The 144,179-nt window shown below is 36.6% G+C and overlaps 3 protein-coding genes across 8 annotated transcripts; 1 reads left to right on the forward strand and 2 right to left on the reverse strand.

The window, feature by feature from the left end:
* Window positions 1-36,650: 36,650 nt before the first annotated feature.
* LOC125833780 (serine/threonine-protein kinase STY13-like) lies at window positions 36,651-38,602 on the forward strand. Its single transcript, XM_049512959.1, has 5 exons — window positions 36,651-36,895; window positions 37,455-37,561; window positions 37,671-38,111; window positions 38,212-38,346; window positions 38,432-38,602. Exons 1-5 carry the CDS (start codon window positions 36,658-36,660, stop codon window positions 38,600-38,602), a joined length of 1,092 nt encoding a protein of 363 aa, XP_049368916.1. The 5' UTR covers window positions 36,651-36,657.
* An 833-nt stretch (window positions 38,603-39,435) lies between these two features.
* LOC125833781 (ubiquitin-like-specific protease 1D) lies at window positions 39,436-75,676 on the reverse strand. Of its 6 annotated transcripts, none has more exons than XM_049512960.1 (12): window positions 75,367-75,676; window positions 69,661-69,902; window positions 63,356-63,404; window positions 60,610-60,689; window positions 60,231-60,260; window positions 60,025-60,120; window positions 47,725-47,821; window positions 46,282-46,379; window positions 42,667-42,789; window positions 41,479-41,590; window positions 40,098-40,205; window positions 39,436-40,007 (listed from the first exon to the last, which is right to left on the reverse strand). In XM_049512960.1, the coding sequence occupies exons 1-12, from the start codon at window positions 75,559-75,561 to the stop codon at window positions 39,906-39,908; spliced, it is 1,332 nt and encodes a 443-aa protein (XP_049368917.1). In that variant the 5' UTR covers window positions 75,562-75,676; the 3' UTR covers window positions 39,436-39,905. The 6 variants fall into 6 exon arrangements, with proteins under 6 accessions (XP_049368917.1, XP_049368920.1, XP_049368919.1 ...); XM_049512963.1 differs by having other exon boundaries at window positions 75,382-75,653; XM_049512962.1 differs by having other exon boundaries at window positions 60,610-60,683; window positions 75,367-75,647.
* Window positions 75,677-108,528: 32,852 nt separating this feature from the next.
* LOC125833804 (uncharacterized) lies at window positions 108,529-114,332 on the reverse strand. Its single transcript, XM_049512974.1, has 3 exons — window positions 114,049-114,332; window positions 113,947-113,979; window positions 108,529-108,631 (listed from the first exon to the last, which is right to left on the reverse strand). The coding sequence occupies exons 1-3, from the start codon at window positions 114,330-114,332 to the stop codon at window positions 108,529-108,531; spliced, it is 420 nt and encodes a 139-aa protein (XP_049368931.1).
* Window positions 114,333-144,179: the final 29,847 nt, after the last annotated feature.

A 144,179-nucleotide genomic window follows, 5' to 3' on the forward strand; every position in this document is an offset into this window, starting at 1 on the left:
ATTTTTTAGAGGTCAATTAGGAAACAGGTAAGAAATTGTATTAATTTTTATTGAACCATTTTCATTTATAATCTTGAATATTTTAATAGCTTTAATGAAATATCTTAATAAATAATATTTTATCACTCTTATAACATGTAAAAAGTTAAAAATAAAGTTTGAACCCACATAAAATTACATATACCCGCAACGACCCGCCCCGCCCCATGATATACCGTGAGATTACAGTATTTTTAACATATTTCACTTAAGAGTTGTGTGTGTCTAAGGTCTTTTTGTATTGGTTTTTATGTGTTTTTATCATGTTTTGCAGGAAAGATGTTTAGGCGTAGAAGTAAAGAGACAGCTGAAAGAAATGCAGAAAAGGGCATCTACGGAGGTGATCTACGGACCGTATGTCCATTGATGCTCCATAGATAGTGATCGTAGATCAGCAGGTAAGGCATGGAAGGCAAATCAGGGAAATCTGACCAAGTGTGGAACCACGGTGGCCATTGACGGTCCGTAGATTGATCTATGGACCGTATTGCTGAACCGTAGAATGTGACTGCGAGGGTTCCAGTACCTGATTTTTGGAGAACTCTAAGTATGGAGCTATAGAGAGGGATCGATGGACCGTAGATCAATCTATGGTCCGTACTGGTGTTCCGTCATTTGCTTCAGAGAAGCTGGTTTTTGGAAGCTGAAATATTTTCTAAGTCCTGGCTGACGGAAGGGACTCACGGACCGTAGATCCATTGATGGTCCGTGAGTCTGTCTCGTGGAATGAAGACGCGTGCCTGAACAAACTTTCCTTAATTTGTTTCCCTTTTAATTTAGGACTTGTTTTCTATAAATAGCGCATGTAAACCTCATTTTTGGGGGTTAGATTTTATTACTTTAGTTCTACTTTGTGACTTGGGATTAATTTTTTGCAAACCTAGCAATTCTTGATTTCCTAAGTTGATTTTGAAGGTTTTGGTTTTGAGATTCAAGTTGAAATTCCAGGTTTGTTATTCTCAATTACGTAAGTTCATAATTCTTTCATCTAAGACAATGAATTGTGTTCATATGATAATGGGTAACTAAACTCCACAACTAGGGTTGTGGGAACCATGAGCGATTAACAAAGTATGAATAGTAAATAAGCAATTCTTGAATAGTGTTTTGCATGCATTGATAATTCTTTCGTTTAAAAGTCTTTTTAATGGTGCGCAACATTAGAACTCGCCTTGTTGTACTTGCCGGACCAAAGAGGTAATCAACAAGAAAAGAATTATCAACATAGATTTAGTGTGATATATCTAATAGTCTAATGTCGATTGGTGCGAAGTAATAACTAAGCCAAGCATCGATGTGATGTCTAATACGAGGTAAAGGTAAGGTTTAGTAAATTATACACACGTAGCCGGACCAAGGTTCAGGGTGAAATTCTCTAGATGCCGAACTAAGGATTTAGAGATACCTAGCTTATCACTTTGCATGTAGTACACTAGGAAAGGATTGCTATACTAGGATTACTGCGTTATGAGCTTGTGGGGAACACGTATACCCTATTTAATTATCTCATCTTGATAACAACCAAAATTGATTTTTGTTTACTGATTACTTACTGAATTCATACAATTTGTTTCACAAATCCCCCTCCCCCTTTAATTACTTGTTTCTGGAAGTAATTTGACTAAAATCATGTAAATACTTCAATTCATGCATTAAAATATAGAAAACAATCAATTGAACGTCACGATCTTTAGTCGGGCCATGATGGCGTCCACTACAACTCACCGAGTAGACAAGCCTAAAACCCAAGTCACAAGATGCAAAAGACACAATTTATATAAAACATAAGAAATAATAAGCAGAAGACAAGAATAATGCATATAGAAAGAAGGGTCATATCATATATATTTGTAGTATAATACAAAATGTTCAAAATAGGCCCAAAAATGATCAAGAGACAAACTAACACAAGATACCAATTCTCGAGACCTGATGTCACCTATATAGATGCTACTATGAACAGAAAGTCATATATATATATATATATATATATATATATATATATAGAGAGAGAGAGAGAGAGAGAGAGAGAAATGACTAATACAAAATACAACATGAAAGTAAGTACAGATGCTGAACTCCAGGAGCTCACCACAATCCAAGTTTGTAACAGTCACGGGAGATCCAAACGCTCATTGAGGGTGGCTCGAACTGGGAGATGCATCAGAAAAAGATGCAGAAGTGCAGTATGAGTACCAAACACGAGGTACCTAGTAGGCATCATAGGCCGACTAAGCTTAAAAAGATCAAATATATAAAATAAGAACGATGATACTAGCAAGACAAAGGAAAGCTAAGGCATAATAAGACAGTAATAGAGAACAGACAGATAATATCAATAACCAGCTACAAATACACGCAAACCAAACAATCAGCACACTCAAAGGCAAACTCAGGCAATGATACAATGTAAAACTCAAAGTAAGGGGAGATTTTAAGTCCGAAAGAAACATCGAGCCTCCTGGAATGGTACGTCAAGCTTAACCGTAAGCCAAGATGGTATTTCGAGCGTATAAAAAATGTGAATCTAAGTAATAGAATGTATTTCAAGCCTAAGCCAATGGTCCGCCCATAATGCTACCTCAAGCTCATCAGAGTAAAAGTAGCTTAAAGGTGCGATAAATCAAGAAAAAAGGGCTTTTTTTACCACTTTTTATTCAAAACAGGTCTCAAGAACTTCTAGCTCATTAAGGTTAATCTTCCATTTTACAAACAAAGCCATTTTCCCTAAAACGTTATTCAAATAGAAACTCCTCAAAAGCATAATCACAATCAACTCATGGCATACACATAGAATCGGGAAGAATGCTCATCACACCACAAGAGTACTAACATGGGACTCTTGTTTATCCAAGCTCACAACCTCAGGCCCAACAATTTAATAAACAACCAAAGTCACAACTCAAGGGCCCACACAAATCAACCAAATCAACCAAAAACCAGTCTAAACACACACTCCTAAGTTTCATGCCTCCTAGAAGCAAGACCTAAGGATACAACTCATGCAAGATCACCTTAACTAAGGCTCCTCCAACTAAACTTAAGCTAAACCACCCAATCTATGGCCATAACTAACCAAGGATAAATAAAGCTCAACATAACCTAAGGGCTCAACCTAAATCATGCGACACTATCCAATATACTGAGTCGCTTAAGCCGTTGCACCAAATACCAAAGATTTCAAAAATAGGCTAAGTGTCCAAAAATTTGAATAGGTCCTCAGAATTTATTTGGAGTCCAAACGACGCAAATCAAAAGTGCAAACCACTTACAAATGGCATTCCAAACTCAACAAAATTGACAAAATAGACATGTGAGGTTGTTTCATCAAAATTTTAACCAAATTCAACATTTTAATTAAGAAAACACAATAAAAAACCAAGAATTTCAAAACTCACCCCGACACCCTCGAGAATCAAACCAAAGGTCATTCTAGATCAAACTTGACATTCGAAAGCTAACCACATTATTCTATGATGAAATTCCAATCTGATGCCATAATCTCCGGATGTTGACTAAAGTCAACTCTTTTAAACATTAAACTTCAAAAACACAAAACTCTCACCAAACTAAACTGAACACCTCGGGGAGCATGTCACCCAACCCAACTCCACCCATAAGCTACAAAGAAGTAACAGGAAGGGGTAAAACATTAAATGCATGCATAAAACACATAAATGACCCTGAGGGCCATTATTGAATCATAATTGAAAAACTATAGTAAATTGGAGATCTTGACGTGAAACTCTAGCTTCTTTTTCCTTAGCTTTAGAGAGAACTTTGGGGATAAATTTGGAGGGAAATTTATGATTTAGTAGAATGATCTAGAATGGGTAGTTTTAGAACTTATATAACTTATATAGGGCTTACAATAGGGGTTAAAATGACATAGCTTAGGTTTTAAACACATAGGGAAGGACTAAAATAGCCCTGACTTAAAAAGTTGACGGTTGACTTATATGTAAGACTTCACGGACCGTTTAGAGCTTGATGGTCCTTGAAGGAATTTGTAAAGATGGCCTTAATTTCTTGATTGCCTTTAACAGGCAACCCCTCTCCCCTAAACACATTGTAGACCCTTTCGCGAGCCATTTACGCTTCTGTTAAGGATTCATGTTTGGCTTTAGGATTGTGGACCTACCGATTAACCCACTTGACCCTTTTTCAAAGTCAATGGTGTTACAATATCTTCCCCTTGGGAATATCCGTCCTTGAATGAAGCTCAACCTAGCATGAAGATAGTAGGAGAGAAACTATCAACCCAACATGAATGCAAATTCATCAAATGCACATGACCAAGAAGAAAATCAACTTCAAGATAAAACATACTTTAAAATATCCTTTCATAAACATACACACATATTATACACAAATCCACATCATTATGAAGAAATCAATCAATCTAAATCATATCTCAAAAATAAAAAATTTTATGAGCATGCATGCATGAGGAAACAAGTGAGTGACTAAAACACAAGAATCTTAAAGAGCGAACATGAGGGGATAATGCCATGAGCTAGACCTAAAGATAACGGAAAGAGAGAGAGATACTAAGACATCACATCGCCTCCATTCTTTTACATACCAAAATATAGCAAGGAACCTTCAAACAATTTAAATGGTTCCACACACATCCATCATGAAGCACACTATCCCCCCTTTGGGAGCAAACGTCTCTAGTCTTTTCGAATCCATCTCCCTCCACCCAAGCATAGCATCAAAGTCTTAACAACCACGAAACCATTGATACAAGTAAACACTTGTGGAATTTCTATAAAGATTTCAAGGTCGACTTCAAACACAATGACTATAAATGGAGTCTTACCATAGCCAACGAACACCCAATATCAAACAATGCATAACCAAAAGCTAAAAGACCACAACTTACCAATCGTCGCATCTTAGGAACCTAATGATCTTGTCGATTCTGAAGACCATATGACCTATTTTACTTCGGAGCAGCCAAACCGAAACCACTAGGTTGAACTCACCTACCGTCCATTCCCTTAGTAGCAAGCAATAGGCAAACTATCATCTTGTGACCACTCTTTCTAAAACCATAGCTTGCGTTTAAATCGGCTGGACACTCACCCCTATGGCTTTTTCCACACCTTCAACACTTGAACACCATTTTCTCACTATAACCATTGCCTTGAGAACGATTACCTCCACCAGACCTTGAATGTGATAAATCACCATTATCTGTTATTGCCCTCTTTGAATCCCTAGTCTTCTCGTTAAGTTTTCCTTCTTCAGTTTGTTGAGCATGTATCATTAAGTGGGAGACATCCATTTTCTTAACAAGCATGACAGTTACGCATTTTTTGACCACCAAGTCGAAAAGACCCGACACAAACTTACTCATCATTGCCTTTGGATCGACATCCATAGTTGGATCATATTTGGACAATTGTGTGAATTTCCTAGCATACTCTTTCACACTAATATTTCCTCTAAGTAAAATCCCATGGAATAGTCATTAATCATATTCATATTATCATACATGAAAAGTACAATTAAGATACTAATCCAAGTTAGAAACAACATAGATTAGATCCTTAAACTATGTGTGAGAAAACCTTCCACCATTCATGATCTTTTCGTAATAGCTTTATAAGACTCATAGTCATTAACTTCATACTAAAAATGACATACTACTAATGATATTAGTTTTAGAAACTTAGCCCATGTTCATTGACGGCATATCTGGATACCATAGTAATCAAGACCTAGTATAGGAAATTAATCAAAACTAGATGTCATTCATGTAATGTGGCCAAGCTTCATAGAACATATAGATACCTTCATCTATAAGCTTACTTAAGTCATAAATATTGCTTTCATAAAATATGCATAATTTTCATAAAACATATTCATATATTCATAACTTCATCATGTGTTCAATGTCAAAGCATTCTCGAATTCACTTACATCAATTTCATAAAAACATGCATATTTTCATAAATACATAGTTCATAGTCTAAAATCATGGATCATGCATGGGTTCATATGAATTCAACATAAAACCATGTAAATACTTCAATTCGTGCATTAAAAGATAGAAAACAATCAATTGAATCATAATTGAAAAGAACCCAAGAAGATTGAATATTAAAATCATAACTTTTGAATTGAAAACCTAACTTGTAAAAATTGGAAGATCTTGGAAACCCTCTAGAGGAAAGGACTTCATAGGTGAATACTAACATACCTTAGTGATCAAGGCCTAAACGTTATGGTGAATTTGAGATCTTAAAGTGAAACCCTAGAATCCTTAGCTTTAGAGAGAACTTTGGGGATGAACTTGGAGGGAAATTTATGATTTATGAGAATGATCTAGAATGGGTAGTTTTAGGACTTAAATCACTTATATAGGGTTTACAATAGGGGTTAAAATGACATAGCTTAGGTATTAAACACATCGGGAAAGACTAAAATAGCCCTGACTTAAAAGGCTGATAGGTGACTTATATGGAAGCCTTCACAAACCGTTTAGAGCTTGATGGTCCATGAAGGGATCCGTACAGATGGCCTCAATTTCTAGGTTGCCTTTAATGGCAAACCCCTTTCCCCTAAAGGGGTCGTGGACCCTTTCACGATCCATTTAGGCTTCCGTGGAGGGTTCATGGTTGGTTTTTGGCCTGTGGACCTACCTGTTAACCCACTTTAATATTTTTCAAAGTTCGAGGTATTACAATATCTCCTCCTAGAGAATATTCGTCCTCCAATGGAACTCAAGCTAGCACGAAGAGAGTAGGAGAGAAACTATCAACCCAACATGAATGCAAATTCTTCAAAATGCACATAACCAAGAAGAAAATCAACTGATCCAAACTAAAACATACTTTCAAAAACATACAGGCAAATCATACACAAATGCACATCATCATGAAACAATCACTCAAGCTAAATCATATCTCAAAAATCAAAATTTCCATGAGCACGCATGCATGAGGAAACATGGAAGTTACTGAAACACAAGAATCCTAAAGAGCGGACATGATGGACTAATGTCTCAAGCTAGACCCAAAGATAACGGAAAGAAATAGGGATACTAAGACATCACATCACCTCTATCCTTTCACATACCAAACCATAGAAAGTAACCCTCCCAACACATTATCTGTCCCTGGGGAACAAACCTCTCTAGTCTTTTTGAATTCATCCCCCTCCACCCAAGCATAACACAAAAGCCTTAACAACAACAGAACCATTGAAACAAGTAAACACTTAAGGAATTTCTACAACGATTTCAAGGTCGACTTCGAGCACAATGACCATACATGGATTCTTACCATAGCCAACGAAATACCCAATAGCAAGCAATGCATAACCACAAGCTAAAAAACCATAACTTATCAATCGTCACATCCGAAGTACCCTCGTGATCTTGTCGAGTGTGAAGAGCATATGAATTGGTATCACTAGGTTTAACTCGTCTACCATCCCTTCCCCTGGTAGCAAGCAATAGCCAATCTTTCATTTTGTGACCACTCTTCCCACAGCCATAACATGTGTTGGAACCGACTAGACACTCATTCCTATGGATTTTTCCACACCTCCGACACTCAGACACCATTTTCTCACTAGAACCATTGCCTTGAGAACGATTATCTCCCCAGACCTTGAATGTGAGAAATTACCATTATCCGTTCTTGCCCTCTTTGAATCCCTAGTCTTTTTCTTAGGTTTTCCTTCTTTGATTTGTTAAGCATGTATCATCAAGCAGGAGACATTCACTTCCTTAACAAGCATGACAGTTAGGCATTCTTTGACCACCAAGTTGGAAGCACCTGACACAAACTTACTCATTCTTGCCCTAAGATCGGTAACCATAGTTGGGGTATATTTGGACAATTGTGTGAATTTCTTAGCATATTCTTTCACACTCGTATTTCCTCAACGAAAGTTAATCAACTCAAGCATCTTTGCCTCCGTCATCTCAAGGAGAAAGAACCTATCAAGAAATGTAACCTTAAATTTCTCTCAATCAAGAGTATCTGCATCGATTCCCCTCTCTTCCTTCCATTGGTTAAACCAAACTTAGGCAACACTCTTGAGTTGGTAAGCGGCCAATTCCACCTTTTCTACCGAAGTAATACCCATAATCTCTACAATTTTGTGAACCTCGTCGATGAACTCTTGAGGATCTTCCTCAACTTTAGACCCATGAAATTCCCGAGGATTCATCGTAGTAAAGTCCTTCACCCTTATTGCCGTCGTTCCCACCCTTGAGTTCACGGGAGCCACAACCTTGCTATTTTCTTGAGCCGTCATAGTTTGAGTCAATGCATGAAATGCGGCTCGAAACTCATCACTAGTCACTTGTTCGACCAAAGGGTCGGCCGAAACTTGAGGATCTTCTTGTTCCCCATTCTCACCTGCATTCCTTCTAACGTATGCTCTTCGAGGATTCGTACAGATGACCTCAATTTCTTAATTGCCTTTAACGTCCAACCCCGATCCCCAAAATGGGTCGTGGACCTTTCACGAGCCGTTTAGGCTTCCGTGGAGGGTTCATGGTTGGTTTTAGGCATGTGGACCTGCCCGTTAACCCACTTAAACCTTTTTTTTCAAAGTCCGAGGTGTTACACTTGTAAGTTGTAACTTTTACATATTATAAGTTGTATATCTTGAATATATTGTGTGTATATTTGTGAATATCTTATATATATGAATGTATATTTATGTATATCATCTATTGTCTATATTAATAAAGATATTATAATTTTTAAAATAGTGATATACTGTAAGTATATCGTTCGTATATTTATAATTTTTTTGTATATTTGATTCAAATTTCAAATTAATAAATGATAACACTATACTTGAAATTTTACATTACAACTTTCAAATTTTCAAATTACAATGGGTTATACTCCCTATGTCCCAATTTATGTGACTTACTTTCCTTTTTAGTCAGTCCCAAAATGAATGACATATTTCTATATAAAGTAACAATTTAACTATAAAATGTCTATTTTACCCTTAATGAAATGATTTACAGCCACACAAATTTCTATCATTCATTTTGGACCACAAGTTTTAAAAGTCTTCCTTTATTTCTTAAACTCCGTGCCGAGTCAAAGTACCTCATATAAAATGAGACGGAGGGAGTAATTATTTCAAAATTAAATTGATAACACTATACTACATGATTGAAACTCAAATTTCAAGTTTTAAATTTTAAATTTCAAATTGATAACACTACACTACAAATATTTTAATTCATTTAATTTCATGGAAGATGAATGTTGGAAATTGAAACTTCAAAGCTACATATAGAATAACAGGCAAGAACTAAATAGAAATTATACATAGATAGAGAAATGATTGTGTGACAAATAAAATTTGAAATTTGATTCAAGTTTCAGCTTTTAATTTTCAAATTTTAAATTCACAACAGTTACAATTATTTCAAAATTAAATTGACAACAATACACTTAATTAGGATTGTAGATAGCCGGGTTGGTTCAGATTTTTCAAATATCAAACTAAATTATTTGTCTTGGATTTTTTAATTTATAAACCCACAAAACTAATAAAACTCGGATTTTTCAACCTCAAGTTTTTTTTTTTGGGGGAGTTTTCAGGTTTGTGGATTTTTTTGGTTAAGTATTCATACAAACATATAATTAACTTGTAGTCCAAATATTTCTTAGTCCTAACAAAATACAACTATCTGAGGTGTTTCTTAATAAAATAACAAAAAAATATGAGATGAGTTACAACACAAAAATATTCAACAAAAATAAATGATGAAATCACATAAAATAAATGTTGCAAATTAATAAGTCATAATGAAATTGATCATAATTTAAAAGTACTAAGTCATGCTAAAATAAATCTAATAAGTATTACATGATTAAAAATTAAAGAAAATTTAAAATTAAGTTATATATATTAAAATTAAAATTAAATTTTTTTTATATCACCTATTCGAAATTTAATTTAGTTTGGAGCTTAAAAAAGGTTTTTTTTTTATCTTATAGTCACAATTAAAAACTTCACTAATATTATCAAAAAAAAAAAATTGTTTAAAAATTAAAAGTATAAGTTAGTGGAATCCACTCCAAATCAAAATTATCACTTTATAAAGAGATTACACATAAACAAAATGACCACGTTTAGCTTCATTAAATTTGTAAATAAAAAAGGATTACCATCTAATACTAATAATTCAAAATTACTTACCCAAAAAAATTAAAGATATGTCAACGAAAATTAACTTCATGACGCTTAGCCCCAATTTAATCGGCTAGAAAATTATTAGCTTAGGGTTGTACATTTCTTCTATATGGCTTTTCAAAGTTGATGTGCCTTGGTTCATTTGAACTTTCTACAAAAATGTAAATGATTTCTTATAAGAAACGTTTAAACGAAAAAACATGGGCATCACTCTATGTAGAAAGTTTGGGGAGGAGAATGATAATACTCCCTCACATAATGTATGGGCAATCTCATCATTATCTACTATCAAAACACCAACCCTCAAGCAACTATCTTTCTCCTCTTCCTCAGTTGAAGTATCAATGTGGAAGGGAATGTTATTGCATTCTGCTATGTTGAGGATATCATTAAATAATAAAAATGTACTCTCTCTAACAACTTAAGTTTTTAGATGAGATGATCACACACTTCAACATGATATTGGAGCAAGCAGAGGTCCTAAGATCGAATCTCATCGCCACCCAAAATCAAAAAGAACTTTCAAGTGTTTAACTCAAAAGCTATAACTTAACCTTTTTGATGAGATTATCACACACCTTTCGTATTTACCAGTGTTTATACAATAAGAATAGCAAACAAAAGAGAATCTAAGTGACAGTTTATACAATCTCCATGAGTCGCAAGAAAACAAAAGTATTTGAAAAGACTTGTGATCTTAACCTTTTCGCGTTAAAAAGAAGGATCTGAAATAGCAAAAAAAATAAGGACATTACCATTGTTTAAACTTAAGGGGTCATTTGGGGCGAAAGATAACATCAAATAGTCCTAAATTTAAATTATAGTGTCATTTAATTTGTTGTTTGGTTGGTATGTTCGGGATATCTTATCTCGAAATTAATAATTAGTATCGAGATAAGCTATTCCTTTCCTTGGGTGGTGTAGTAATTCCGGAATAACTTGTTCCAGGATAAAAAAGGTAAAATGACAACCATATCCCTTTATACCCTTCTGCTACCTCATTTTTCACATTCATGTATATTTACATTATTTTTAATAACATGTATAATTATATTCATAATCTTTACTACTACTTTTTTTTATGATAATTCTTCGTATTTTTGTATTAAAAACTTATACTATATAAATATAATTTTTATTTATAAATTTATTTGAGTAAGTTTTATGTTTATTTATATTTTCATTTCTCATAAACTCTCTTTTACTTTAACAAACTTAAGATGAAAATTTTATTTTTATGCTAAATAAGAAGAAAGTTTTATTTTTAAATACATAAGATATCATCATGGGATTGCACACACAAAAATATTTAAACTATATATGTAACACCCCAAAAAAAAATTCGAACTAAGACTCGAACCGTTCTTCGTAGTGAGTGAGATTTTACCAAGGAATTAAAAATTTCTTAAGTGCTAAGGTCACTAGATGTAGCACCTTGAGTTCCAAAAAGAATTAAATTGGAAATAGCAAAATCTGAAATTTTGCAAGTTAAGCTAAGTATGAGTTTTGGGTCGACTTCAAACGACCATAACTTCTAGCTCAAGATGAGTTAGGTGTGATACCAGATACTGTAGGAAATACCTTTGATTTATCTTTCCAACGCCACTGAGTTTGCTAAGTTTCGAGGTCGGATGAGTGAGATATGACCTTTTGAAGTTAGGCTGACCAGTTAAGGGAAGTTAGCCGAAAATAGTAAGGGGTATTTTGGTCTTTTCCTTACCCAATCAGATTTAATTCATTTTTAGTAATATTGTAGGGGTATAATATGATTAGGTTCAGTTTTATAATCCTAGTTTATGCCTAGGGTTTTAGTTGAGAGTTCAAGAAGAGAAAAGAAGAGAAAAGAGGAGAAAAGAGGAGAGGATCAAGCGTTCGTCGAGATTCTTACGTCTTGTTGCGGATTTTCGCCATGGGTTTAATCCCTAAGAGGTATGTAAGCTTCCATAGTGTTGGGTTTGTTCACCCACACGCCAAATATATTATTTTCAGTGAAGTTTCATTCTCAAAAATTTGAAGGATTTAAGTTCCTGATAGGTGTTCTTGAGGTTCATTATAAATCTTGTCTTGTTGGGGCTTTGATGATTTCTTGAGTTGAAAGTGATTGTTTGGAGTGTTGTTTTGAGTGTTTAAGTGTGTACTTAGGTTGGGTAATTGAATCTAAGGAAAACATGAGAAAAGAAATCGATTAAAAGCGATTTAGGGTCAAAAAACGAGAGGCGAAATTCATCGAAACTTTGCTTAGGGAGAGGCTGGCGCAGCGCGCCCTAGATGCACCCAAGGGGCTGGGGCAGCGCGCCTGCAGTGCGCCCATATGCAGTCTCTGAAGTTAGGGGCTGGCGCCCCGCGCCCGGAATGCGCTAGGGTCGCCTGCCCCCACTCCTTTTTTCGTCAGTTGTCCTGTTTGAGCCCCTTTTAAGTGTACCTTCACTCCCTTTGATTCTAATCACTCTAAACTACTTCCAAACACCTAGAAATCATTCATAACATGATCATAACCTTGAATTCATAATTCATAATTCAAGGTAAAGTTAAGAGTAATGTCTTGAGAGTTCTTTCGATCATTTAGAGAAAGTCTCTTTGAGTCCTTTTGAGGTGTCTTCTACAATTTCTAATAATTTGTTTCAAGACTCAAGTAAGTGAGCATGAGAGTTAGGAGAATGTATTCATGAGTCTACACTATCACCTAGATCTTTCATGTTATTAACCAAAATCTTGAATTCATAATTCACATTCAAAAGACAGTTAAAGAGTAGAGTCCAAGAAAGTCTTTGAGTTCAATTGTGAATCCTTTGAGATCAATTATTGATTTGAACTAAGTTTTGAGGATGTAAGTAAGAGAATGAGAAGAGTAGTATACATGAGTTCCATAATGTTATGTAGACCTTCGAGTCAAGTTGTTCCATGCCCATAATTCAGCATGAACTTCGTAAGTTGAGTATCTTTCAGAGAAGTGGTATCTTCAAGTTCTAAGCCTTTAAGTGTTGAGTTCCTAAATGCCTCTTTGAGATTCATTTCTAATCATGTGACTATTACATATTACCCATGAAGTCCTTGAGTTGAGTAGTTCATGCCCATAATTCCGCATGAACCCTATGAGTCGAGCAATCTTGAGATGAGAAGTATCTTTGAGTCCTTGAGTTGAGTAGTTCATGCTCTTAATTCCGCATGAACCCTTTGAGTTGAGCATTCTTGAAGTGAGTAGTATCATTGAAGTTCTTGAGTTCCAAGTATTTGAGTTATATCTATGGTTATTGAAAAACCTTGCATTGAGTTGTTCATGTCCATAATTCGGTATGAACCATATTTTAAGAAGTCTTTTACAAATGTTTAAACTTTGTTTTAAGACTAAAGCTTTGAAGTTGAGTAAAGAGTAAGAGTAAAGTTCATTTTGTTTAAAATGATATATGGGAACTAAGTATTCCCAAGAGTAAATGTTTTCACATTTAAGAAGAGAGGAAACTGAGATTTCCAAAAGAGTTTTGAGCAAGAAAAGGGAACCTCGATTCCAAGAGAGCTTTTTAAGCTAAGTTTGAGCAATTATCTCAAACCAGAGAAGAAATTGTTTTTAAAAAGACATATGAGCTAAGTATATTTTGGGAGTAGTATTGAGCACCGATATGGGGACGCGAGTTCATATTAACTCAAGCCCCCATAAACCATGTAGCCATCTTGGGCAGAAAAAGGATCATACTTTTTAGATGATTCCTAAGTGCTTTTTAGCATAGACTAGTGCATCAACTTAGTAGTTCAAGTTCTATACCGATGGCAAGGTATAGGACGGTCCCTGGCAACGTGAGGTAAAACGGTGTACCATTACTTAGGCTCATAGTGATGGTTGTCGGTCAGAGAAACTCCCATAGAAGTTATTGTATTTTTATATACATCAATTAATTGTATTTTCATATACAAATTAGAGTTATGTTGTATCCTTGTTATATACACAGAGTTGACATGATGTTTTTAAATAACTTTTCTTTATATTGCACTTGTTTTAAACTGCTTTATATTGAAATAAGTTCAGTTAAGTATCAGGAGTTGAGTATTTCAAGTTGAGTATCTTAAATTGAGTATCTTAAATTGATCTGTGCTTCATTGAGTCGAGTATCATATCTTTGAAGTTGAGTATCTAATCTTTGAGTTGAGTATCTAATCTCTGAGTTGAGTATCTTATCCTTGAGTACTTCTGAGTTGAGTAAGTTTGAGAAGAGGTAAGTATGTTTCCTTTTTATCAAGTTTCAAGCTTATGTTTATATTTTAGAATTCCTCTTACATGCTCGTACATTCCACGTACTGAGCCATTTGGCCTGCATCTTCTCATGATGCAGACACGTGTATTCAGGATCATCAATAGGAGCTTCGCTGATACATCCGAGAGCTCGAGTTAGCCATGGTGAGCCTCCTTGCTTCCAGAGGATTTCATTTACTTTTCAGTTCAGTCAGGATGTCGTGGGTCTTGTCTCGACTTTCTCGTTATTAGTTAGAGGCTTCATAGATAGTCAGTATAGTTGAGAAGTCTGTATTATTCATTTATTTTATTAAATGTTTTAAAGACTTAAGTTGCCTATTTTATGGCGAGTTGAATATATTATTTTATTCTAAGTTGTTCATTTGAGTTGAAGTTTTGAAAAGTTGAGTTTATAGAATTTTATTCAGTTTTAAGCTTTTGCATGCTTAAGTTAGTCTTCCACTTGTAGTCAGCCAGGATGAGGGTTCGCTTGGGGACCAGCAATGGTTCTTGAGTGCCGGCCACGTCCAGGGTATAGACTCGGATCGTGACAATATATAAGATGAAAGTTTTATTTTTAAGAATGAATAATTCAAACTTGCAAAGAAAATATTTAAAAAACAAAACAAAAAAAAAGTAGAGGATATTTTTAAAAATAAATAACTTGTTCTTAAAATTTATGCAATACATATTATTTTGTATACAACAAATCAAACACTTAATAAAAATAATTTCAGCATAACTTATCGCATTATAACGAATCCCAACTTAACATATTCCATCATAACTAATCACATCATAACTTGAATTCAAACCAAATGACTCATAAATCTCTCTCTCTCTCTCTCTCTATATATATATATATATATAAAGCTGAATGTAAAAACGGTGATGTGGCGCCTCTTAGAAGCCAGGATTCCTATTTATCTATATCTCAAATATTTAAATTTTTTTCTCATACGAAATACAATATGCTTTATTATATTATATTTAATGTGTATAGCATTAATTGCATCGTCGTAATGGAAAGACAATCATCCTTCATAGAAAATAAAGGTTTCATTACAAATCGGTATAATGGAAAGAAAATTATCCTTCATGGAAAATAAAGGTTTAACTACAGTTTAATTATAATAAAGGAAAGAGAAATATATACAGTAGTTGAGAATTGAAAGAGAATTACGGTTTCAGAAAAATATTATTCTACTATCCTAATTCAAAACTTTTGCTCTTCTCCATGATATATTAAAGGGGAACTTTCACATATAGCCACTCAAAAATAGCCCAATTATTTTCCATAGCTATAGTTTGATAATAGCAATTCATAGCTACATGTTATATGTAGGAGAGAGGCGAGCGAGACTGGAAGAGAGAGGAGAGAGGCGAGAGAGAGGGGGCAAAGAGTGGGAGAAAGGTGAATTGTATATGTATATAGGTTAGATAATTATATATTATGCATATGTATTTGTATATATGGCAAGCGAGATTGGGAGAGGGAGGAGAGAGGCGAGCGAGAGAGGGCAGAGTGTGAGAGAGAGGTGAATTGTATATGTATATAGGTTAGATAATTGTATATTATACATATGCATTTGTATATATGGCAAGCAAGATTGGAAGAGGGAGGAGAGAGGCGAGCGAGATTGGGAGAGGGAGGAGAGAGGCGAGCGAGATTGGGAGAGGGTGGAGAGAGGCGAGCGAGAGAGGGCAGAGAGTGGGAGAGAGGTGAACTGTATATGTATAGGTTAGATAATTGTATATTATACATATGTATTTGTATATTCTGGCGAATTATACATATACAAACGTGGTTAATTATACAAACTTGAAGTCAGCCCGCGTAATTAATGTATAATGTTAGTCGTGAGTGGTAATTATAGCAAACTATAGCTATGATGAGTAATTAAGTAGTATAAGTTTGCTTAACCGCGTAATTTTCCCTATATTAAAAAGTACAACTCACCCGATAAAAGACTCTTTGTTTTTCTTTAAATGAATTCTTTAAGTTACAACATTATATTATTAATTCTCTGTTACTTAATTATAGAATTCGAAAAGTTTTGAACTAATAAGATTTAAACACAACTACTCCAATATTAATAGGCCTACAATATGCATTCACCTTCTCACCTTTACATGAAACAAATTTAAACTTTTTGCAAGAAGTAGGTAGGATAGAAAGAATGAGGCCAAAAAGATAAGGCCATAATTCAAAATTATTTTGTAAGCTCGAAGCATTAGCACCGAACAGTCTTGTGCACATGTAATAATGTTTGATCAACAATACATTATATAAAAACTATTTCTTGATACATTTCAAAATATCAGGATTTTGCTAAGCGTATAATATTTCATTGATATTCGAGTGTGAGAAGAAGATGAAGAAGGAGGAGGAAGAGGAGAAGAAAGAAGAAAGAAACAGGAATCAGAACTTTTGAAGAAGTTTTTAGCCTTAATCTACAATTAATTTGATTTATTTTTCAATTCTATGTAGCTATTTTTCTTCTTGTAGGCTGTCCATCTTTGACCCATTGAAATATTTTAAATTTATATGAGGAAAAAAGTGACAATATTTAAGGAAAATTTTGATATTGGGGGATTTTGCATAAAATTAGGAAATGACAAAATGAGAAATGCAAGGAGTACTAGGAGAAAATAAAAGCACTATAACAAACAAAGAGAAATAAGGAAAATATAAACATAGAGTTGTCAAGTAAAAAAGTATGAAAAAATGACTCCATGTAATGTCGAAATTAAAGTATAATTTTTAAATAATAATTCATTCATTTCGTTTCATAAATAGTCATCTTTAGTTTGTTCCATAATTAGTCATATACAGTTTGTTCCATATATACTCTTCCTAAATTTATAGAGAATAATGATAATTATTTAAATGGAATATTTTTTTTAGAAGGCGGGATATTTTGAAATATTACGTGGAGAAATAGAAAGGAAATTAACTCTTATTTAAAAGGAAGTTTTGGGAATTATGGTTGTAATTAGGAAAGGCTCATAATTAACGTGTGAGGATGAAGGAAAAAGAAAAAAAAATAGAAAAAAAAACACATAAAAGACGTCCTTTTTATGCATTCAACCACATAAATTTCGCGATGCTTCCAAAATAACAAAAAGACTTAAACTCTCGATCTTTAGATAAAAATGAAGAAGAATTGACAAACTCATCACAATTCATATTTAATAACTTATGTGCTTTGATTAAAAAAAAAATCAGCAATCTCTTAGTTATATTAGTCACACTTTTTTTTCTTCCTTAACCATTTTTATTGAGTCTTAGTTTTTTAGTTCTTTATATGGAAGGTATATTTTCCTTTTTTCCCCATATTTTTAGCTAATTCTTCACATTTTATATTTTCTCTATTCATGTGTTGTATTAAAAAGAGTTATTTTTCTAATTATCTTAATTACACTTTTTATTTGGTCAGGATCAATAGTTTTAAAGAAAAATACTTATACAAATGTATAGATATATGTTCTTTCCTTCTTCTTCTTCTTTTTTTGGCTTACATGAGTTTTATAATACACAATTGATAAGGAATTTAATGGTGAAATTATTTATGGGAAAGAAATGCTTATATACTATGTATATCGTGAAATATTTTTAAAATAATTCATATTTATGAATTGACTCAAATATATATTTAAAAATTATTTCATAAAAAGATGATATAATTAAATTTAAATATATTTTTACGTTCACGCGATCAATTTCACTAGTTTCAACAAAATACATGATCATGTAGTGGGTGAAGAATACATAAAGGCGCATACGGTCACAATTATTACCTAACTTAATTATTTGGTTTGTTTTCTCAAATAACATTCGCAGAATTTTAGAGAACATAAGAGATATGAGATGGGACGTTTATTTTATTTTATAGAGAGCTATTGTATATTATTATCACAATAATCTCACCTAACTGTTAGAAAACTTAATTTAATTTATTTAAACACTTTTTAATCATTTTAAAATTGGAAAACGGGAAAAATAAAAATGTTAAAAAATTATTTCCTAATCAATAAGGCATGCCACATCACTGGGTAAATGATATATAGATATATATATAATGTTGGGTTGAATAAATGAATTTTAAAAATTATATATATAATCAGCGGCGGAGCTAGAAATTTCATCAAGGGTGTTCAATTTTTTTTTTAATAAGTGAACTGAATGTTTTTTATTTAACCTAGTGATTCTACCATGAACGATCTAAATATTTGTCAGTATCAATATAAACAATCGAGTTTTTCTTCTTCTTTTTGATGCATTGACTTTATATGATAAAAATATATGATTATTGTTTTTAAAGTGAAATATTGATAGAACAAATGCGTCTAGCTTTACGAAGTATAAATCACACCAGTAGAAATTTTTTTCTTAAAAAAAAGAAGAAGATAAAATGCATGTATTGATTTTAGCTTTGGGTTTAAAGTTGTTAACATATATAAACACAATTTTTTTAATGTAAAATGTTGCCTTTTTAATTTTCACCATTCGAAAGTACATTATATCCTAGATAAAAATTAGAAATACATGACTTTTAATATTCAAAATTAAAATAATTTATTCATATATGTTACTCTATAATCTATATTATTAAAATTTTAATATTAATAATTAAGAAACTTGATAATAATGTGTGAGGTTGTGTTCTATATCAAAACAAAATTAAAATGATTGTGTGCTTCGTGGGATTCAAACCTGCGCACAAAGGATGGAAATGAACAAGCTTTACCACTTATGCCACGGATATAATGCACGGATAGACCGATGACAAAATATTTTGACCTATGATTCGTGCAACACAAGGTTTGGACTTGTTGCGCCGGTAATTACTTTGACATATAGTAATTAGTAACGTATTTGTCACGTCAATTATCTAAACCAAATTACCAATTCTTTCTCGTAAATTACATCTATAGCCTCCTTAATCATTAATATAACACGCAAATTAAATGTTAGTTAGATGCGCTAGAATATTATTATTTACCCCAAATATTTTAATTACAAATTATATTTCCAGAAGTTTACTTTTTCCGAATGCACTTTAAATTTGGTTTCATACCTATAAAGTATAGAAGTCCCCGAAAGTCTACAGCCCAAATATCTTTTAAAAGCAACGTAACTCCCCAAATAGCGTTTTAAAAAAAAATAAAAAATAAAAATAGCATACTTTAGGTTAACTATTTTCCTATCAATAACTTTACTATTCGAATTTGAATTCTAAGATTCGTGTAATAGATATACGAATTAAGATTATAGTTAGCTAACTTTATTTGTACAATGTGATTTTTCTAATCATATTTTAAAGACTTTCACATATCAAGTTTATTCCTAATGGTCCATACAAATTTGTTTTATATATATATATATAAAGTTAATTGTAAATAACAAAATAATAATAATACTATAACTAAAGGTTTAGCAAAATTTTTATTATTATTTTTATCCATTTGTAGAAAGTCTATAATTTTTTTTAAAATTTAGGTATATATTAAGTTATATTATGCCTAAACCTTAATACTGCATTCACTTAACGAAGTTTGACAATAGAAATTTATCAAAAAAAATTAAAAATACAAATATCAACAGAATTCAATTATCAACATGACAAATAGTTGATCCAAATTACAACATATTTATCATGAAAACATGAAACATATCTCAAGATTTTTCAAAGTTCTTAAATGTTTGGTAGAACCTTGCTAAGGGTTTTCCCTATTTCGAAGCGTTTGATTTTATGAAAAGACGTAGTTACTACTTTTAGAAAAACATGTAGATCACTTTATAGTGAAAGATATATATAAACAAAATCACTTTATTAAAAATAATTTATTTTCTACTTTGAAAATCAAAATATATTTGAAAAGATAGAATTCCAATGTCATATTATTATATTAGAGATATTGTTTAGATCATATTACACACATATATATAAGAGCGAGAAAATCAACATGGGTTGTGATCAGAGACGGAGCTAGGTGGGTTCATGGTTCGGACGAATTCACTAGCTTTTTCATAGACCCTATATTTGTATTAGAAAATTACATAAATATATATATATATATTAACATGTGAACCCCAAACAAAATTGATTTAGAACCCTCAAACTCCTAAATTTAGCTCCGCCTCTGGACTTGTGATGCACTGGTGGAAATGCTTCACTCTTAACCAGAGATCTCAGGTTCGAGTCCTAGGTATGGAGAAAATCATGTTGGAGCTCCACCCCCAAATGGGCCCTGCAGAGCGCGATCCAGATTTAGTCGGAGATCCAATGTGGACTTCTGAACACCGGGTAGAAAACCAAAGAGAGAGAGATTTTTTGAAGAGGGATATCCAACAATAATTACTAACTTGTATATTTTCTAACGAAACAATCGAAAAGGTAAATATATAATTGACGATATAAATGCAAATATGATCTAAAGTTTGATTCTCTATATGATCTAAAGTTGAGGCAAACGGACGTGGGTGGTTTTGCGCAGGATTAAATATGCATCATGTATTATTTTATTTTATTTTATTTTATCAATTTTCGATTATGATGTTAATTTAACTTGTCGTATTAAAAATTAGATTAAATAGATAATCATCATTATAATAAAAATTATAAGAATATGATTATTTTTTTAAAAAAAGAAAAGAGCTGTAAATAATTTAGTAACTATAAAAAATGAAAAAAAAAAAAATAGCTATCAAAATTTGAAATTTTAAAAAGTTGTAAAAAATAAAGGTAAAAAACTAATTAGATAGATAAGCATCAATGTAATTAAAAACAGTTAGAATTTGAATTTATAAGAAACTATAATGATTTAAAATAAGTAAAAAACAGTAAAACAACTAAAGTAACTGCAAATTTTGATTTCAAAAGGCTTTAAAAATTTAAAGCGAAAATTAAGATTGAGAATTTTTATAATTTATAATTTTAATTTTTAAAATCAGCGAAATGGTCTGATGGACCCTTGTACTTATATGAGTTGTATTGTGAACCCTTCTACTTATCCATTTGTCATCTAAACCCATGAATCCATCAAGACACAACATTTTAAACCCATTTTTTCCTACTTAACTGTGTGTGTATCACAAACGCTTGACACATAATATTTAAAATAATTATAAAATGACACGTATGATTATAAAATGACAAGCGTATATATATCCACTCCATGTCATTCTTTCCCTTTTATCATATTTGATTAATGTATCTGTACTTAGTTTTTCAATTTTTATTTGCCTCTGCTATAGCTATCCATATTCCCACAAATCACAATCTCATTCCATTTCTCTCTCTCATCTCCCTTGCATTTTTTTCCCAACTTTTTTTTTACCCTCTCTAGAAGCTCCCACCCCTTTTTGCTCCCTTAGTGACTCGAACTCGCAATCTTCGAATTGAAAGTGAGGGGTGCTTACCATCCGAGCAACTCCCTCTCGTCCCCAACCTCTTCTACTGTCATGAATGGGCCTAGACCACTATTGGCGAAGAAGCCCAATACCAGATTAAGTGGCTATATGTGGAATCCGGGTTGATAAATAGTCTTTTGAGAGCAAAATAGGTTTATGTGAATTATGATTATGCTTAGGCAAACACTATGCTTCTCATCCCCAATTCTCTCTTAGTTCCGTCTTCCCTTCTTCTTTATAGTTACTATTATTGTTCGTGTTTTTTCATATAGTAATTGCTTATTTTCGTATGAATCAAAGCTTATTGGTTTGTTCTCTCTGTTGTTTGTTATTGAATTGAGAAAATCACTACAACCATTTTAGTGTTTGTTACATTGGTGCTTTCATTGCTCGTACTCCATGGCTGAAGGCTACCTCAAAATTTCTTGCCATAGCCCAGTTGCAATTGTGTTGGATCGCTTCAACGGTGTTTCCGATGCAACCATATGGATTTATCAGGCAGAGCGTTACTTCAATTTTTATGGCTTTTCTAAGGATATGTGGCTATCTCTTCCTTACCTTTATTTTGACAGGGAAGCACTCGCCTGGTTTAATTGGTTGTATCGCAATAAGCAATTCTATGACTGGAAGCATTTCACTGATAAATTGGCTGGCCATTACCGCCAACAAATTGTTACAGAACTTGAATTGCATTCCGTTACTGATCTATTACTACAAATGGATGCGAATTTCACTCATATGCGTCATCACTTGGATAACATTCAGAATACTTTATCGGCTTGCTTCCAAAAGTTCTCTAACACTCAAGCACGTCCAAATTTGGCAGCATCGTTGGTCGATAAGTATGACGTAGAAGAGGTCGCCGAACAGGAAATTATTTCTGCTTTGAACAAGGTCAACTTAAACACTACAGAGCATAGTGAGGTCCCTTATAAAATGTTAGAACCTCATGTGGAGAAATCGAAGGTACTCCCTAAGTTGTTAAATTCAAAGGGTAGTTCTTCAACCTCTATTCCTTTTCTTTCCTCGGTGATTTCATTTGGTTACGTTGAGACTTTGGGTCCTATATGTTGGACTCCAAAAATGACTTGGACGACCCAAGAAACTATGCATCCAAGGTGTTCGTTAAAATGCCCGATAAGAATATTGACATTGAAGTCGAATATCCAGTGATATATTATTCAGGATATCATGCATCTTATATGTTCGATGAAATGTTTCAAACAACTTCTGCAGTTAAGGAGGAAGAGTACAGTGACCTTATCATGTTTGATAATAGTCATCTTCCACTACCTTGTTTTCTTTCGGCTGGTAGTCACGCCCACCTTATCGAAAGATCTATATTTGATTACTACATGGAATTCGATTATACTAAACTCCTATTATGGCTATATCAATTTCCACCTGATCAATTCGGGTTTAGCTTTCCATTTGATCCTGGTTCTAGTTTGCTTACCATATTTCTTGGCGCTGCAAGCTATGATTCACACATGGTTGCAGCTGATTTTAAGGAGTTCATTAGGATATTCACATGTATTGACTCCACTCCAACGCTCAATGTATTTTGCCTCAATTCCCATTTGATCCTGATGCTAATCTATTCATTATAACCCTTGGTGGATGCCTCCAAGTTTCTATATTGCAACGTGAGGTATTTAATTGGGACCCAACATTATGTTCCAAGTCGATGGCTCGAATCGAGTTGACAACAAGGACTAGTGTATTTTCTTGGAGAGAGACACTTCATGTTTTGCTCTTTGCAGTGCCTTATGAACATAAGTCATCAAAAAGTGAATTTGCATTGGCACTAACACTTGAAAGAGATATTTCAAATACGTGATGAGTCCACAGATTGGACTCATTTAGGGCTATATTTTAATAGAAATTGTGTCCTCAAATGCTTATTTTATCTCAATATCTGATGAAAACCCTTAAGTTTTAGGTATGTGAAACTTTTAGGAAAGCATGGACACTACATCGCAAAAAGGAACGAAAAGGCTGAAAAGAACGAAGAAATGAAGGCCTGAGGATCGCTGAGTCCACTTGGCGAGTCGCCGAAGGGTCTCACTTCGCCTTTTGTTCCAGTGTGCTGAGCCCTGAAGAAAAGGATCAAGTCGGCGGAAAAATGGAGCAGTCGACGCATCGCCGAGCAATTTCGCGAAGCAATACCATACCGCCCAATGGCCCAGAACACGACGATGCAGAGGGTTGGTACGAGACGGTGATGAACTACACCAAAGGGCGAATTGCCAAGTTGATCGGCGATTCCTACTAATGCAGTCGAATAATCTGCTGCAGCACAGATTTTTGAAAACTATAAATACTCGTTGAGAGTTATAGCTTAGTATCAGATTTTTAGTGTGAAAAACAATTATTATAATTTTCGTAGTACTTTTTATTTTTGCTTTGAGTTTGAGAGGGTTTTGAAAACTTGAAGAAGAAGAGGGTTTCATCTCCAAGGATTTGGACTTGGGTCTCTTGATTTCTTCATTCTTGGCATGTAACAAGACTAAAATCTTCATACCCATTTGAATGCAAGCTTATTTAGGTATAAATTTCTATCTCTTGATGTGTGGCTAAAACCCCTCATTCTTGGGGTGTGATTTAGTGAATATGGGTTAATATTGTTGTTGGGTCTTGCTTGTTGATAGATTAAATGTAGTTTAATAGTGATTTCACCTAGTAGTTATGGTTGAATTTAATGGGTTTGTAGTTGCAAATACAAGTCCACCCATGTGTTTTCGGCTTGCTCGAGAAAGAGGTCGTGAAACCAAGACTGCTAGACTGATGGTCTAAGGAGTAGGTCGACATGAGGTTCAGCCCGAGAGGGTAAGCCCTAGTCCCATATCCTAACACTTCATGCGGCAAGTGGGTGTCCGAGAGAAACCCATTTGAAACGAGGTAAGTTGCTCGAGAGAGAATTTATTCCCACGTATAGCTTAGCCTAGTCACTATTACTCTATAAATTCTTTATCGAAAGCATGTACCCAATAATTTAGATTAACCCGTATTCCGCTCACATCCCAAGAATCCCCCTCTCATTGTTAGATTTTCTTGTTGATTTCGCTAATTTTAGCTTACTTGTGACAAAAACTCCAAATCGATATTTGACAATGTTTTTAATCATTAATATCTTTAGCTACGACTAGTTAGAACTAAATTTTATTTTTCTATAAATTCTCAACACCACTCCCTTGGGACGATCTCAACCCTCAGTTGGGTTACTATATTATCGACGATCGTAGACACTTGAATCGGAAGTAGTGTCGTTGGTCACGATAAGTATCAAAATGGCGCCGCTATCGGGGATTAGTGTTATTTGAGAATTTTTGGATTAGTAAAATTTGTGTTCTTCCTAGTTGTAGTCTACTTGCTTAATTTTTAGTTTTATTCTGTTTGTTGTGTGAATATTTCTGAAAGCATGAGTGTTAATGGTAGCAACGGTAGCCAGGTAGGCCACCAAGGCGACATCAGAAATCTCAACGATGTCCAAGAGCCCAACATCAATGGCCCCCATCTTATGGGAGCTGTTGGAGCTATCCGTTTACCCCCAGCCGAGGGAAATGCAGTGTTCCACATAACGAGCACCATGTTGCAATTCTTGCAACTAAAGGGACTTTTCAGCGGACTGGCTCACGAGGACTCTCACAAGCATCTTTGAAACTTTGTAGATGTGTGCGGACCATTCTCGTTCAAAAACATCTCTCAAAAGTCGATCAGGTTGAGGCTACTCCCCTTCTCGTTGATAGGAGAGGTGTGCAAGTGGCTAGCCGAGCTACCCCGTGAATCCATTACTTCTTGGGAGGAACTGGTAACCGCTTTTCAAGTGCGATTTTTCCCACCCTTGAAAATGATGTCACTGAGAGATAACATTCAGAGCTTATAACGCCTAGAAGGAGAACCTCTGCATGAAACTTGGTTGCGATTTAAAAAGTTGGTGCTACAATGCCCAACTCATGGTCTGCCTGATAATGTCTTGCTACAGTACTTCTATGGAAGCCTAGATTCGGTGAATAAAGGTGTCGCTGATCAACTTTCACCTGGAGGCCTAATGCAACAACCGTATGCAGTAGCAGCCAAACTTTTAGATGGCATGACAACCATCAATAGGGCATGGTACACCCGTGAAGACCAAGTCTCCCTCTCACATTCAAACTATCCAAGGAACAGATGGACAAAGATAATGAGAGAGACCAAAAAATGGCCAAGATCATGACACAACTTGATGTTTTGTCCAAAAATGTCATGGGGGTTGGTGCCCATGGTGTCAATGTTGTGGGGGTCGGGAGTGCAAATCCTGGGGAGGCAAATTTCGAAGCATTGTATAATGAGGAGGTGAACTTTCTAGCCAACCAAGATGGTGGTTATCATTCAAACTACCCAAGGCAGGGTGGTAACCAAGGTTGGGCTAGAGATAAAGGATAGAAGGATCGAGAATAGAGAGACCGAAATCCTAATTGGAAAGACGGGGAGAAGGACAAATATGTGCCTCCCACGAGCGCCAAAAGCCAAAGGACTCAGAGGGTGGTAGGTCTGAGGATATGCTATCGTGTATCCTCAACAAAGTTAAAGGGTCAGACAAAATGTTGAAAGGCATGAAAGAAGATGTTTCTACCCTTAGCCAGACCGTCACCTCCCATTTTGTTTCAATCAAGCAGTTAGAGACCTAAATGGGTCATATCTCGTCTCACCTTAATCCGAGACAGCAAGGGGGTTTGCCTAGTGATACTATGGCAAACCCCAATAGTGAGATTTGAAGGAGAACTAGCATCATGCCACGACGCTAACTAAGGCGTTGTTTGGGAGGCAACCCAAAACCCCTTTAATTACTTTATTTTTATTATTATCAGTATTTATTTCTTGGTAAAATAATGGTGTGTTGTTTGTACATGTTAAAGTATAAGAAGTGTTTAAAAAGGTGAAGGATCGCAAGCAATAGATCTAGTTAACGAGTCACCGAAGGGGTCGGCAAATCCGGCCTTGTCCGCCATTTGACTCAAGACATCGTCAACATTAGAGTCTGTAAAACTCGGTGAGATTTGGAGACTATTGGCGAATCGCGGACCATATCGACAGTAACGATGGAAACCGCCGTTTGGACCTTCACGATGACTGAAGATCCTGTAAAACTCGGTGAGTCAAGTGTTCACTCAGTGAATCGCCAAGAGGTTCGGCAATTGGAACTAATGTCACCGAGTGGGCGAGAACTGGATAGTTTTTACAATCCAAAGGTTTAAAAGTTTCAACTTCATTCACTTTCCCTCACTTTTTATCTGCCCAAACTCACACCTGCACTCTATTTTCAATATCCCTACACTTTTAGAGTATTTTAGTTGTTGATTTGTGTTCGGAAATTGGATTACATTGCTGCCTAACGACTCAACTACATTTTAGTCAACACGAAAGGTTGGTTCCCAAACTCTAAGTTCTTTCTATTGATTTTGGACTTAATGCAATGATATTACCCTATTGATTTGTGCTGGGTTTCTCTGGTAGGATTAGAATACTTGTCTGCATCTTAGATCTGCAAATTTTGCCTATACTAAGTTAAATGGCTAATACCTGAAGGTTGCATTTTTAAACTGGCTTAAAATTTGTGGGTTGAGCATGATAGTCACTGGGTCTAAGCCTAATTTGAGTTGTGCACCTTAATTGTGTTTTCGGGGGCCGTAGGATTGAATTCGGGAAAGTGGGTCACAAGCAGGCACGTTGGGTCATTCGGCGAGCTGTTACGAGCTCACCGAACAACTCAGAAATTCGCCCAAGCGTCCCATCTCACCCTTATTATCATGCGTTATCTGATATGGCAGCTGAAACTTTCGACGAGAATCCTTTTGTTCGCTGAAGGTTTTCGGTGATTCGCTGAATAGAATGTTAAATCTCCTTACATTTCTAACTTTATCTCAAGTCTTTACAGACATGGCCAGACCAAAAGTCACGGGAGGAAATGTGCCACCACGACATATAAGGGCACAAAACTCAAGATGTGATGCTGGGACGACAGATCACCCCAAAGCAAGGAGCGAAAACAAGAAAGCTAGTTCTAGTAGGAGGATTCCCATTGACCCTAATGTCCCTTTGTGGGCTCGAGGGTTCATTAGTGCGATACATGCCTTTGGAGTAGCTCACGATCTGGACAATATGGCTAAAGCTAATATCGATGCAGCAACTAAGGCAAACACAGACAATGAAAACCAGAGTCGAAATGACAACACCCCTGGCACTGATGTCCAGATAGATGGAGCGACTGTATAGACAGGATTTTTACCTCCTTTTCTGTCTTTCTTTATTTTTAAAGTCTGGATATTCTGTTAATTGCATTTAAGGACAATTACTTTTATTTGTGGTGGGGTGAGGCCCACATTTTGTGTGCTATTTGTGACTCGTGTTTTTGCTTATGTATTTGGGCTTTGAGCTATCATTGTGTTTTATCTGTTTTTGTGGACATTTGAGCTTATGGATCCCTTCTTGTTTTAAATTGTAAAATAATTTTGACCCTTCCAAAATTTTTTAAATTTTTCGAACATTTTTGCCGCCCCTCGTGTGTTGAATGTGGCTGTTCTTTTGCAAAAATTTGAGTCTCGGTTCCAATCAATACCGATGACTTGAATAGTGCTCTCAATCGAACGAACATGAATGCGTGACTAAGATGAGGCCAAATGAAGTTGTATAGACAATATGTGAACTCGTTGCATCTCGTTATGACTAGCCTTGTATCAAATTGATTCTCTTGTGATGATCATTGCACACTAGCGAAAGTGTGGAGTCTTGTTTAACTTATAGTGTCAATGCCTAGTGTGATGAGCTTACCTGTGAACTATGCATGATAGATCCTAGAATTTGCCCCGTTGGTCCGGTCAACTAAGTGAATCTTTCTCTTGATATGATAGGAAACTTCTACAAGTGTGAGCCAATTTGACTTATACCTTTTTTGTGACCTACCTTGTGAGTGTGTGATTCTCTCTTGAACACCCCTTGAGCCTTACCTTTCTTTGGAAGAAACTTGATGAAAACTAGACCTCTCTTGATCCATCACTCATAATCCTCATGAAGTTGTGGTTAGTTTGAATAGCCAACTTAGGCCAAAAGCCTAAGTTGGGGGTGTGGTGAAAAGAGAAGGCAAATCAAGAAGTGCAAGAAAGTCCCTCTTACCTATGGTTTTGAGGAAAATGGAACCCCTCCATAAAAAAAAGACATAAAAGAAAAAGAAAAAGAATGAAAAAGAAAGTTGTGGAATAAAGTACAAAAGAAATAGGGTTTCCAAGCATTCCATGGAAAGTGAATAAAAGGATGACTTATGAGCACTAATGAAAATGATGAAAAGGAAAGGAAAGGAAGTGCTATGAGCACCACATTTCATGAGGATGAAAGTCACTGAGCCTAAATGACCATACCTTTGCACTCTGGCTCATTACAAGCCTTGGAAAGACCTTTTTTTTTTTTATCTTGAGTGAGCTGAAACAAATGTTGAGTGGAAAATACGAGTAAACCTATGGGTGAAAGCATGCATTATGTTCTTCTTTGTGAGTGTGAGCGTTGCATCTGATTTCAAAGCTTTTAACTGTGAACCATTATGTGAATATGGAATCATCCTTTCTGTGAGGGCATTTGAACACTATAGTTGAGCTTGAACTTGCATTTGAAGCAAGTATTGTGAGCATGAGAATCTTTGGTAATGGTGTGTCACAACTTGAATCTTTGAGTACACAATTGATCCTTGCATAAGTAAATTGAGTCTTGCTGTGTGCATTCATGATTGAGTTTGTGTAGCACTGTTTGAGACACTCTTTTTGAACGACTGAACTTGAGTTTGCTTGAGGACAAGCAAAAGTTTAAGTTGGGGGTGTTGATGAGTCCACAAATTGAACTCATTTAGGGCAATATTTTAATAGAAATTGTGTCCTCAAATGCTTATTTTATCTCAATATCTGATAAAAACCCTTAAGTTTCAGGTATGTGAAGCTTTTAGGAAAACATGGACACTACATCACAAAAAGGAACAAAAAACCTGAAAAGAACGAAGAAATGAAGACCTGAGGATCGCCGAGTCCACTTGGCGAGTCGCCGAAGGGTCTCACTTCGCCTTTTGTTCCAGCGTTTTGAGCCCTGAAGAGAAGGATCAAGTCAGCGGAAAAAGGGAGCAGTCGGCGCATCGTCGAGCAGTTCCACGAAACAGTACCATACCGCCCAATGGCCCAGAGAACGACGATGCAGAGGGTTGGTACGAGACGGCGATGAACTACACCAAAGGGGGAATCGCCGAGTTGATCGACGATTCCGACTAATGTCGCCAACTGATCCGCTATAGCATAGATTTTTGAAAACTATAAAGACTCGCAGAGAGTTATAGCTTAGTATCAGATTTTTAGTGTGAATCATAGTAATTTTTATTTTTGCTTTAAGTTTGAGAGGGTTTTGAAAACTTGAAGAAGAAGAGGGTTTCATCTCCAAGGATTTGGACTTGGGTCTCTTGATTTCTTCATTCTTGGCCTGTAACAAGACTAAAATCTTATACCCATTTGAATGCAAGTTCATTTAGGTATAAATTTATATCTCTTGATGTGTGGCTAAAAACCCTCATTCTTGGGGTGTGATTTAGCGAATATGAATATTGTTGTGGGGTCTTGCTTGTTGATAGATTAAATGTAGTTTAATGGTGATTTCACCTAGTAGTTGTGGTTGAATTTATGGGTTTATAGTTGCAAATACAAGTCCACCTATGTGTTTTTGTCTTGCTCGAGAAAGAGAGGTCGTGAAACTAAGACTGCTAGACTGATGGTCTAAGGAGTGGGTCGACATGAGGTTCAGCCCGAGAGGGTGAGCCCTAGTCCCATATCCTAACACTCAGCTCGAGAGAGTGACTGGGGTAAGGCGTAGGTTGGTCTTCATGCGGCAAGTGGGTGTCCGAGAGGAACCCATTTGAAATGGGGTAAGTTGCTCGAGAGAGAATTTATTCCCACGTATAGCTTAGCCTAGTCACTATTACTCTATTAATTCTCTATCGAAAGCATGTACCCAATAATTTAGATTAACCCGTATTTCGATCACATCCCAAGAATCCCCCCTCTCATTGTTAGATTTTCTTGTTGATTTCGCTAATTTTAGCTTACTTGTGACAAAACACCTAAATCGATATTTGACACTATTGTGTCCCCCTTTTAATTTACAACGTTTTTAATCGTTAATATCTTTAGCTACTACTAGTTAGAACTAAATTCTATTTTTCTATAAATTCTCAACACAATTCCTTTGGGACGATCTCAACCCTCAGTTGGGTTACTATATTATCGACGATCGTAGACACTTGAATTGGAAGTAGTGTTGTTGGTCACGATAAGCATCAATACGTTGCAACCACATCTCCTTATATCACTAAGGTTTTGCCCAATGCGAAGGGTAAATGTAATTTCTCCCTGTTATTCATTCTCTAGAGTGGTCGTGTTAGAAGCAACACTTGATAATTGTGGACTTCTTTATTTCAGTTTGTTGCGCTTAATACTAGCAACTCGACTTCACAGTATTCACAGTGTGTTCGCCTGAGATGGTTGAATTTATTCAATTTGGAATGCTTAATGATTATTGGACTGAATATTTTACAAAGCCAACCACTGACGTATTTGATGATGCACTAGACGTTGCTTTAGATCATGATGTTCTAGATGTTGCTGGCCAAATTCTCAAGAGAAGAAAGTGCACAAATCCTCATTTGACGAACTTGTTGGACTGCATTTTGAGTCTGTCCAAATTGGTGGTTTCGATTAACTACACTCGGAATGTGGATACACCATTGGGGTGTCAAATCGAGGAGACCAATTTAAGAAAATGTGTAGCTTGGGTCTTTGACATATCTGTTTATAGGGATAAAACTAGCTTGTTGGTTCCTTTAGCTAAAAAGGAATACATAGAAACAAAGGGCTATATTGCACCAAAAGGGAATACTAAGTTGCTAGTGACTGTTTTATCACATGTCTACAATGTTGAGATTGTGTTCTTTGAGTCACTTTGTCTCCTAAACAGTCTCCTTGTTATAGGTCAAATTTGGAGCACTGTAATGCTCGTTGGTAATGCTATAAGAGAACTGTCTACTCTTGCTTCTAACCATTGTTGGTAGTTAGTATAGCTTCCTTCATAGCTCCAATGAGACTCATCACAATGATATCATTTTTGTACTATTCGAACCTTGAGGACAAGGTTCTTATTGGGGTTGAAGGTATTGTTATGAATTGGCCTAGACCACTATTGGCGAAGAAGCCCAATACCATATTAAGTGGCTATGTGTGGGATCCGGGTTGATAAATAGTCTTTAGAGAGCAAAATATGCAAATTATGCTTATGCAAAAACTATGCTTCTCATCCCCTATTCTCTCTTATTTTCCTCATCCCTTCTTTTTTATAGTTAATGTTATTGTTCGTGTTTTTTTAATATTGTAATTGCTTATTTTCGTATGAATCAAAGCTTATTAGTTTGTTCTCTCTGCTGTTTGTTATTGAATTGAGAAAATCACTACAACCATTTTAGTGTTTGTTACATCTACTATTTCCATTGAAGAAAAAAAGTCGAAATGATTTCTGGTTGTTCACAATCTCCTCGGAGCTCGGAGTTGATTTTGGATTCTGTTGGGTTGGAATTAATTAAGTGGTGACTGATGGCGTTGAGGGAGAGTGGGAATCTGCTGGGTGGTCTGGTTGTTCACAATCTCGCCGGAAATTAGGGCTAGCGACGTTGTAAAGGTCGAGGTTTATTGGTGGAGTTGGTTTGGGGCTTTTTTTGTTATTGTTGACTCTCACTTATAGCTGCTGGTTGAAGCTTGTTGGAGATGGTGAGAACGGAAGTAATCTGATCGGAGAAGGTGTGGAGGAGGAGAAGAAGGCACTGAGGTTGTGTTTGGTTTAGGACTGAAATAGAGGGTCAATGCGGAAAATTATTTGAGTTCTTTTGTTGGTTTTGTTTGATTTTCAACTTATCAATGTAGGTTTTTTCAATTTATTTATCGTTTAGTCTGGATTTCATCTTCTATTTGTGTCTTTGTTTGATTTTGGGGTTTAGTCGATTACATTGATTTTGTTGATTTTTTTTTTTGAAATTCTGCTTTGTTTTGTGTCTAACGTTAGTGTAAGATCTTTTTGTAGTAGTGTTATGCCTTCAATGGTGTGTTTTATGATATCGATTAGATTATAGGATTCTAATAAAACGAATTTTCATGGTGATGAAGAAGAATACAATAAGATCAACCAATATTGAAGAAAAAAAGTAAGTGAAATGCACGATAAAGAGAGCAATGTAATGACAAGAAAAAATAGGGAAGAAAAATCCGGGGATAGATCAGATCGAAAAAAAAGCCAGAAAAACCTCAAATTTTGTCCAACAATGGTGTTAGATACAAATGAGAAGATGATGACTTTATAAAGCCCTAATGTGACTTTTAGACCCCTTTCCAAGGGTCTTACGCTCCTAATAGACGTGTATCACACGCTTTGTGATATAAGCTGCCACATAGAATGCCAAGTCAAAAATAATGTTTAAAATGTTGTGTTTCGATGGATTCAGGGGTTTAGATTAGGGGTGTACAAAATCGAACAAAAAATCGAACCAAACCGCAAACCGAGTCAACTTGAAAAAAAAATCCGACTAGTGGTTTGGTTTTGAAAAAAAAACCCGACTATATTTGGGTTGGTTTGGTTTTAACTAAAAAAAATCAACCCGACACCAAACCAACCTGACATTTTATATATAATTTTAAAATTTTATTTTATACATAAAAATATTTGCTTTGATATAATTTTTAAATATTTCTTATACTTTTTCATAGTTTTTATCTTTTAATATATTATTTCAAGTTTGAAACTTAGAATTATGAATGGGCCAATAAAGATTATAGTCCACAAATGTTGGTAATTATAATAAAGCTTAAATCAAAATCAAATTAATACTAATGCAAAAAGAAAATCAATTCAACACTAAGAATGACAATAATATTGAATATTTGTTCTTTAGTTTTACATTGATTTAGACAATTAAAATACATAATCTAATTTTAATTTCCTTTAATATCTAGTCATGTAACTAATACTTATTAAACTTAATTTTAGCATGATTTAGTACTTTTAAATTATGATCATTTTCATTATGACTTGTTAATTTGCAATATTTGTTTTACGCGATTTCATTATTATTATTTTTGTTGGATATTTTAGTGTCATTAATCATATCATATTGTGTTATATTTTTAAGAAACATCTTAAATAGTTATATTTTGGTAGGACTAAAGAAATATTTGAAGTACAAGTAAATTATATGTTTGTATGAATACTTTACCGGAAAAACCCAAAAATCCGAAAAATCCGAGGTTGAAAAACTTGAATTTTATTGGTTTGATTTGGTTTATAAATTTAAAAATCCGACACAAATGGTTTGGTTTGATATTTGAAAAACCCGAACTAACCCGGCCATGTACACCCCTAGTTTAGATGACAAAGGAATAAGTAGAAGGGTTTACAATACAAACTCATACAAGTACAAGGGTGGACCAAACCATTTTGCCTTTAAAATCTGATAAAATTTGTTTCTTTTATGGTGCTGCCGATGTCACATTCTCTCTCTTTATATATATATATATATATATATCTATATATAATAAGCCACAATGCAACTAAGCCACAATGCAACTATCATTGTAACTATCTTGTTAGCTTTCAACCAAAATGCTAACAAGATTTTTAGTTACATAATTATTATTTAGTTAAATAATAAATATGTCATTGTATGAGCTATTTATTACTTATTCCTTTTGAATTTGTTAATCTAATTTTGATCTGACACATAGTTTACGAAAGTAAATTAGATTTTGAGAAAAAACATTAAGTGATACTTGAAGTTGTTCCAGATTTTCAAAAAGACACCTTAACTTTGCGTGCGTCCTATTACCCCACAAAACATTCAAAATCACAATAAATACACATTTTTTACACAATATTTCCACTTTGGACAAAAATATCCTTCGAATGTGCAATTTCTTAAAAACAAAAAGTCGGATCCATTATTGATGTATTGAAGGATGCTTTGGTAATTTCCTATGATGAATTCGTTTTGTTTGTTTCTTTTAAATTTATTTTACTATACTAAATAATTGTATAAAATATTATGAATCACGATAATTAATTACTTAAATATTTAAAACATATAAAAATATATAAAAGATCTGATTGACTCTTCAAATTTTACCGGTGACACATAAATTGGGACAAATGAAATAATATATATTATTTGAAAATTTCTTAGAAAATACTATAAATTACAGTAATTAACAGCTAGAAATATTTCAAAGACAAAAAAAATTGATTGAATCTCAAATTTTTTTTAGTACTACATAAATTGAGAAAGAAGAAATGACCTTTATTATTTGAAAATGGCGTAAAAGTATTACAAATCATACAATAAGAATTAACAATTTAAAATTTTAAAAGACTTTAATGCTTTATACTTATTCTATTTCCACTTTGGACAAAAATATCCTCCCAATATGCATATTTTTTAAAACAAAAAGTGGGACCCATTATTGATGTATTGAAGGATGGTTTGGTAATTTTCCTATAATGAATTCGTTTTCTTTGTTGTTTAATTTTTTTTAAATAATTGTATAAAATATTATAAATCACAATAATTATTTACTTAAATATTCAAAAGATATAAAAATATGTAAAAGATCTGATTAACTCTTCAAATTTTATCGGTGACACATAAATTGAACAAATTAAATAATATATATTATTTGAAAATTACTTAGAAAGTACAATAATTTACAGTAATTAACAATAGAATATTTTAAAGACAAAAAAAATTGATTGAATCTCGAAATTTTATTAGTACCACATAAATTGAGAAAGAAGAAATAACCTTTATTTTTTCAAAATTGCGTAAAAGATATTACAAATCATACAACAATAATTAGCAATTTAGAATGTTAAAAGACATAAATTTTTTCTTACCATAGTTAACAATAATTACAAATTTAAACTATTTTAAATTAATATTAATGTTTGATTAACTCTTTAATTTTGTCTTTGTCACATAAATTGAAACAAAAAATGATACATATTGGGCCCGTGTTAGCACGGGCTCCGATGTCTAGTATATATATATACACGAAATCTTTGCTTTAGGTTTACAAATGCAAACACAACAGTTTTTTTTTTTTTTTTTTAATCTTTGTTTTAGGGCTTTTAACGGAAACACGACAGGGATTTTTTTTTCATGGCTGACTTTTAAATAAATATAGTAATAATATTTTTAAATGAAATCAAATTAAAAATCACTACTATGATTACAAAACTCTCACAATTTGTATTTACAGAAACTGTGAAAATTAAAATAACTATAAAAACGTTTTTCAAAAATAAAATAATTTTTAAAATTTAAATTTATAAAAAATGTTGTAAAAGTTCCAAAATTTAATTAATTATCACCTAACTTAAATAATAATTAACTAAATAGTCCTAAAAATAACGCATGTATTGATCCTAGGTTAGATTTTCTTACTTTTAATTATATATAGATATAGACAGATAACAAACAATTTAAATATAATTATGTAAATAATCTAATTAGAAAATCTCCATGTTAATTGTGTAAACCAAATACTATTATAATTAGAAAACATCCAAGTTTATTTTCCACAAGTTTCCCTTTTCCTTATCCTTTTCAAATTTGATTTTGATACCTATAAATATAGGCTATAGCACACCCCCTGAACCTGAAGGAACATTAACGTTTTCTTCTTTGTATTGTTCAATGGCGAAATCAAGAATTATAACAAAGACAGATTTGAAAAGAATGGATGAGCAACTTGAGAGGCATTTAGATAAACTATTTAGCAAGGGTTGTGACGAGTCCAAAAAGTTGGAAGTGACGAAGAAACAAGAATGGGAATTGGATCCTACGAAACTTAAAGTTAACGTCAATAATCTTATTGCTGAAGGGGCATACGGATCAGTTTACAAAGGTGTTTATAATGGACAACAAGTTGCAGGTATGTATTACCACTAATTCTACCATTAATCTTTTTTCTTATATTAGCTAGTTACTTGATTCTAATTAATGTCTGCGCTAAACCCTAATTAATAATGTAGCTACTTTTTTCTTTCTTTCTTATACTGCTAAACCCTATATATATATATATATATATATATATATATATATATACATAATAATCGCTTTGGCTATTTTTTTTAATCTCAACTAATCTAACTGTTTAACTACTATATATATTATTAGGGTTAGGTTTGTAAAGTTATCAAAGATTTAATTTTTACCGTCAAACTAATGAAAAAGGAAAAAAATATGACAAATTTGTAACTTTTACAGTGAAAAGGATATTATTTGAAATTGTTAAGCTGTCAACGATCTTTCAATTAACCCTAATAATATTAGTCTATATACGAAAAACCCTAGAATATACCATTTGATTCTTCCACGTCTGTAATGTTCATATACAGAAATTCATACATTTCCGATAGTTAATAATATATATGTTCACCTTTTTTTTTTTTACAATTCTTTCTGACATAATTTTTTTAATTAATTTTCAGTAAAAATACTTGATTTGAGCAATGAAAAGAGAAGGGATGTACTAACAAACGCTTTCACGCAAGAAGTTTCTATATGGTACAACCTACATCACGCAAACATCGCAAAGGTAATTAATTTTTGTTCATTTTGTTTTTTCTCACTTGATTTAACTTATTGCATACATTTAAATATATATGTTTTTCATGTCATCTAACAAGTGTCAAACCTTTCTTCAGTTAATCGGAGCTTCAAAAAGATTGCCCCAATTGATTAAACCCGAATCTACAAGTGGTAAACCATGGTTGAAAAAATGGATTAATGAGCTGACCAATCGCACCCGATGGTCGAGATATCGTTCATTAGAAAAACAACCATCACTGGAATATGGTATCGTGGTTGAATATGTCCCTGGAGGTACTCTCAGATCACACCTCTTAAAAAATCATATCAAAAAGTTGCCATTGAATTCTGTTATTCAACTAGCATTAGATGTTGCAAGAGGGTTGAGTTACCTTCATTCTAAGAAAATTGTTCACAGAGATGTAAAGACTAGTAATTTAGTTATGGACAAGGATGGAAGGGTCAAAATAATTGACTTTGGAGTTTCTCGAATTGAGGCTTCATGTCCTCTTGACATGACTGCCCAAATTGGCACCATCGGTTACATGGCTCCTGAGGTGACATATCTCATTCTGAATCTTTTTTTATTTACAAAAAGGAAAAAAATGAATTCTCTATTACTTATATTAATGTTGTTGTCTTATTTTGTATATGCAGGTACTTATTGGTCTACCATATGATCATAAATGTGATGTCTATAGTTTTGGAATTTGTTTGTGGGAGATATATTGTTGTTCAATTCCATATAATGGAAATATTCCTTCTTCTCACACAAGTCCATGTATTTACAAGGTATGTTTTCAAATTTTATGTTATATTCTTTATAGCTAACGTTAAAATAATATATCAATCACTAATATATTTCTTGAAATTTTAGAGTCTAAGGCCGGAAATACCAAACAAATGTCCAAGTGTTGTGGCCAATATAATGAAGCAATGTTGGCATGCAGACCCAAAAGAGAGGCCAGAAATGAAGGAGGTGGTGCTCATGTTGGAAGCCATTGACACATCTCAAGTTGCAGAAAAGGGTTGTTTTGGCTTTCATTAGTGATTAGACCGAAAGGATTAAAATGTACAATAGATTAACTTTGGTCATAGAAGCTTGTATAGATAGGTTTAGGACAATTCTTTTATTTTGTTTTATTTTTTGAGAAATCATTCTTTTGGTACATTTTGCATATCAAGATTCAAAAATCTTCTTTACTTTCTTAAATTTTATGCAAAGACAAGACAAGACAATCAAATTGAAACAGAAGTCGTAGATGCAATCTAGCAAAACACTACGGAGAGGGGATGGGATGGGATGGGGAGTGAGGGTTTGAAGGTGGGATGATCAAAGGGTGGAGGCTGGAATCGTTGGATGAATGGAGAGGGACAATGATCCTAGAAAAAATATTTTTGACCAACCAAATATGAAAATATTGAAAAAAACATTTTCTTTCATCCATACCAAACACACCCTACTTTGGACTCAAAAGTCCATTCATTATCGTTACATAGGCAAAAACACACTTCTATAGAATTGAAAGATCTATTAGATAATCAAATATCGGCTTTAGACTATCTCTGACCTTGAATAAAAAAAATTCAAGTACTTTTCTTGCATAATCCCAGATAAACCAACGTTTAGGAGGCTTGTTTGGGAAGTACAGAGCCCCTCCATCTTTTCTTCTGCAAATAATTCTAGAGGTGAAACATAGTCGCAGAACAAATTTTGAATATGAAAAAGACAAGTTCTATAGGATCCTAACTGAATTGGTTCATTTGATAAACTATCAAGCGGGAAGCAGCAGTAAAAACTGCTGCCTTAACCAAAAGGACGTGAAGAAGTTGTTTCTTCATTAAGCTAGAGCTTTCACTTATTTTGTTCGCTCCAATGCAAACATGTGAAACTGTTTTTAGCAGAAGGAAAACTGCCACAAATCGAGAGAGGGGGAGGGGGGAACTGGTGATCCATAGATACCTTCCATCTTTGAAATGGACATGGCTGCAGCTTCTGGTTTTAGGGGCTACTCGCTTCAGCAGATGGTCAATATCGATGCATCACCCAAATCTTCGGTTTTTTTCCCCTTGGTGATTGTTCAATTATGGTTTCTGTACAATGTATATATTTCCCAGGGAAGTCTAGTGTATTTCTCCTTCCCATTGGATGGGTCAATATCAGTTCTACTAAATCCTCTGCCTGTTTATGGTTGATGCGTGACTGACAACAGTATCCAACTTTACAGCTATGCAAGGCAGGCATGTCATGACCTTTGGTGATTAGCAGTTCCTAGTCTATGCTGAAAAACTGCTAGTGGATTTCTTTGAGCAAGAGTAGTTACCTGTACACAGTAGCAATCCCAAAAATATCAATCATTCTCACTCGCATTCTTGAATTCTTCCTCGAGTATTCTGTGGATTTTCATCCTCAAACAAGAGGCTTCTTCAGGTTTGAACCACCTTCTTCCAAACTGACAATAGGATCATTTTAAATCGACGACTGATGCAATTGTTCAACAACCAAAAATTGGAGAAAGCAATAAATAAAACAAAAGTTATACCATGGTGAAATCCTTCTTTTTAAGCCTTCTATGAACTTCGTCAATGAAACGCTCCATAAAGAAAAGAACAAACAGACCGCAGTCATACTCATTTCTTTGTTGTGGGACCTGTTACCAGAAAATTTCAAGGAAAGTGGTTTCCGTGAACTTGCAAACATAGTCACAATATATGTAGACAAGTTTGCTTCTATAGGTTTCATAAATTTCTCAAATGGAATATCCAGAACTGAGTCAATGTTTTAGACACCCTCCCCCAGTTGATTATAAGTTTTATTAGGATAACCTTTTAACCAAGAAAAAACATGAAAAGAGAGACGAAAAAAAAAAGGAAAAACAGAGCCAGTATGGTAAAATTTGGAACTTTATGACAGCCTAAGTCCATAAAACAGATGATCATCAAACTAAGCAACACCAATTGATGTTTTCCACTACTAGAGAAACCACTTCTTTTCACACAATCAGCAAATGGTATATACATCACTATAGCTGAAAAGAAACTGTTGAGAATACAATTAAATGATATAAGTGTGCTCTCTCTAATAGGTTTAAGCTTTTAGATGAAATTGTTGCACACTTCATCATGGTATTAGAGCATATAGAGGTCCTGAGATAGAATTCCACCACCACCCATATTAAAAAATATGAGATGGTCACACACTTCAGATGAAACTATCTACAAACTCCAAGCATGCCCCAGGTTATGAGAAAACAAATTGAGAATTTTACACAAATCCCAAGTGTTAAAGAGTTAGTTACATCCTATCCCTACTTTTTCAAATTACAAAAATCCCTTCAATTTGGTGGAATCCGGATACATCCCAAAACGTCCCGATTTCGGATACACCTCTCAACTATCCGATACGTTGCATCTCGGTTTTGGATAAAGTGATGTATCCGACTTCAAATTACAAAAATCCCTTAAATTTGGTGGAATCCAGATACATCCCAAACCGTCCCGATACATCGCGTTTCGGTTTCAGATACATCTCTCAACGTCCCGATACATCGCATCTCGATTTCGGATACATCACTCAACGTCCTGATACATCACTCAACATCCTGATACATCTCATACATCCCGATATATCGCGTAAAGTGATGTATCTGACTGATATATCACATAAAGTGATGTATCCAAGAATAGGAGAGAGTAAGAATTTTTGTAATTTTATCAAATGGTAGGAAATTTTAGAGAATATAGTAAAATAAGTTGTGTATTTAAGTAATTTTTCCAAGCAAATTCCCAAAACAAAAGCTCACATCCTATATCAGCCAAACCAAACTCCCTGTATCACAAGGTATTTGAATGGACAAGATAGCTTCTGGTATGAAAAGAATTCCAAAGACTGCTTCATGCCATAAGTTGCAAATGAAAGAATACCTGAATGATGTTTTCATCAATTCTTCGTGGAAGATTTTCCCATATTTTGTCTGAAATAGGAAGAGCTGGCACTTCTCCTTGTCTTAAGAATTTCCATTCTTCTACCAAAAATCTGCAGGAAAAGTCTCCAGGTTTAAGAGGCTTCCAGTTCAAAATGTTATCTTACCGCAAGTTTGAAGAGAAAATTAGTTATAATAGAGTAAGCCTCAAGATTGTAATATTCAGATTATGAAGCTACAATATTGTAAAATGACCAAAAAGCCGCAATCGAAAACATCCAAACAATAAATATATAACTTAAGTACGAAAACCTGAAAGAGACCAGACTTCTTAACCCTGTCAATTTCTCATTCAACAAGACAAAGTAGTAAGCAATATTGACTTTTCTGTTGAGGCATTCCAGATCTCAACAGCAAACTATTTTCTCCCTTAGGCATATTGAATGGAAATGAATTAGCACGGATATAGCCATGCAAGAATTCCCATTTGGTATTGGGGTCTTTCCCTCCTAACCTCCCAAGTGTCACTAATTTTACCATGCAAATTGATCAGCCTGATAAAGTTCCCATTTCTGTCCAGCACAAGTATGATAACAGAACTCTAATTTCTGCCCCTTTAGTTCTCAAGCTGTTACAATTCATGCTGTAATTAGTTATCATTTCTATATTGTAGCATATCATAAACAAGAACAATATAGCACAAGAAATTTTGAATGGTCAAGTTATAGCTTATACAATCCCTATGTTCAGAAATAATGTCAAAATGGTTCTGGCATATACAATTTTTTTTTTATGACAAGGGAAGCCCGCAACCGGTACCCTTTGGGTGCGCACAGGGCAAAAACCCCGCTCCTATGCAGTAACTCGCAAACCACACAAGAGAGGTAACCCGCACTAGGCACGCACAGACCCAGAAGGCAAACCGATTGCTTAGGCTGGCAAGGGGTTTCAAACTTGAAACCTCTAGCATGGAAGTCCCAAGCCCAAACCACTGGACCACCCCGCTGGCAAGGGGTTCTGGCATATGCATTATTATCATGACAACGGTGTAGTTATGGCAAATCAGAAACAAGATGTAGCTGCAGTCATTAATTATAACAACTCTGAATCAAAACTACAATTTACAAGAAATAAATTCTGTAGCATGGATGTCACGTTATTTAAAAGCCAACGACAGAGTTCAGCTTACTTTCTTATGGTAGCAAAAAGGGACTTGCTGCAGTGAAGCCCTAATGAATCCAAGTGAAGTAAAATTGGCCCCAGTTGATCTTCTTTATCTGGTATGCAAATTACAACCAGGCTCCAATGAAGACTACAAAGGAGAAGAACCAACACAAGGACATCAATAGCAACTCAACAGAAATAGTGCAAGAGGACAAAGAGTTATGTAAATGCACCAAAACTGACAAAAATAACTTGGAGTGAAGTCAATGAACTCCTAGGCCAACTACCAATAGAAAGGATATCTAAGTTTCATTTTTTTTTTAATTATTATTATTCCATTTTGTGAAAAAATTATGATCTCTTAGTTAGTCATTAACAAAAGATAGAAAAGGTAAATAAATCACCGGAATTTACCACTTGTATAGAGTTCTCTTTCTATCATCAATAAAACTATTATAACTCAACAAAAAAAGTAGTTCCCTATTCCCTATTCAGTGATCTCCTTATGTTGTTGGGGGTGGAAGGGGACATGAGCAATGACTTTGCTAACAAGGACTACCAGCTGAACTGGTCAATGTGGGTAGGCTGGTTGACCTGCGTATGTAGCACCTACATAGATTGAGATGTGACTGCTGACAAGTACAACCACCCAAGATAGAAACCTGGTAGGTGTGAAGTGGAGACTTTAAGTCGTGTGAGTGGGCAAGTAGAGATGATTTTAAGAATGAAATTTTCACCAGCCTGTCTGTCTTGATACAGAGTTCCTACCTAGGACAATCAGTTGATATGACGACGGAGAAGAACCGCCAGCACACCATACCATGTTTTGATAAAGGCTTTCTTGAGGCATGCTTAAACCTTTAAGCTAGGTGAAAGGATGTATTAAGTGGGTTCCACGCAGGGAAAGATGTATTAAGGCGGCAAGGTAATAACAGTGGTGCTTTATGGTGAATGCAGCCTATCGACTGATGAACCAGTCTAATCAGCAGATTGATAATTTGCGTTGGAAGCATATTTGGAGAACTAATATTCCACACAAAGTAGCTTGTTTAGAGTGGCTTTTGGCAAAGGAAGTTGTCCTCACACAGGACAATTTAATGAGAAGAAAGATCACAATGTGCTCCTTATGCTTTCTATGTGGAGTTAAGGCAGAGATAGTCAGTTAACCATCTATTCCTACATTGCTAGGTGACAGAATGGGGAATTTTCATTAATTTTAAAAGCATATCCTGGATTATGCCCGGGAAGATTACAGAAGCTCTATAGAGTTGGGAGGAAGCAGGATTAATGGCAAAGAACACGAGTAGATGGAGGATGGCCCCTGAATTTGGAAGGAAAGAAATTTAAGATGCTTTGAGGATACAGAGAACTGTTTTTTTCATCGGGTAAATATATTTTCAATTATATACATGGCCAAAATGCCATATACAAGGGGTAAAACAAAAGGTAAAGAATCTATAAAATGATACTATGCTCTACAAACTCCACCCAATCATTCTATACAACAAGGAACTTTATGTGAGCACCAAAAAAATACAAGGGAACGGAGACTGCTCCTCAACTGGGAGAAACTAGACTCTACTCCTTCAAAACCTCTACTATTTCTCTCTCCAAACATTTCACATTAACGCAAGTGGAACCACATTCCTAGCCCTTTCCTTCTGCTTCCGGTCCTCCAGCTAAACATCAACTCTCTCACAATTTTTGACATTGCCCACGGAGTTTAACCACCTAAAGACGTTCCCACCATAACTCATGGTTAGCCCGCAATGTATAAGAAGAAGATCCACATCCTCACCTGTCTTCTTACACATGTAACACCAACTGACGCAAACAACATTTTGCTTTCTAAGATTTTCTGCTATCAAAATCACCCTTCTTGCAGCTAGTCAAGTGAAAAAACACACCTTACATGGCACCTTTGGTATCCTTGTTGCATTACATGGAAAAACATTCTCCTCTCTAACCAATGGTTTCTCATAGAAGGACTTCACAGAGAACACGCCATCGTTCCCCAAGCCCCACCACCAATCGTCTGGTTCATCACCGGATTCAAGAACTTCCCAATCTTGAAATTCCCTTCTAAATCTCAAGTCCCAAAAAACCTCCACCGTGTGTCCCCTTAATATGTTGTATTGTCGAATTTCTTTGGTAAGATACTCCGTATCTCTGAAATTCATCTTTCAATAATATGTCTCCACACCATTTATGCCCCCAATAGTTTACTCTTCTTCCATCTCGGACCTTGACTGAGATATTTTCCAAAGCATAATCCCATTCCTCCATGATATTCCTCCACAAACCACAACCGAAACACAAAGTGGTATCTCTAAGTGAGACATTGATATTGTCCCTCACCCCTAACCGCAACAAAATCAAGCCCCTCAAGTAACCCCGCAAGACAGCTATATCCATCATCCTGCTTAAAGCTTCCATAACTAGAATAAACAGCATTGGTGACAGGAAATCTCACTGAAGAGATGCAAAAATAAATTCATTTCCTTTAATTTTCCTTAAGTTCCATTTGAAGCATAATGGAATCTAGGAATTTTCAGTTAACATGACCCTAGGCCTTTTCACGATCAAGTTTGCACAACACACCTACCACTCCTTGCTTTCTCCTTCAATCCACTACTTTGTTTCCCACCAACGCTGCATCTAGAATTTGTCTACCCTCCACAAAACATTCTGCGAAGTAGAGACAGTATCGTCTAACACCTTCTTAAGTTTAATAGAAATCACCTTAGAGATGATCTTATAGATGCTTGCCACTATACTAATAAGTCTATAGTCCTTCATGCTCGTAGCTCCTTCCCTTTGGGACGATGACAACGAATGAAGCAGTCATAGTTTTCTCGAATTCCCCTCTTTCATGAAACTCAACAATAGTATCCATCACATCAGTTTTAACTGTCTTCCAAATAGAAACCATCGAGTTCCGATGCTTTATCACCCGCAAAACAACCCACCACCCTTTTCATTTCCTCCTCAATTGCTCTTTCTAGCCACACGTCGGAGATATGATTTAGGTAATGGAACATGAAGATGTGTGAACAACCCTACATCAGCTGAATTCCTTGGGTGGGGTTGCACAAGGGTTCTTATTATGCTGGTGGTACTGTGGTATATACATAGTACTCCTGGAGAACCAAGAAACCTCCGAACAGCACTAACTGCTAAGTTTCCAAAAACATTGTTCAGCAACAGGATTTCTCTTCGACAATTACTATTTCCTTACTAACTGCATTGACTCAGTCTCACTTATGTTGCTCCCTCAACTAATTGGGGTTAAATGGTACAGTACGTGTCCTAAGAAAAGAACGAAATCAATATAATTACATGATTACAAAGAATGAATCACTCCAATTGATCCTAAATCATATGCATAAGAATTATAAGATCCTAATACAAACTGTTAAATTAGGTCTTGGGCCTAACTCACACCCCAAAAGCTAGCTCAAAGGCAGGAGGATTGCTCAAACCTTATAAGGAGTCCACCCATCTCATTAACCATTAACCATCAATGTGGGACTTTTGCCATTCTTCAACACAAACAAACCAAATAAAAAAGCTACAAATATAGCATACTTGAATTAAATCTTTGTAAATCAAACCATGGTAAAGGAACCACACAACTTACTCTTCATGTATGGGAAGAAATATATAGGCTTTCTCAAATATATTCACCCCTTTCCACCACCTTCTTAGTCTGACAAATGAAGCTTCCTTTTCATTCTGCTGTAGAGAATTAGGAATTGGATTCAGATTTACTGATATTCGAAAGATTGATACACTGCAAGAACTAGGAAAGAAAATATAGATAGTATCAAATAGTTCCTGAGTGTTCAGCATATATTCCATCAGAAAATCAAGTACAAATGGCATAGTCATCTGCAACTTTACATTATGTCTTCAAAGCATCCATACTGCATATGAAGACATAATTAACGAAATAAAAATGTGTTTTCTCTAAAGCTTAAGCACATTTCAACATGGTATCAGAATAGCAAATATCTTGGGTTCAAGTCTCACTGCAACACATTATCAAAAGATTTCCACGTGTTTGGCCCATGAAAAAAGAATGAGGTCCGCACATGAAAAGTTTGTTGAGAGATAATTAATTATGTAAAAGAGTGCTCTCTCCAACAGTTTGAGCATTTAGATGAGATGGTTGCATACTTCAACAAAGATAATATAAAGACAATAAATATTAGGAGAAAGACTAATACACCAACAATCAATCAGAGTTTAAGAGTCTAAGTACCTTTTACAGGGTCATTTTACCTTAAATATTCAATCTTTTTCAGAATAAATAAATAAAGACGAGGCTGATGCTCTCTTCTCCATGTTTTATTTGGAAAATGGGTAATGTTGTATTCCTCAGCATTAAGGAGATGCTGGGGACCTTCAAAAGAAGATACAGAAAACTGAATACTTACAGGGATCCTAATAATTCTACGAGCTGTTCTGAATCCTCTAAACCAATCTCTTTACACCATAAAAAGAGAGATACAAAACAATTCCTCTAACGCTCTCTTCGCCACATTTGCCCATTAAAAAGAAGCTTCAAACAAGACTCAGTACTTTTGAGATCCATCTACCAAGCTCAGTATTGATCTATAATCAAGTGACTCTCCCTATATCTGCTAAAAATCAGGTTTTGTGTAGGGCCGATCCAGCAACAGCTTAATCAGAAATGAACAAATGTACCAGCCTACCAAGCATACAACTTACATATTTACTTGGACAATATAATATTTGATATATTGAACAGGTTCAAGCAAAAACTTGAAAGAAAAAATTACTCATGCAATGTGTATTTCTAGGAAAGATGTAGTAATTTACATTAGTTCTGTTTTAATAAATATGATTTGAATAATATTTTCATTAATTAACAATTTGTTTACTTATTTAAATGTCGATTCACTTACAAAAGATCATGTGTACGCTATTGTTCACACACCACTAGTCGAGCTATACTTGGTAACCAAGTTCATGTAACATAGTTATTAATATGAAAATTAGAAAAGATAAGCTTAGTTAACTTGCATGAAATTTTTTTCTCTCAGAGGGAAGATAATACCTTGCTCAGTACAGCCTCTTTGAGCTTCTGGTAAAAATATGTATTGAAAAAGTGATACTCATCGACATCTGCATGAGGTTTTGTCTTCTGGAGGTACCTGACAACAAAACAATGCAATTAGGGTATAGCAGATAGAGAAAGTCGGTACAAATTTCATCTTGCTCCTACTAGCAACCAGTGTTATCAAAGGCAAAAAGCGCAAAAAAGCTCTAAGGTCCATGGGGGCTTTAAGCGCAAATAAAAAGTGGGTTTAATGAAAAAAAGGCGTAAAGGGAGAAAAAAATACAATATAAAGTGAAATATCAATTGTTTAGTGTCACTTCTTCATAAGAGGCTCATTGACAAGGAAAAGTTTGCCTTAGAACCTGGATGACGACACTGAAGCGCACATAAAGCGAGGCGAAACACTCAACACATAACACATTTTGAGCCTCGCTTCAAGGCTTAAGCGTGCCTTTGATAACACTGCTAGCAACACTATGGAAACTATTTGACCACCAATCTTTTAATTTACTGGTTACTAAAATAAGGTTGACACAGTTGGTGAGTTAAGGTTATGTTCCATTGATAGAGAAGTTCCGGCCGTAATGTAATATCACGCTAACATGAGGATTTATATGCCAGTTGACGTGACTTTTATCTTTGTGTGATTATTTAATGACTCCAATGGTCGAACCAATTGAAGAAAGATCATATGAGGGTAACAATATCAAGCAGAAGTTACCAAGACCTCAATAGTAGAAAGTATTTAAAAGAATTTTTTTTTACATACAATTGGTATTTGTTGTCACCTAATAGGAGGAGTTGCAAGCCAAGGTTGTTGGGCTTCAATTGGAAAACAAAAAGATCCTTTCTCGAGGGACCTTTGTGTGTGCGCACCAATCAAATTTTGTGATTACCATGAACGGTGAAGCAAGGTAATGGCACCACCAACTTTCGGTGGAGAAAGTTATCAAATATGGGCTGTTAGAATGCAGGCATATCGGGAAGCTTTAGATCTCTATGAGGCTGTAGAAAATGAATACGAGATTGCTCCCTTGCCAAACAATCCCACGATGGCACAGATTAAAGATCACCAGGAAAGAAAAATCAGGAAATCAAAGGCAAAGGAATGCTTATTTGCTGCAGTTTCATCCCTTGTCTTCACTCGTATCATGTCTCTGAAGTCAGCATAAGAGGTATGGGGTTATCTCAAGACTGAGTATGAAGGAGATGAAAGGATCTGAGGGATGCAAGTGTTGAATTTGGTATGTGAGTTTGAGCTGTAAAAGATGATGGAAAGTGAAACCATAAAGGAGTACTCTGATACAAGTTAGCAAAAGGAGAACTAATCGATAACTAATCGCTGATGTGGCAAATTCTGTTAACAAGTCCAGAAGTTAGCTAGAACAGTTAGCACTGTTAGATGGTTAAATTTTGTTATTACAGTAGCTATGGATTTTAACTGTTTTAGCAATCTCTAGAAGCCTATAAAAGGATTGTATTGGATCATTGACATTCATTCATTTGATTGATAATAAGATTGTTTTCTTTTCTCTATATTTCTCTCTTTAGCTGAATTCTCGATTTTAATCCCTGAACTAGCTGTTCATATTCCTCGAGATTACTCCTGCAATTTGTTTCTTCTCTGTAATTGTATCAATTGGTATCAGAGCAAGCAATCCTTAGCATTGATCTGATGACGCGCAGCAAAAGTCAAGAGGAAGCAGAGGACAAGCTTCACCAGATTCAGACCCAGTTACAGAAATTGATGGAAGGAATGTCTATTATGAACGATCGCAATGCACAGGCTGATAAGGAATTGCTAGAAATCAGGGAAGCAATTGGGTATTTGAGTCAGAAGGGGAAAGAAAAGGATCCAGCTAGGGCAGAATCTAATTCTAGTCGAGATTGTTTAGGAGAAACGCTGCAAGGAGCTCGATTCAATGATATGCATACTGGTAATGATCCTAACTACAACAGTACGTTTTTCAATCGTTACTCTAGATTAGAATTCCCTCGTTTTTCTGGTGATGAGTTAAGAAATTGGTTGTACAAAGTTGATCAATTCTTCTCCATGGATGAAATACCTTTTGAGCAGAGGGTGAAGGTGGCTTCTATCCACTTTGAAGGTGAAGCTATGGCATGGCACAGGTCCTACATTAGGTCTAGAAACTCGGTTTTAGATCCATCTTGGACTGAATTTGGGTTAGCATTGAATGAAAGGTTTGGAGAGGGTTTTGAAGATCCCATGGAAGCCCTAAAGAACTTACAACAAACCAGTAGTGTGAGGGAGTATCAGGCTGAGTTTGATAGGTTATTAACTGGACTTAATCTCTCCAATGAAAATGTCATTAGTTGTTTTTTGGGAGAGGGAGTTGAACAAGTCTATTAGAATACATGCTCCAAAAACTTTGTTCCAAGCCTATAAGGTAGCTAGGTTGCAAGAGGAGGTGTTTGAAGCTCAAGCTCAATCTTGGGGAATCAAATCTTTTCCTAAAGTCCAAGGTCCTATATTACCCACACCTGACCCTATTAAACCTTAGTATTCACAAAGAAATTCTTATTCCAATTCCACGTTCATGAAACCCCTTGAATCTGCACCTAATAGGATTAATAGATTCCCTAATAATGGTGTTACTAAAAGGCTATTGGCAGCAGAGATGGATGAAAGGAGATCCAAAGGGTTGTGTTTCTTTTGTGATGAAAAATATGTGAAGGGACATAACTGCAGGGGAAGGAAGCAACTGTATCTGGTCGAAGTAGTTGAGGAAGAAGAATTAAATGTTTAAGTAGAAGAGGAACAGATAGAAGAGGTGTGGGAGAAGACGGATGAATTTATGGCCATATCATTACAGGCTTTTACAGGGGTCACTGGTTATCAAACCATAAAAGTAATAGGATACCATGAAAAACAACCACCCCAAGTCTTGATTGATACTCGGAGCACTCACAACTTTATAGATAAACAAATGGCTGCAAAGTTGGGTTGTCAGACTAGCTCTATTCAGGAATAATCTATAAGTGTGGTTGATGGTAGAGAAGTGCAAAGCGCTGCTATTTGCAAGAATCTTCACTGGCTACTACAAGGCACCACATTCTCTTATGATTTTTTGCTTTTACCATTGGGAAATGTGGATATAGTCTTAGGAGTACAATGGTTGAATACATTGGGCAGAATTTTGTTTGATTTTAAACATAGGTCCATTGAGTTTGTTTACAAGGGAAAAAAACATGTATTAAGAGGGGCTAGCACTGGTCTGAAGTCTGTTAAAGCTAATACCTTAGCTAAGGAGGGGCAGTTGTTCATGTTGTCACATGTACCTCAGACAGTAGAAGTCTCGCAATGTCACAACATTCAAGCCATTCAAGGTGAGGGAATTTTGCCATCATTTGGAGTACTTATTTGAATTGCCAACTACATTACCACCTCACAGAGGTTCTTTTGATCATAGAATTCCCTTCATTGACAAAGTAAATCATGTTAACAAGAGACCCTATAGGTATCCGGGAATTAAAAAAGATGTCATTGAAAAATCAGTACAAGAGATGCTGGATCAAGGTGTGGTGCAACATAGTACTAGCCCTTATGCTTCTCCAGTAGTGTTAGTTGGTAAGAAAGATGGAAGTTGGAGACTCTGTGTTGATTACAGAGATTTGAATCTGATGACAATTAAGGATAAGTTTCTGACACCTATCATTGAAGACTTATTGGATGAGTTAGGTGGAGCTGTGATTTTTTCTAAAATTGATCTCAGGGCAGGTTATCATCAATTAAGAATGGCTGAAGAGGATGCTTACAAAACAACTTTTGAAACTCATGAAGGTCACTATGAATTTTTGGTTATGCCCTTTGGCTTAACCAATGCACCTTCATCATTTCAGAGTTTGATGAATGAATGCAGTCTTTAAATCATTGTTGAGGAAATCAGTATTGGTATTCTTTGATGATATTCTGATTTATAGCAATGATATTAATGCTCATTTAGTTTACGTGGAAGTTGTATTTGATTTGATGAAACAATATCAGTTGTATGCAAAGATGTCAAAGTGAGCTTTTGCAGTGGATAAGGTGGAATATCTAGGGCATTTTATTAGTGCTGAGGGGGTGTCAACTGATCCCAAAAATATTACGGCTGTGCAACATTGGCCAATACCAACTAATATCAAACTATTGAGAGGATTCTTGGGGATTGCAGGATACTACAGGAGATTCATCCAAGGATTTGGAAGCATATGTAGACCATTGCATGACTTATAAAAGAAGGAAGGGTTTGTGTGGACAGGTGATGCGACTACAGCTTTTGAGACACTGAAACAAGCTTTGATTTCTGCCCCAGTACTTGCTATGCCAGATTTTTCCTTGTAGTGAAGACAGATGCTAGTGGTAGAGGTATTGGAGCTGTGCTAATGCAACAGGGACACCCTATTGCCTATATTAGTAAATCCTTGGCACCAAGGCACCAGGCCTTGTCAGTGTATGATAAGGAGTTATTGGCACTTATTTTTGTTGTCACTAAGTGGTCTCACTACCTGTTGGGCAGATCCTTTGTGGTGAGGAGAGATCAAAAGGCTTTGAAACATTTACTCAACCAACATATGCATACAGACTTTCAGGTGGCTGGCATAACAAAGTTGATGGCTTTTGATTTTTCCATAGAGTACAAGAAGGGCTCTGGGAATAAGGCTGTTGATGCCTTATCCAGGAAGCCTGATGCTGAGCTATTAGCTATTTCACTTCTTACTCCTAACGATACGTTGTACCAACAGATCAAGGACACTTGGACACAAGATGCTACATTGCGAGAGTTGATTGTTAAGTTGCAGGTTCAACCTTTCAAGTACTTTACTTGGTGCAATGACCAACTCAGATGGAAGGGTAGACTAGTAGTTGGACATGATACGCAGTTGAGGAATACCATCATTACACTATGGCACTCTACTCCTCAAGGTGGGCATTCTGGAATGGATGCAACTATTCGAAGAATTCAATCATTATTTTATTGGAAGTCTCTTGTTCAGGATATTAGAAACTTTATCCATAAGTGTGATGTTTGCCAACGGCACAAGTATGATGTTGCTACTTACCCAGGGTTGTTACAACCTCTGCCCATTCCTGAAGGGGTGTGGACTGATGTGTGTCTTGATTTTATTGAAGGTCTCCCTAAAGCTAAGGGCAAGGATGTAATATTAGTGGTTGTGGATCGGCTTAGTAAATATGGCCATTTCATGAGCTTGCAGCATCCTTATACTGCCCAAGATGTAGCTCAGTGTTACTTAGATCACGTCTTTAAACTCCATGGTATGCCTGTTACCTTGATGAGTGATAGGGATCTTGTTTTCCTCAGCTCATTTTGGAAGGAGTTGTTCACTCTACAAGGAGTTCAATTGCAACGATCTACTGCATATCACCCCAGACTAATGGGCAAACTGAAGTACTGAACAGAACTTTGGAAACCTATTTGAGGTGTTTTTGCTCAAACAAACTTCTGTTTATGCCCTCCTATCTACCACTTGCAGAGTGGTGGTATAATACCACTTATCACACTGCTATCAGATGCACGCCCTTTGAAGTTCCTTATGGTCTGTTAGAATATGAATAGGTTTATACAATCCTATTAGAATAGGAATAGGTTTATACAATCCTATAAGAATAGGAATAGGTTTATACAATCCTATAAGAATAGGAATAGGTTTATACAATCCTATTAGAATAGGAATAGGAATAGAAATAGAAATAGAAATAGAAATAGGAATACTAAATAGTATCCTACTTGGTAAAGGATTGTATTCTAGGGTCTATAAATAGGGTCTCAATGTAATAATGTAGACACGACAACAATTCAATAATATTCTTTTCCTATATTTCTCACATGGTATCAGAGCCTCTACGAACTTGGTAGAGAATTAAAGAGCTTCCGCTGCCGGCGGGTGGCACCCATATATGTTACCCGTCTGGCCAATGATTATGTTAGCAAAAGTTGGGTCACCATGCATCATTCTAGTGACTACTTTCTTATATCTAATTTGTGTAGCACCGTGCCATTATTCCGGTGACTGCTTTTTCATATTTAATTTGTGCAGCACCGTGCCATCATTCTGGTGACTACTTTTTTCATATCTAGTTTGTGTAGCACTGTGCCATCATTCCAGTGACTCCTTTTTCATATATAATTTGTGTAGCACCGTGCCATCCTTCCGGTGACTACCTTTTTTTGCATATCTGATTTGTGTAGCACCGTGCATCTCTCCGGACTACTTTTCATATTTAATTTGTGTAGTACCGCGGATTTTTCCGAACTATTTCTCATATCTGAGTAGCATAGCATCATGTGTCTTTTCAGTGACTCCTCAGATTTGATTTGCATAGTTTCATTCGTCTTTCCGGTGACTCCTTAAATCTGATTTGCATAGGGTTGTGCCATCATTCCAACCCTGCCCGTATAATTTTTCTTTTTCAGTAGGGTCGTGCCATCATTCCGACCCTACCCATATTATTTTTCTTTTTCAGTAAGGTCGTGCCATCATTCCGACCCTACCCATATTATTTCTCTTTTTCAATGGGGTCGTTCCATCAATTTGAACTATCCTATATAATTTCTATTTTCTAGTTGGGTCGTGACATCATTCCAACCCTACCCATATAATTTGATTTCTTAGATTGTGACCACTTTTATCCATCAAATCTAATACTCCGGCATATGAGCATGTTTCGGGCAGTTTTTCAGTGACTTATTTAATATCGACTGTCTATTGATTCCAACATGAACCATGTACTTTATACTAGATTTTGAGCACTTACAATGTTCGCTGCATTGTGAAAAAGTCTATATGGAGCAACCACCTAATTTTGTTGCTCAGGGGGAGTTTAGTAGCCTTGTATGTTGATTACATAAGTCACTCTATGGTCTGAAACAGTTTTTGCAAGCTTGGTTTGGGAAGTTCCAACACTGTAATTTTATCACTCTGTGTTTTATCGGCATTATGCATCAAATTCAGTATTTCATGAGAAGATCAAGCACATTGAAATTTATTGTCAATTTTGTGAAGTCGAGTGATCAACTCGCAGATGTCTCACCAAGCCCCTCATCGGTCCTCGTGTTAATTACATTTGTAACAAGCTAGGTACATGAATTGTATGCACTAGCTTGAGGGGGAGTGTTAGAATATGAATAGGTTTATACAATCCTATTAGAATAGGAATAGGTTTATACAATCCTATAAGAATAGGAATAGGTTTATACAATCCTATAAGAATAGGAATAGGTTTATACAATCCTATTAGAATAGGAATAGGAATAGAAATAGAAATAGAAATAGAAATAGGAATACTAAATAGTATCCTACTTGGTAAAGGATTGTATTCTAGGGTCTATAAATAGGGTCTCAATGTAATAATGTAGACACGACAACAATTCAATAATATTCTTTTCCTATATTTCTCACATGGTCAAAAACCACCTATTCATCTCCCTTATTTGGTTGGAGAAGCTGCTAACGAGATGTTGACAGGTCCTTGGAAGCAAGAGAGGCAATTATTGAGTTGCTTAAGTTTCACATCAGTCGGGCACAACAAAGGATGAAGGACTTGGCTAACAAACATAGATCAGACAGGGTATTTGCAGTTGGTGACTGGGTGTATTTGAAGCTGCAACCTTATAGACAAGTTTCAGTGGCTGCTCGACCTTTCAACAAGCTAGCAGCAAAGTATTATGGCCCCTATATCATTGATGCACGGGTTGGTGCAATGGCCTATAAATTGTTGCTTCCTGTTGATGTGTTGATCCATCCCATTTTTCATGTTTCTCAGCTCAAGAGATACCATGAGGTGCCTCGGGACATTTCTCATCCTCCAGTCCTACAGCTTTCCAATCCGTACTGTCCGACGCCTGAAGCTATACTTGAGAGGAGGTTGGTGAAGAAGGGTAACAAAGCCGTGTGTCAAGTGCTTGTCCAGTGGTTAGGTTTGGAAGCTGATCAGGCAACTTGGGAATATCTTTCTGAATTGCAGCATAGATTTCCCTCTTTTCAGCCTTGAGGACAAGTCTGTTCTTTACGGAGGGGTATTGATACAAGTTAGCAAAAGGAGAACTAATCGATAACTAGCAAATTCTGTTAACAAGTCCAGAAGTTAGTTAGAACAGTTAGCACTGTTAGATGGTTAAATTATGTTATTACTGTAGCTGTGGATTTTATGGTTAAATTATGTTATTACTGTAGCTATGGATTTTAACTGTTTTAGCAATCTCTAGGAGCCTATAAAAGGATTGTATTAGATTATTGACATTCATTCATTTGATTGATAATAAGATTGTTTTCTTCTCTCTATATTTCTCTCTTTAGCTGAATTCTCGGTTTTAATCCCTGAACTAGCTGTTCATATTCCTCGAGATTACTCCTGGAATTTGTTTCTTCTCTGTAATTCTCTGTAATTGTATCATACTCTGACAGACTTCTTAACATAGCAAATCACGTCAGATTGTTGGGTTCCACTTTTAACGATTCAAGGATCATTGAGAAAATCCTTGTAACGATACGTGGAAGATTTGAGGCGACCATTACAATTTTAAGAAATACTAAAAACTTGTCCAATATTACACTAACAGAGCTCTTAAGTGCCTTTCAAGCACAAGAGCAATGGCGTGTTATGAGACAAGAAGGAGCGGTCGAAGGAGCCTTACCAACCAAGCATCAAGATGATGGATGATATAAGAAAAAGAAGAACAAGAAGTACCAACCAACAGATGGAGACGGTGCAGCACGCAACAACAAAAACAAAACAGGTAGTTTCAAAGGAAACTACCCTCCCTGTAAGCATTGTGGCAAGATCGGACACGCACCTTTCAAGTGTTGGAGAAGGCCTGATGCTAAGTGCAGTTTGTGCAATCAGTTTTGGCATGAAGCAATCATTTGTAAGAACAAAACTCAGCAGTAGGATGTAGATGCTCGAGTTGTTAATGAATAGGAGAAGAATCAACTCTTTGTTGCATCATGTTTTGCAAGCAATGTTTCAAGCGAGTCGTGGTTGATTGACAACGGATGCACAAATCACATGGCTAATGATAAAGAACTCTTCAATGAATTGAAGCCTACTCGAGTTGCAAAGATTAAAATAGGCCATGGTGGTCACATTCCAGCAAAAGGAATAGGAACTATTGGAGTTGAGACACAAGCAGGTACAAAAACAATAGCAGATGTTCTTTATGTACCTGGCTTAGACCAGAACTTATTAAGTGTAGGTCAACTGTTAGAAAAAGGTTTCAAACTTCATTTTGAAGATAAATATTGCTTGATCAAGGATTCCTCAGGCCAGGACTTGTTCAAAGTCAAAATGAGAGGAAAAAGTTTCTCATTAGATCCATTTGGGGATGAGCAGATGTTGTATTCAGCAAAAGCAAATTCCTAACAGGTAGTGTGGTAAAATAGTCATGTCAATCATTAATACACTTGTCAAGTCTAAATGTGACGAGTAAAAGTGAACGGAGGGGTACTTTCAAGATTTAATGATTTACTTCTCAAATTTCTACTATTTTTAATTTTCAGTCTTTATTCTTTAATCTTCATACTTTCACTTTCACTTTATCTTCTTATTATTTGATATAACTGGCTAAATTCTTATCAAGAGGTGATTACAAATTTAGGTAGTTTTGAAACCAACGCTCAAGACCTAAATGAGTTATGATATGTTTGTCATGTAATGGAAAAATTGAGATGCTATTATGTAGATTAAACATATCAAAGGTGTTGGTGCGTCATGTGATTGAAAGGCAAGAATAAAGATTGAGGCAAGTTGAGGACAAATATTTTTTGTGGCCTTCTCTCCAAATGCATGATTTCAAAATATGATTTAAAATGTTGATTTGTGCTCGTGATACCATGAGTTTTGATTAACTACTGTTATATGCACTATCTTGATTCCATATGAAGTGTTAAAGACTTATTTTGCATTATGAATTGAAATATGAAGTAATGCCTATGTTGCATGTATTTTGTTTTCAAGAATGATCCTACAATATGAATGTGAACATTATGATGACTATGATCTCCATATGATTTTGATACAAAGTCCATCACATATTTGCACCTAATCTATATATCGGAATGTATAAGTGTATAGTGAGGCCTTGAATGACAAGAATATTAGTTGAGGTTAATGGTGTGACATTTGGAATATTTTTATGAAAACTAGCCCAATAGTGTCATATTGTGTATGAAATGCTTTTGGAGTTGCTATAAATAACGGAGAAGAGTAATTCATGGTCCTAATTGTGGCACATCTTGTCTCGCCTACAGGTAGTACTCTCAGCATAAAGGATATGCTTATATTATTATTATTATGATTATGGCCCCTAGAGAGCCAAATATGACTTTTTCAGGAACGAGATCAATTGCAAGGATGCATATGCACATTATGAGTTATAGTTGGCATGTAAAGATAAATGTTCTACTTATGTCATATATTATGCATGTTTCGTCACATTTTGTCCCACAACTTGAGGAGTACGTCTGACACTTCGTGCACATGGCACTCACGACTTTGTCTGCGTATTGTCATTGTTTCATTACAAGGACATGAGTTGTAGGTGACGTGCACATGAGCTAGAGTTCATCCTCTCCTCCATACTTTTGGTGAACCACATTATATGTTCGATGGAGGCCTAGTTTACATAATTCTTTTGCACAACCATTTACGTCCAGAGTATTTTCCATTTGGTTGTCCTAGAGGCTACATAGATGTACTTTGGGTTATTTTGTATTCGATATGGATCCTCATTACGACATACCTGAATGAAATAGTATCTCTTTTATATGATGAGGCTAAAGAGCCAATACCTATGTTATTCGTTAAAATGATATTTCATTTGGCAAGTTAGATACATTTGTCATATATGGGTATATGAAAAAAATAGGTGGTTTGCTTGGAAGGGAGTTAAAGGAACCAAATGTCTGTCACACACTCATTCTGCTTTGATCTCTTTTTGTTGTCTCTGGATGAAAGAAATAAGACACGTGCTTGGGTGCTAAAGAAGTCATTCCAGTGCACTAAGCTCCCTCTATGCTCAGGATCCTAGAAAAGGTTTAATCACGTTGGGTCTATTGTATGCAGCATATCTTGCGTTTTTGCATGAGGTTGTTTCTACGACTTGAACTTGTGACCTCCTGGTCACACCGTGGTAACTCTTACCGGTGCTAAGTATTAAGAGGGTGTCTGGATTGAGTTATATTAAGTAGCTTTTAAGCTCCTTTTTTATTTTGGAGGTGTTTGGGAAAGATGGAAAGTGTTTTTAAGCACCTATTTTTAGACCAAAAAAGTACAAAAATAAGCTAAAAGCCATAAGTTAGGTATGACCAACTTATGACTTCTAGCTTTTTAACTTATAAGCTACTTTAAAAAGAGTCAATCCAAACACCGCCTAAGTCTAGTTCTCCGTCCGCTTGCCTATCTTACTAGGATATTGGAACAGTTTCTGATTTCAAAGAAAAAGTTGAAGGGAGAGCTATACCTTCGGGAACCGGAACAATAACTACTATAAAGTAAGAAGGAATGATCCCTAAAGCAAAGACTCTGGAAATTTTATTTTTTTTTAAAAAAAGGATGAAGTAATCGGAATGACAAGTGTTACAGTTGTGGAAAGCGGAGAACATAAAAAATATCTATTTTTAACATGCAACTACTTCTATAATGTCTATTTATAACATGCAACTACTTCTATAATGTTAAAATATAATGATACATTTGATAGAAAGAATATAACGTAAGTGTTGACCAACTTCATGCATCCCAGAAGTTGATTTCATTCTATAAAGACAGTGAACAGATTATCCAAACCATCTGCTAAAAATCAAGTCCACAAGCAATTTTTGTTAGTTAGTTAGTTGGTATTTATTAGGTGGCTAACTAGCAATAGTACCAAATGATAGCTGATGTTGGGAAAAGGCAAAACGATATTACAGAGGTACCCATCAAATACAAACACAAGATTTCAGAAAAATAAATATATATATATATATATTACATGACTGTTTCTGTATATGTGCATGCCACAACATATATTTAATCAGCTAAGCTCTATAATTGACATTAGACTAGAGATTGCTTTAATTGGAACAGAAAGTTAGGAAACATCTCTTTGTTCAGAAGGTGAAAATTTTCTTTGGAACTGACATGAAGATTCTTTAGTTTCATTCTTCTTTTCCTTTTATAATTTTTTTCCTTTTTCTTGGGGAAAATTCAAAGGAACCTATTTTCCAATATATGTCTAATCTATCTATTCATCAATCAACAATGTTACTATTAGACGAAATATTTTGTTGACTCACCGGATGTAGAAATTCATTATAGTCGATGACAAATATGCTTCAGGTGCTAGAGATTCCATGTCCAAACAACAAATTTCAACGGATTCGGGATCAACCCTATGTCAGTGCAAAAACAATAAAGAAATCGTAAGCAATCAAAAAAATGGTACTCCCCAAGGTAATAAGTAATGCATACTGGATCAATAAGGTTGTGATTCATGTCATACCGTGAAGGATAGTATATCGTGGTTGCCTTTCTGCAGGAAAAAGAGGAATATAAGAGATATCAACAATTTCTCACTAGCACTCATATCAGATGTTGGTATGTAACTTTGAGAAAATGTTAATTTACTACTCCCTCCGTCCCATTTTATGTGAGGTAGTTTGACTCGACACGGAGTTTAAGAAAGAAGGAAAGACTTTTAAAACTTGTGGTCCAAAATGAATGATAGAAATTTGTGTGGCGGTGAATCATTTTATTAAGGGTAAAAAATAGACATTTTATAGTTAAATTGTTACTTAATATAGAAATGTGTCATTCTTTTTGGGACTGACTAAAAAGGAAAGTAAGTCACATAAATTGGGACAGAGGGAGTAATATATTACCGTTCAATTACTTGGTCCACTGGCTCTGTCTCTTTAATTGCATCAGGATCCTCCTCATCCACTAGAACAACAGCCTGCCCCTGGGAAAATGATGAATTTTCAAATGGCAAGAAAGATCACATTAGGAATGAAGCAGAAGTTCATGGTTTCCAAGAGAATGAACTATATTCAGGGGGAAAAGAATAAATAAAGCAAGAGAGGCTACAACAATTCATCATGTCCCTCCAAAATGTCTTAGAATTTTTTTTGACTTATCATCGTCGTCTGCACTCTTCATCTGGTCAGGACAATTCACAACTGACACCAGACTCTTTGCAGGTTGCCGACTTGTGGCTGCGAACTTGTCTACGAAGAGTTCTCCCATTGCCGCTCATAAAGGTATTCGTTGTATTTGTAGTCCCAATCCTATCTATACTAGTCGAAATTATCATTGTTCGTTACCAGCTCGTTCTGTTTTTGTATCATCACTATCATCTATTACTGCTCGTAGGACTACAGGTGAACCTTTTTCTCACCCAGGCCAGCGACAAGCTATGATTAAGGAGATATATGCCTTACACTCTAGTGGTACTGGGGAACTTGTTCCTCTACCTCTAGGTAAGTCTCCAATTGGTTGTCATTAGTTATATACCATGAAGGTTGCCCTGATAGATAGATTGATAGAGCATGACTGGTTGCCAAAGGCTACACAGATTATTTTTTTTGACAAAGGTCAAAGGTTACACAGATTTTTCATCTTGACTATGATGATACCTTCACTCCTGTGGCTAAGACTGCTTTACTCCGTCTCTTTTTATCTATGGTTGTTCTTTACTTCTTGCTATTGGACTCTCTACCATATGAATATTACGAACGTTTTTCTTCATGGGGGTCTCAAAGATTGGGTATATATGGAGCAACAATCAAATTTTGTTGATCCGAGAAGATATAGGAGGTTGGTAGAAAAATTGCATTATCTCACTGCAACTCGACCTGACATTGCTTTCCTGGTTAGCGTTGTAAGTCAGTTCTTTGATTCTCCTTGTGACAACCATTGAAATGCAGTCATTCGCATTCTTCCAGACATAAATCTTCTCCAGGAAAAGACTACTTTACAAAGACTGAGGACATAAGCAAATCATTGGATATACAAATGAAGATTGGGCAGAGCCACCCTCTGGCAAACGATCCACCTCTGGGTATTGAGTTTTAGTTGGAGGAAATTTGGGGTTTTGGGGAAGTAAGAAACAAAATGTGGTTGCTCAATTAAGTGAAGAAGCTGAATAATGGGCTATGGCAATGGCTACATGTGAACTTATATGGACCAAGCAACTATAGGAGTTAAAATTTGGAAAAATAATAAAATGGAATCGGATAAACAAATGCAGATTGGGCAGATCTGGCAAATGATCTACCTCTGTGTATTGAGTTTTAGTCGGAGGAAATTTGGTGTTTTGGAGAAGTAAGAAAAAATATGTGGTTGCTCAATTGAGTGCAGAAGCTGAATAATGGGGCTATGGCTATGGCAATGGCTACATGTGAACTTGTATGGATCAAGCAACTATAGGAGTTAAAATTTGGAAAAAATAATGAAATGGAACTTGTGTGCGATAATGAGGCTACATTGATACACTTCAAATTGAATTGAATCCAATATTTTACGAGAGGAAAAAACACATAGAAATTGCTTGTTATTTAGTCGGAGAAAAGATACTCTGAGGAGACATCACTGCAAAGTTCGTGAAGTCAATTGATCAACTTGTAATATATTCACCAAGTCTTAGCCAGTCGTAGAACAAGTAATATGTGTAGCAAGAGTGGTATACACGATTTGTATGCACCAACTTGAGAGAGAGTGTAGAATCCTTAGGAATAATCTAGAATATATATGTAAATATATTAGATCACTTGATTTAGTCCTATTGTAATTATATAGTGATTTTCTTTCTTTTTTAACAAATGTAAACATATTTATGTAAGCTCAATAGCTTGATGGAATAGTCAAGTCAAATTCTCTCTTATTTTTTCTTCTGTTTCACATTTCTGATCATTATTCCCTAGTAAACTTCTAATTTATATTGAAACAACAGAAAAAAGGAGGAGCTAAGTGGTTAAAGTATTAATAAGTTCATCAATCAATGTATACCTACTGCAACTAACCACCTCCCACCCCCTAAGGGAGGAAGAGAAGGAGAGAAAGAAAGAGGTAGTGGTGCACTGGAACAACCATCTTAGTCTTTAGCATGTGAATATTGATAATCAACCAAAGGTATTGCCTGAAACTGTAACAATGTCGTACACTAGTGACCGATTTGGGTGTAGGCCCGCACAACTGTAAAATGTGTCAATAAGGGTCTAAGACTTGTTATCTTATATACTCAGCATTTCTCCCATGTTTTCTCGATGTTCAATTTGCCTAGGGTATCACATACACCTTCCCTTGCGGATTCAACATTCTCTTTGAGGTTTGCCCCACCATCGCTCAAGGTTGTACGCAGAGTGACCCTGATACCATCTACAATAGCCTAGCCCACTGCTGATATTGTCTACGTTGGGCCTAGAAACGCGTCACTAGGCTTTAGGGCTTGTTTTCTTATATACCCAAACATTTATCCCGAGTTTGTCAATGTGGATTCCTAGTGTCACAGAAAGCCAATAGCAACTCCCAAAATACCAAATGCAAGTTGTCATATTGACAAAAAAATAGCTACACGCCTACATGTAAGCTAGCTGGAATAGGATAACTAAGATACATAAGAAGCCTTACATTTGCATGCCTTCGAGTATATGAAGATTGTGCTTGAGAGGCTTTAAACCTGAAAAGAAAAAGATCAAATCACTAGCAATCACGTTTTCCTTTGGTTTGATTATTTATAATAGAACACCAAAAGGTACAAATTGCAGCAAAGGAGAGGCAGGAAAAGAAATGAATAATTAAACAAGTCAAAGTTTCATGGCTCATGGATTTATAGCAAACAAGTACAACAAATAATTCTAAATGTAGCTTGAAGATCACAAGTGCCTCTTGAGAATATCAAATTAATATCATGACCGAAATGATCTCCTGAGTAACTTTGGACTTGAAAGAGAAATTCAAGAGAAAAAAAAAAAGAACAACTACTATTACTACACCTCAATCCCAAACAAGTTGGGGTAAATATGAATCCTCACTTTCATTTGAGATCATTTAGTATCATCATCATCATCATGCTAAACAAAATAAAATAAAAAGATAAATATTAATAACAATAATATTAAAAGTTATTTGACAAGTCTAAGACCTATCATCAACTAGTAGTTATCAACTATATGGATCCTTGTGCCCTATCTTTGGCTAAGTCTGCATTGATACCAAGTATTTATAGGTCTTTCGAGACAACTTCCTTCCATGTGATTTTAGGTCTACCTCATCCCCTTTTTAACACTTTTACTTACCATAGTTTCAGAACTACATATCAGTGCATCTGTAAGTCAATTCAGAACATGTCTGAACCATCTAAAGCAACCTTCTTGCATGTTATTCTCAGTCTGTGCTACTTGCACCTTTTGAATCATTCAAAAACAAGAAAAAGTACACATTCTCAAAGCATAGGGCTCGGGTTGATAAGGGATGGGATAAGGGGGGTTACAATTACCCTATCTCTTAACCAGATTTTGGTTCATTTTTTGGTGGATTCAGATTATGAACCCTATTCAAAATTGGTGTTCATTTGCTTAGGTAAGCAATCAATCAGGTCTATTGAACCGATAAGCAATCTCATGGGGGTGGACGATCAGCATTCCCATGGGATTGCAGGATAGAAATCCTATCCTCCCTGAAAATGACACAAAATACATATCTTACTTAGTGGAAACTGGAAAGTACCTACGGCTCCAACCTTACGGTTGTGGGTTAGAGTCACCATGTTACCTTATTAAAAAAACAAATAGTTTAGTCTAAAAATAATTCTTAAATCCCTTTCACAATCATCTAAAAACAATAACCCCCTACAACGAGCCTTTTGAATGTTGAGGTTAAGTCACGTGCCTTTTTTTAAGTTTAAAAGTGATGAATTTCCTTAACATTGATTAATTTATGTTGTGGATTTTTTTTCTTAAACGTGAATAAAATATTGCTGAATATTTTTCCTTAACAATGATGCTATATGTTGCTTATTTATTTCTCCAAAATATTACCCCTGATTAAATCTGTCAGACCCGGATTGGAAATATGGGAAAAGAGGTAGTGAAACCAATAGGACTGCAGTTATATGTCTGTTCTACGACAAGATGTTTGTAGGCGGAATTTTTCGCCACAAACATCTTATTGGTACTTATAGCGATGACACACGATGTACAAAATGCACGAAAGTTGTGGAGGAAAAAATAAAAAACTATGTTGAGGGAAAAAGGAGCTAAAACGTCAAATGCTTACATCAACTAAATGTGACTAATCTTGATGATGCTGATGAAGAAAAAAATGGAAGAAGATGAAGCTATTGATTTGTCGCTTCTTGCAAAATCACAAAAACGGGCAAGAATACAATAGTCTCTTCAGGTAGTGGATCAACATGTAGGAAAGGTCCTTTAGATAGTTACTTTTCACAGAAGCCAGGAGATAATGCAGGGAAAAAGGATAAAAAAATTGCATGATGTTGCCAAGGATATTTTGAGGGATCATGCAGTTGTGACTTTTTCACGGTGGGTGAACAATGCAGGGATCACCTTCAATTGTGTCAACTATACGGACACTTTTAGAGCGTTCATTGAGGTCGTAGGTCAATTTGGTTCAGGAATGACCCCCCCCCCCCTCCCCCCACTTATCATGAAGTAAGAGGTCCTTATCTAACTAAAGAAGTGGAAGAGACAAATTCTAGAGGAACATAGGGTAGAATGGAACAAGTTTGGATATTCCATTATGATGGCTAAGTGGATGGCAAGAATTGGTAAAATGATCATCAATGTGTTGGTGAATTCTCCAAAAGGAAGCTTATTTCTTGAATCCACTCATGCGAGCGACTTGCCTACAGATTCCATCAAAATGTTCTCCTTGTTTCGAAACACTACAAAAAAGATTGGAGAAAAGAATGTTGTTCAAGTTGTTACAAATCATGCAAGTGAAAATGGTAAAGCCGGCGATATGTTAAAGGGAGTGTTCCCGCACATTTATTGGACTCCATGAGCAGCTCATTGCATAAATTTGTTGTTCAAGAACGTTTTCAAGAAATGACCCTTCACTACAATTTTTACTTAGGCAGTAAGGGTAAATTCTTACATTGTTCAAAGGCTTTTGTTATTGAATATGATGAGGAGATTCACAAAAAAATTAGTGAAACTTGGCAAGACTAGATTTGCAACTGCTTTCTTGACCTTGCATAGTATGCACATGCAAAAGGCCAATTTAGACGCTTATTCATTTCTTTTTTTTGGTTTCCCACCCGGTGTCCGGAGCCCACATTGGAGCTCCGACTAAATCCGGATCGCGCTCTGCAGGGCCCATTCGGGGGTGGCGCTCCCAACAAGATTTTCTCCATACCCAGGGATCGAACCCGAGACCTCTGGTTAAGGGTAAAGCACTCCCACCAGTGCACCACAACCCATGTTGGTGACGCTTATTCATTTAAAAAAAAATGGAACACAAGTAATTTGCAAAAAGGAGGTAGGGGGTAGAAGTTGCACGCATGAATCTTTCTTATACTTCTTGGAACAATATTGTTCATGCTCTTAAAATCAATGGTCCCTTGATTAAAGTACTTCAGTTGGTGGATGGGGAAAAACCCACTAATGGGCTACCTTTATGGAGTTGTGGATACAACTAAGGAGGCTATTCAAGCGACATTTATGTACATAAATATGCCAAGGTCTTTGAGATAATTGATAGACGGTGGGAAGATCAACTTCATTGACATTTGCATGGAGTTGGGAATACTTTGAACCCATCACTCTTTTATGATAACTATGAGATGGATTTACTAGATAAAAAAAGTGTGGAAAGGATTCCATGATTGTGTTGGTAAGTTGGTCGCCAATGAAGATGTGCAAGATACAATAGTGGATATGGTGATCAAGTGCTAAGTTATTTTTTAAACTTATTAATTTTTAAATATTTGTTCTACTTCAATATTTAAATTGTGGAAGCTTTATGGTTTAGAAACTCAAAATTACAAAATATCGCCATCAAAGTTCCAAGTCTAACTAGTAGCTCAACTGAAATGTGAGAAGAACTAGGGCATGTTTGAACATGTGAGAACTATGAAGAAAGATTTATTATACTGAGATAACTAAACTATATCTCAATTGTCCTATCTCCTAATAATTACTTTTGCAGATTCATACCAAGAAGAGGAATAGACTAACCCCTAAAGCGCCCCAATGACCTAGTGTTCAATTAATGCAATAAAATATTGAGGCGCCGTTACAATGCTCGCAATGTAGTTGATCCAATTATTTTGGAAAATATTAATGATGCTAATGAATGGCTAACCGGAGTCCCTGAGAATCATGAAGATGAAGCAATTTTTTTGGGAGATTTTGATTTCACTTGGGGTGTTGCTGCGGAGGCAAGTGGAGTTGAGGAGAACCATTATGGTTTAAGGGGGAATACTTCAATCTTACACATGAAGGGAAAATAAGTAGCTACAAGTCTATCCCTAATTGATGGAATTGAAGAATATGATGATGGAGTTGAAGAAGAAGATAATTAGCAATAGAAAAACCATGGAGGAATATAAGATTTAGACAATCTTGTAGAAGTAGAATTTTAGAAGAATAGGAACTAAATGTTGAACCATTAGTAGCTTTGATTTTGTATGTCCTATGGTCTATGGAGGATTTTGTGATATCTATTTTTTTAGTTTTTAATTTGAACTTCTGCTTATAAATTTTGTCTCTTTTTATTTTGGTCTTTTGTTCGTTCAAATTGTGTTGAAGAGAGCACTTCGCTTATAGCGTGAAGCGGAACCTTGTCGCTTTTTTCCGCTTCGCACTCCTCAAAACACTGGACATGGGCCTTTCAAAAGATAAGTTTCCAGATGTTTGTAATTTGGTTCTTTCACCTAAAGCAAGATTGAGGAAGTATGGGGACAGGACTAATGGAATCTCAACTTTAGAAGATTTTTGAATGACTGAGGTTCAAAGAGTTGCTGAATTTTTCAAAGTTTGGGAGCCTTTTCAAGGTCTTAGAAGAAATGAAGACATAGTGGTTTGGGAAGGAAACAGTAAGGGTTGCTTGACTGGCAATTCTGCTTATTCTCTACTTCCAAATACTGGACTACAAGGATCTAATAGGCCTTCGAAATTCATCTAAAAAGTAAAGATCCCATACAAGGTGACTTGCTTTTTGTATCTGGCGGCAAAAGAGGTATGGTCAACTCGGGAAAATTTTGAATAGAAGGGGTTTCCAACTGTGCTCCAGGCGCTTTTTATGTAGAGCTGAATCTGAGAGTATCAACCACCTTTTTTGCATGGCCGTGTGACAGATCAGTTTTTGCAGCTGTTTCTTAACATAGTTGGGATCAGGTGGGTCATGCCAGAGTCTACATGTTATCTCTTAAAGTGTTGGAACAACAATTGTGGTAGCACGAGTCAGAAGAAGTGGTGGAACATGGTTCCAGCATGCATTAGGTGGACTATATGGAAGGAGAGAAATACAAAATGCTTTGAAGATTGAGACGAATTGTACTTTTTGTTTCATTTTTGGTGTAAAAAAAGCTTATTAGAGGATGCAGAATCTTTCCTAGACATTATGGACTCCCTGTGAGTTAGAACAGGGACACAGTTCTGCCTTTTGAATTATAGATATGGCTTAAGCACATCCTTTGTGCTGACATTAATATATTGTTATCTTCCTTAAAGAAAAAAAGATCACTCTAATTTTGGGCCATTGGTTGCTTAGCTCTAGTTCTCTGATAATAACATTTTAGAAATGAACATGTTCTACAGATCAAACTAGAGACTATTTTGTGCAGTTAAGTAGAAAGGAGTATTATCCAAAAAGATAGTTGAATGAAATTGAATGAGGAACATCAGTACAGGAAAGGGTAGGGAGATCAAAGATAAGGAATTATCCACTAAGATTTCTGAACGAAACTGACTAAGAAATCTCAGAATAGAAAAAGGTCTGGCTTATCAAAGATTAGGCTGCAGGAATTTCCTTTTTCTCATTGCTTGGCCATAAATTCTAAAGGACCTGATGCTTTGTGTTGCAAAGTAAATGCATTTGTGCTCCAGTTTATATTTATAACTACCAACTTAGAAATTATAGTTCTTTTGAAACTACTTGCAGCAAACAGAGTGTAATTAAAGTATACAAGGATAGTTGCAGAATAAGAACTACAGAGATCACATTTGGGAGCTACTGTGCAATCACATAATCATAGAAATGAACATTGTTCTGAGAGAGATATTAAACTACTTTTACACCCCTACACTCTTGTGCATGTTACTCTACAGCAAGTCAGCAAAGTAAAACTGCTGAAAAGAAGCCATGTCATATTTAATACTCCATATGTCAAACTGAAAGTTGAGATTTCAACTCTGGGCCATCTGAAAACATTGTCCAACTTCCTGAAATAAAATACTTTGTCAAGACTCTTCAACATATTTTACAGCAGTACATAACCTTTTGAGAAAATGTCGCATTTAAAATATACAATGGAGTCATGACAAAGTATTCTATTTCATGAAGGTTGACATAGTTTTCAGATGGCTCAAAGTGGAAATCTCAACTTTTTGTTTGAAATATGGAGTATTATTAAAAAATGATTTTACTTCTTTTCAGCAGTACATAACTTATAAAGCAAAAATATGAGCAGCTTTTTTTTTTCTTTTCGAATTTAGATCTCTGAATAAACAGGAGCAGCTTTGACACTCATGTTGATCTAAACAAAAAATTAGTGGACCCCATCTTTCACAATGAATCTTATGCAAATACACTAATTCCTAATGAGTTATCTCATCTCAAAAACAAATTCATAATGAGTAACAGCTTCCAGTAATAACCAAAATAATAACAGCAACAATAAAGTGACAGAGCAGACAAATTATCTAAGAAAGTTAGGGAAATAGAAGAACCCAAAAAAACAAAACACGTACTTGTCCAAGAAACAGCTGGCGATATTTTCTTTAGAACGAGTAGAAGAATCCCATCCTTTTAGATCAACATTCAGAACTTGTTCACCTTTGTCTACAGAAGACTTATAAGGTGCTTCCTGTGACAATAACTCTCGCTTGTGTCTTTTTCTTTGTGAAAACTGGTTGTTTAATATACTTTTGCGGTCACAGGGATTCAGAGCATATAGTTCTTCTTGGAAAGCATTGGCTGGCTTAGACTCTGCCTGCAATTCAATAAGCAAAAGTAACAAAAATTAATGGTTAACTTCAAGAGGAAGAAGAGAAATGAATTTAAGAATGAAACTGTACTTCTGCTTCCAACTTGTTCAAAAACCAAACAGCATAGGTGGACTGTGAAGAGGACACAGATGGTGAAGCCTGTGGCTCGAAGTTATAAGGTGCACCTATAAAGTTATATCCAACTTTTAGGCTCTCCTTCTAGAACTAATTACATAAGTAAAGAAAATTAAAATGACAAATAATACTCAGTTCTGATTCCCACATAGTTACCCGTGTACATGCACATGCACACCAAATCCAAAGTCACTCCTGTTTATAAGAAGAAACTCACAAAATACCTAGAGTGAACTATAAATCTCTTCAAGATAAGAAGTAGGCTAGGCACACTAGGCATAGGCAGAATGTGTGCTCTTTATTCATGCATCAGTTTCAGAACTATATGGAAGCATGGAATTCAAGATATAGAAAAGCTCCTATAGAGTCTAGTAGAATTAAGATGAAAAAGTAATAGAACAACAACAACATACCCAGTGAAATCCCACAAGTGGGTCTAGGGAGGGTAGAATGTAAGCAGTCCTTACCACTACCTCGTAGAGATAGAGAAGCTATTCTGAAAAACCATCGGCTCAAGTGCAGCAAAGTCAAATACAAAGAAGGAGACAGTGAAGAAAATATAGCAAGTAACAAGGAAACAGTGCAAAGTCATCTACCAGAAGGAAGCAAAAACAACAACAAAATAGTGCGACAATCAAAACACAATAAACAACATACTAGGATAGATTATTGAAAACAATAATAAACAATGATAGATATAAAAACAAGAACTACAATAGTACAACTAGTGCAATGGTAAACACTCACCCTAAGCAAGACAACACTACACTACCTACTAACCTTCTACCCTACTACATGTCCTCCACAACCTCCTATCTAAGCCATGTCCTCAGTAACCTGAAGTTGTGTCATACCCTGTCTTATCACCTCTCCCCAATTGATTATGTTTGTTCACCTCTCAGGAACTCTGAAGATTCATTGCCTCTGTACTCCCATTTTTCCCAAAGAAACTTCCCTTAATTTAAATATATAAAAACTTGTAGAGTAAAGATAATAGAAAAACTTAACATAGTCCCAACTAGGAGTGGCAAACGAGCGGATCGAGTCGACTATGAGTCGATCGAAAACGAGTTAAAAAAAAATGGATACAGTACTAGACTCCACTCATATTTTAAATGGGTAAAAATGAGTTACCCAATGGATAATATGGGTAAATATGGATACCCATATTATAATAGGAATCTTGTTAAAAGCTTCAAAAACAAAATCTTTTTCAAAAAAAATTTATCACCCCACCCCTACCAGCCCCCCCCCCCCTCCCATCCAAAAAAAAATAAAAAATTTCTAACTTTTTTTATTAAAAAAATTAATTTTTTTTTAAAGTTTTTTTACCACCCCACCCCCCTACCACTTTTCTTTCTTTAATGAATGAACATCTTTTACCCATTTAACTACCCACTTTAAAATGGATAATATGAGTATTATTCGTTTTTACCCCTTTTAAATGTGTTGGGTACCCGACCCATTTAAAATGGGTAAATATGAGTGGATACCCATATAAATTACCCATTCTACCACCCCTTGTCCCAACACACACAAAGAAATGGGAAGTATTGACCTTATCAACAGAACAAAAGTCATGCCTCATGCACCCATCAACTTGGTGTCAACGCAGAAGTAGCAAGGATGCTCAATTATATTATCATTGAAGAGGATAAACATATTCTTTCGAAGGTGGACTGTGGAATAACTGAGAACATCATTATCATTATAAATCAAATCCAGAAACCACCTATACTATTGAACTAAAACAGCATGATTGTGGAAAAACAACAAAAATGCAGAATTTAATGTCAAGACTCATGCAAATCCCATTATGAAATATAGATGTAATGGGTTTCAGTAAAGAGTGTTTTGCCATCTTACTATGGTGCTAGGGTCTGCAATCCAAGAAGGAAGAGTTGGAATGCAGCATCTCAGAATTTGGACTGGTCCTTGAAAAAAGAACAATTTATGAAGTGGAAAATCTGAAAGAGCAGGAGGATTATTGGAAGACTGCCTTTTTCTTTTATGAAATAAGAAGTTCTCACTGGCATAAGGCAACTGGATGGTGCCATATTACAAAGCAGAAGCTTGAGAGCTTTTGGACCAAAAACAAAAGCTAGTAAGCTTTGGAAGTAGAAACTAAGTTAGACTACACAATAAACATGGAGCTAACGAAGTCCAGGAAGTTGTCAATGACTCAATGCTATTAACAGGGGAGGAAACGCTCCAACTGAACAAAAAAAAAAAAACATCTACCTTTTAGAGCATGAAGAGGAGTTGAAATCCGATCAAAACACCTGTGGTTTCTCTCATTCCAAATAACCCAAAAAAAGACTGCAAGAACCATCTCCCAGACTTTTCTGATGGCTTTGTCAGCTCTCCTATTGTTTCAAAGTTCTTTCCAAAGGTTCTCAGATGCCTCAGGACTTCAGGCTAATCCAGACAAAAGCTCAATCTATCCGAGTGGTGTGAATCAAGCACTTAAGCAGGAAATCTTATCTATTCTTGGCTATATGCAGGGAAAATTCCCTTCAAATACTTGAGTGTCTCCCTATACTTCAAAAGGCTCACAATTGGCCAATATATGTCACTAGTAGATAAGATCACAACAAAATTAGGTGTTGGTCAGGAAAGTTATTGTCATATGCAGGAAGTGTTCAATAAATTAAGTCAGTGGTCTTTGGTATTCAAATCTACAAGGCACAAATATTTGTGTTACCTAAGAAGATATTGAAACTTATAGAGGGTATCTGCAGATCCATTCTCTGGACAGGGGCAGCAACTCTGTCAAGGAAAGCACTTGTCTCTTGGGACATGATTTGCTACCCAAGAGCTGCAGGAGGGCTCAACATCCTGACTCTTTCCTTGTGGAACAATGCTACTATCTTAAACAATTATGGGCTGTGGATCAAGTGGGTGTATGGGTATTATTTGAAAAGGGAGAATAAGAAGAATCATACTATCCCAGGTAATACAACTTGGGTAGTTAAGAAGATCCTGGATTCCAAAAAACACATCATGCAGGTTACTTCATGTTATCGGGACCTTTTAACTACACTCCAATCTATGGTGGTGGGAGGTAGATTCTCAATTAAGAAACTCTACACTCGGCTCATGCCACAATATCAGAAGGTAAGGTAGTGTTCTTTAGCAAAATATTCATCCTAAACATAAATTATGTCGATGGTTAGTCGTTTGGAGAAGATTAGCCACAGTAGATAGATTGCTTATGTTTGGGATTCATGTGCCAATGGAGTGTGTATTCAGTGACACTGTACAAGTAACTTTTGGGCCAGAATGCTTCAATGGTTAGGCTTCCATAGGAGTATTGACTGTTGACAAGAACTTTTATGGGCTAGTCGATGGGCAAATAAAAAAACTGGAAGAGGAGCAGTTAAAAGTTATGTGTTTGCGATGATAGTTTCTACCATCTGGAGGGAGAGGAATAATCTCAGATTCCAAAATGGCCACTTCCAGGAGGTTAGAATTTGCTGAGAGATAGCACTGAATATGCATATTCGAGGCAGAGACAACAAGAAGTGGAAGGATCCCTTAGACAGCCTTATTATCATGCCATGGCTTTATTGATCTATAGGCTAGCTCCTGTCATAGAGCAATTTTTTTTGTTTGACTTATTGATGAAGTACAGTATCTTTATAATAGCCTAGTCTTTCAGAATAGTTGTCCTATAGCTGCAAATTTTCTTTGAGAAGTAGGAGGTCAACTCCTATTTGGCTTGTACATATTACTTTGGTATCAATACAATTTTGTTCTTAACCAAAAAATATATATATATTAAGCTTGCTCCATAGGATACAGGTGTCCTACGTAGAACATTTTTTCGCTTCAACACCATATTTTCAATGTAAATAGGAGTGTGTTAAGAAGCTGAAACGGTCTTTCGTTTTTGTGTATGTCTGTATATTCTTGTATTAGATAGGTTCCCCAAGGTTGATTTGCTACTTTCACAACTTGGCATCATGAATGAGCTTAACTTCTGGATTTCATTGTTCTCATCAGCATAAATATTCAAGATTCCCTTAAGATGGAGCAAATAAACAATATGGACGGAACTTGTTAAAAGTGGCAATCTATTTCTTTATGCTTAGTTTTTCGAGAAAAATTGAATTATGTGCAATGCTTCTTAATTATAAAAACATAACTTTCTTTCATATGACTGTAAACTTCAATTCTTCAAGTAATTAGTCCATCCACATGAATTCACAAGTTGTTGTTGCTGCGAGTCAATATTCAGCTTCTGTAATAGATAGAGTCACAATGTTCTGTTTCTTACTTTGCGATGATACAAGCGTCTAGATATAGATCATCAATCAATTAGTGAACTGGTTTAATCTGCATTTAAGTATCCTATACTATTGAGTATTCCTTTTTTTATTATGGCATTCATACTACAATCCTTGATATGGTCTTGATCTATCTTAAAATCCATAGAAGGCATCCCACATGAAGACTGCATGAATATACTTACTACATCTATAGCAAAAAAAAATGTCTAGCCTGAGAAGAGTGAGATAGCTTAATTTCCCAATCAGCCTTCGATATCCTATAGGATCTAAGATGTATCCTCCTAATATGGTAACATCATAAATTTAAATCCATGGGACCAGCTTTGTCCATCATATTGGTTTCTTTAAGAATATCTAACACATGCTTCGTATGTAAAATAATAATACACCATTCTTGACTAGGTGATGCCAATGCCTAGGAGATTGTTTAAATGATCTAGATCCTTGGCTTGAAAATTTCTGGCAAGACGTTTCCTTAACTGGTTGACCTTCTCGGTAATTTTCTGTAATGAGTCTAATAACTATGTTGCTTACTATACCACCAGATAAGCACATTAACCAGGTGGAATATGACAATCAAAGACTGAGTGATCTGCTTCACTGCCTTCTCTACAAAAATTTTGAATAACTATACAGAACTTTCCAACCCTAGCTCATAGAGAATGTTTTTAATCCATAAAAACCTACATTTTGCAGGAAATGACACTCTACATAGTTCAGAATCTCACTACTCCTACTTCATACTTCTCCGAAATGTAAAAAGATGCTACATACTTCCCTTTTTTTTAGTCGAATTGGCCATAATGCAGATGCTACACACTGCAATTTAATAACTATTGTCTTGTACAGCTGACTGTAAAGCATAGGATAAATCAGAAGTTAGTCTATAATAGTCTTGTAGCAAGTTATTCTCACTAGAATTTCACAGCATGCACTGAATGCACGAGCAAGAAAATACCTACAAGCACACAATGCTAGAAATGGAACTGCGAAATCAAACAGTAATAAACAAAGAGGAATTGAATAAAATTCAAAGTCAAACCTGATCGGAACCGACCCGTTTCCTCCATTCTAATTCATCCTCATGCAGTTTGATATTTGCCCTAAGCTTTTCACCTCCATCGGGTAACCTAACACCAATGTTGCTAGACAGAGATTTTTTTAGCCTAGCAATTTTGCCGGTCAATTCTGTATCTGATAAGCTCGAAAGTCCTTCTTTGAGCTCTTCTCCATCCATGGTGATCGATTAATGTTTTTCAACAGGCAGCCGTGGTAAGGCGGAGTTAACCACCAGCTCCGCCGGAGAGTCGTCGCTGTGGAATATTTTCTATTACTCAGCGCTTCCTCTCCTTTTGTATGAACTGAAGAAGAGAAATGAAGTTATTGTTATTTGCAGTTCCTTTTTTGGTCTCATAATTACTATCCACATAAATTTTTGATTGTTTTCACTTCATGTGGTGAAAATGGGGTAGAAGTAGGGGTGTGCACTATTTGGATTAAACCGAATAATCAAATTAAATCAAATCAAATTTTTATTTGGATTGGTTTTTTAGTTTTTCAGATTGGTTTTGGATTAATAAATTACTTTGTTTGATTTATTGGTTTGGTTTTGGATTTTAAAAAATAAAAACCAAAAAACCGAAAAAAACCGAAATATATATATAAATGTTTAGGTTTAGAATTAAGTTGGAGTTAACCACTTTTGTCCTTTTTTGGTTATTGTCTTTCATCATAATTACATTTATATTTTATATTTGAGCATCTATAATAGGTATAATTATAAGTATTGTGTTTTAAGTTTTACTTATGATTTATATTATAAAGTATATTTAAGAGAATCAATATTATTACTTTGGTTATGTTATTAATCATTGACATAACTGAATAACCAAACTGAAAAAAGCCGAACCGAATAAAGGAAAACCAAACCAAACCAATTTTATTTTGGATCGGATTGGGTTACAATTTTACAAACCAAAAACCAAAAAATCCAAACCGAAAAACCGAATGCACACCCCTATGTAGAAGGGAGGGGTGGGGTGGGGAAGGAACAAAGAGATGTCCCATTATTTTTAGTCTTTTTATTTATCCTAGTTTTAACACACGTGCAACACACATGAATTTCAAAAGCATGTACTACACTATATTTTAAAAATAATGTGAATATTATTAAAAAATAATAGTAAGTAAATAATTATAAACTGAATGATAAAGTATAAGTTCATATGAATAAGGGATGTAAATTTTCTAATGATTTCTAATGAAAAGTAGTCACTCGTAAGATCTCTTAGTTACACCTCTTAAATATACTCTCCTTCCTCCTCCATAATGCATTAGTTAGTTATTATTGTATTGTTGGAGTTCTTATTTTTAATATAATATAAATAAATGTTTATATAAAATATAGAAGATATACTAAATTTGATGTTTTTAGTTGGAGTATTATATTTATTTAAAATTCATATGAGTGAGTGTTCTAATTTCACTAAACTTTGAAATTGTTTACGTCTGGAAATCAAACTATAGTTTATAAGAAGAGAAGAATAAAAAATATTAAAAAATTATAGTTCAAAAATGTGAGGAAACCCATCTATTTATAGTTAGTTAACAAAGTGTTGTACAAGCATATGCACATTTTTTCTTATCATAAAAGTCACAATCCTTCGGAAAGGTCACAACTTATCGAAAAAGTCACTACTCTTTGAAAAAGTCATAACCATTCAATTTAAATTGGTGCCTTCTTTTAATATAATATAATATAATATAAAATATAGAAGATATCCTAAATTGGGTGTTTTAAGAAGAAGAAGAAGAAGAAGAAAAACAAAATTGAAGCTTAAAAATTTGAGGAAACCCCTCTTTTTATATCCAACAAAGGATAGCATAGGAAGAAAGTGCTTATTGTGCCCTATAAAAAAAAAAAACAACCCTTTAGAAAAGTCATAATTCAAAAAGGTTACAACTCATCGAAAAAGTCATAACTTTTTGAAAAGTCACAATCCTTCAAAAAAGTCACAACTCTTTGGAAAATTCACATCCCTATAGAAAAGTCACAACTCTTTGGAAAATTCACATCCCTATAGAAAAGTCACAATTCATCAGAAAAGTTATAGCTCTTTGGAAATGTCACAACCCTCAATGTGAAAATTTGTCTGCCTTTAATATGATATAATATAATATACATAAATAAATATAATACAATATACAATATTAAAGATATACTAAATTTGGTGTTTTAAGTTGGGGGTATTATAATAATTTAACATTTAAGTTAGGTAGTTCATTATTTTAAGGTAGTATAGAATAAATAGATAAAAAAGATAGATATAGATTTGTCTAATTTTAATTTGATATGATTTTTTTTTTAAAAAGAAGACTTTTTAGTTTAAAGATATGTAGAATATATAAAAATGTCTTTTAACTTTGTGGTATTAAAGATGCACCCCTACCCCCAAGGAAAAAAACATTATATTTAAAGCTGAACAAAAATGAAAGTACAATAAATAAATTGGAAACACAGGAGTACTTATTAAATTTAGATTGGACTCTTTCAAAAAATAATTATCTTTTTTCTCCAATAATTTGAGACTTTTCACAACTTTAGCACCAAGTTATAGTTTGTGCAACAGAAAATCATTGACATTCTTGTCAAGTAGAAGTTGATGCAAAAGTATATTTATGACTATGAAAATGGATACATATTAATTATCTAGATAATCTTCTCTTTTGAAGTTGAGTTATTCCATTGTCATTGTTGTATCATTTTTTTTTATCTATGTAATTTACCCACAAGAAATATTGTAATTGCATAATTGAACAACTATTACAATCTTCATTGTTTTAAGAAGATGAACAGAAAACTTATAAAAGCTGTAGTTTAAAAGTGTGAGAAACCCCTCGATTTATAGACAATAAAGGATAGTATGAAAATGTGCTTATCGTGACTTATCAGATAAGTCACAACTCTTACAAAAAATCACAACGTTTAAGAAATGTCATAACTCATCGAAAAAGTCACAACCCTTCAGAAAAGTCACAACCCATCAATGTGAAAAAGTGTCAGCTTTTAATATAATATAGAGTAAATAAATATAATATAAAATATAGAATATAATAAATTGGGTGTTTTAAGTTGGGGGTATTATAGTAATTTAACATTCAAGTTTGAGAGTTCATGCTTTTAAGGTAGTATAGAAGATAGATAGATGTATTTCGAATCAAGAAATATAAAATTTTATAAAAGTATAATATATATCAATACTATTTTTTTAAATAAATATTTGAGTGAACAATTATACATTTACATTTACATACTATTCTTATTTTATGATATTCCACTTACACAATTTTAATTATAAATATTAAAAAAATATTGATTATATAGTTGAGATGATGAAGTGATAACAATGTGACAAGAAATTATTATTATATTGCATTTTCCGAAAGTCAATTTGATTAATTTTTAAAGTTAAATTAGATTACATTAATTCGATATTTTAAACAAAAAATTTAGGTATTCAAATACTAAACGAAAAGTACTATAAATTGCAATTTTTTTGCATATCAATATGATGAAAAAATATATTATGAAGTTTTAGTCAATATTCTTATAATTTAACTATAAGAAAAACCATAACAATTAAAAGTGGACGAAGGGAGTATAATATTGTGATTGGTCCCACCCACATAAGTGTGACTAACAAGCATGCATATCTTTCCTTTAATAGCTATATTTGTCAAAAGAGAGTATGTGAATAGATGATTGATCCATTGCAGTTTCATTTAAAGAAAAAAATAAATATAGCAGGGTGTATATATATATATATATATAAAAAGATAATCAATTTGCTTATTTTATAATTAAAGATTGTAATGATTGTCAAACTCATATTAGCAAAATTAATTGTAGACAAGAGGGAGGGGCACATATCAAAATGTAGGAAATGTTCAAAATTGAAAGAAAAAAAAACACAAAACTACACACAAGAAATGGAATATCTCCAACTTATATGTAAGACATAATAGTGGAGATATTAAATCTCCAATAAAAATAATAGGCTAGTATCAACATCAACTATTCTGAAGCAATAAATTTTAAGCTTCTAATCTTAAAAATGAAAAAAATATTGCATAATTATACAACCCCAATAGGGTTATACCACACAAATCAACTCATATAAAGTACATGTAATATAATTTAAAAAATACCACAATCTAACGAAGACTCATTAGATTACGATCTTAAGGACTCCTCCGATGAAGATTTAGAGGAATACTCTCCTATTCATGCAACTGCATATCCCAACTTTGATTTTAATACTCAGCACTTTTCAAACATGCATCCAGTTTCACATAATGAGGCATTTGAGAATTTGAGTGAAACAAACGAAGATGGAGAAAATGGTGGAAGACATTTTAATATCGAGACTAACCAAATTTCCTTCACAAATGAGCTTGCTTCACAACATGGAACAAATTTGGTTGAGATGGAAAATGAGAACGAGACACCTTATAATCTTGTTGATATTCCAATGTATGATGGAACAGGTCTTCCCCAGAGCCACTTGAAGGCATATCTTGATTGGTTAGCAAGCATATCGCAAGGAAATGAATTTAATATGAGACTTTTTGTTAGGACACTTACAGGGCTAGCCTTGATGTGGTATGCAAATCAAGATACATGGAAATGGTTCTCTTGGATAGATATGGCCAAGGATTTTCTTAAGCAATATGGGCCTCCTAATAGGGCATCTAAAGGGTGTGATTTTTTGAAAAGGAAATCTATGGAGTCTCTTGAGGGAATTAAAGGGCATGAATCCCAAATGAAAGTAGCAGAATCAATTTTGGGGCATTATTGTTTGAATAAGGTACAATCTAGAGACAAAGGGAAGACAATTGTCACTGAAGAATCAAATGTTCCTCCACTAGTGCTTGAAGCGAGAAAAACTCAAACTTTCACCCCTTTGAGTGAACCAATTTCATTTATATTTGAAAAGTTGAGATCATTAAAAAATTTGCAACCAAAATATCATGAAATTCCTTTGAATCCTTTTAACCTAGCCAAACAATGTACTTTCCATTCAGGCATGTTAGGTCACACTACCAATGAGTGTCATTATTTGAAAAAAGATATCCAAAAGCTATTGGATAATGGTATGATCCTTCAAAGATAGGTAGCTCGCCCTAAGTTTGTTTGGCATCAACTTTCATCCATCATGCCGACATCAAGTCACAATCAAGCAATTTACCCACAAGGTGTCAATCTAGCTCCTCCTCACAACCAAGCAACTGTTGGGTCAAGAATTATTGCATCAAATTTACCTTTTCATGCATCTTCTGCAAGCTATTATGATCTAACCTAACAGAGGACCAAGAATGGTTTCATTCAGAGCAACCATTAGGCGCACAAGAGAGTTTCTCAAAAAATGACTTTTACGAGGCATGGAAAAGATTAATTAATTTTTGTGTAGCATTTTTTGAGAATAATTGTGTATTTTTGTGAGCTTAAATGATCAATTATTTGTATGTTTTAAATTTCTTTTTATATAAGGTGAACTACTCTTGACCTGATTTTCTTGGTGGATACGTAGGCAACCCATATAGGGACTCAGTCAGATTTATTTAGAAATTTCAATATATCTCTTGCTTGTAATTGGAACTACGTTCGACCTGATTCCTTGGTGGATACGTAAGCAGCCTATATAAGGCTCGATCGATTTATTATAAAATTTTAGTATTCTCCCGAGAAGGAGAATGAAGCTGGGGCATAATTTTGGCATGCAATTGACATAATTTTTGGAAGCATGCCAAAATTTGCAAAGGATAAGAATCAAGTTGAAGTCAAGATTTAATGCTCGACATGAGTCAACCTTTCTCCAATCAAATTTTCTTTCCTTCCATTTTCAGCGTTAGAGCCTACTAGCTAATACCTCACCCTCGTCCACTTGTCTTAGACTTAAAATCATTACCTCCTGCCTAAATTTTTTATTTTACAACATATAGCATAATCTATTTTATCTAATATTTATTATTTTTGCATTTATTTCATATTTTCTTATGCACGAACAATTTATTTTTGTTTTTATAGTTTTTCTTCTTTAGAGGTTGCCTAGCATTGAACACTGTTTTGGCGCGAATCTACGTTAAGGACAAAATTATAATGGCAGACAAATTGAAAGCATTCAATATCGACGTGGGATTAGTGGAAGCACAAAATGATCATTGTGAGAAGAACGTGGTTCCAATAAACAATTTGGTCGATTTGAAAACTACCTTTAGCATTCTTCCTACCACTACTAAAGCTTTCAGCTCAACTCATAATATTTATTTAACCATATCTCCTCACCCAACTTCTACCTATGCAATCTCTCCACAAATGTCATTAGTATACACTATCAATTCCAAAAACTTTCAAGTCACCATGATGTCAACTATCCATCCTCCAACAATCATATTTCCTTACAATGATAACAAGCATAACTGATTAGCAGCTCATCTATATTCTAGACATGAGAAGGATACTCAGTCAATTTGCCATGAAGATTTGAGAAAGAAGCTCCACAATCTGAGGAAAGCTTTTGATGATGAGTTGCGCTCAAGAATTTGTCAGTTGAAGTATGAGAATTTATGTGTGCATCCAAATGTTGAACTTCCTCCAGGGTACACGCTACCTAAGTTCAATACTTTTAATGGTAAAGGAAATCTCGTCGCTCACTTAAAGGACTATTGCAGCAGACTAATTGGAATTGGACATGATGAAGCCATACAAATGAGATTGTTCATTCAAAGTTTATCAGGATTAACACTTGCTTGGTATACTAAGCAAGACTTTAGCAAATGGCATACATGGGAAGATATGGCTCACGACTTTGTAAAGCAATATGAGTTCAATAATGCAGATGAATTGCATATAACCGATTTGCTCAAAGTGAAAAAAATATCGAATGAATCTTTTCAAGAATATGCCATACGATGGAGGTTAGAAGCTTCAAAAATACAACTTTCATTGTCCGAAGAGGAATTGATCTCAACCTTCATCCGTATTAAGAAGGACTATATTATGAAAAACTGCTTAGAACTTGTGCACACAACTTCTCTAATTTGATTAAGGTTGGCAAATAGATTGAAAATGGTATCAAGGAGGAAGAATTGTAAACAACTTAGTAGCACACGTTGTCCAACAAACCTTCCAACTGAAGGTACCTGTAAATTTGCAAAGCAAAATGAGAGAAAATGACTCAAATTTCATGGCTATGCAACAACCGCAGCACCATCCAAATGATGAGTTTTTGCAATCTCATGCTACTTCCAACTATTGCAATATGCGTCTCCATCGTCCTTGCAGACAACAGTTTCACCAAGCACAATCTAGCTCGCGACAACATAAAATGGTGAAATCTTTCTCCTTCACTCCTTTGGATGAGCCGTATGCAAATATATTTGAGATATTAAGAGCAAATGGACTTCTACAATCAAGAAAAGAATTCATATATGAGTATGCACCTCAAAACTTTGATCTATCCAAGAGTAGTTGTCACGATCCGAGCCTACACCCTAGACGTGACACGGCGTACAAGACTCCGAAAAGCCTCATACAAGCCTCATAGCATTCATAACATAAGATAATTGAAATAGTGCGGAATTAAAACCTTTCTTTAAATCCATACAATAAAAAAACTTCATTTAAAACAGTGGAAGTCTACTAGTCTCACATGGCCATCTAAAAACAATCTTCGAAACAAAAGTAGGGTCATGACCCTTTACAATAGAAAGTCTAAAATAGTCTATTACAATAAAAGACATGAAACATCAAAAGTACTTGTCCTTACACTAGTCTTGGAAGAACTCAATCCAAGCCTTTAGCCACGAGGGGAATGAAATTGAGTACCAATCCTTACACTTTGTAGAAAATAGAAGGATATGGGTTAGGAAAATTAAGTACTAAGTATGATAGCCATGCAAAAACCATGCTTAAAAAGGACATTTTGGTTGAAAACCATGCATATGCCATTTTTGAGAAAATATCATTAGCAAAAAGGCATAAAATACAAGTATAATCATCATATAAGTCATTTCATCACATTAGAACATAATCAACATATAAGTCATCTCATCACATTAGAGCCTCCACCTTAACTAACCCCAAGCTATACTTTGTGCAATGTATGAATAGCGTGTCATACCACCATCCACACCAAGTACCACATTAAGGCCACCAAAAGTGAACTTACCATTCTTCCTTTTCATCATTGGACCATACTCATACATAAGGAACATAAGCATCTCATATGTCATAACAAGGAAGTAACTCATAATACAATCCAAGTAATACATGCATCATCACATTAAGCATATAAGTCAACATTCTTCATTAGCTTCATTAAGAGCACATTCGTTTCATTTATCATTATAACATAAAGGAACACACCATGACTACTCTCAAAGCCTACTTATGCAATGCATAGATGGCATCCCATACTACCACCCATACTAAGTAGTGCATTCTTGAGAAGCCATAGTTCATTAACATTATTTGTAGGGGTAATCCTTAACCGACATTGACCATGTGATCAATTCATGGAATTCCGGTGTCACCCTCACCGGATAAGGGATTCCTACTTGCCTAAGGTAGGACCATTAACATTTAGCTTAGGTGGATCCACTAGCTATAAACCTATGTGGGCACATAGTTATGGAATATAGAGATTGCTTCTAGATACCCCGCCTCAACTCACGGATGAACATCCATCTCAAGAGATTATTACTAGATACCCCGCCTCAACTCACGGAAGAGCATCCATCTCAATTCATATCCACTCGGTGCTTAGCATTATTACCCACATAGTACTTTAGTTCATTGTTATGGGATAAGAGATTGCTTCTAGATACCCCACCTCAACTCATGGATGAGTATTCACCTCAAACCCAACATTCATTCATTATTCAAATATGAGAATAGCCTTTCAACTAAGAATCCCCATATTGTGAGAAAGTCCTTTCACAACATGTCATTATCATTCATTGTGTACAATTGAGAATAGTCTTTCAATCAACACATCATCATTAACATAATCTTAGAAACTTCATTCATTCTTCATTCATGAGTATGTGTGTATGTGAGAATAACCTTTCACATATATCATCATCATTCATAAGTGTTAAATTGAGAAATAGCCTTTCAATAATAACACAATTGCATTCTAAACATGATTATAACACTTTCATAGAGATCCCACATATATACTTCACATCATAATCATACATAATCCTTCATGAAATTTCCCTTCAAGGCAATGAATCAATCTCAACCCAAACATCTAGAATACTACATTAGATAAGGGAATTAACATGATTCAAATACTAATTCAATATAAACATAAACAATTCAACATACATTCATGATCAATCAATTCCCAATCACAATTCACAACTTAGAATTTTGGAAAAAACATGGGTTCATAGGGGAATTCCATCTTAATTCATCATTAATTCATCAATTCCACCTTAAATCATCATATATAAACCTTTGAAAATGTTTTGGAATTGAACCCATGCATAGATTGAAAATCCTAGGTTTTTGGGGGATGTTGAATACTTGAAATTATCTTTGAAAGGGCTCCTTGAATGAAACTTAATCAAGGATGAAGACTACCATACCTTAATGGAGTTTTCCTCGAAATTTGAGAAGGAACACTTTGAATCTTCAAGCCCTAGCCTCCACCCCTTCTTCTTCTTCAATGGAGGTTTCTAGAGAGAGAAATATTGAGAGGGAGAACTTTGGGGTTTTGATTTGGGTATTTGAGAATAGAGGAGTAAATGAAGTGTTTATGATTTAAAAATATTTATATAAGTTATATAAAACAATTAAAATCGACCCTATACAATAACTAATTAATTAGACAATTACTAAAAGACCCTCAACTAGGCAGCCCCATCCAGTGACTACAGCCACCTATACGGCCCATCTAGGGGACCACGACTTGTGGTGGTGCCAGTGGTCCATTGGGCAGTAGCCTCCTCCAACTTGCCAACCTCCTATGAGGCCAAGGCATGACCACGATACCCCCCACGATCCGTGGTCAAGACCACGAGTCGTGGTGAAGGTCGTGGTCTTGAGGCAATGTCAAGGCTTCAAAGCCTTGCCTCCATGCGCCTAAGTGATCTTCAGGACCACCCATCACGCCTCGTCAAGGGCACCACGGCCCATGGTCCCTTGATCAGTAGCTCCTACAACATAACACCTCTCCCAAGAAGCTAAGGCAACCCCATGAGCCTTCCCATGGCCCGTGGTCATGACCACGAGCCACTTAAGCCTTGGCTTGGCACCTTTTTAGGGCACACTGCCTTGCCAATAACGGGTGGCACCATGACTCGTGGTGGCCACCACGGGTCGTGAAGACCCTCGTGGTCATGGTAGGCAGTGGCTAGGCCTAGTTTTAGGCAGCCTTATCCCCTAGACATGACTTTCACCCAAAACCCTTAGCCATTGCCCTTAACCCTTGATGTTAACTTCCACATTTAGGCTCTAGTTCAACCTACCATTTTCCGGGTTGTTACAGTTGTGCTTACCATTCAAACATTCAAGGACATGACACTAAAAATTGTTTTGCACAAAAATTCAAGATTCAAAGCATGATTGAAAGTGTCAAGATGAAACTACAAATCGATCCTTCAACCAACAATGACAATTTCGCAAACGCAAGCACAATTATTGTTAAGGGTGATCCATCGAAATTGACACCAAAGTATTTGAAAAGAAAGTGTGCAATTAGTCAAGAAGACTAGTAAGGACATTATTTTTGAAGTTTGAGAATTTCATTCTCCTTTATCCCTCTTTAATGAGTATCTACTTTTTTGCAATCCTTTCTAGCCTTTTGTAGTGAACTACGTATGACATGATTCTTGTTATTCTGGGTTCGATCTCAACATTATAAATTTTCATTCACCTTCCAAGAGCAAGACTGAGACAGCTTTGCAAGTAGCCTATAACTATTTTAAACAGGCAGAAGTTGAGATCACAAGTCATATTCACCATCAAATCACTTCAATGCCATAGCAACAAGAAATGTAGATTCAAAGCCAAAGCTTCATTGTTCAATTTAAGACAACCATTTTCTTTTATACTAATAAGTTTTCTTTGAGTAATGCAGAAGTTGATTTTTAGTTATTCTTGAACGATAACACCACAATGCTCAACCTCAAGTCAATATTTGCAAGATTCAGATGGTGCAACGTCAACAAGAATCAAATTTGAAATTCATAATTTTTCTTTGAGTGCAAAATTTTATAAGCAACAAATATTCATTGAAGTTGGAGCTCCTACGCTATGCGCACCATATGCACTATTGCGAAGTACTACACCATTGATGTTTACTACTATAAAAGGCATTGCATCTTAAATATTCAATACTGCAAAGGCACTGCAACAAGCTCTTCATACTAGGTTCTGAATGTTCGCTACCGCAAACAAATCACACCAAGCTCATTGCATTGCACCAAAATTCATATTTCTAAGTTTGCACCATGTATTGGGTTCGTCCACCCTAAAATAGGACACATTGGGTCCATCCACCCTAAAATAGGATATATTGGGTTTGTCCACCTCAAAATGGGACACGTTGGGTCCATCCACCCTAAAATATGATATGTTGGGTTCGTTCACCCTAAAATAGAACATATGGGTTTTTTCACCCTCAAATCGGATACATTGGGCTCTTCCACCCTCTAATAGGATATGTTGGGTTTGTCCACCCTAAAATATGACATATTGGGTTTATTCACCCTAAAATAGAAGATATCGAGTTCATCCTCAGATATGTTGGGTTAGTCTGCCCTCTATTAAGACGTTTTAATCTCATATATCTCTAATGAAACATCTCACAATGCTTTAGTTATTTATTTATTTTAAAATATACATATTGTTGCACCTAAATCGCATACACAAGTGTACGTGGTTGTTCAAGTATTAAAGTAGCTCTTATTAAGAGTCGGGTATCGTACCCACAAAGACTTATGATTAGAATAATTTGATTTTTACAATACTTTCAATTAAACACAAGTGTTATCAAGGTTACAAGATTGATTGATTTTATAATTTAAAAGTTAAACAAGAACTAAAAAATCGCGATTCAATTTCAAAGGTTTCAAACAATGATTGGGTAAAGTCCAGGGTTGTAGCTCACTTCAGGAATCATGCACATTATCTTGTAAAACGAATATTCATTAACTATCGAATCAATGATCACAAGGTTAAATGTATGATTATGGTCTCCCGACCTCTAATCGCCTACAATAAATGGCAACCTAATTACATCGTTGAGCGGGGATAGGTTGAACCAATTACTGAGCATTACGATTTCTTCCTGTATAATAACCAAGCAAGGTTTCTAGGTATATCTCTATCCTAGATACAAATTAACTCTAATTCTTAAGAGAAAATATGCTCCTCATGCCCCACGTTCTATCCTCTTATTCCTCTCTCGAGTTCAATTCAGACAATATGTTTATTTCAATGGTGATCAAGCATGAAATACAAAAAACAAGAACATAAGAGAGATTCATATGATAGTTAATGGCAATCCATAAAACTTCAATAAGTTACAATCATCTTGTAGCCACAACCCTAGAACTAGGGAAATTATCTACTCATAATAGGAATTTCAATCAAGCAAAGTTTAAATATCATAAATAGATCGAAAGTAGAAAAGTTTAGGAAAGAACCTTAAAAACTGATGAAATAGCTCTCCAAATCGCCGTTCTTCAAAACCCATAAAAAGAATAATTAATAAAATAAAAACTAAGTCTATTTATAATTAAGTCAAAATGGCCAAAACGGGCAAGTATGGGCGCGACGCGGAGCTGCTGTTCAGATTCATTTTATGGCAGATACTCTTCTCTGCGACGCAACCACTCCACGGACCACTTTGTCTCAAATACTACTTCACGAACAAAATTAAAAATCCCTCTCTGCGACACAAAGATGGTACCGACCCTTCTGTTTCCATTTAAACTACTCTATCCATAATAACATTCCTCTCTGCTAGGCGGAGGGGATACAGATTCTTCTTGATCTCCATTTCTTTCTTCTTCTTTCTTGCTTCTTTTCAAGTTGGATCATTTCGTGTTTCCCTATGCCCATTTCAGTGATCGTTTCTTCATTTAAGCTCACCTACACAACTAATCATATAGGTTAGTATAAATTCAATCAATAGACTCTACACGACTCTAAACTAACATAAAATGATTCCAAACTTGGCCAAAATGCAGGTATTATTAGGTTCCTAGGCATATAAATACACCTAATATCACATATGCTCGTTAGTTTATGAAGTATGCATGCTAGGTCAGATTAGTCAGCTATTACAAATATACACATGCTTCAGTTTACGAATGTCACATTATCAATCATAATTGTTACATTCTCAGTTTGTATGACAGTTTGAGCTATCTAGTATATTACAAAAATTCAATCTTAATATGTTAATCATTTAATCTATTGAGAGTAGCATAATATCGAGTTGGACTAGGGTCAGTCACCCATATAGTCCCAGAACTACGAGCCACGTAGGTTGTAAGTCCCCTTTGCGGGCATCATTTTTAGTGATCACGCCAGCATGCCTCTACACCTTTGGCCATGTGTATTGGGTCCTTTCGATGGGGAGTATACATCGGACTCCACATTTAGCTCATGTGGTTTTATGTCGGTTACGGTTCAGTCAGACTCTATTGCATTGACCATATTTCAGTACAGTCAGTTAAGTATCAGCATGTTATAGAAATGGTCTTTACATTCAGTTGGTTCAGTATCCAATATCTATATCATGTTTAGTTTATATCGTTGCTTTATTGCTTGTTCAGTTATATGTTATTTTAGCTTTACTCTATCTTGCATGCTTAGTACCTCTCAAGTACTGACGCATACTTTGCGCTACATCTTCTAGAGATGTAGGTCTAGGTTCTCAGCTTCCAGATCACGCATAGATCGGTTCTCGATCTCTAGCTCCGCAACATTAGTGGTGAGTCCTCATTCTCCGAGGACAATAGTCATGTTATTTACTGCAGTATTTCAGCCTTTTATTTTAGGTTTTGCTAGATTTAGCTAGGGCATGTCCCAACAATTCTAGTCAGTTAGAGGCCATTTTCAGACATAGTTAGATTCATCTTAGTATTTGAGTTTGGTATTTCTCTTTTATTAAAACTCTCAAATTTGATATATTCAGTTTTAGAATGGTTATTCCCCATCATTTTCCTTTTCATGATATTTAAGCTTCCGCATTAGTTATTGTTATCCTTAGTATGCTCATGTCATGCTAGTAGGGTTAGCTTGGGGTCACCTGTGATCCCAGGTCCCGTGTCTGCGTCTCGAGGGTAGCTCGGGGTGTGACAAACTTGGTATTAGAGCACTAGTTTAAAGAGTCCTAGGATGTCTGAAAAGCCACGCTAGGTAGAGTCATTTTCATGGTTGCACTACATCTAATGAGAGGGAGGCTACAAAGTGTTTTAGGAAAAATCTTCATTTTCTTGTTACTCGTGTCATGCGTAAGGTATGATCTAATTCCGTTCTAACTCGACATTCTATGTTTCAGTGTTCATGCCTCCTCATAGAGCTAATGCCAGGAATGAAAACGCAGCTCCTCCAGTCCCAGATCAAGAAGTTTCAAATGCAGAGTTCCGGAACACCATTCAAATGTTGGCTCAGAGTGTGACCAACCAGAAAAATCAGCGAATTCCAGTTTCAACAGGTACTAATGTAGGGTCAGCTGCAGCCAGAGTGTGAGATTTTGTTAGGATGAATTTTTTCAGAGTTCTTAGGATCGTAGATTGGTGAGGATCCCTTAAACTTCATTGATGAGGTCAAGAAGATCTTTGAAGTGATGCAGGTAACTGGGAATGATCGGGTTGAGTTAGCATCTTACCAACTTAAAGATGTGGCTCATATCTGGTATACTCAGTGGAAAAAGAATAGGGGTACAAATGCAGCTCCTATCACTTGGGATTGCTTTAGTGAGACCTTTTTGGACAGGTTCTTCCCAAGAGAGTTAAGAGAGGCAAAAGCTCAGGAATTTATGAACTTAAGGCAAGGTAGCATGACAATCCAAGAGTATGGGCTCAAGTTTACCCAACTCTTGAGGTATGCTCCTCACATGGTTGTTGATTCCAGGGCCCAAATGAATAAGTTCCCTTATGGAGTGTCAGAGTTGGTGAAGACGTAGTGTAGAAATGCTATGTTGCTGGAAAATATGAGCATCTCTAGGCTCATGACTCACACTCAGCAAGTTGAGTTTGATAAGCTTAGGGAACAGGCCAATGAGAACAAGAAGGCTAGGACTGGGAACTATGACTATTCTCAATAGAAATTGGGTGGTGGTAATCGCTCTCAATTTCAGTAGAAGTCTTCAACTCCATCACCTTCATCAGCTAGTGTTCCATCCTCCAAATTCCGTAATGATCAGAAGGGTAGGGCATCAAGCTCTAAGCATGGAATTGTAACATTCTTGTTATGCCTCAGTTGATTGTAGAACTAGGGTTGTTCGTTTTTAGTTTCTAGATGAACCAGTCTTAGAATGGAAGGGTAGTAGCGTAATGCCTATAGGCCGATTCATTTCTTACCATAAGGCAAAAACGATGATCACTAAGGGTTGTCTCTATCATCTAGTTTGGGTTAAGGATTCCATCTTCGAAACCGCAACTCTTGAGTCAGTTTCCGTAGTCAATGAGTTTCTAGAAGATCTTCCCGGAGTTTCTCCTGAAAGGGAAATGGAATTTGGAATTGATCTCCTTTCAGATGCCCAGCCTATTTATATTCCTCCTTACAAAATGGCTCCAGAAGAGCTTAAGGAATTGAAAGGGCAGTTGAAAGACCTTCTAGATAAGGGCTTCATTAGACCTAGTATTTCCCCATGGGGTGCACCAGTGTTGTTTGTGAAGAAGAAATATGGTTTTCTCAGAATGTGCATTGACTATAGGCAGTTTAACAAGGTCACAATCAAGAATAAGTATCCTATCCCCATGATTGATAACTTGTTTGACCAACTTCAGGGTGCTAGTCATTTCTCAAAGATAGACCTCAGATCGGATTATCATCAACTCAATAGTGACATTCCGAAAACTGCCTTCAGAACTCGGTATGGTCATTATGTATTTGTAGTTATGTCATTTGGCCTAGCCAATGCTCCTGCAGCTTTCATGGATTTGATGAGCAGAGTGTTCAAGCAGTAGTTGGACTTGTTCGTTATCGTCTTTATTGATGATATCCTCATTTATTCTAGGAATGAGGAAGAACATGCCAGTTATTTTAGGGGTGTACTGCAAACTCTCCAAGATCGTCAGTTATTCACTAAGTTTAGCAAATGTGAGTTTTGGTTGCAATGTGTTACTTTCCTTGGTCACATTGTGTCTAGCGAAGGGATCCAAATGGATTCTCAGAAGATAGCAGCAGTGAAACAATGGCACAGACCTATCTCTCCTACATATATCAGAAGTTTCTTGGGTCTAGCGGGTTATTACAGAAGGTTCGTGGAAGGATTTTCATCCATAGCCTCTCTATTGACTAAGTTAACTCAGAAAAAAGTTAAGTCCCAGTGGTCAGATAATTGTGAGAAAAGCTTCACAGAATTGAAAACTAGGTTGACTACAACTCCTATTTTGACTCTACTAGAGGGTTCAAATGGTTATGTTATCTACTGTGATGCATCCAGGGTCGACCTAGGTTGTGTGTTGATGCAGCAAGGTAAAGTTATAACTTATACTGCTAGATAGCTTAAGGTGCATGAGAAGAACTATCCAACTCATGACCTCGAGCTAGCAGCAGTGGTGTTTGCACTTAAGATTTGGAGACATTACCTGTATGGTGTTCACATAGATGTGTTCACCCAGAAAGAGTTGAATCTAGACAGAGGAGATGGATTGAGTTCCTCAAAGACTACGATATGAGTGTGCATTACCATCCTGGTAAGGCCAATGTGGTAGCAGATGCTCTTAGCAGACTATTTATGGGTAGTGTTGCCCATGTTGAGGAAGAAAGAAAAGAACTAGCAAAGGATGTTCACAGACTTGCTCTCTTAGGAGTTCGTCTTATGAGCATATTAGATAGTGGTGTAACAGTTCAGAATGGGTCAGAATCTTCTTTGGTAGTGGCGGTGAAGGAAAATCAAGACAACGATCCGATATTGCTTGAACTAAATGGTGCAATCCACCAGCAGAGGATTGAGGTTTTCTCCCAAGGGGGAGATGGTGTGCTTCGCTATCAGGGTCGACTATGTGTTCCTAAGGAGGGTGAGTTGAGACAACATATTCTTGCAGAAGCCCATAACTCTAGATATTCTATTCATCTGGGCGCCACTAAGATGTACCGTGATCTGTAGGAAATCTATTGGTGGAATGGCATGAAAAGAGATATAGCAAATTTTGTGGCTAAGTGCCCCAATTGCCAGCAAGTCAAGGTAGAACATCAGAAACCAGGAGGTATGACTCAAGAGATCGACATTCCTACTTGGAAGTGGGAAGTGATCAACATGGACTTCATCACCGATTTACCCCGTACTCGCAGACAACATGACTCCATTTGGGTGATAGTTGATAAAGTTACTAAGTCTTCACGCTTTTTGGCAGTTAAGACTACAAATTCGGCGGAGGGCTATGGTAAGCTTTACATTAATGAGATAGTCAGGTTGCATGGGGTTCCTTTGTCTATCATCTAAGATAGAATGTCCTCAATTTACCTCTCATTTATGGAAGTCATTTCAAAAAGGTCTTGGTACTCAAGTTAACCTTAGCACAACATTTCATCCGTAGATGGATGGTCAGGCAGAGCGTACCATTCAGACCTTAGAGGACATGTTGAGAGCCTGTGTGATCGATTTCAAGGGTAGTTGGGATGATCACCTTCCTCTTATAGAGTTTGCATACAACAATAGTTACCATTCCAACATTCAGATGGCGGCATTGTATATGCGTAGATGTAGATCTCCAGTTGGTTGGTTTGAAGTAGATGAAGCAGCCTTGATACAACCAAATTCTATTCATGATGCTATGGAGAAAGTGCAACTCATTAGAGATAGACTTAAGACATTCCAGAGTGGCCAGAAATCTTATGCTGATGTAAGGAGAAGGGAACTAGAGTTCCAAGTTGATGATTGAGTTCCAAGTTGATGATTGAGTTTTCCTGAAAGTGTCACCTATGAAAGGGGTGATGAGATTTGGCAAGAAAGGAAAGCTCAGTCCTAGATATGTAGGCCCTTACAAGATCTTGAAAAGGGTTGGTAAAATGGCTTATGAGTTAGAGTTTCCAACATAACTAGCAGCAGTGCATCCAAGTTTTCCACATTTCGCTGTTGAAGAAGTGTGTGGGTGATCCAACATCTATTGTACCCTTAGAAAGTGTGGCGGTGAAGGATAGTATCAGTTATGAAGAGGTACCAGTTGAAATCCTTGATCGCTAGGTTCGAAGGTTGATAAACAAGGAAGTCGCTTCAATCAAGGTTTTGTGGAGGAGTCAGTCCGTAGATGGAGCTACTTGGGAAACATAAGCAGCCATGAAGGCCAAGTATCCTCACCTTTTTCCTTCTGATTCCATTCCAGCTTGAGGTAATAGTTCCTCTTCAGTTTTTCAGCCATTCATGTGCAGTTTCAGTCTTAGTATCATGTTCCTTCAGTTTGTACTTGCATTTTCAGCGAATATTCATGTTCTTGGAAGTTAGCTCAGTCAGAAATCAGTTTCCAGTGTTTAGTGGAAGGGTTGCAGCTCTTTGCCTCCATTTTCAGCTAGTTAGTCTTCATTCGAAGAAGAATGTCCCCAAGGGGGATATAATGTACCACCCCGTATCCAAAAACAGACCTTAATACAGATATCTAGAAGATGCAGGTGCAGCTCACGGACCGTTGGGTGACCCACGACCCGTGCTGGTGGTCCATGGTTTGCATCAACAACCTCCCCCAGAACCCTAGAGAAAAATTTGACTAAGTGTTGACCCATGGCCGTACCTACGATCTGTAGGTCAGGTCATGGACCGCTGTTCATGTCTGTGGATCGATGCCCCAAATTTCAGCCTCCAGCACTGATCACGGTTGACCAGCATGAACCGTCAGTCGATCGACGGTCCATCGGTCACTCCAACAACGGTTAAGTTGGGGGGTCTTTTGGTCTTTTCCTATTTTGTTGGACCCCTAAACTACATCATTTTAACCCTAAACTATGTGGTTTTGGTTAGTTTTTGCCTAGAAACATAATTAGAACTTACCTAAGTCAAATCATTCATCAAAACTTAGAAAGTTAGAACTCTAAGAGGAGAAAGAAGTCAAGAACACTAGTTCAAGAACGCAACAAGTTTCCTCCAGTTCCAGCCCTGAAATTGAAGGATTTCTCTGTGGAATTTGTAACCAGGTATGTGAGATTTCACTAGTGGGTTCCTTTCACCCATTAGGTCCCTAGAATTCAGTCAGATTCTTGATTCACTATTACTAACTAGACCTAGGGTTTCTAAAACTGCAACAGATTCTCATGAACTAGTTAATTTAATGTTCCAAATCAGGTTATCATGTTATTATTAAGTTTCTCCTATGATATTCAAAACCCTAGTTGTATATATTCGTTAGTTCATGAATTATGCATGTTAGGTCAGATTAGTCAACTATTACAGATATACACATGCTTCAGTTTACGAATGTCACATTATCAGTCATAATTGTTGCATTCTCAGTTTGTATGACCTTTTGAGCTATCCAGTATATTACAGAAATTAAGTCTTAATGTATTAATCATTTAATCTATTGGGAGTAGCATAATATCGAGATGGACCAGGGTCAGTCACTCATATAGTCCCAGAACTACGAGCCACGTAGTTTGTAAATCCCCTTTGCGGGCATCATTTTTAGTGATCATGCCAGCATGCCTCTACACCTTTGGCCATGTGTATTGGGTCCTCTCAATGGGGTGTATACATCAGACTCTACATTTAGCTCATGTGGTTTTATGTCAGTTATTAGTAGCTCCCATAGTTCAGTCAGACTCTATTGCATTGACCATATTTCAATACAGTCAAGTATCAGCATGTTATAAAAATGGGTTTTGCATTTAGTTGGTTCAGTATCCAGTATCTATATCATGTACAACTTATATCCTTGCTTTATTGCTTGTTCAGTTATATGTAATTTCAGCGTTACCCTATCCTGCATGCTCAGTACCTCTCAAGTACTGACGCATACTCTGCGCTACATCTTCTCTTGATGTATGTCCAGGTTCTCAGCTTCCAGATCACGCATAGATCTATTCCCTCTCTCTAGCTCCGCAACATCAGTGGTGAGTCCTCATTGTCCGAGGACAATAGTCATGTTATTTACTACAGTATTTCAGCCTTTTAGTTTCACTTTTTCTAGATTTAGCTGGGGCATGTCCCAACACTTTTAGTCAGTTAGAGGCCATTTTTAGACATAGTTAGATTCAACTTAGTATTTGAGTTTGGTATTTTTCTTGTATTAAAACTCTCAGATATGATATATTCAGTTTTATGGGAATTCCCCATCATTTTCCTTTTCATGATACTTAAGCTTTCGCATCAGTTATTTTTATCCTTAGTATGCTCATGTCATACGTGAATAATGTGCCGAGTCCAACGTGAATTAAAGTCGTTAATAAACCCCTAAATGATCTAATTATGCACTTTTTGACTTTTTGAGCTAAGGAACGACCCCCAGGCGACTCCTAGTTATTTTTCACCATTCTTAAGGCTAAAGGTAAGCTTTTCACTCCCCGAATCCATTTTTCCATTCGTAGAACGTAATAAAATGGGTGAATATTGATGGTGGAAGGTTTTGTTATAGATTCTATGGTGGAAACAACCCTAATTTGGATGATTGGGATCATGAGTATGATCTAGGGTTCATAGAATTGTTAGTAATCTGGGTAATTAATGATTGTTTATTAATTCTTGTATTATATTGATTATTTATAGACCAAGAATAAGCAGAACGAATCCGAAAAGGGAAAGATCAAGTTTCTTAGGGTTTCAAGCTTGTTTCGAGGTAGGTTGATGGTTATGATTCTATGATTGTGTGATGTATTCTTGTTCTTTCTTCATTATGATACTTATATATATATGAATGTTGCAATGTTGATCATACTTGTTGTAAATGAGATAGATAATTGATGAATGCCATTAAATCATGACTTAAATGTATGATCTTGATGATATACTTGTGATTGTGATTGTGGTGTGTGAATGAGATCGGTTGCCACGTTTCAGGATAACGAACTTGGATCGGTTGTCACATTCTGGCATAGAGATGGGATCGGTTGCCATGTTCTGGCATAATATAGGATCGGTTACCACGTTCAGACATGCTAACTGTTTGGTTTTGGGTTCCATGAGAGGACTAATGATTTGACATAAAATGTGAAGTTGTTCGTTGTTTGTAAATGTTGATAATATTGTATATGTTGATATATATACATGTTATTATAATGTTGTTTGATTTGTTTATGTTACACTAGTGGGATAGCGATGTGATCCTACCAGTACAGTGTGGTTGTGTACTGATTCTGCACTTGCTCTTATTTTTGTTGAGTACCGGGCATCTTTAAGCGGCTATTGATAGACCTCGCATAGAAGATCAGTGATCATCATTTGAATTAAAGAGTGAGCCAATTCTTTTGGGCTGCCATGAGATTCTCTTTCGTCTATGTCCACCATTTCCGGACTTAGACATTTGTTTTAGCTAGTTGATTAGTTCATTATTTGGGGTTGTATCCCTTTTTTGTTTAGACTTGGTTCCTTGTTAGAATGTTTTGGTACATTGACTTTCAGGTTCTAAGTTATTCTTCCACATTGTTTGTTATTATTGTTAGACTTTTGTTAGAGTTTATGGGAACTTTATTTTTATTTCCTTAGTGTTTGATTTAAATGACTTAGTTTTTAGGTTATTTGCTTGGTTTGGGTTGTAGTAGTGGTTCTCCCACCGGTGAATTAGTGTGGGTGCCAATCACGACGGTCTGGGTCATGAAAAAGTTGGTATTAGAGCCTAGGTCCATTGATCTCGATGTATAAAAATGAGTCTACTAGAGTATCGCGGAACGGTACGGGGATGCCTTTACTTTTCTTCGAGAGGCTATAGGACTTTAGGAAATCTCTATTTTTCTCTCGTCTCCTTTCGTACTATGACTTGATTCCAATCGGTATCTGGCAATTCAAATTGGTATCTAACCTCCTTCACTCTTTTGTTCGCAGATGGTTAATACTAGATTCAACAGCGTTAGGTCCGTAGCTCTCGTCAATGCTCCGATTGAGGAATCTGTAGCGAGAGGTCGCGGTCGAGGCAGAGCTAAAGGAAGAGCTAGGGATAGAGGCCGTTGAAGAGTAGCGCCTACTGGAAATGGAGCTCTTGTGAATGAGAACCCTCCCATGCATCATGAGGAAATAGAAGAAGAGATTGAGGTTGAGAATGTTGAGAACGTTGAGGAGGTTGGACAAGAGAAAGAGGTGCAAGCTGAGGCTACATGTATTCCTCCTATCGATCCGGTGTTAGCTCAACAAATCATGTCATTTTTGAATGGATTGGCTGGTCCTAGAATGCTTCCATTTGTTCAAGCAACTCAAACTCCTACTAGTCGTCCTGTTGGTAGCATTGCGCCCAAGATGGGTGGAACGGGAGGTAATGATGCTTTCTTCCGTCCTTTGTTGGGTTCTATCATGACTGGTAATGAGCATGAAATGTTGACTAAGTTTTTGAACCTAAAGCCTCCGATATTTCTTAGTTTCCGAGAGTGAGGATGCTTATGAGTTCATCTTATATTGCTATGGGAGGCTGCATAAATTAGGTATTGTTCATCAACATAGGGTTGAGTTTGTGTCTTTCAACTCCAAGGTGAGGCCAAGTAGTGGTGGAGAGCCTATATGGAGTGCAGATCTTCTACTTTACCTCCACTTACTTAGACCCAATTTCATGCTTTTTTTCTAGAGAAGTATGTACCTAGGACTTTGAGGGATCGCAAGAAAGATGAGTTTATGGCTTTGGAGCAAGGTGGTATAATTGTGGCTGCTTATGAGGCCAAGCTCCATGCTTTGTCTAGATATGCTACTCAATTGGTGACTACTGAGGAAAAGAGAATACGGTTATTTATTAGGGGATTAAATTCTGAGTTGCAAGTATTATTTTTTCATATGATTTCTGCAGGGAGAAACTTTAATGAGGTGAAAAACTATGTTAAGAAAGTGGAGGGGGTGAGGCGAGACGGTTAAGCTAAGCCATGGGCAAAAAGGGCCAAGAACTCGGGTAACTTTCAAAGTTCTTATTCCAAGGGGTCCGGAAGGCCAAGCTTGCAGCCAAGCCAATTCAATCCCTCTATGCCCGCCTCTATAAGTAGTTACTCGAAAACTCCATCTCATAATTTTCAGGATAGCCAAGGAATCACGCCTTCGACGGGCGGTAGACCATCTTTTGATCATACTTGTTACAACTGTGGAGAACCTGGACATATGAGCAGAGATTGTCCCCACCCACGTGTGTTAGATTCCGTGCAGCAGCAGTTTAGAGCAGTGGTACCCGTAGGGAATGGTAATGATGGTAGAGAATGTCTATAAGGTGGGCGATGAGGTAATCAGTGAGGTCGTGGAGGTAGAGGAAATGGTAATGGAGGTAGGGAAGTGGCTCGTCATGATGATATGGCTCAGTGTTATGATTTTTCGGGCAAGAATGAGGCGGAGGCGTCTGATGTGGTGATCACATGTACTATTCTTGTCTGTGACCGGATGGCTAATGTGTTGTTTGATATAGGTTCTAGTTATTCTTATGTATCTGTGCGATTTGCCTCAGAGTTTAATATGATTTGTGATATACTTGAGGCCCCTATCTATGTTTCCACCCCAGTTGGAGAGTCAGTCATAGTTACCCATGTCTATCGTGCTTGTCCTATTTTATTTATGGGATTTCAGACTTGGGCTGATTTAGTGATTTTGGATATGATTGACTTTGACATAATCTTAGACATGACTTGGTTGTCCCTCTATTATGTTGTGCTTAATTGTAATACTAAGTCTGTAACTCTAGAAATTCTGGGAAGGGAAAAATTAGAGTGGGAAAGGGTGTACAAGCCTATGGAAGCTAAGATTATATCCTCCATTCGAGCTAGTAAACTGGTAGAGCAGGGTTGTTTTGCTTATTTGGCTCATATTAGGGATGTTGAGACTGAGTCTCTATCCATTAAGTCTATTCATGTGGTTTCCGAATTTAGTGAAGTGTTTCCTAATGATTTTCCTGGTATGCCTCCGGATAGAGATATAGATTTTTGCATTGATTTAAAGCCTGGTACGCGCCCCATTTCTATCCCTCCATACCGCATGACTCTGGCAGAATTAAGAGAGCTTAAGGCTCAAATCCAAGAGCTCCTTGATAAGGGATTTATTTTCCCTAGTGCTTCTCCATGAGGTGCTCCAGTTTTGTTTGTTAAGAAGAAGGATGGTAGTATGAGAATGTGTATAGATTACCGACAATTAAATAGAGTCACTATTCGAAATAGGTACCCCTTGCCTCGAATAGATGATCTCTTTGACCAATTGCAAGGTGCAGCGGTTTTCTGTAAGATCGATCTAAGATCCAGTTACCATCAGTTGAAAATTAGGCCCGAGGACGTTCCCAAGACGGCGTTTAGAACTCGCTATGGGCACTATAAGGTTTTGGTTATGTCTTTTGGTTTGACCAATGCGCCTGCAACTTTTATGAGTTTAATAAATGGGGTGTTCAAGTCATTTCTTGATTCTTTCGTCATATTCTTTATTGATGATATTTTGGTCTATTCAAAAAATGAGGAAGATCATGCCAACCATCTTCGTAGTGCTTTGGGTGTTCTTGGGAAGCAAAAACTTTATGCTAAATTTTCTAAGAGTGAGTTTTGGTTGAAATCGGTCACATTTTTGGGGTATGTAGTTTCAAAAGAAGGGGTAATGGTAGATCCTCAAAAGATTGAGGCGGTTAAGAATTTGGTCCGACCAAGTTCTGTGACGCAAGTTAGGAGTTTTGTGGGGCTCGCTAGCTATTATCGTCAGTTTGTGAAAAAAATTGCCTCTATTGCTACTCACTTGATCAAAAAGGAGATACCACTTGAATGGACTGGAAAATGTGAGGAGAGATTTCAAAAGCTCAAGACTCTCTTGACCACCGCGCCTATTCTAGCATTACCGGTTGAAGGTAAACAATTATTGTTTATTGTGATGCTTCACATTCTGGTTTGGGTGTTGTGTTGATGCAGGATAAGAATGTTATAGCTTATGTCTCACGTCAATTGAAGGTGCATGAGAGGAATTATCCAACGCATGATTTGGAGTTGGCAGCGGTAGTGTTTGCTCTTAAGATCTGGTGGCATTACCTCTATGGTGTTAAGTGTGAAATGTTTACTGATCACCGTAGTTTGTAGCATGTGTTCACTCAAAAGGATCTGAATTTGAGACAACGAAGGTGGATGGAGTTACTTAAAGATTATGATGTGACTATTCAATACCATCCGGGAAAGGCTAATGTGGTGGCAGACGCTTTGAGTTGAAAAGCGGTGAGTATGGGTAGTTTAGCTTACTTGAGTGTAGCCAAGCGACCTTTGCCTAAAGAAATTCAGACCTTAGAGTCTAAGTTCATGCAATTGGGCATCTCAGAAAGAGGTGGGGTGCTATCTAATGTGGTGATTGATGAGTCCACAATTGGGCTCATTTATGGCTTTATTTTAATGAAAATAGTGTCCTTGATTGCTTGTTTTATCTCAATACCTGATTAAAATGATGAAGTTTTAGGTATTTGAAGTTTTAGTGGAAACATGGACACTTAGGCGCAAAATGGAGCAAATAGGGCTGAAAAGAACAAGAAATGAAATCCTGCGGATCGCCTAGTTTAACTTGGAGAGTCGCCGAAACGACATGAACCGCCCTTCGTTCCAGTACACGAAGCCTTGAAGGAAGTGGATCAAAAGGCGAGGAAAAGAGTGTCGGCGAGTCGCTGATTAGTTTCACGAAGCAGTACTGTACCGCCCAATGATCCAGAATGAGAGGATGCTAAAGGCAAGACACTGAAGGCGATGAGCTGACCAAAAGGCGGATCGCTGACTTTATCGGCGATCTTGACTAATGTCGCTGAACAATCCTCCGCAGCAGAATCTGTGAAAACTATAAATACTAGTTGGAATTGTAGTCTTAAGAGATTTTTAGAGAGTGGAACATTTAGAGTAAAAAATTATTATTAATCTATAGTATTTTTCTGTATTTTCTCTCAAGGTTGGAGAGGGTTTTGTGGAGACTTGAAGAAAGGAGTTCTTCTTCCCCAAGTATGGAAGTGGGTCTTCTCTATTCATTTACCTTTGCTTAATTTAAGGTTTAATTTCTTATACCCAGTTGATTTCATTATCATGTTAGGTATAATTTCTTATTTCTTGATGTGTGGCTAAAAACCCCCATTTTTGGGGTGTGATTTAGCAAATATGGGTTGATATTCTTGTTGGGCCTTGCTTGCTGATAGGTTAGATGTATTTTAATAGTGATTTCACCTAGTGGTTGTGGTTTAATCTAAAGGGTTTATAGTTGAAAATACAAAGCCATCCATGTGTGTTTGGCTTGCCCGAGAGGGAGGTCGCTAAACCAAAACCACTAGACTGATGGTCTAAGGAGTGGGTCGACATGAGGTTTAGCCCAAGAGGGTAAGCCCTAGTCCCATATCCTAACACTCAGCTCGAAAGAGTGAGTGGGGTAAGGTGTAGGTTGGTCTTCATGCTGCAAATGGGTGTCCGAGAGGAACATATTTGAAACGGGGTAAGTTGCCCGAGAGGGAACTTATATCCATTTAAAGCTTAACCTAGTCACTATTGTCTTGCGAATTTCTTATTGAAAGCATGCACCCAACAATTTATCTCAACTTGTATTGTGGTCACATCCCAAGAACCTTTCCCCATACTTGATTTTCGTGTTTATTTTGCTGTTTTATCACTTTTTACAAAACCCCTATTACTATGTTTTTTTTCGTTAATATCTTTAGCTACGACTAGTTAGAATGTAAATTCTATTTTTCTATCCATTCTCAAAACACCGCTCCCTTGGGACACGACCCCAACCCTTGGTTGGATTACTATATTATCGATGATCGTACCCACTCATACCGTAGGATAGTATCGTTGGTCACGATAAGCATCAAAGTTGCGCCGCTGCCGGTGAGTGGTGTTATTTGAGAATTTTTAGTTTAATAGAATTGTTATTCTTATTCATAGTTTACTAACTTAACTTTTAGTTGTGTTTTAGTTATTGTGGAAACATTGAAGAAAGCATAAATGTCAATGGTAGTAACGGGAGCCAGGTGGGTATCAGGATGACATCACTAATCTCCATGATGTCCAAGAACCCAATCTCAACGATCCGCATGTCATGGGAGGTGTTGGAGCTATTCATCTGCCCCCAGGAGAGGGAAACACAGTATTCTACATAACAAGCACCATGTTGCAATTTCTGCAACTAAAGGGGCTTTTCAGCGGACTAGCTCATGAGGACCCACACAAGCATCTTTGAAACATCGTAGACGTGTGTGGACCATTCTCATTCAAAAACATTTCTCAGGAATCAGTTTGACTGAGGTTATTTTCTTTCTCATTAATGGGTGAGGCGTGCAAGTGGTTAGCCGAGTTGCCACGTAACTCAATCACTTCGTGGGAGGAGTTGGTGAATGCATTCAATGTTCAATTTTTCCCTCATTCGAAGATGATGACTATCCGGGATAGCATCCAAACCTTTAAGCGTATGAATGGCGAACCTTTGCACGAAACCTGGCTGAGATTTAAAAAACTGGTGCAACAATGCCCAACACATGGTCTTCCTGACAATGTGCTCCTTCAATACTTCTACCAGAGTCTAGACTCGGTAAACAAGGGTGTAGCTGACCAACTCTCACCCGGAGGCTTAATGCAACAACCATATACAGTGGTAGCTCAACTCCTTGATGGTATGACAACCATCAATAGGGCATGGTACACCCGCGAAGATCAAGTCTCACCGGTCACATTTCAGCTATCTAAAGAGCAGGTTGAAAAAGAAAATGAGAGAGATCAAAATATGGCCAAGATCATGACACAACTTGATATTCTATCCAAAAATCTCATAGGGGCTAGTACCCGTGGTGTCAATGCTGTGGGGGTCGGGTGTTCAAATCCTGAGGAGGCAAGTTTCGATGCCTTGTATAATAAAGAGGTAAACTTCCTAGCCAACCAAGGTGGTGGTTATCGATCAAATTACCTAAGGCACTATGGAAATAAAGGTTGGGCTAGAGATGAAGGATGGAAGGATCGAGAATGGAGAGACCGAAATCCTAATTGGAAAGATGGGGAGAAAGATAAATATGTGCCTCCCCACGAACGCCAAAAGCCAAAGGACTCGGAGAGTAGTAGGTATGAGGATATGCTTTCGGGCATCCTCAATAAAGTTGAAGGGTCATACAAACTGCTGAAAGGCATGAAAGAGGATGTTTCCACCCTCAGCCAGACCGTTACCTCCCCTTCTGTTTCAATCAAGCAGTTGGAGACCCAAATGGGTCACATCTCGTCTCACCTAAATCCGAGACAGCAAGGGGGCTTGCCTAATGACACTATGACTAACCCCAAGGGTGAGAGTTGAAGGTGGACTAACGTCATGCCACGATGTTAACTAAGGCACTATTTGGGAGGCAACCCAAAACCCTTTATTGCTTTGTTTTACTTTGAGAAAATAATGGTGTGTAGTTTGCAGGTTGAAGGAAGGGATGAGAGTGAAATAATGTATGGAGGTAAACAACAAGTCTAGTTAGCGGATCATCGATGATATCAGTGAGCACGACTCTTTCCGTCAGGTGACTTAAGGTAATGTCAGCTGAGATTCTGTAAAACTTGGCGTTCAGTAGAAAATTATTGGCTAATCGCCAATCATGTCAGCGATTGCAATATAGACTGCTGTTGAGATCCTCACATGAGATGCGAGTCCTGTTACATTTGGCGAAGAGAGTAGACACTTGGCGCTTCGCTGAGTGAATAAGCGTACCCAATGTACATCGCCGAATGGGCAGAAACTGGACGATTTTTGCAGGCCATAGATTTAAATATTTTGGCTCATTCATTTTCTCTCATTTCTTCATCCTACCAAACTGACACCTGCACTTTAGTTTTATATTTCTTGCAAGTCTAAATTATTATACGTGTCAAATTGTGCGTGGATTTGGATCTCATTGCTACCTAGCACTTCATTAGCATCTGATTCGGCACTAAAGGTTGGTAATTCAAACCCTATTTTTAATTTAGTAAAATTGTACTCATTTGCATAGTGATGATATTGTCATGTCTTGGCTGAATCTCCGCATTGATGGCATTTCATACATCATTGATTAACATCTTCGCGTAATTGATAGAATCCAAATCAACTGTGCTCTAATTTGAATTAATTTACTTCGGGGGTGTGATACTATTATGGGTTTTATTGTGAGTTTGTGCTATAGGGGCTTGAGTTTCTTTGACCAGGGTTGCGGGGTTGAGCCTGGAAATCGTGTAGAACATAGGCGTGTTGAGTTAGTTAGCGAGCCGAGCTTAGCTCGCCAAATCACTCGGCTATTCACCTAACTGCCCTTGTCGCCTTTCATTAAAAGCAAATTTGGGTTATTTAATTTGTAAAAATCGACGAGAAACCTGCTATCACTGAATATTTTTGGTGAATCGCCGAGAAGCCATTTAATTCACCCTTCTTGCCTGCACCCTTTAGTTCCTTTATGCACATATTTCAATAACTAACCTAAGTGAGTGAGCACATCACCAACTAGTGTGGCAAAGTGATTATATGCGCACCATTCTCCTGCTCTGTTTAAATACTTTCTAACTTTTCCCAAAGCCTTTGCAGAAATGGGAAAACCAAAAGTTGCAGGGAGGGATGACCCACCCAGGCATGTAAGAGTACGAGAATTTAGAAAAAGAGGAAAAGAGAGCCGAGATGGGCAAGAAAATAATGTACACCAAGGAAGCTAGGGAAAAGAGATGAATTCCTCTCTATCTTAATGTCCTCCTCTGTGATCGGAGCTAAGTTAATGCACTACATACCTTCAGAGCAACTCAGGAGATAGATCAGATGATTGCAACAAATCTTGTTGTAGAGGCTAAGGCAAAGGCAAACAGTGGAGACCAAAATGACAATGCTCCAGGGACCATTGTTTTACTTTAGAAAGATGCACCGGGCACTGATGCCCAGACAGATGGAGTGACTGCTTAAACAAGATCCCCTCTTTACCTCCCTCTCTATTTTTCTTTATCTAACCTTTTGGATACTTATTACTTGCATTTGAGGACAAACACTTTTTATTTGTGGTGGGGTGAGGCCCACACCTTTTGTGTTGACATTCATGTTTTGTTCTGTATATATTTGGGTTGTTTGCTTTAAGTTGTGTTTTAAATATTGTTTTTCTGTGGATGTTTGAGCTTATGGCTCTTGTTGTTTTAATTGCAAAACAATTTTGATCCTTTCGATTTTTTTTGCCACCTCTTGTGTTGAAAGTTGTTGTTCTTTTGCAAAAATTTAAGTCTCAATTTCGATCAATACCGATGACTTGAATAGTGCTCCCAATTGAACAAACATAAATGCATGGCTACGATGAGGCCAAATGAAGTTACATAGACAATATGTGCACTCTTTGTATCTCGTTGTGACTAGCCATTTATCGAATTGATTTCCTTGTGAGGACCGTTGCACGCTAGCGAACATGTCTAGTCTTGTTTGACCGAAGTATCAATGCCTTGTGTGATTAGCTTACTTTGAACCATGCATGAATAAACCTAGAATTTGCCCGGTTAGTCTGATTGATTTAGAAAGGTGTACTCTTGAGATGATCTTAGTCAATTTTAAAGAGTGTGATCCAATTTGACATATACCTCTTTTTGTGGCCTACCTGTGAGCGTGTGAAACTCTCTTGAACACCCTTTAAGCCTTACCTTTCTTTTCTTTGGAAGAACCTTGATAAACCCTAGACCTTACTTGATCCACTACCTATAATCCTCTTGATTTGTGGTTTAGTGAATAGCCAACTTAGGACAAAAAGCCTAAGTTGGGGGTGTGGTGAAAAGGAAAATGAGAAGTCAAGAAGTGCTATAAGAAGTCTTCCTTAACCCATAGTGTTGCAGAACAATGGAACCCTAAAAAAAAAAACAAAAAAACGAAATTTGTGGAATAAAGTATAGAAGAAATTTGGGTTCCAATGCAATTCATGGAAGGTGAATAAAAAGGTGACTTAGAAGCACTAGAAAAAGAATTGATAAAGGAGAGGAAGGGAATGCCTTGAGAATACTACATCTCACGAGGAAAAAGTCACTAAAGCTAAATGACCATACATTTGCACTGAGTCCCATTACAAGCCTTAGAAAGACCTTTCTGATCTTGAGTAAGCTGGATCGAAAGTCGATTGGAAAATAAGGGCAAACCTATGGGTGAAAACATGCATTGTGTTCTTATTTTTGACTCATATCTGTGTGTGAATATGAAATCATTCTTTGTGCGAGGACATTTAGATACTTTTGTTGAGCTTGAACTTGCACAAGTAGCAAGTATTGCGAGCATGAAAATCTTTGTTGATGGACACTTAGGCGCAAAACGGAGCAAATAGGGTTGAAAAGAACAAGAAATGAAATTATGCGGATCGCCGAGTTTAACTTGGCGAGTCACTGAAATGACATGAACCGCCCTTCGTTCCAGTATGCGAAGCCTTGAAGGAAGTGGATCACAAGGCGAGGAAAGGACCAGTCGGCGAGTCGCCGATCAGTTCTGCGAAGCAGTACTGTACCGCCCAATGATCTAGAATGCGAGGATGCTAAAGGCAAGACACTGAAGGCGATGAGCTGACCAAAAGGCGGATCGCCGACTTCATCGGCAATCTCGACTAATGTTGTCGAACAATCCTCCGCAACACAATCTGTGAAAACTATAAATACTAGTGTTAGCATTGTAGTCTTAAGAGATTTTTATGGAGTGGAACATTTTATAGTAAAAAAATATTATTAATCTATAGTATTTTCTGTATTTTCTCTCAAGTTTGGAGAGGGTTTTGTGGAGACTTAAAGAAAGGAGTTCTTCTTCCCCAAGTTTGGAAGTGGGTTTTCTCTATTCATTTTCCTTTGCTTAATTTAAGGTTTAATTTCTTATACCCAGTTGATTTCATTATCATGTAGGTATAATTTCTTATTTCTTAATGTGTGGCTAAAAACCCCCATTCTTGGGGTGTGATTTAGCAAATATGGGTTGATATTCTTGTTGGGTCTTGTTTGCTGATAAGTTAGATGTATTTTAATGGTGATTTCACCTAGTGGTTGTGGTTTAATCGAAATGGTTTGTAGTTTCAAATACAAAGCCACCCATGTGTTTTTGGCTTGCCCGAGAGGAAGGTCGCAAAACCAAAACCACTAGACTGATGGTCTAAGGAGTGGGTCAACATGAGGTTCAGCCCGAGAGGGTGAGCCCTAGTCCCATATCCTAACACTCACCTCGAGAGAATGAGTGGGGTTAGGCGTAGACTGGTCTTCATACGGCAAATGGGTGTCCGAGAGGAACACATTTGAAACGGGGTAAGTTGCCCGAGAGGGAGCTTATTTCCATTTAAAGCTTAGCCTAGTCACTATTGTCTTAAAAATTTCCTATTGAAAGCATGCACCCAACAATTTATCTCAACTTGTATTGCGGTTCACATCCCAAGAACTTTTCCCTATACTTGATTTTCGTGTTTATTTTACTGTTTTATCACTTGTTACAAAACCCCCATTTGATATTTGACACTTTCGTGTCACCCTCTTTTATTTACTATGTTTTTGTTCATTAATATCTTTAGCTACGACTAGTTAGAATGTAAATTCTATTTTTCTATCAATTCTCAAAACCGCTCCCTTGGGACACGACCCCTACCCTTGGTTGAGTTACTATATTATCGACGATCATAGACACGCATACCATATCGTAGTGTCATTGGTTACGATAAGCATCAGTGATCCATCCATCCATCAAAGTAAGGTCTCTCGCTGCTTGGATTCCCTCATAAAACCCCTGTTCTGCACTATGCCCATCCGATATTCATACTCAACTATATTAAGCAACTAAGCATACGTGTGGCCGTAAATAAAATAGTGGATGGTGGTCTCAGATAGGTCAACGGGGATACCCTACACCAACATAGTCAACAATGGAGGGTGAGCCAATGGCTTAGCTCATGGTGGCATAGCGTTCTCCACATTAGCTGCATATGAAGCGTAGAAATCCCTCACTGTCTCCGAGCTATACTTGCTAGGATTCTCCTCCATCCACTTGCATCTGTATCGTTTGAATAGGTCATGAATCTCTGGCACCGTGTGGAGGGTCCTAGTAAGTACCCATCACTCCTCAGTAATGGTCCAAACAAACTTCTCATGCTCATTGACAAAAATCGTATCCTCATATATTTGGTAAATCCCGAGGACGCAATATCTGTTCGGCTCCATAGATAAGAGTACTGGCTCATATCGAGTACCAGGAGGATCATGGGCTAATCCCGTACTTGTGGCATTACATGCCAAGGCCGCTACTGAATTAGAGCAAGATTTGGACTACGACTCCCTATTCTCAGAATTCGAAAGTTGCCCCCTTTCTCAAACTGGGCATCATCATAGCTAGATGAATGCTCATCATCAAAGACAATCTGTTTGACTCGTTTCCTCATAGTCAGAGGTGGCGTAGGGGAGGTCCTAGTCGTACCCGGGTTAAATTCAGACTCACTGGCACTGGATTCAGGTTCACCATCAACAAGTTATTGAGCCGAGGGTGCCATTGACATGGCCTTATACTTGCATTGGTAGGTATGTGCTTGCTTTAGCGCCATTATACCTGTGGAAGACTTGTTAGTATTCAAACAACTCAATACAAACCAAGAAAAAGAAACAAAATAAATTTTGAACTTAAAAAAACATTCTGGACAGTGACTATTTTTGGGACTTACGGGTAGTACCTATGGGCCGTAGAGTGAACGATGGACCGTCGGTGCCCACCGTAGGTCAGGGTGTCTCAAAATTGGTCTTAGAAATTGGAACGACGGTGTAACGACCCGGAAAATGATAGAGTGAAACTAGAGCCTCACATGTGAGTTTGGAGTCGAGAGCTTAATGAAATGATTATATCTGAATTTGACCCAAAAAGTTCTTAAAAATGTGCTTCGGAAGTTACCGGAAACTTGTTTAGCTGTATATAAAAAGATCCGTTTCGTTTTTCGAAAATCCGACTTCATATTCTTGTTTAGGGGGTCAAATTGAGTGGAAAATGGGTCAAACCCAAATTTTAGAGCAACCGTATCAAAATCCGAAATTTCCAAGTGAAGCCTTTTTCGAGGGTCTACTTTGGAGGGTCATATCTCCTTGAACACAAATTATTTGGGTGGCCAATAATATATCCATGGAAAGCCCTTTGAGTTAGCTACCTAACGCACTTCGTTTCATCTCATTCGGAGTTCGGACGAAGAAGTTATGCCCATTTTCGTAAAATCTGTTTGGCAGGAAAAGGCAATTTCCAGTAGGCGTGGTTACTGTTCACCCGCCTCATTTTTTTTCTAAGTGTTGTACCATTCTTCCAAAGGACATATATTATTTCCTAGATACCATTAGTTCAATTCCCATCCCTAAAACATTTCCCTCTCTACAATCCTCCATTAAGAAGAAGAAGAAGTGGGAGCTAGGGCTTTGGATTCAAGGCTTTCTTCATCAAATTTCGTGGGAGATCATAGCAAAGGTATGGTGACCCTTGATCCTTGATCATCTTTCCTTCAAGGAGTCCATTAAAAAGGGTTTCAAAAGTCTTCAAAGAATAAAACTTCTATTTTCCATTCTAGGTATGGGTTCATGGGTAAAATGTTTTCAAAGTCATTATATTGGTGAATTGAAGTTGTATTTATGATTTTAAGATGATTTTATATGAAACTCCTTCAAGAACCCATGTTTTCATTAAAAGCCTCGAATTTGCTTATGAAGTGGGTTTAATGCCTATGATTTAATGTTGATGAAATTGTGTTTAGATCGGATTGTATTGTTGATTTATATGGTTTTGTATATCTATTTATGATGAATTGTTGGTATATGAATGAATTGAGGATTGTGGCCTTATGGGGCAAATTATGGGTGAATCACCTTGTGGTGATAGAATTGTTGGGAATTGAGTAATGGTTATTATGGCTTTGGAGGATGGTAAGTTGGCTTAATCTCATATTATGGATAAAAATTGTTCTTGCTTGGTTTGATCCACTTATGGTGGAGGTGTTTAATTATGGAATGTATTGTGACCATGGCCTTAAAGGCATAGTATGAGAAATTGGAGTGTTATCATGACATTATATGAATGAGAATTCAATGAAGATAATGTGATCATGTTATGAACGTAAAGGTGTTGCTATTGAAAGATTATTTCTCAATTTGACACTCATGGATGTTGATGATAGAATATGAAGGATTCTTCAATATAAAGTATACCTTGAATTGGTAGGGCTTATGCATCATTTTCTTGTATAAATGATTATATTGTTGATTGTTGAATCCTCGGATCGGTAGGCTAGTGGCACCCTTCCACACGAGCTTATAATGAACCTTGGAATCGGTAGGCCTATGGTACCTTTCCATGAAGGTTAATGATGAGACTTGAACCGGTAGGCCCATGGCACCCTTTCAAGAGGAGTTAATGAGCTTTCCTAAATGAACCTTGAAACGGTAGGCTTAAAGCACCCTTTCACGTGTTAATAAATGTAATTTGGAGTTGGTAGGCCAATGGCACCTCTCATATGTGATAATGTCAAGGTAACGAACTATTCTATGGGAATGTTGGCTAAGCACCGAGTGGATTTGGTTAGATGGAAACTCCCCCAATAGTTAGGCATGAGTTTCAATGATCGTCTACCTTATCCTATAAACTATGTGCCCGCATAGGTAGCTAGTGGATCCATTAAGCTATATACCGGTCTTCCTTAGGCAAGTAGACCACCTCTTTACGGTGTGGGGACTTATGACACCGGATTCCATGACAAGCTCTCATGGTCTATGTCGGTTAAACACTTACTTCCCATCATGCGAGATTTCATTATGGTTTCTTGATAGGTTCTACAAAGTGTAGGTAGTAGTATGAGATGCTACCTATACATTGCACGAGTAGGCTTGGAGAGGGTCATAGTGAGTTTCTCTAAATCCTAATGTATGTGATACAATTGTGGCCTAAATGAGGTTATTAAAGAATGTTGGCTCTCAAATGCTTAATATGAGATGCATGCTATACTTGGGTTATATTATGAGTTATTTTCCCTTGTCATGTCTTAAGTGATGATATACCTCTTATGTATGAATATTGTGCAAAGGTGAAAGAAAGGAATGATAAGTTACCTTAAGTGACCTTAATGTGGTGCCTTAGTATGGATGGTGGTATGGGACGCCATCCATACATTGCACGAGGTATAGCATAAGGGTTTCTTGAGGTGAAGGTCCAAGGTAAAGGTTTTCACGTTGAAATTGTTTAAAGGTAATATTATGACTTACTTGATGTTTATGCTTGTATTGTATGTCTTTTATGCAACTATTCATGGTACTTCAAAAAGTGGCATAATGCATGGTTTCTAACCAAAATGTCCCTTTTAAAGCATGTCTTGCATGGTCATCATACTTAGTACATTTTGTGTACTAACCCATATTCTTCATATTTTACTATAAGTGTAGGTTCCGGCAAGTGATCCCTCCTAGCTAGTTTGAAGTGTTGGATTGCTTTCCTCCAAGACTTGGTATGTCCTCATGGATTCGAGGATAAGACTTTTAAGTTCTTTTGTTCATGTAATAGACTTAATAGACTTCTTTTGATTGTAAAGGGCCGTGTCCCTACTTATGTTTTGTGACTGTGTCTAAGATGGCCATGTGAGACTTAGACTTTCGCTGTGTGTTTTTAAAGTTGTTTTAATGAAGTTTAAATGTGTGGATGTAAATAAGTTTTTTTTTTATTTATTCCGCACTATTTTCATTATTGAATGCAATGAATGACTATGTGGCTCGTATAAGACCCCTTCGGGGTCGAATATGCCATGTTACGACTAGGGGGTACTCTCGGGTCGTGACAGACGATGCATTTGATCGGTCAATCGATGGAACGACGAACCCTAAGCAAAACTGTGGTTCAACACTTAGGCTATTGGATTGTGTGGCTGATCAACGGAACCATACCTACGATCCGTAGGTTGCCCTACGACCCCTAGATCATGGTCATGGACCAGTACTGTTTCAGATCAAAATTCACATTTTACCCAAACTTCACAATATTATTTTTTGAACTACCAAAGAGCTTCTAGAACATGCATTTCAACATATTTTAATGTTACTCTATTATCCCTAGGGTTCCAATCATGCTATTCATACATACACAAATATTAACTTCGAAACCCTAAGACAAGAACACAACTAGAATGTAATAATCACATGCTTTCATCACAATAATCAACAACACTCAGTAAACCGTCATTTCAAGGGTACTTCTTAACTATTCATATCGAATTTAACAATTAATTTATACGCAAGGTCAAGAAGCAACTTTTTGATTTCAACTACAAATTGAAAAGTTCAAATTCAAATCAATACCTTTCAAGTAGTACAAAGTTGTGTGAGTGTGTACCTGTAGACCTTTTTGACACCGAAATTACTTGACACCAACCACACAACCTTTGATTTTAGGAGAAGGATAAGAATTTGGGAGAAGTGAAAATATGACGGAATGGCAGAAATGGGAAGAAGATATATTTATAAGGTGAAGTGTGGGAGTTTGAAAGGGTGTACGTGAATGTGTAGGGGCGGAATATGGAGGATAAACGTTTTGTAACGGTTGGGAAAAGAGGAAAATAGGGGATGTTTAATAAAATTGAAGGGTTTTATTATTATTATTATGGTAGCGGGTCGGGTCGACCATGTCTTACCAGTCTTAGACCAACGATACGCCATCGATGGTCCATAGTTGAAACTACGGTTCGTGGATGGGTGTCGTGGTTCCTCTCAACACTTGATGAATTTTCAGAATACATATGTGGGATCTACGGATGCCATCTACGGTCTATCGGTGGAAAAATAGACTGTCTATGGGAACCGTAGACCCTCTGCACCAACAATTTTTTAGATTCTTCTTTTATTTCTTGCACACGTAGCAAACATTAGAACTTCCTTTTTTTATTTTTCTTGAGTCTTTGTGGACACATACACTATACTACCCTAGTCCAGCCAAAACTAGGACTCGACAAAACCTAAAAATCACTAGAAAAATCCTTACATACCCTAAAAACATACTAAAATAGAAAAATCATTACATATCCTAAAAAAATACTAAAATAGAAAAATTCCTAATATTAGCTAGATTTTACATCTTGAATTGCCTCTCAAGTAGCGCTTGATTTAACATAGCAACACGACGTAAAGCCCTTTAATTACTCAAACTTATCAATGTCCCATTCTTCGATCACCTCTTTGACCTCTTCCTGTTGGCCTATGTAGACTTTGATCCGTTGACCATTCACCTTGAACCTCGTTCCTTTCTTATTTTCTAGTTCAACTGCTCCATGTGAAAACACTTTTACCACTTTGAACGTCCCAACTTACTTGGACTTGAGCTTGCCAGGAAACAACCGCAACCTTTAATTGAATAAGAGAACCAAATCACCAGGAACAAACTAACGCTTTTAGATATTTTGATCATGGTACCTCTTCATTTTCTGCTTGTACAAAGCTGAACTTTTATATGCTTTTAGGTGAAACTCATTGAGCTCATTCAAATCATTCAACCTTTGACTTGATTCAACATCCCAATCCAAATACTGCTTCTTGAGTGCCCATATCACTTTATTCTCTAACTCTACAGGCAAATGCCAAGACTTCCCAAACACAAGTTGGTAGGGGGACATACCTATGGGAGTCTTGAACATGGTGCGATAGCCCCATAGAGCATCATCAAGCTTTTTTGACCAACCAATTCTTTTTGCATTCATAGTCTTTGGAAGAATCTACTTGATCTCTCTATTTTATACTTCCACTTGCCCGCTAGACTGCGGATGATAAGAAGTTGCTACACTATGAAGAACACTATACTTGTCATGCAATGCCTTGAATAACCTATTACAAAAGTGGAACCTCCATCACTAATAATGATGTACCAAATCTAGAGAAAATACTCTTTTCAGAAATGTAGTGACTCTCTTCCTTCATTGTTTGAAAGCGCAACAACTTCCCCCCATTTAGGTACATAAACAACCACTACAAGTATGTACTTCATTCCATTCGAGCTCAAAAATGGACCCATAAAATCAAGACCCCAGACATCGAACAACTCAATAACTAGTATAAGAATCATTGGGAGTTCTTGCTTTTTTGAAATAGCTCCTTCTCTTTGGCAGCGATCACATAACTTGGCGAAATCATGAGCATCTTGGTGAATAGTAGGCCAATAATACCCACGTAACAATATTTTATGGGTAGTACGGATACCACTATGATAACCACCAACAAGAGACGAATGACAATCCTCCAATAAACACATCATCTTAACCTCAGGCACACAACAATGAATAATCCCATCAGCACATATATGAAACAAGTAAGGCTCCTCCCAGAAAAACTTCTTCACATCAGACATAAATTTCCTTCTTTGGTGGAATGACAAATTCGAAGGCACCACATCTCTTTCCAAATAATTGACGAAATCTGTGAACCAAGGGATAAGATCAAAAGAAGCAGCCAATACCTGTTCACGGGGAGCACATCATTTATCTCAAATCCATCATCTAACTTCATCATTTCCTCTAATTCTAATCTGGACAAGTGATCAACCACTTGGTTTCTTTTCCCCTTTCTATGTAACCTCAAAATCAAAATCTTACAACAACAATACCCATCCAGTTAGTCTTTGTTTTGCATCCTTCATTTCCATAAGATACCATAATGCCGAATGATTAGTATGTAGAATGACTTTAGTGCCCAACAAATATGATCTAAATTTCTCAAACAGAAAGACTACAACAAGTAATTCCTGTTCAGTGACCGTGTAGTTCTTTTGAGGAACATTCAAAGACTTGCTCGCATAATATATAGGATAAAAAATCTTCTCAAACAATCACATGACATTTTTGAAAAATCACCCTCTTAAATATTTTCAGAACAGTACAAATCATTTTATTTAGACTTAACAAGCTAACTCATACAGATCAATTCATGACATAGACACACCAATAGACACATTCATATACACAAACAACAATCACCAAGATAATAAATCTTTAACAATGAAACTTTTGCCCTTACCGCAAAGAAATCCCTTTTTTCACACAATATTTGATGTTTTAGTTAGGGAATCGGTAAACAATCACACTCAGAAGTGAATTCAAATACAGTTTGTGCTCAATGCCATAGGCTTGCCCTTATTTTCCACGCTTTAACTTTCCAGTCTGGTTACTTATGATCACTATAGGACTTTCTTAGCTTGTAACATAGGTTGTGGGTCTGGTGAGGTATATTTGGATATTAAGTGACTTTTTTACCCTCCTTGAAATTACATTGGCTATTTTACCTCTTTTAGAACCAATTCTAACTTCCCCTTGTTTCGGCTTTTCTCTTTATGATTTATTTAAGCGTAGGTGTAATTTTTGTTTGACATTATTGCTTGTTTCATATTTTCTTTATCCTTTTATTCAAGCATTATCATTCTTTTGTTTTTTTTGTTCGGTCACACCATTCTTCTCTACATTTTTGCTCATAATTTCTTTCTCTACAAATGACTCTTTTCATACCCTTTCTTTGTTATTTATCTTCACAATAGTCACCCTCAACTTATGTATTTTGCATGAGTTGGGGTTCACAATATCCTAGTGAGGACCAGAGCTAAAATCAAGGCAAATTTCTGACGTCAACTTAGGGTTTTAGCCAGAGTTGAGGTGAACAATCTTCAAGGGGAATCAGGGACTAGGGAGACACATATTTTCAGGGAAGGTATTGAAAAAAATGGTATTCGTTAAGCTTAAACATTTGGTTTGTAGGGAGCATTTATTTCATTTGGTTGGATGCTTTTTAGGCTTTAGTGGACTCATTATCAACAATGGCTTATGATTATTTTCCAGTTCCCAGTCTTAATCATCTTAGCAATACTAATGGGGCAACTTCTAGATTGGCACGCGATATATGAATAAACAAACAGCCTCACACACACATGCACCTTGTTTCACTATCAAATGATTAATGTATCTGGTTCAAGTTATAGCTTAAGTCAAGTTGTAATATCGGTTCCTTTCATGTCATAAAAAGATCCAAAACATTCAACTCATCAAACACACATATATAGCACACAAACATTTGGAGGGGCATCAATTTACATGCTCTTTTGCCATCATGCTTTCATTTGGTCTACTTTTACACTTATACTATCCTAAACATGCCAATTCAACATAAATTAAACCAGTTCCTTGGGGAAAAAGAACATAGGCAAGAAAATCACAAGGAAGGATTGTGAGTTAGGTTGTTTAGATTTCACTCTAACACTGACAATCTATTGACCCCACCCCCACAAAAATATGGTGCAATTACCCTCAATACACAAAGGAATGTGATATATATGATGAGACAAACTTGTGGCACATAAGCCCCGAAGACCCATCAAGAAGTGGTTGGGTTTGGTTGCCCGGAACACGCTGGATCATCAAAAGTGATGCCCTCAGTAACACCCTCAATAATAGTGGGAACACCATCAGTAGTGCTCCTTGATGCAGATGTATCCACAACCAACTCCCTCGCTCTCTGCTGCCCCCACAACTCCTCATCAAGTATAGATTTTCACTGGGCTGCCTCAAACTGCTACCTCTCCCTCAATCTGGCCCGTCTTAGCTCCTCTAGATCAGTAGTTGGCTCATAAGTATGTGCGTTCTTTCCAGCCAAACAAGGGGAGAGGAGGTTCAAGAGAAGGTGTGTTCCCTCTAAATAATACACTCAACACCACATCACCGTCATCCTTCTCTGGTGCAAACTCTAGGACATCCACCTCTGGAGCTGCTAAGGCATCAATGTCAGCCTAGAGATTGGCCAAATTCGACTGAAAAATAGTCATATCAATAGTGGCCCTAGGCTGAGGCCTTTCCATCATCTTAAGATCAAATGCATCAATCCTCTGATGCACCGCCTGGATCTTTACATCAACTGCTGCCTCCTTCCGTGCCTCTGACTCCTCAACAAAATTCTTCATCTATGGTCAAATATGTTGTAAAAGAGTGGCCATTTGAGTCTCCAACTTTTGGACTCGAGTGAGGGGCAACATGAAAAACCCAAAAGGGTAGGAGCATGAGGTGTGCTAGTATCCTGGCCGGATGAATTAGATAAGGGAACATGCACATCGATTTCCGCACTAGAGGAGAGAATAAATCATATGCCCACTCGACCTCAACCTCAATATCACCACCAAAGTTGACAAATCAACCTGTATAACTTCCAGGAGCCGCTGGATTTGCATCATCTTTTATCAGTCCCATGTCGACCATCTTGGTCACCTCAATCAGCCTGTCACAGTGCCAAACCGACACAATAGCCTCTCTATAAAGAAGGAGAATGAGGAAGGGTAAAGGCATGGTGGTCATCCTCCAAAAAGCCCTCTCATGTGTCTCAGCTATAATAATCGAGGTGAAACTAATTTTTTAGTCCCGCCATCAGTGCCGCAATCATAACTGCCGGGTCCAAGTCACAATATGTCCACTTGTGTGGGCGGAGAATCTGGCCCGTATGATGGACCACCAAAACTTGGCTGCAAAGCTGAAGGTCACCTTCTGGATAGGCAGTGTCATATCATGTACCCAGTCAGTGCTCTCTGCTTCTTCAGTAATGTGGTAATCTATCCATCGAAGTAAGCTTCTTCCTGCTCGGAGTCCCCATAAAAGCCCTGCTCTGCACTATCCCCATCCGATAATCAAACTCAACTGTATTAATCGACTAAGCATAGGTCTGGCAGTAAATAAAATAGTGGATGGTGGTCTCCGATAGGTCAATAGGGATACCCTACATCGACATAGTCAGCAATGGAGGGTGAGCCAATGGCTTAGCATTCTCCACAGTAGCTGCATAGGAATCATAAAACTCCATCACTGTCTATACTTGCTCAGATTCTCCGCCATCCACTTGCATCTGTACCGTTTGAATAGTTCATGAATCTATGGCACCGTGTGGAGGCTCCAAGTAAGTACCCATCACTCATCAGTAATGGTCCAGGCAAACTTTTTATGCTCATTGACAAAAATCCCATCCTCATAAATTTGGTACATCCTGGGGACGCACTATCTTTTCGATTCCATATATAAGAGTACTGACTCATATCAAGTACCGGGAGGATCATGGGCTAATCCCATACTTATGACGTTACATGCCAAGGCTGCTTCTAAATCAGAGCAAGAGTTGGACTACGACTCCCTATTCTGAGAATTCAAAAGATGCCCCCCTCATTAGACTAGGGAATCATCATGACTAGATGAATGGTCATCATAAAAGATAATCTATCGCGCCCGTTTCCTCATAGTCAGAGGTGCCGTAGGAGAGATCCTAGTCGTGCCCAAGTTAAATTAAGACTCACTGGCACTAGATTCAGCTTCACCATCAATAAGTTGTCGAGCCGAGGGTGCCACTGACTTGGAATTATACTTGCATTGGTAGGTCTGTGCTTGCCTTGGCGCCATTATACCTGTGGGACACATGTTAGTATTCAAACTACTCAATACAAACCAAGAAAAAGAAACAAAATAAATTTTGAACTTAAAAAAACATTTTGGACAGTGACTATTTTTGGGACCTACGGGTAGTACCTATGGGTCGTAGAGGGAACGATGGACCGTCGGTGCCCACCGTAGATCAGGGTGTCTCAAAATTGGTCTAAAAAATTGGAACGACGGTGCATCAGATCGATTTATCGATGGAACGACGAATCCTAAGCCAAACTGTGGTTCACAACTTAGGCTATTGGATTATGTGGTTGATCAACGTAACCAAACCTAGATCAGTAGGTTGCCCCACGACCCTTAGGTGATGGTCATCGACCAATACTATTTCAAATCAAAATTCACATTTTACCCAAATTTCACAATATCATTATTTCAATTACCAAAGAACTTCTAGAACATGCATTTCAACATATTTTAATGTTATTCTATTATCCCTAGGGTTCCAGTCATACTATTCATACATACACAAATATTAACTTCAAAACCCTAGGTCAAGAACACAACTAGAATGTAATAATCACATGCTTTCATCACAATAATCAACAACACTCACTAAACCATCGTTCCAAGGGTACTTTTTAACTATTCATATCGAATTTAACAATTAATTTATACCCAAGGTCAAGTAGAAACTTTTTGATTTCAACTACAAATTGAAAAGTTCAAATTCAAAATGAGTACCTTTCAATTAGTACAAAGTTGTGAGTGTGTTCCTATAGACCTTTTTGCACCGAAATTACTTAACACCGACCACACAACCTTTGATTTTAGGAGAAGTATAAGAATTTGGGAGAAGTGAAAATATGACGGAATGGCAGAAATAGGATGAAGATATATTTATAAGGTGAAGTATGGGAGTTTGATAGGGTATAAATGGATGTGAAGGGGTGGAATATGGAGGATCAACGTTTTGTAATGGTTGGGAAAAGAGGAAAATTGGGGATGTATAATAAAATTGAAGGGCTTTATTAGTATTATGGTAATGGGTCGGGTCGACCATGTCTTACCAGTCTTGGACCAACGAAACACCATCGATGGTCCATAGCTGAAACTATGGTCCTTGGATGGGTGACGTGGTTCCTCTGAATACTTGATGAATTTTCATAATACATACGTGGAATCTACAGATGGCATCTACGGTCTATCGATGGAATGACAGGCTGTCTATGGGAACCGTAGACCCTCTGCACCAACAAATTTTTAGATTCTTCTTTGATTTCTTCATCCCATTACTTAACACCGACCACACAACCTTTGATTTTAGGAGAAGTATAAGAATTTGGGAGAAGTGAAAATATGACGGAATGGCAGAAATGGGATGAAGATATATTTATAAGGTGAAGTATGGGAGTTTGATAGGGTATAAATGGATGTGAAGGGGTGGAATATGGAGGATCAACGTTTTGTAACGGTTGGGAAAAGAGGAAAATTGGGGATGTATAATAAAATTGAAGGGCTTTATTATTATTATGGTAATGGGTCGGGTCGACCATGTCTTACCAGTCTTGGACCAACGAAACACCATCGATGGTCCATAGCTGAAACTATGGTCCTTGGATGGGTGACGTGGTTCCTCTGAATACTTGATGAATTTTCAGAATACATACGTGGAATCTACAGATGGCATCTACGGTCTATCGATGGAATGACAGGCTGTCTATGGGAACCGTAGACCCTCTGCACCAACAAATTTTTAGATTCTTCTTTGATTTCTTGCACACGTAGCAAACATTAGAACTTCCTTTTTATATTTTTCTCGACTCTTTTTGGATGCAGACCCTATACTACCCTAATCCAAGCCAAAACTAGGACTCGACAAAACATAAAAATCTCTAGAAAAATCCTTACATACCCTAAAAAAAAAAAATTAAAATAGAAAAAAATATTACATATCCTACAAATACTAAAATAGAAAAATTCCTAACATTAACTAGATTTTACATCTTGGATTGCCTCTCAAGTAGCGCTTGATTTAACGTAGTGACACGACGTAAACCTCCTTGATTACTCAGACTTATCCAGGTCCCATTCTTCGATCACCTATTTGACCTCTTACTGTTGGCCCAAGTAGACTTTGATCCGTTGACCTTTCACCTTGAACCTCGTTCCTTTCTTATTTTTTAGTTCAACTGCTCCATGTGAAAACACTTTTACAACTTTGAACATCTCAGTCTACTTCGACTTGAGCTTGCCAGGAAACAAGCGCAACCTTGAATTGAATAAGAGAACCAAATCACCAGGAAAAAATTCACGCTTTTTAATATTTTGATCATGGTACCTCTTCATTTTCTCCTTATACAAAGCTGAACTTTTATATGCTTTTAGGTGAAACTCATCGAGCTCATTCAAATCATTCAACCTTTGACTTGATTCAACTTCCCAATCCAAATACTGCTTCTTGAGTGCCCATATCGCTTTGTTCTCTAACTCTACAGGCAAATGACAAGACTTCCCAAACACAAGTTGGTAGGGGGACATACCTATGAGAGTCTTGAACATGGTGCGATAGGCATATAGAGCATCATCAAGCTTTCTTGACCAGCCAATTCTTTTTGCATTTATAGTCTTTGGAAGAATCTACTTGATCTCTCTATTTGATACTTCAACTTGCCCGCTATACTGAGGATGATAAGAAGTTGCTACGCTATGACGAACACCATACTTGTCAAGCAATGCCTTGAATAACCTATTACAAAAGTGGAACCTCCATCGCTAATAATCACCCTTGATGTACCAAATCTAGAGAAAATACTCTTTTTAGAAATGTGGTGACACTCTTCCCCTTCATTGTTTGAAAGCGCAACAACCTCCACCCATTTAGATACATAGTCAACCGCTACAAGTATGTACTTCATTCCATTCGAGATTACAAACGGACCCATAAAATAAAGACCCCAAACATCAAACAACTCATTAACCAGTATATGAGTCATTGGGAGTTCTTGCTTCCTTGAAATACCTCCTTCTCTTTGGCAGCGGTTACATGACTTGGCGAAATCATAAGTTGGTGAATAATATGCCAATAATACCCACATAACAAGATTTTATGAGCAGTCCGAATACCACTATGATAACCACCAACAAGAGACGAACAACAATCATCCAATAAACTCATCATCTCAACCTCAGGCACACAACGATGAATAATCCCATTAGTACATATATGAAACAAGTAAGGCTCTTCCCAGAAAAACTTCTTCACATCAGACATAAATTTCCTTCTTTGGTGGAATGACAAAGTTGAAGGCACCACACCTCTTGCCAAATAATTGACGAATTCTATGAACCAAGGGATAAGATCAAAAGAAGCAGCCAATACCTATTCATGGGTGAACACATCATTTATCTCAACTCCATCAGCTAACTTCATCATTACCTCTAATTCTAATCTGGACAAGTGATCAACCACTTGGTTTTATGTCCCCTTTCTATATTTTACCTCAAAAATCAAACTCTTACAAAAACAATACCCATCTAGTTAGTCTTTGTTTTGCATCCTTCTTTTCCATAAGATACCATAATGCCGAATGATTAGTATGCACAATGACTTTAGTGCCCAACAAATAGGATCTAAACTTCTCAAACGCAAAGACTACAACAAGTAATTCATGTTCAGTGACCGTGTAGTTCTTTTAAGAAACATTCAAAGCCTTGCTCGCATAATATATAGGATGAAGAATCTTCTCTCTCCTCTGGACAAATACTACACTAAGTGTCACCCCACTCGCATATTACATAACTACAAATAGTTGTCCCCAATCCGGTGAAATAATGATTGTGTCAGAAATCAACTTCTCTTTCATTCCCTCAAATGCACTCAAACAAGTATTATCAAACTCAATCTTTGATTCTTTTCGAGTAGTTTGTATAATGGGTGTGCAATTTTTGAGAAATCCTTTATGAACCTCCTATAATAAACTGCATGCCTAAGAAAACTTCTAACACCTTTCACAGGGATTGATGGTGGTAGCTTTTCTATCACTTCAACTTTTGCTCTATCAACTTCGATGCCCTTCCTTGAAATTCTATGACCCAGAACTGTACCCTTTTTCTCCCAATTGAGAACAAGATTGCATTCTTCACACCGTTTTAGCACTTCACCTAAATGTACCAAGCAATCATCAAACGAGTCACCAACCACTGAGAAATCATCCATGAATACCTCTATTGTGTCCTCCACCATATAAGAAAATATAGAAATCATGCAACCTTGAAAAGTCATCGGTGAATTACATAGCCCGAATGACATCCTTCTGAAAGCAAACGTTTCATAAGGGCAAGTGAAAGTGGTCTTCTCTTCGTTTTTCGGGAGCTATCGAAATCTGATTGTTGCCCGAATACCCATATATAAAACAATACCAACCCTTTCCAACAAAACTATCTAACATTTGATCCATGAGTGACATTGGGAAGTGATCTTTCTTAGTCCACACATTTAACTTGCTATAATTCATACAAACTCTCCAACCAATCACCGGCCTCATTGGAACGAGTTCATTCTTTACATTTGGAACCACAATTATTCCTCCCTTCTTTGGAATACATTGAACTAGACACACCCAACTACTATCAGCAATGGGATAAATGACAACAACATCTAACCACTTGATGATTTCCTTTTTCACAACTTCTTGCATCGGTGCATTCAATCTTCTTTGGTGCTCAATACTTGGTTTTCTATCTAGCATAAGCTGAATTATGTGAGAACAAATACCTGGTGGAATACCAATAATGTCAGCAATGGTCCATCTTATAGAACTTTTGAATCACTTCAATACCGATATCAATGCCCCTACTTGCCCTTCATTTAAGTCAGCAACAATAATAACCGACAAAGTACTATTTTGGCCCAAGAACACATACCGCAAATGAGAAGGAAGAGGTTTAAACTCCGATTTTAGAGGCTCATAAATGGATGGTTTTGCAGGTGGAGTGCCTCGATTCTTTAAATCCAGATCCCGCTTCTTTGGTTGACGACGAGAAAAATTAATGCCATTAATTGCAACAACTAACTCATCATATTCATCAATACCATCTCCATAAAAATTCATGATCACAACAACTAGCACCTCAACACCAAATCTCTCATCAATAGACACCTTCGGTACTACCTTAACAATATGATTCACTACAGATACCACCTTAAGATCACTTTGATGCTTCATTGATTTGCTGCTATTGAAGTTCACTTCTTCATTATTCAATTGGAACTTCATCTGCCCTCTTTCCATATCAACCAAACCATACCCAGTAGCAAGGAACGGTATCCTTAAAATGATGGGTACTTCAAAGTCAACCTTAGAATCAGGTATCACACAGCCGTCGGAAACATCAACATTTTAACTTTCACAAGGACATCTTAAATCAGCCTAATCAATTTCTTCATAATTCTTTTAGCCATAAGTAACCGCATTGTAGTCAGTTTGGGGACCCTAAGACCAACTTCTTATATATAGACAGCGAAATCACATTAATGCTAGCACCTAAGTTACATAGGACCTTTGCAAAATGCAACATACAAATAGTACATGGAATAGTAAATGCATGAGGATCCTCCTTCTTCTACACTAATGATCTAGTAGCAATAACACTAGAATGATGCAACTTGTCATTACCTTCGAAATTGACGAACGTCTTCTTAGTCACCAAATCCTTTATAAACTTTGCGTGACCGGGCCTTTGTTCAAGTGCCTCAATAAAAGGAACATTTATGGACAACTACTTTAGCATAGTTAGGAACCTGCAGTAATTTCCTTCTTCTGCTTTCTTGACCAACCTTTGTAGGAAGAGATATGGAGGTCTCGACGTAAGAATGATCTTTTACGTCACCTCAACATCCTTCTCATTCTAATATTTTGGCTCCTCAACTACCTAAACCTTATCCTCTTCTTCCTCTTTCTTACTTTCCACTCCAATCAACATTGGAGGGTCAATAGTCTACTTTCCACCTATGGTAGTAACTGACGTGCAATAACCGTCATTCTATGGATTCTGGATAGTATTGCTGGGTGTTTCTTGTTGATGCGGATTTGCACTTGCAAACAACTGGTTCAACTGCTGCTCAATCTGTCTAATACACACTGCATGTGACTCAACTTTTTGACCAATACCTGATAAATCAGCATGCATTTCTTTCATATTGTCATCTGTTGAGTCAAACATTTTCATCATCTCTTCAATGTGACCCATACTTGATCCTCCATCTCGATTTCCTGGTGAAATATATAAGGACCATTCTTGTCATTTCTGTTGCCATACCCATTCCTGTTGTAGTTGTTATCCTGATTTTAGTTTCCATCATTGACATAGTTCCCCTCACGATTGTCGTTACTATAGTTCCGACCTTGATTTCCTTGACCTTGGCGCCAAGTATCTTGATTGGATGCTTGGGCGTTGGTCCGGAAACCCCCCGTTTGATCATTCAAAAAATTCACATCCTTCTTATAAATATACTCCTCCACCAGTGGTGCTCTAGCCTGATAGTTCAATGCGTTTGCTTTCTCAGCATGTCCACTTACATGTTTCAATACTAAGTTAACCTATGTTCTCAACTGTGCCATCTTCTCTCGAATTTCATGTTAGACTGAATTTGGGTTGCTTGTATTGAAAATGTGTTGTTGCCTGTAGCCAAAGTTTTGGTGTTCTATGCTTTGTTATTCTTTGAGATATTTTCAAGTTTCTCTGTGATCCTCTGAAATGTATTCAACCCATAAGAACCTCCAACAATAGTGTCCAATACAACTTTCCTGTTATTATGCATAGCTCTATATAAATACTCCTAAGTGAATCGTCATCAATGCAGTGTTTGGGCACATTTCTCATCAACGTAACCCTGTAAATCTATCCCAAGAGTTCCTGACCGACTCTCCCTATAGTGCTACAAAGTTGTTGAGTTTATCTTTGAGCTTCAACTTCTTTGACAATGGGAACTATTTATCCAGGTATATTTTGTGCAACTCCTCCCACATAGTAATTGAGTTATATGTTAGCTTAAACAACCATATATTATCATCTCTTGTCAACGATAGTGGAAATAGTCTTAAGCTGATTGCATCCATGTCTAAATCCGGTCTTCCGACACTGCTCATACAAACACTCTTTACTTTGCTCAAATGAGCATATGGATCCTTAAAAGGTAACCCAACAAACAACCCTCTAAATGTAAGCATTTACATCAAGCTGCTAGTCACGATGAATGTATGTCCAAGAGGTAGTGGAGGAACAACTATAGCACCAGTCGATCCCACAAATCAAAATCAACCCTGTAGTTATCCCATACATCGGGCACTAGTTGATTTTTCTATCCCACTACTCCTTGAGGTTGGAATCCAGAAATATTCCCGTGACCCTCTCTGATTGAATCCTCATTGATCCCCTTGTTTAGACCTCTTCCAACCATTCTTCACAGAGTCTTTCTTAGTTTGGGATCGTAGGGGGATAACATATTGCCTTGAATCCATGTACTTGGCATACATTACAAAAAAGACCTGTAGAAGACAAAAACAAAACAAAAGTAAAATCAGGAAATAATTGACTAAAGTTCAATAACAAAATTAGTCTAATCCAAAATGCCTTATTCCCCGAAAGTGATACCAAAATTTGATACGCGCAAATTACACCTCCCTAAAGAAATATAAGCGGCCATTGTCAAATAAAGAACCTAACTAATGTTAGGATCGATCCCATGAGAAATATGGTGTAGACTTAGACTAATTTATGGTTAATTCTACTTTTAGTCAAATTACTTCTGCAAAAGGAGGGATTTGTAAACAAAGTAATTGTTGATTCATTTGTGGTAACAAGTAACAAGTACGCAAAATTCACAATTTGTAATATCAATATGAGATGAAACTAGGGCATACATGTTCCCCTCTAGTTCTTAACGCAGTAATCCTAATAATAGTAACTCTTTCCTAGTGTTAACATGCGAAGTCAGTAAGTTATGTATTTCCTAAGTGATTGGTCGTCCAAGTAGGGAACTTCACCACACAACTTGGTCGGTCTATGAGTGTATGCTTTACTAACCCTTACTCTTGACCCTAGATTAGCCCTCGTAGTAGGCGGGTCAGGCTATTAAATAGCGGATTATCACGCTAAGTCTCCGTTTTTCAATCCCTTTCTCATTCATTACTTTCTTGGTCGGGAAATTAGGGATGAGGCAAGTTCTAACATTACACACCATTAAAAAGCAATCAAAACAAAGGGATTAACAATACATACATAACCACTACTTTAGAATTACTTATTTATTTGTTTTACGTTGTTAAGTACTCATGGTTTTCACAACCCTAGTTGTGGATATAGTTATTCATGCTTGAATTATCACAATTCATATTACAGTTTAGAATATAAATCATAAACATACAATTAGAATAGATGAAATCTCGAATCTTGAGTTGAAGAACAAACACAAATTGCATAAACCAAACTTTAAGAATTAAATGTCGAATGTGTTCGCAAAATAATTCCCAAAGCCAAAAACAAAGTTTCACAAAAAAATCTAACAACCCAAAAACAAAAAATACAACTAATATTTAGAGAAAATAAATCCTAAACCAAGTAGGAATAGGAAGCTTGAGGAAATTTGAATCTGGCACTGTCATCCACGAATGGTCACATACGGCTCATCACACGTACGACGACTCGTAGGTGCCATCTTCGTTTAATATTTGGTCAAATTCCTGTGAGTGTAATCAATGGTCATAACCTACGACTCGTAGATCTAAGCACAGCCCATCCTGTTCAATCGTCATTCATGGACTAGAACTCATCTTATCTAAAGTCACCCACGACTCATCAACTACGACTTGTCGGAGGACCTACGATGTGTTACTCGCTATATTCCAACCTTAGTCCATTTTCCTTGAGAGTTCACCCATGCTAGCTGATAAATGCTTAGCTACACCTCATTCAATACTAGGTGTAGGCGATTATGATCTAGTATGAAACCCAACAATTGAGTTGGGGTCGAACCCACCGGGAGCAATACAAGTTCGAATTTAGTTACGAAGTTATAAACGTGGTCTAATTGGTTATAGGTATAAAAATTATCCAAAACATTTAGGTAAATCGAAGGGATGACACGAATGTCAGATAGGGGGATTGGTTTGTCAATTAACAACTATAGCAATTATGAAAACAGGGGAAACAATAAGTAAGAGGAATTCTCGGGGATGTGATCGATTATAGGGTAATTTCTCTATATGGGTAATTGAAGTTTACTAACAATTGCCAAATCTCAGTGGGTAGGCTAGACTCACTACAACAAATTTGATGATTAGCAACAAATAATTTTGTCACTAGGAACTCAAATTTCGTCACAAAATTCTTTTTGTGACGAAAAATAATTCGTCAGTCATTCGTCCCTAAAGCACGTGTCACTAAATGTATACAGAGACAATTTAGTGTTTCGTCACTAAATAGAAATGTATTAACTACGAAAATATTTTGTGTCCCAAAATGCTTCGTATTTATGACAAATTTGTTCGTCATAAAAATTATTAAAATTTGTAGGTAAAGATATATTTTTGTCACTAAATAGGTTATTATAGCCGACGAAAATGATGTGTCACTAACTACTTAGTTTAATTAGTGACGATGCAATTCGTCACTAATATTTTATGTATTTCGTAGCCATCAAATAATATTTCATCACTAAAAACTACTGTTTACATACAATTTTTTCGTTGTCCCTAAAGGTAAAAATTAGTGACAACTTTATATTTAAATAATTTCGTAGTTGAAACAATCATGTCGTCACTAAAAATAATTCTTTTGCCGACAAAATAAAATTGTCACTACAAAATATCATAAATAAGTAGGCAATTTTTGGGACAAAAACTATTTTTGTCACAGAATATTGTACTTTAATGACGAAAATGCTATTGTCTTAAAAAATAATGTATTCATCACTAATAATTGAGGTTTCGAAGATAAAATGTTTCGTCACTAATGACATTTAAACTTGTAGCAATACTATTTACAATTTGTATTGAGCTAGGTCTCCGTAAAATTACAAATTTATTTAAAAAATTAAAATTATTAAATAATACAAATATATTAAACTTAATAGCATGGAGTAATATTTTTTAATAATGAGCATCATACACTATACAAATTAAAATTAACATACACTATATAGAGAGAGTTAGAGTTTACAAATAATTACAAGACAATAATAGAAATTAAATAATATACAAAACCCAAATTAAATAAAATTAGCTTGTCTAGTGTTTCCCTCCTATGGAGGCTCTCCATATCTTGAACTTGTGTTCAAACCTGCTAAAGGATATTAAAAGAGTATTCAATCAGTAAAATCTTTTACCTTAATCAGACACAATTTTACCAAAATAAAATAAGTAAGAACCGTTCCCAACTAAACACAAATTTTGATTTGAATAATTGCCAGGGAAATCAAAAGAAGTTGCAAGAGAAGAAAAAAAAATACAAATTTTAACGCGCAAAGTGTAGTTTCTTTTCTCTACTGATGACTTTTGTTTGCACAGAGAAAACAACTAATGTTAGCTTCTCATAGACCAATGGATAAAATACCTTGATGGCATGAAAAGGAGATTTCCTTTGGCATTTACAACATCCCATCTTTGTTGTTCCAGCAAATATCTTTACAAGGCCATGTAGTTGAACTGCAACATTAGAATCAACTTCACCTTGCATAGCTTGCCATTTAACAATGTTTTCTTCTTCAAGAACATCTTCGTCATCTGGTATAATACAATCCAAGGCTGGCATTGAACCTGTGCAGTTACAAACACTATCCTCTGAACACAAAATGAACAGCCTTAAAGTTGTCACAGTATGAACAAAATTCGATATTATGGTACTGATCAATTTTGGTTACCTTTCACCTTATTTCCACTTTTGCCTGTCCAGTAACCAAGATTCAAGAAGTAGAATGCTGACTTTCTCACACCAGAAATATTCAGAATGTTTACACGAGCCATATGTAAATCTCGTTCTATTAACACTCCAACTAATATTATTAACACAATACACTCAAACTAATATTATTAACACAAGAGACAGTTCATAAAATCTGAAAATTACCACCGATTTCATGCTTAAAAAAACACATTTTAGCGATTAAGAAATAAGGGACACAGTTTCACTAATTCACAGAGAAATTAAATAGTAAATCGAACAAGAAAACAAACCAAGGTGAATCTGAGAAGATTCGTCTTTAGCAAACTAGAACTTCAACTTCACTGGAGTTCTTGCTACCTTATTTGTTCACCGGAGCTTCTGTCTTTCGCCGGAGTTGTTGATGTTGCTGTTTGTTCCACCGGGCTGCTGGCCGGAGCAGTTGTTGTTGCTGGTCCTCGCGGTGTCTCTCCTAGCTGCTGGTTGGATCTGGTGTCGTCGCCGGCTGCTGTTGCTGCTTCGCTGAAAACGAGAGGGGAAAAGGAGGAGCATCAGCCTTGCTGCTTTGCTCGCTGCACCGCCTTCCTCACCGGCTGCTGGCTGTTGTCGGTTGCTGCCGCTAGTCGGAGCTGGTGTTATTTCTCGCCTAAAAGAGAAGGGAGGAAACGAGGGGAGGGAAAGAGGAGAGAGAGCGACGGGGAGTGGAGAGAGGAAACTCTCATCGGCGATGGATGGTCTCGGCGGAGGAGCCACGTGAGAGAAGAGGGGCTGGCGGCGCTGATCTTCAAGGGAGCAGAGGAAGAGTGGAAATGAAAATCTATTAGGGTATGGGTCTTAATGTTGGAATAGGAAAGAATGGTTATTAGATCTCCACCTTTGGATTAGAATAGATGAACGCTTAGGATTAAAAGTTGGGATGATTTTACAAGATTGGTGGATGAGATTAAAGATGAGATTTCAAGAATTGAACTGCAATGGCTATAATTGCAATGCATAAAGGCTTCAATTGAAATGAATTTAATTAGGGAAGGCTAGAATTGAAATAATTTTGAATAGATTAGGCTATTATTTAAATTATTTTGAGAAAGATTTAGGAAATGCTATCCAATTAATAAAATACTACACATATTATAATATTTTCATACAAATTTAACACAATTAAATTTTAAAATATTTGAGTAAAATAATTATTTCGAGTTTCAATTTAATAATAAATAATTTTATTAGTAATTACAATAATTTTTATAAATCATGCATACTGAAATATATAATTTTTAGAAAAAATCAATTAAAATTTTAAACTCGAAATATGTTTTAAAAATATGTACTTAATCGAATAGCACTTCCGAAAGGGTTATAGGTCAGTCAAAATTGGGTGTCAACAAGAGTTATTTACAGATGTGTTTGAGAAGAGAGAAAGAACGGATCGGAGGCGGATGATATGGACGATCAAGATTTGATCTCAGCCTTTGGTTTGAATGATATGGACAATCAAGATTTGATCTTGTAGTTGATTTGGATGAACGAATATTACGAGTTTTAAAATCTTAATCGATTAAAGGATGGGATTTTGAGAAGTGAATTGAAACAGATAGGCTATAATTGAAAAGTGTTGAAATGCTATAATTGAAATAAGCAAATGGCCATAATTGACATGAAATTGAATATGAAAGGCTGGAGTTGAAATATAATTGGATAGGAAGAGGGCTATGAATTAAATAAATTGAATAAAAGAGGTTATGATTTAAATGATTTAAGGGGAGATTAAGAAAATGTTATTCAATTAATAAAATACTACATATATTAAAGTATTTTCATATAAATTAAACACACCTAAATCTAAAACATTTAAATAAAATAGTTTTTTCGAGTTTAACTAGCGATAAATATAATAATTTAATAATAATAAAAATAATTTAATAATAATAATTGATAATTTTGTAAATAAGCGATACTATAATATATAATTTTAGACAAAATCGATTAAGATTTTAAAACTCGTAATATGTTTTAAAATTACGTATTTAATCGAATAAGTCGGTCTAAATTGGGTGTCAACAATATATATATATATATATATATATATATATAATATAAATAAGTTATATATAAATATTAGTTTAACATTGTAAATTTTAAGTGGTGTTGACTAAATTAATTTAAAACTTTTAATCTAAATATTTATATTTCTGTGTAGTAAATCTTTTCTAAGATAAGATCTATAGATGTAATTGTATGTAGTAAATGATCCATTATGGGTAAAACAAATACATACAAATATAATCAATATTGTAAATTATAAATAGTTTTAATTAAAAAAAATTGGTGCGAGGCCAAGAACTCTGAAATAACTCCTAATTTAGTGAGAGTTACTAGAAAATACTCCCTCCATTCTTTTTTACTTGTCAATTTTTTACTTGACACGCCTATTAAGAAAAACAATAATTGATATAGTGAATTTATCATTTTACCACTTTTAATTGATAGAATCTTAAACATATTTACTCAATAAATTTTTCAAAGATATTAACTCAATGTTATATAAATTGAGGGTATAATAGGGAGAAATTTTTATATTTAACTATGAAATTATTATACTTCATTTGTCACATATAGTCATAAACAAGCGTAGCCAAAGACTATTATATTTAGCTATGAAATTTTTTTCGTCACAAATAGTTAAATTATTTAGCTACAAATTTTAAGTCGTCGTTATTTAAACATTGCATATTTAATGACAAAACTATGTTGTCACTACATCACACATTGATTAATGACAATAAAATTACAATAAAATTATCATCACTGATTGCTTATAGTATTAGTGACAAAAACTAAGGTCACAATTAAATATAAATTTTGTGGCTAAAACTTACAATAATTAATGACGAACTCTAATTTATCGCTATTTCAACAAAAAAATTTGTGACAAAGCCTTTTTGTGTCCAAAATTGTAACTAATTTTAAGACAAATAATAGTTTGTCACAAATTGGATACATTATTAGTGACAAAATAATTTGTCACTAATAAATTAAAATTTGTCGCTAATGGTACTTAATATATGGCGCCAAATTATATTTTGGTGGGAAACTCAACTGGACGAAATTTTGCTACAAATTTTTATGTTTCGTCATTAAAAGTGTGTGGTTCATACATTTTAATACGAAATGTAATTTTTGTCACAAAAAGTAAATAATTAGTGACGAATTATGTGTCGTACCTAATAATTTCGTAGATAAATATCATGTTTGTTGTAGTGACTATAGATGCAATATCTTTCTCTCGAACAACTATTATGATTCAAACGAGTTCTCTAGAACCTCGACAAGCTTAACACTATAAACAACCCAATACCTAAATTTATCTACTCTCTCGAGCTAGATAGGTAGTATCGTGTTTAGGATTCACTCTCTCTAGTGGTCTTTGCGATCACCAGGATTTCCTTTTTTCAACTTCTTCGGCTTTTTCGCTCCTTTTTGCCCGTTAATGTCCTTGCTTTACTCCTTAGCCTTCATTGATGCAAATTAACACTTTAACATCAGTTTAGAGCATAAATTAGGCATTGAGGACAATATAACTATGAAAACAAAGCCCTAAATGAGTCGAAATCTCAGACTCATCAACACCCCCAACTTAAACTTTTGCTTGTCCTCAAGTAAAACTCAAGATCAATTAGTTCAACAAGGATGTCTACAAACAATGCTATTCAAGACTCAACACAAATGCACACAAAAGGTTCAAATTTCGCATGCAATGCTCAATTTTGCACTCTAAGTTTCAAATTATGATTAACCATCATTAAATAGTCTCAAGATCACAATGCTTGCTTCAAATGCAAGTTCAAGCTCAACAAAAGAATTCAAATGACCTCATATCAAGAATAATTCCATGCTCACACAAAATCCATCAACAATTTAATATCGGAATCAAACACAACTCTTACACTCACAAGGATGAACACATGCATGATTCTACCCATAGGCTTGCCCTTATTTTTTAATCGACATTATTTTCAGCTCACTTAAGGTCACAAAAGTCTTTCAAGGCTTGAAATGGGACTGAGTACAAAGGTATGATCATTTTGGCTTAGTGACTTTTACCTTCATGAGTATGGCCTGTAAAACACTTTTTCTCCTTTTCTTTCATATTCTAAGATGTTCAAAATCCACCCTATTATCCATTTAAGCACAACTCATTGGATATCCCATTTCTTTTTCTCCTTTCACACACTTTATTTTGCAAACTCTTCGCTTTTTTTTTTTCAATCTTTTTCTTTCTTTCTCTTTAATTTTTTTATATGGAGGGTTTTTTTTTTTTTTTTTTTTAAACATGATTTCAAAAGGGGATTTTTCACATTCCTTGATTTTCCTTCTTTCTCACCATACCCCAACTTAGGCTTTTGGCCTAAGTTGGCTATTCAAACAAACCAATACTTCATGAAGGTTATAGGTGATGGGACAAAGAGATCAAAGTTGTTCAAGTTTCTTCCAAAGAAAAGGAGAGTCTCAAAAGGTGCCAACCAAGGTTTACACTTCTCACAAGGTGGCCACAAAGAGGTATAGCGTCAAATTTTGGTTCACTCTTAACAAATTTATGCCTAAGATCATTTCAATTGCTTGCTTCAATCAATTAATTGGACTAATGAGGAAAGTTCTAGGCGACCTCAAGCACAATATTCAAGAAACCTCACCACACTAGGCATTCAATACAATTATCAAAAAAGACTCCACACTTTTTAGCTAGCGTGCAATGATCATCACAAGAGATTGACTCGACAACTGGCTAGTCACAACAAGATGTTAAAAGTTCACACATGAGCTATGTAACTTAGTTTGCCTCATCGTAGCTGCACATTCATATCTTTCAATTGAGATCACTATTCAAGTCATCGGTATTGACCACAACCGACACTCGAAAATGCAAGAGAACAGCCACAATCAAACATTAAAGAGGTGACAATTTGTTTTTAAAAATAAGTTCAAAACCATTTGCAATTCAAAACAATGAACCAACTCAATAGCTCAAAACCATATATATATAAAACGTAAAACGATCCAACATTTAGAAAACAATAAAACAACCCAAAAGAGGTAGGTATAGAAATTACTCAGCCTGCCAAACTAATCTAGCAGTTATCCTCAAATGCAAAGAAATAGCAAAATAGTCTAAAAAGTAATAGAAATGGAGTAAAGAGAATCATCCTACCAGGCTAAGCCTAGGTGAAGTCTACATGTTTGTAACTCCATTTGTCGGGGAATCAGTGCCCAGCTTAGCAACATCCTTGGCTCTATTAGATCCTATCATCGACGTCTCTCTGAGTTATGCCTGCACAACAATCTCAACCATGTTACCCTCCAGATCTGCTAGATCACCATACACGACATCATCTCTAACACCGAGCTCCTCCTCATTAGTCTCCGCCTCGGACTCAACATTTGTGTCATCAGCCCTAGTAACATCTCTGGTGATAGTAGCCGAAGGAACCTCAGAACTGACTAGAATATCAATGCTCGGGACCTCGAGAATCTCCATTGTACCAAATAACATCGATAAGTCCGTGGACTTCAGCTCATCCTTATCTCTCCTCTACCCAATAATATCGTCATTTTAGGCCGTCACAGTGGCAAAATCACCCCGACCCTGCTCGTAAGCCTCTATCCTCACAACAAGGGCAATTAGTGCAAGTCGGTGGCCATCAATCAACTCCCGATGCTCTCTAATATCAGCCCTAATCGGGGCCAAGGCGGCAGCAATCACCCTCTCTATCATCATAGGCACAACAACCTCAACTTGGGAGGCACACACATCAGTAGATTGGGACAGATGGCCCATTTTGTATAATATGGCCTGGGTGATAGGGGGTCGGGAACCATTAGCAGCAACAACAACAAAGGGATGGGGTGTAGCAGATGAATTAGAAGGGCCAGATGTACCTGTAGGCTACTTGCCCAAGGAGAAAGTATTGCCTCAGTCGGTAGCATATCAACATAAACTACTGGGGACGTATCCACCGGTGCAACTCTCCTTCTATCGGCCTCATCCCTCGAGTACTCGACCTCGATACATCGAATGTCAGTAGAAGAGGTAGGTGTCACCTCCACATCCACCTTCTCATTGCTAGGGACACGAGCCTGTTGGCATAGCTCGCTGATCAATATGGGAAAAGGAAGAGAGGTATGGCTTCTTGGACCTCATGGCCATCTATTGCTCAATGAGTAGACCAAAATTCAACCTCTGTCGACCCACAATCAAACCTGTACAAGCAGCCTTCGGATGTCAAAGGATTGATTCATTATGTGAGGGCATGCTGGTACTGCCAATAAACCCGAACCAGTGTCTGGTAGCAACGTTCAGGTCCTTCTTTTTAATCAGTGCGCCTGCCTCGATCCATTTCGGTGTCATGTCAGAGATGAGGGATGCCAGCCAACCCTTTAGATCATCTAGGGTCTTCTTCATATGAGGTCGATGTAGTCATGCCTGAAGTCTTGTTAACACCCGAGTACCTTATTTATTTCTGTGCTGCTACACTTAACCTTCTACCCTGGAACAACCACGAAGTCGACTAGCTTGAAGGAACTTGCCTTCTTCTTCCCCTTTGGCACCAACTCCCCATATGCCGAATAAAACTCTCGAACCCAAGTAGGGATGTAAGTGCCTCGGGGTTTTGTAAAAACTTCAAATTTGTGGAACTTCAAGGTGTTCCACACTTCGGGATATCTGTACACCACACCATCATTGGAGAACCGCTTTTCTTCCAAAAATGTTCCTTGAACCCTCGGCCTTTAGTTTGTTGAGTGACCGGGGAGGAGGACACTGAACTGGTGGGGCCTGTACCACTATCTGAGCTGGAGCTAGAGATGGATGATGCATAAGAGGCACCTGGATCCAATATGGATCATTCATAGCCTTGGAGCGTAGCTCCGCTATCCTAACTTGTAGGAGTTAGTCTTCTTCCAGCTCAAAAATAGAAGTCGGAGAACTGTCCTCAGACTGACCCTCACTGCCGGAGGGAGTGAGGTATGTGGAGTAAATACCCCAACTATCATAGCTCGCCTTCGCAAGTGTTTGTTGCACATGGACCTTGCCCTTTCCCTTTCCCCCTCTTGGAGAAAGTTTGGTAGTCGGGGCTCGGGAGGCAGCTGCCTCCTCATTGATCACTATTCCTCGTGCCTGCTTTCGGGGCAGTTGATTCCTTCCTGCTAGTTTGGGTCTAGCCATTTCTGCAACACAAAATAATACACGTTAGATGCAGTTCTAATAAAAAGCAAAGTATGAAAACTGCATAGAAAGACTTGTCGAACTGTTTGGCGAGCCGCTGAACCCCTTTAGCGAGCCAAGTCGGACTCGTCGAAAGTTCTAGTGTAAAAGCACTGAAAAATAAAAGTAGGTCGGCGATGTCTAGGGCCAATCGGTGGATCACCGACACCATTCGGCAAACTAGAAGTGGTTCGCCGAAAGTTACATAACAATTTTAGGGATTTTGGGGCGCATAAGGGAGAACAAAAGGTACTTTTGCTGAGTCGCTGAGTGAACTCGGCGAGCCCAGGCATATCACTGAATGTTACAGAACTCAAACCCACAAAATAGAGAATTAAAAAAGGTGATTTAGGGGACTTTAGGCCAACTGCCGAACCATTCGGCGAGCTTGACCCAGCTCGCCAAATAGTCCAACCTGCCAGATTTCAACCCCAACCTTCAAAATCTAACCCGTAGCCCATGATAAAAAATTAAACTATTACTTCATGCAATTCAACTAAGACCCATGCCCATGGGGTACTCAGACTTCCCCTAATTTGGCCAAAATTGGCCAATTGACGTATTTTCCCTAAAAAATGACGTCAACCGCTATATCATTGGGAAAAAATCCGATAATTAGCACAATTCGAGGTTACTCAGAATTCACCCCACTAGACCCACAATAAATTCAATGCATGCCAACAATTTTAACGTGCATAAACACGAGAATTCATTATCTAAGGCCAAGTAATCACAATTTCAACCAAATATGGGCAAATAAACCATAACACGATAAACACCAAGCACAAATAACAACCACAAAATGATCATGCATTCAAGTACAACCAAATGTAGAGTGGGGTTCGGAAAACCAACCCTGTATGCCGAATATTTGTAATGCTAGGTAAGCAAAGAATCCAAAAATCCTCCCCGTGTCGTAAATCCTACACAAAAAGGTAAGATAATGAAATATGGAAGCAATTATAAGCGGTTGTGAAAGTTCAAAAGTATGAAAATGAAGAGATTTTGAATTTAAAATGGTTTGGCTCTTAAAGATTCTTCAGTTCGCGCGCAAGTCGGCGACCACGACTTACGTCGCCGGCCCACTCGGTGATGGGTTGAGTGGTACTTTAGCCCGCTGAGTTTTACAAAACCTCTCAACAATTTTGGTGGTTCAAACGGCGGTCCAAGTCGGGCTCGCCAACCTGTTCGGCGAATCGCCGACTGGAACTTTGGCTCGCCTAGATGCCATTTTCCAAAAAATTTAACTTTTCACCCTGCACATTCAACACCCGTTAGTTAAACAACAATATTAAAAGCATAAACACTTGGGTTACCTCCCAAGAATCGCCTTATTCAACATCATGGCACGACGTGGATACACTTTTCAAGGTTCATTTTTCAAGTTAGCCAAGGTATCACTTGGTAGATCCCCTTTAGGCTTTGGGTTCAAATGAGATGATAATTGACCCATTTGCATTTCCAATTGCTTGATGGGCACTGAGTGAGAGGTTACAGTTTGATTGAGCGTGGAGACATCCTCTTTCATTTCTTTTAGCACCTTGTCCGACCCTTCCACTTCATTGAGAATGCATGCAAGTATGTCTTTTGTGCTAAAGTTCTCCGGGTCAGATCTTAGCTCTTTTGGATTTTGACGCTCATGGGGTGGAACATATCTATCCTTTTCACCATCCCATTCCTTCCAATTAGTCCCACGGTCATGCCATTCTCTATCAAAGTCTCTCCATCCATCGTCCCTTTCTCTATTCCAACCTTGATTCTCGCCCGGACTTGGATAGCTCGGATGGAAACCTCCTCCTTGATTTGCAAGGAAACTCACTTTTTCATTATATAAAGCCTCAAAGTGTGCATCATTGGGGTTTGCTCCACTAACACCAACAACATTCACACCTCTGCACCCACTACCCATCACATTTTTCGCTAAAATATCCAGTTGGGTCATTATTTTGGCCATGTTTTGGTCTCGCACTTGATCCTTCTCGATCTGCTCTTTTGTCATCCTTAAAGTCATAGGAAACACCTGGTCATCTCAAGTGTACCACACTCTGTTAATCTTGGTCATCCCATCGAGGAGATTAAATGCTATTTCGAAAGGCTGTTGTATTATACCTCATTGGGCAAGTTTATCAGCCACACCTTTGTTCACCAACTCTAGACTGTTGTAGAAGTGTTGTAACAACACGTTGATTGGAAGCCCGGAGTCGGACATTGAAGTAACAACTTCTGAATATTAGCCATGTCTAATGGATTGGCTCACCCTCTAAGCGTTTGAAGCCCTGAATATTATCTCTTAATGCCATCATCTTTGAAGGAGGAAAGAACCTTACGTAGAACGCCTCTGTAAGTTCATTCCAATTGGTTATGGAATCCCTCGGTAGATCAGCTAACCATTTGGTAGCTTCCCCTATCAAAGAAAAAGGGAACAACTGGAGACAAACTGATTCTTGTGATATATTTTTGAACGAGAATGGACCACATACGTCCAAAAATTCCTAATATGATCATGGGAATCTTCATGAGCTAGCCCTCCATACAATCCTTTTATTTGAAAGAGTTGCAACATTATGCTAGTCACGTGGAAGACAACATTCCCCTCAATAGGAGGTAAACATATAGCACCCACGCCACCCAAATGAATCGGGTCATTGACATCATTCAGATTTCCGATGTCATCTTGGTGACCAAGTTGACTACCGTTACTTTCGTTTACACTCATCTCGTCCTCTGTTCACAAACAACCAACAACAAATACAAAACAATGTAAGTCGATTCAACTACACAAACAATCACAATTTAAACTTCAATAATAGAATTCTAAATACCACTCCCCAGCAATGGCACCATTTTTGATAAACGCTAAACTACACCTCATCCAATCTAGATGTAGGTAATCGTAATCTAGTATAAAACCCAACAATTGAGTTGGGGTCAAACCCACAGGGAGCAATATAAGTTCGAATTCAGTTACGAAGTTACAAGCGTGGTCTAATTATTTATAGGAATAAAAATTATTGAAAACATATAGATAGATTGAAGGGGTGACACGAATGTTAGATGGGGGGATTTGTTTGTCAAGTAACAACTATAGCAATTACGAAAACAGGGGAAACAATAAGTAAAAATGAATTCTCCGGTATGTGATCGATTATAGTATAATTTCGCTATATGGGTAATTAAAGTTAACTAAAAATTGCCAAATCTCAGTGGGTAGGCTAGACAATAGATGCAATAGCTTTCTCTCGAACAACTATTACGATTCAAGCGAGTTCTCTCAAACCTCGACAAGCTTAAAACTATAAAAAACCCAACACCTCAATTTATCTACTCTCTCTCGAGCTAGATAGGTATAATTGAGTTTAGGATTCACTCTCTCGAGATGAACCCACAACAACCCAATAACTACAATCGCCAATCAATAACCTTAGTTATAAAACCTCTTTCTCAAACAATCCTAGAACACTAAGTTAGAATTGCATTTGCAACTACAATTCATAGATTAATACAAAACTATCAATTAAACCCACTTAAACTAAGCATTTAAATCAGTAGAAAACAATACTCATAAGCTAATAAAGACCAATAATCACATGATCATACCCCAAGAATTGGGATTTTAGCCACACGTCATAAAAAGGAAGAAACAATAACCAATTATGTTAGCCATGAACTGGGTAATGGTTTCCAAATATCAACAATGCTTTGAATCAACTTAATTCAAAAACCCAATTGCAAATTCCTCAAAACAGGTCTCAAAAGCTCTAAGTTTTACAATGGAAAAACTCAGGAAAACTGGATTCAAGACTGGGATCTTCTCTCTTTTTCTGCTTTACAAATTTCAATTTATAGTATCCCAAATTTTGGCCTTCAGGACCAGTAGGCAAATGTAAGTCGAGCACCGCTGACCAAGTCAGCGACGTGCCCATTGCTCCATTCCATCGTCGGTTTGCCTTGGCTTTTTGTCCTTAGGGTCTTGTAACTTTAGGTGAGCTGGATCAAAGTCGTCGATCCGTTTAGCGGTGCGCCGACTGTCCATTTCCATCACCAAGTAGGTCCTTCCCCAGGGCTGGCATGCTGGAACTTTTGGCGAGCTAAAAAACCACTCGACGGCTTGCCGAGTGGTCTTGGCGATCACCAGGATTGCCTTTTTTCAACTTCTTCATATTTTTCGCTCCTTTTGCCCTATAATGTCCTTGCTTTGGTCCTTTGCCTTCAGTGCTGCAAATCAACACGTTTACATCAGTTTAAAGTATAAATTAGGCATTGAGGATAATAAAACTATAAAAACAAAGCCCAAAATGAGTTAGCATCTCAGACTCATCACTAGCTGTGGGAGCCAGGAAGAGTTCACCACGCCCAAGCATTAGACCACGGGGCCCTTCACAGGCCGTGGTCCTGACGATGAGCTGTGGTGGTGCTCGGGAAAGGCCTCTCCAGAACCAGTAGCTACTAAAACAAGGACCCGGACCATCCTCACGGTTCGTGGTCCCTTTGACGGTCCGTCAGAAGAGCTGTGGTCGTCTGTGCTAGCTTTTAAGTTGGGTTCGTTTTGGTCTTTTTCCCTATGCATTGGACACCTAAACTACGTCATTTAACCCCTAAACTATGTGGTTTTGGTTAGTTTTAGCCTAGTAACTTAATTAGAACTTACCCAAGTCAATTCATTCTCCATAATTCATCCAATTAGAAAAAAAAGAGGAGAAGGAAGTGGAGCATCCCTAGTCCAAGAATGCAACAAGTTTTCATCCATTCCTGCCCCGAAATCGAAAGATTTCTCCATGAAATTCATCACCAAGTATGTGGGATTTCACTAGTGGGTTCCTTTCACCCATTAGGTCCCTAGAATTCAGTCTAATTCTTGATTCCCTTCATATTATCTAGACCTAGGGTTTTCTTGAATGTTAGAAATTGTTGGGTTTTAGCTGTTAGAATGATCCAAATCACATTATCATATTGTTGCTTAGTTCCTTGCATGATATTTAGAACCCTAGTGGTGTAGATTCGTTTAGTTCATGAATTACACTAGCTAGGCTAGTTTAAATAGATATACATGCCTCAAATATTGAATGTCTCATTATTAGTATTACAATGTTGCAATTTCAATTAGCATGTTAGATTCTCTAGCTATCCAGCTTATTTCAATTATGTTGTAATTTATGCATTCTATTGGGATACTGCTTAACACCGAGTTAGACTAGGGTCAGTCACCCTCATTCTTCGAGGACAATAGACATATTTCTATAGTTAGTCTTTTCGTTTCAGTTTTCTTTCAGGTTTAGCATTTGCTCGAGTTAGCTGGGGGCATGTCCCAGCATCTCTAGTTAGTTAGAGGCTTATTTCAGACATAGAAAGATTCAACTTTAGTATTTTAGTTTTATTTCAGTATCTTAAAATCTTCTCAGTATTTATATATTCAGACTTAGAGTGGGTATTCCCCATTATTTAGTTTATCTTGTGTCTATGCTTCCGCACAATATTTCTTTTAAGTATGCTTATGATATGCCAGCTCAGGGTTAGCTTAGGTTCACTCGTGATCCTAGGTTCCATGTTTATGCCTTAGAGGTAGCTTCGGGGCATGACAAACTTGGTATCAGAGCCTTAGGTTTAAGTGTCCTAGGATGTCTGTAAAGCCGCACTAAGTACAGTCCTTTTCATATGTGTGAAGTTCACCACATCTAATAAGAGGGAGGCTATGAAGTGTATTAGGAAAACTTCACTTTCTTGCTATTTGTATCGTGCGAAGGTATGATCTACCTTTTAACTCGTCATTATGCATTTCAGATAATGCCTCCTCGTAGAGCTTACCAAAGGAATGCAAATGCCCGCAATGCTAATGCAGCTCCTCTAGTTCCAGATCAGGATGTTTCAAATGCACTATTTTGGAATGCGATTCAACTTTTGGCTAAGAGTGTGACTTACCAAAACAATCCGTAGGTTCCAGTTCTTGCAAATGCTAGTGGTGAATTAGTGGTAGCTAGGGTCCGTGATTTTGTTAGGATGAATCCGACTGAGTTTCCAGGGTTGCAAGCTGGTGAGGACCCCTGAATTTCATTGATGAGGGAAAAAAATCTTTGGAGTGATGCAAGTAATTGGGAATGATAGGGTAGAGTTGGCATCCTACCAGCTCAAGCTCAAGGATATAGCTCACATATGGTTCAAGCAGTGGAAATAAAAACAAAGGTGAGAATGCAACTCCTGTGACTTGGGAGTGTTTTACCGGAGCTTTTCTGGACAGGTTCTTTTCAAGCGAGTTGAGAGAGGCCAAAGCTCAGGAGTTCATGAATTTGAGGCAATGCACTATGTCAGTCAAAGATTACGGACTTAAGTTCACCCAACACTCTAGGTATGCTCCGCACATGGTTGATGATTTGAGGGCGCATATGAGTAAGTTCCTATTTGGGCTATCTGACTTGGTGAAGACAGACTGCAGAAATGCTATGTTGTTGGATGATATGAACTTCTCTAGGCTCATGACTTATGCTCACTAGGTTGAGGGAGACAAGTTTAGGGAACAAGCTACAGATATAAAAAAAGGCTAGAACATGCAACTATGAGTACTCTCAACAGAAATTGGGTGGTGGAAATCGCTCACAATTTCAGAAGAAATCTTTAGCCCTAGCACCTTCATCAGCTAGTGCTCCACCCCCAGGTTCCGACAGGATCAGAAAGGTAGGGCATCAGGCTCTGAGTCTCAGAGGAGTGTTTTAGGTACTAGAACCTACCCAATTTGTCCAAATGTGGTAAGAACCATTCGGGCGAGTGTCTGGCAGGAAAGGAAGGGTGTTTTGGGTATGATCAAACTTGTCACAGGTTGAGGGATTGCCCTTCTTCTAAGCAGGGTCAGGGAGGTAATAATAGTAGGGCTTAGTCTACAGCTCCAGTAGCACCAGCAGGTCGCCCAACTCAGCAGGGTGCTTCATCTGGTACATGTGGCAGTTAGTGCCAGAACAGGTTGTATGCTC

The sequence above is a fragment of the Solanum verrucosum genome, unplaced genomic scaffold (assembly GCF_900185275.1).
Source record: "Solanum verrucosum unplaced genomic scaffold, falcon-dt-bn FXZP01000107.1, whole genome shotgun sequence".
Lineage (NCBI taxonomy): Eukaryota > Viridiplantae > Streptophyta > Magnoliopsida > Solanales > Solanaceae > Solanum > Solanum verrucosum.

What these genes read in the sequence shown, in the direction of transcription:
- LOC125833780 (XM_049512959.1), top strand. Translation starts at nt 36,658, where the DNA reads ATGGCGAAATCAAGAATTATAACAAAGACAGATTTGAAAAGAATGGAT. An exon ending in TCGGTTACATGGCTCCTGAG is followed by an intron (nt 38,112 to 38,211) that starts GTGACATATCTC and finishes TTGTATATGCAG; the next exon opens with GTACTTATTGGTCTACCATA. An exon ending in CAAGTCCATGTATTTACAAG is followed by an intron (nt 38,347 to 38,431) that starts GTATGTTTTCAA and finishes TTGAAATTTTAG; the next exon opens with AGTCTAAGGCCGGAAATACC.
- LOC125833781 (XM_049512960.1), bottom strand. Translation starts at nt 75,561, where the DNA reads ATGGATGGAGAAGAGCTCAAAGAAGGACTTTCGAGCTTATCAGATACA. An exon ending in ATAATGAATTTCTACATCCG is followed by an intron (nt 47,822 to 60,024) that starts GTGAGTCAACAA and finishes TTTTGTTGTCAG; the next exon opens with GTACCTCCAGAAGACAAAAC. An exon ending in AAAAGAAGGATTTCACCATG is followed by an intron (nt 40,008 to 40,097) that starts GTATAACTTTTG and finishes TCCTATTGTCAG; the next exon opens with TTTGGAAGAAGGTGGTTCAA.
- LOC125833804 (XM_049512974.1), bottom strand. Translation starts at nt 114,332, where the DNA reads ATGAATGCAAAAAGAATTGGTTGGTCAAAAAAGCTTGATGATGCTCTA. An exon ending in TACAAGCAGAAAATGAAGAG is followed by an intron (nt 113,980 to 114,048) that starts GTACCATGATCA and finishes ATTCAATTAAAG; the next exon opens with GTTGCGGTTGTTTCCTGGCA. An exon ending in CCTGGCAAGCTCAAGTCCAA is followed by an intron (nt 108,632 to 113,946) that starts GTAAGTTGGGAC and finishes CAAACGATACAG; the next exon opens with ATGCAAGTGGATGGAGGAGA.